This window comes from Copadichromis virginalis, linkage group LG22 (assembly GCF_057382275.1).
Source record: "Copadichromis virginalis isolate Kocher_CV1m ecotype Utaka linkage group LG22, C_Virginalis_male_GT1.1, whole genome shotgun sequence".
NCBI classification, from domain to species: Eukaryota; Metazoa; Chordata; class Actinopteri; order Cichliformes; family Cichlidae; genus Copadichromis; species Copadichromis virginalis.
In genome coordinates, this window is record NC_140638.1 from 29,953,880 (window position 1) to 30,089,168 (window position 135,289).

The 135,289-nt window shown below is 40.2% G+C and overlaps 3 protein-coding genes and 1 pseudogene across 3 annotated transcripts; 3 read left to right on the top strand and 1 right to left on the bottom strand.

The window, feature by feature from the left end:
* The first annotated feature begins 14,488 nt into the window (after window positions 1–14,488).
* LOC146683630 (CMP-N-acetylneuraminate-beta-galactosamide-alpha-2,3-sialyltransferase 1-like) lies at window positions 14,489–115,768 on the top strand. The gene is made up of 8 exons (XM_085445223.1): window positions 14,489–14,728; window positions 23,228–23,383; window positions 68,900–69,584; window positions 72,773–72,966; window positions 94,460–94,639; window positions 102,865–102,910; window positions 109,233–109,352; window positions 111,948–115,768. Exons 3-8 carry the CDS (start codon window positions 69,294–69,296, stop codon window positions 112,119–112,121), a joined length of 1,005 nt encoding a protein of 334 aa, XP_085301349.1. The 5' UTR covers window positions 14,489–14,728; window positions 23,228–23,383; window positions 68,900–69,293; the 3' UTR covers window positions 112,122–115,768.
* On the bottom strand, window positions 47,247–48,779 carry LOC146683631 (uncharacterized). Its single transcript, XM_085446676.1, has 2 exons — window positions 47,474–48,779; window positions 47,247–47,388 (listed from the first exon to the last, which is right to left on the bottom strand). Exon 1 carries the CDS (start codon window positions 48,505–48,507, stop codon window positions 47,851–47,853), a length of 657 nt encoding a protein of 218 aa, XP_085302802.1. The 5' UTR covers window positions 48,508–48,779; the 3' UTR covers window positions 47,247–47,388; window positions 47,474–47,850.
* LOC146683632 (uncharacterized) lies at window positions 103,010–104,819 on the top strand (annotated as a pseudogene).
* A 7,081-nt stretch (window positions 115,769–122,849) lies between the features above and the next one.
* parp10 (poly(ADP-ribose) polymerase family member 10) lies at window positions 122,850–134,340 on the top strand. Its single transcript, XM_085446264.1, has 11 exons — window positions 122,850–122,945; window positions 123,970–124,145; window positions 126,772–127,008; window positions 127,216–127,446; window positions 127,521–128,575; window positions 128,687–128,899; window positions 129,800–129,905; window positions 129,979–130,980; window positions 132,315–132,448; window positions 132,531–132,705; window positions 132,779–134,340. The coding sequence occupies exons 2-11, from the start codon at window positions 123,971–123,973 to the stop codon at window positions 133,075–133,077; spliced, it is 3,627 nt and encodes a 1,208-aa protein (XP_085302390.1). The 5' UTR covers window positions 122,850–122,945; window position 123,970; the 3' UTR covers window positions 133,078–134,340.
* The last annotated feature ends 949 nt before the right edge of the window (window positions 134,341–135,289 follow it).

Genomic DNA, 135,289 nt, shown 5'->3' on the forward strand with positions numbered 1-135,289 from the left:
ATAATGAGTTCTGCCCTGGCGAGAGAGAGAGCGAACTAGGGAGATAGAGAGAAACAGCTGATCAGCAACCAGCTGAACCTCCAGGCCGTGACAGAAATTAAAAAAACAACAACATTAAAATCAATGCAGCAGAGTCAGAAAGCTGACTTGAAATTAGGGCTGCCACAAATGATTATTTTGATAGTCGACCAGTCACCGATTATTTTTGCGATTAGTCGACTAATCAGATCCTGCATCCATTGGACGTACAGTGTACAACTTATTGCACCAGCATCTGCTCTTATATAACTATCATTAGCTTACAGCTTTAAGTGTTTAAGGTATGTGCTAACTAAAAATAAAGACAAGATGATAGTTTATTACATTTTAATGAAATTTGCAGATTGTTTCGGTGGAGTTTAATAAATGCAGCCGTCTGCTCGTTGCTATCTAAAATATAACAGGACACCGGAGTATATTCTCGAGCATCTCACACTTCTGATAATCAGTTGTCTGTTTGACGTTTATTCAGCTGTGTAAAAACTACAACTTTAATCTCAGCCAAACCGATTTACTCAGGAACAAATAAAATACTGAAAAAAGCCAAACGATAACATTTGTAAGTTATCTAAGTGACTTATTTATCATGTTTAACCTGAGTAGCAAAAGACGGCGGTGGGTTTGAAAACGATTGGCCGGGAGTCCGGTGTTCTCACCGGCTCTAATGAGCCTTGAACCCCGGCTAGCTATCGAGCTAGTGGGTAACAGACGTCTCCGAAAACATCGGAGCGCTTTTACAAATATGCGGTGTCTTGATAAACTGAGCAGATATTTAAGGTTTACACAGTTACATTCTCGCCTGAAAATACGTTAAACGTTTATTTTGTGACCCAGAAAGAATAATAAGAGTTAATATTAAAACTAACTAGCTGCCGCCATTGTTGGAAACTGAGCAGTGTCACTACCCGATCCGTACCGGAAACCCGATTGGTACCCCGCATGCGCGAAAGGTGTCTACTTCCGGTCGAAGCATTTTACGATAGTTACAGGTCAGAGTATCTGTTAAGATGTTAAGAATAACAAGTATCTCTTAAAATGTTTCAGATAATGAAACATTTAATATAATGTAGACAAAAACAAAAAAATAAAAAGATAGTGACGGATCGGGACTCCCGATCCTTACTGCACATGTGCAAAGTCGGACCATACAAATCGGGTCTACCCGATCCGTACCGCGCATGTGCAAGGGTTTCCTTCTTCTTCTGTTCGTTTAATGGCAGTGTACTCCCCAGTGTACGAGGATACCGCCACCTGCTGACTGAGCGAATGAACCCTATTGTAAACTGAATTAGCGTCATTACAAACATGTGTTAAATTTGATTTAGTGATAATCGAGTGTGTTTATGCTTGTCTGTGTGGAGAGGATTGTTGGAATAGTGATGATAATGTCCGCTATCACTGTCAATTGCCAGTAAACACTTCATCTGGCTGCTGAATCTTCACGTGACATATTATGAAGTCTGTATTATTAACTCTGTCATTAGGCACCATTCTTCTTATTTTACGGCGCTGTTGTTCAATCGGGGAACACACTCTGTTGAGGAGAAAAGCAAAAATTTGTTGCGGATACGGATTATCCATTGTTTAAATGTCCTGATAGTCGAAAAGGAGGCAGAGCTTCTGAGAAATGCTAGGAGCTAACTGGGCGCTAACCGTGTCATTCAAATATATTGAATGTCGCAATGTTGGCAAAGAGAGGAAGTGGCGTAAGATTTGCGCATGCGGGGTACCGATCGGGTTTCCGGTAGTGACAAGCAGGGCCGCGCTATGAATTCTGGGACACTGATTCTTCTTCGGGGTTTAACGGCACCTGGCATCCTTGTACATGCAGTGCTGCCATCTTCTGTTTCAGTCTGTTATTACACTCTTAAATCCTACTACTTATTCCTGCGTCTTTTGGGATCTTAGAAAGCTTCAAACGACGCGTCGACTATTAAATTAGTCGTCAACGATTTTGATAGTCGACGTAATCGTGACTAGTCGACTTATCGTGGCAGCCCTACTTGAAATTGATTGAAATTTCATTTTTGACTGGGTTGTTTTTGGCTTTTGTTTTATTTTATTTCATTTCATTTTTGTTGACCAATCTCAAAAACATTCTTGTTCATAAAATGTTTTTTTTCTGCAACTGTAAATCAAATTTTCCAAAGCCCTGTTTTTGAAACAGGAGTAGTGGTAGTGCTTCATATGGTTTCCATAAACTTGTTTATCGCTCTCACATTCCACTGATGCCTGCTGCCAGCTCCCACCAAGTCAGTGATAAAACGGAAAGTGAACATCAGTGGGTCTTTGAGGATGAATGCTGTCTTTAGTGATCCCTTTAGTGCCACCAACAGGTCAAAGTTCTTATTTTTGAAGAAAAACAGAATGATAGAAGACTAGAGTGGAGATGAAATATGAATTACAATAACTATGGACTCCTAGAAATGTTTATTTCTCCAATAGTTTAAGTATCACAGTTTGATAAAGCTGGTAAAGTTCGTAAGAAGAGCCATTTAGAAAAACGCATAAAAGAGCCTGAAGGCAGGTTGTTAAATGAATTAAATATTGTAAAAAAAATAAAATAAAATAAAAAAAAAATTAAAAGTTAAAATAACTTAAAAATTAAAAATTAATCTATTCTTTTTTTTTTATAAATAACTGATGAAATAAATCATTTTCATGCTTAAAATGTACGTGACCAAACAAAAGGTGCTGCAGAAGGTGGCAGGTATTCCAGTTTAAAAAGGGAAGAGAAGATGACAAGAGAAGCTAGCCGGAGAAACAAACAGTTGAAACACAAAAAGTGCACGGACAAAGAAAAATGTTCATGAAGGTAAGACGAGCAAGAAAGTCAACTGGGTCATGATTCAGCACAATTCTCAGGTTATTGTCAGTGTGCCCCAGGGCAGCTGTGGCTACAATGTAGCTTACCATCACCAGTGTGTGAATGGGTGGATGACTGAATGTAGTGTAAAGCGCTTTGGGGTCCTTAGGGACTAAGTAAGGTGCTATACAAATACAGGCCATTTACCATTTATTGGAGTGTGTGAAGTACCGAAAGGGCCCTGGCTTCTTTGTTTGTTCATGCTAAATGCTAAATGTTAGCGTGTTAGCAGTTAAAGGTTTTACTTGCTGAACAAAAGCCTGAAAGCAAAGCCTTTTGACATGACAGATTAACTGACCAAGGATGCTGTAACTATTCATTTCCTGATAACTTCACCTAAATCTCTCTGCTATGTTATTTTAAGTTAATTAAGTACATAAAATACTACATAAACTACTTTCCAAAACACGCATTGTGCAGTTTTGGAAGGTAAAATCTATTACTTAGCAGTCATTAGCATGTTCTGTATCTTTGAGTTGTACACAGTTTCTGAACTCTATCCATATATGTTCACTTCTGGCTCCAAAAATCTACTATAGCATCAGCCCAAAACACTAAGCTTGAGACTAATGTCAAAGGAGCTACATTCAACTTTTATACACAGTCTTTGCTGCAGACGTGAGTCTTTTGATATTTGTCTTTTATCTTCAGTGCTTTTTCCTGATGCTGTTATGTGTGTAGGTTATTTTCCTTGTGTGGAGGTTGCACAGGAAAAATACCTGTCTGGTTTTATTTTCCTTTTAGAATTTATGCTGCTATTTTATTGTTTTTCATTTTAAAGTTTTAGCTGTGGGGTGGGACGGGGTTGCTCCTCTGCTTGGTGTATAGGTTTAGCTAATAGAAGACTCTTTATTAATTAGAGGTCAGACTGCCTCTGGGCTTTTTTTTAATAACTTTTAGTTAATGTTGTGGGGAAGCTGGGCTTTTTGTGGTCTTGGAAACGTAACAGTGTGTATGTATGTGTGTGTATTTTGTTGTGTGTATGTGTGTTTTTGTTTCAGGAGCAAGTGTGTCTAGAAAGAGCCTAGCATTCACAAAGTGTACGATTTGATTTTTATTTTTAATTGCATATTATTAACCCAGAGGCAGCACATTTTTATTAGTGTTATTATTTATTATATCTTTCTTTTTAGTTAATTTAATGTTTGTATTCCTTTTATTCTTTGTACCAGGATTTTTTTTCCCATCACCAGTTACAAGTTCGCAGGATTATGCTTGCGTCTGTGTCTGCTAATTTGCTACATCATAATAGCTAAAGGTGAATCTTAATGTATCATTAATTATGATCTACAGTATGGAGTCCGTGCTTGTTTGGCCACTTTGCAAACCTGTTATTCAATACAAAATGATGATTAAATTCTTATGAGATGCCACTCTTCATGTATTAAATGTCTTTTGGGGCACATTCCTACACTGTATTTCATATTTATCATATATACTGGTTTCCTGTTCTTATCTTCTTTTTTCTTTCCTGTTAATCATCAGGTAGCCTTCCGAGGTGGCCGTCCGACTGCGGTCTGGAGTGTGGGGCCTCCCTGCTGCTACGGAGTCGGGACGGTCTGCTTCTCCCCACCGCAGGGAAAAGGGTAACACCACCTGGGTCTGGGTGCAGTTCCCCCCTCCAGGGGCAAGGGTACCTAGACCAGGTTCATAGAGTACGCTTGGGGAGTGTGATCGTGTGTACAGTGTCTCTTTAGAATCAGAATCAGAATCAGAAAGGGTTTTATTGCCAAATGTTGAGCAGGTTTACAACATTAGGAAATTGCTGCGGTGCTTTATATCTGTCTCCACGTTGGTTGAGTGTGGAGTAAGTGCATATGAGAGCATGAGGGTGGGAATGGATGTTTGTGTCTGTGTGTGCCTGTATGTCTGTGTCTATATGTCAGGTTGGGTATCAGACGCCACCTCTCTGGGGACATCTCAGGCCCTCCAAGGTTTGGAGGCCTATCTCCACCCACCACCACTTCCCCTGCCAGTGGCGGACTCCCTCAGGTATCGGTGCGTTGGTGGTTCTTTGTGTCTGGGGATGGGCGTCCGGGTGCACACCGGCTCACTCCTTGGCGGCCGCTTATCGGGGCCTGGAGCCTGGGGCTCGCTCGGGCCACTTCGGAGGTGGGGTGCCCCCGGCCTCTCGGCCTGGGGCTCGGTCACTCAGGCACAGCTGGCTGCCGGCGGAGCTCACGGGCGCGTCACTGCAACTCCTCCTGGCTTCTGCTCCGCGGCTGCTGAGTGAGCCCTCATCTGGGACTCTCCTCAGCTCTTACTGGGACAGTGGCGCGGCTGCCCCTCTGTTGGTCTTCCTTGGTCTCTTGTGTTCTGGGGGCCTCTGGATGTCTGGAGTTTTGATCTCCTCCATACCTGCTTCATGCCCTGGAGGACGGGGCTGTGGCCCCCCCACACTCCCTAGCAGATCGTTACATGGAGAAACCTTTGGAATGCAAGCATGCTGATCCACACAGGTGTACACACGGGTATTCACAGACGCGGACTACAGCTTTCTTGGCTGCTGCCTCAAAGCACATTGTGCGCTGTCTATCTTGCGTGCTGCACAATATCGTTTATTATTTAGTATCTACTGATATCTACTGCTAGCTAGTTTATTGTGATGGTGCTGTTTTTTTTATTATGTTGCTCTTTGTTGTTTGCTTTCTCTTCTGTTTTTTTTCTCCATACAGGTGACCCAGGTGTTTTGTTTGTTTTTTTGTTTGTTTGTTTGTTTTTTTCTTCCCCCCCTTCTCACCGTCTCTTCTCCCCTTTGGTTTTCTTTCTCTCCCTCTCTTTCTTTCATTCTTTCTCCCTGTCCTACTCCCTAGTCATGTCTGTCCCGTTTGTAGCAACTGAAAATAAAATAAATTCATAATTATAATAAAGGTCAATCAAATGGACCAATATGGCAAGGCCATGATGATCCACTTGGTAAAATAAATCCGCTTGGCATCTTTCTTGGCCTTAAGACAACAATTCTGATGGCTAAAGATCCAAACGGGACACGAAAAAAAAAAAAAAATCATCAGGTAGCCTAGCAATCAAAATTGTCCCCATGTAAAAGACTGAATTCTTAGTCCCACGGTCAGCTCTTTATTATCTCAAATTAATATGTGATCCTTTACTTTCGCTCCATTCTAAAGGACAAAACTCACATTTTAGCCACACAACCTGTGCAAACTGCTTGGAAGGCTTTCTCAATCTGTTTTTCTTTTGCTTTCAAATAGGCCTCTGCAAAGTTTCAATGAACTTTGCTCTTTACTCGAATAACAACAAAGAGAGTTGAGCGACTCAGAGAGGCCAAGGCATGGCAAGAGTCACACACTGCCAATAACCCATCTAACACCCACGCTGTGAACCAACTCTGAGGCTCTTTTACAAATTGACAGGCAAGGACTTCAGGAACAAAAACTACTCAAAATCAAAAGCGAAGCTGTTGCAGAATCAATACTTCACAAGACGACACCAAGACAGAGTCCGTGGGCTACATTTCTGTCTTCACCCCCAGCGCTCCAAACGCGCTTGATTATGATTTTCCATCAACAAAACATTCTAACACCTCCTCCTTGGAGACCCTGACTCACATCTCTCCTTGGAAGCTATGCAGCTCTCCAGCTATTCCAACTGATTGCAAGCACAACTTTTGATTATATCCCTACTACACAGTGTCCTCCTCTCAAGCCTGCTTAACCTGCACGTACACCATGCATGCGAGCACAAACACACACATGCACACAGCCCCTGCGAGCATAATATAATTGGACAAAGATTTGAAATAACAGCATCTCCCAGTGGAGAGAGAGTTTTTCTCCTGGCAGCAGTGAATTGATAATCCGCTTTGTAAAATACTCCTGGGGTCCTCACTCTCTTGTGGAGCTGTTGCTTGGAAGACGGGCGCAACACTCAATTCTCCATATCTCAAATCGTCTAATCCTAATTGCCCATGACTGCAGAGCCACAAAACACTAACATGCCAAAAAAAGCAATTAATTACATGACACAGGCTTTAATTCATTTGTTACTATATCCACAAATCATGAGTAGTTTGCTGCTGTGAGGATAACTTTGAAACTTTTGCTTGTTAATCTGACTTTTTTTTTTACACTCATACAGTGTAAAATGGCACTGTCAGGACAGCAAAGCTTACTTCCCTCGCCAAGTAAATTCTTGAAAACGGTTGTTATGGGGATTTCTCTCCTTAGATACCATTTTTATCAAACCAGCTTGAAGGCTGGTGATTTCATTTGACCACTCTGACAAATAAACTATACGGAGTAGCAGCAAAGAAGGATTTATCCCTAACACCTAACTGCTCACTCCTGGTGAAAGAGAAGAGAGAAGAGTGGGAGGAGGTGAAAGACCCATCCTTGGAAACGAGCCAAAAAAGGCTCTGGTTCATTTTTTTCCACAAGTGTAATTAGGTGTGCACCTGGAAAACTGCGAAAATACAAGCAACACTTCACACGCACTGAATGACAAAGGGCAGCGCAAGCTCGGAGTCGACAGCACTTGATGTTGGAGCGGCTATTGAAGAAGAGCGATAGTGAGGAAGCTTCCCCAATGGACAGTAGCCCAAAAAATGGTAATCCTTTTGCATTGTGAGATGAGATACTGTAGTTAGCCAAGTGACCTTGGCTCTGTGTGAGAAGGATATTGCCAGAGGGCTGTACGACTCATGCTGGGAGATACTGCTATTTGGCGCACAGATACTGCAGCTGAAGCCCAGCATGCATTGCACTTTCTGTGTTTAAAAAAAAACACACATTCTTGCAAGTCTTTTATTTTGCTGTTTGGTGTTGTTTACAGTACAGAATGTTTTTTCATATATATATAAGTATATATATATATTTAATATTTCAGGGGAAATGATCATTTTTCATTGGTTATCTTTCTCTCATAGTGACAACAGACAAACTCTCTTTCCTCTCCGAGGATGTTCAAAACCAGTGTGAGCCGACCTCTTAGCCCCACATACTGAAATTAATTAACCTATGCTTCATTTAACCTGCCAGACCCTGTACCAATTTCAGATGTTGAAGATTTGCCAGCAGTAGAAAATGAATTCAGTACTTGTACTTTTTTTTTTCTCCTACAACTATTCTTAACCCAGCTGTACTTCTTGAGACACAGCATTAATGAGTCAAGGCAACAAAAATATATTGTCTTGGTTTCTAATCTAAGATGTCTAATGACAAAATAAAATGAAAAGGAAAATGCTGACTGTAAGCTGTTTCTCCAGCAAACACTCTTCCTAATTTAAAACTGACAGATTCAATAGAATTTAAAGCTTTTTTGAAGGCACAAATCCTGACAACATTTGAAACCACAAAATCCATCTACCATTCATTGTTAATTGAAGAACTCCAGGGTAGCATTTGAGGAGAATTGTGAATGTTCACAGTATTGATTGCCCTGTACCCGGCCTTCAGAGTAACACTGGCGGCACTGCAGAGAGTGCACAAATCCAATCTTGCCGCCTTTTTTTGTAATTACCAGCTGACATTATCCCATACATTAAAATTTCATGACCTGGGGACAAAGGCATGCTGTCAATCAAAAAATGAACCAGTTAATTATTTATTTATTTATTTATTTAGTTTGTGGCTGCTTTTATGTTTTCTACTTTTGCAGTAAAGACATATAGCTTCAATTTACAGATTACTAAGGTCCTGTTTAATCAGTGATGGTCTAATTATATCTTAGCAAGCATATATAGCATATATACATTGCTTCTATTACTAGTAACAGTCTAGAGGGTTGTGTATGTTGAGGTTTTCCAAAATGGAAACAGAGAAAGTCTGGGTTAATGGTTTCAGGTGGTTTACTAACAGTAGTTGAAAAGTGAAACGCTGTAGCCTTCCAACCGTAAATGGACACTATTTTGGCCCCAGCCACCAGTCTGTCACATGGCTAACACAGAGAGCCTGATATCATTCATACATATTAATCTAAGTAAATTAACCTAATGTGAATAACTGTATGTTTTTGGACTGTAGGAGGAATACATTTAAATACATTTCATTGCAATGTTGACCCTGTGCTAACTTCCATATGACAAATAAAACTGAAGCTGAAGCTGGAGTACCCAGAAAGATCCCACGCAGGAATGGGGAGAACATGCAAACCCTGTACAGAGAAGCAATGGCCAAATGATGGCTTTAAACTCAGGATGTTCTTGATGCGAGGCAACAGTGCAAATCACCATGCCACCATGTTGCCCCACATGAATCTTGAGTGACCTATTTCAACTGATTTCTGATTTATTTTTCATTTCCACTTACTTTTTAATGCTGACTTTGACACGTGCTTTAAAAATAAACTGCATCATATTATTATTAGCTAGCTAACAACAACAGTTACAGTTTTTTTCAGGAACTGCTTAACGTTGCTAGTCATTATTTTCAGTAACTGTACATTTTGGTGACCACCCTATATAGGTTATCAAAATTCACCCAAGTGTTGCTGTATATAACTGACAACTACATGGAAAGGTAACTACTAACAGGAGTAGGCTATAAGAACTGAAAAATAGGTATTGTTTTGCAGTGGGACTAACGCGTTATTGTGTAACGCATCACAGCAACTACGTTATTATTGTGGTAACGACCATGGTAACTAGTTATTATGCCGAAATCAGGAACGCGTTAATCGTTACTGGGATTTAGATAGGGTCATTATTCGTTACTTTGTGTGTTGCGTTTGACTTACCTCGAAATCGGAACACGGACCTGGGAATAATGTCACACTCGAGTAAACGGCGTTCTGGTTAGCCTTGTCAGAGAAGTCGGGATTCCAATATGGCCATGCCCTTGAAAACGGTTGTTTTGCTAGCCCTCTACAAAAAGAAATTACTACTAAACACATATGCAGCCATAGCTGGACTCGGTGGGCCGATGGTGTGTGTAGTTTATTTTCGTTATGCTGACTTTTTACAGTCAGTTACAATCACTCATACTGCGTACTAGCTAGCATGACGGAGTTTATATACTGCTGGGCGGGTGCTATGATGTTACTGATAGTGAACTTTATTTTATTCGTAAGGTTAGTTATAAGAGTTGCCAACCGTCCTGTAAAAAACATAATCGTCCCATATTCAGAGAAAATATTTCATATTGAGGTGAAAAGGAATGCAATTTGGCCCGTACTTCAGCTACAATGAAAAAAAGACACAAAGCTGGAGTTATTCTGTGTCTTTACGCTGCAGCTGTCTCTTCTTCTCTCATTCTCTCCCCCTCCCTCTCCTGTTGCTACTTCAATCATGAAGCTGATCAATGATCAGCTGATCGGCTTTTCTGTCCTAAGTCCCGTCTCTCTTGTTTGTTTATTTTTGTTTTCACTTTGCGCCAGAAAGAAGAAACCAGCGGAGGTCGCGTTAAACAACAGCAGCATGTTTAAGCTTGGTCAGCTGTTGTTAGAATTTATTTAACATTACCTTCTACTATCAGCTGATGTTTGCTGGAGCCAGGGCCGTAAAAGCTGCTGGTCATAATATCGGTTTGGTTTTCTGGTGAGAGGGAAACATGAAGATAAAACCAGGAGACGTCCTTACTGAATCTACGGAGCCCCGCAGGGGACATGGGAGAAAAAAAATTAAGACGGACTTTTGCGAGATCTCGCAAAACTAACTCGGGATCTCGCAAAACTTTTGCGAGATCTCGCAAAAGTCCATCTTAATTGTTTTTTTTCTCCCATGTCTCCTGCAGGGCTCCGTATGAATCATAAGAGCTGAACAGGGGATGGAGAAACAGGTTTACCTTTTAGGTGACATGAATGAGTTGAAGGGAAGTTATGAACTGTTTCTGAGAGACAAATAACACAAAGGATCCTTTTTTTTAATACGACAAGACAGTGTACATCACTGTCACAACAGCGTTTGTTTTCGTTCAAAGGCTTTATGGTTTTTCCTATAATGGCGGGCCGATTTTTTGTCCCAGTCCAGTATGCAGCTCATCTGCAGTCTGGTGTTACCTACATCTTCCTGCACGGAAGGCAGAATTTCCGAGCTCTGAGTACAATCGAAAGCACCACAACTGCAGTTTTCCTGTTGGATGTAAAAAGCGCACATGACGCTGTGATGTAGGTTAGAATCATAGCGGCAGTTGACGACAGTCCAGGCGTGGGATTTCTCTCGTGGAAATATGCACATTATTTTTTCCCTTCTATTGGTAGGTGGCACAGTGCAGTTGTGGCAGGATAGTGCTAACACATTAAGAAGAGAATTCTGAGTAAAGCCAAAGTTACTTTCCCTAGTAACTAGTTACTTTGAAAGTAACGACTAATTTGAAGTAACTGATTTACTTTTGATAGAAGTAACTAGTAATGTAACTAAGTTACTAATTTAAAGTAACTTACCCAACACTGTAGTTTTGTATACTTAGCTTAGCATTTTCAGATAATACATTTATCGACAGCCAGAACCAAGCATACTTTTAGAGCCAGAAGCATTAGCTAAATGCACTAAGTTTGTTGGGTTCAAGGTTATTACATCATCAACATTAAATATGCAAATAACAACCAAAAAGGGGTGACAGGCAGCCCAAGATTTTTCTTTGATCAACAAACTCAAACACATGGCTACACACTTTAGGTTTCATTAGCTCTCCTATCAAGAAGGGGAAAAAAGAAATATGAGCTTTTTCTAAATTTAAAACACACCAGTGGTTAGAAGAGTGAGGCGTGTGACCACTGGAGGGTATCCACATGAATTTATACCTTCACAACTCACACCTTCAAACACAATTACCAACACACAGTCTTGTGACAGGCTGACACCCCCGGCCCTCTCTGCAGATCAGGACTGCCGATCAGCAAAGGAATTGGGACGTTAATGTTAGAGCCACATCAAAGGAAGGTCTGCATTATCCCCCCTTTAACAAAACTCATTTTCGAACCCTGAAGCTGGAGTTCAAGCTTAAGAACTAAAAGGGATATGTAGAAGCAGAATATTTTTTTATCCCCTTTCCCCAAGAGTCATATGCTCAAAAGAATAAACGACTTCAATAATAAGACTATTATTTTATTGAGTCACTCACCTTTATACAGTATGCCTAGGGAATGTAAAGCTCTAGCTATACATCTTTGTGTGTAGGTAGTTGCTATTAGCCTGTAGTTAATACATATATATGTATATAATACGCCATTTCCCTTGACTGTTAATTGATCACATTTTGGTTTTGAAATTGTATAGATTGCTGCTAGTCTTTTATTTTGCTGTTTGCAAGAATGTGTGTTTTTCCATTTAAAGTGAGTAGTAAAGCTGTCCTCAACTATCTCCTGACTGTTCAATACAATAAACATCTAAGAGAACAAACTGACTAGTTAATTAAAAATACTGTTGATTGGTGCCAAAATGAATTCTAAAATTACAAGAACAAAAAAACAATCTTGAACAGTACTACAGACTGCTTGATTTTGAGTTACATTCAAAGTAGAATGAAATAGGACTCACAGCAGATACTTCAGCTTTCCCTGCTATGATATGCCAAAATATCTGGTGTAAAAAAGGTAAATGCTCTGCACTTACATAGGGCCTTTTAACCTCACCAGTTCTAGAAAGTTCTCTAAAAAGTGGGTGTTGTGCATCCTCACACACTTACACACTAGATACTGGAAGTGCTGACCTGCTATAGGAGGTCCAGAGTCTTGCTATTTTGCAGATGGGGATGGAGCACCAATGCAATAATACATCTTAATTTACTTTTAATTATTTTTGTCTTATTAAAGAAAAAAATTACAAAGATAAATGTTCATATTACACATTGCCAAAGTTTTATATAATGAAGTCAGTATATTTAGAAACCACTGGATGATAATCGTTTATTCATATTCCCTTTGTCTCATTACATGTGAACTACAATATTAAGATTACAATGGATTTCCAAACTTGTTAAAAAAATTATTTTAATCAAGGTTGAGAAATAATTATAACTTTTCTTTCATTTGCATGACTGTGTATTACTGCTAATGTGACCAGGACCTTTTGTGTGTCTGAGGGACCAGTTCTGGCCTACGGGCCAAATGTTTGTCACCCTTGGTTAAATATTGAAGGTCAAGGAAATACAACAACCACAATGAGTATCTTCAATATTTTAAACGCAGTATTATAAGCCAGTAGATTTGGTCCTAAACCCCATGGCAACAAAGGAAACCACATCCTCCATCACAACCAGAGATGTTGCCCAGAGCAGGGAAAAAAAGACAAAAAGAGAGAGAAAAAGATATTATGGGACATCGCTCTAAATGGGACTCCATTCCTACTGCCCGGCTTCCAGCCTAACCACATTATCTGCACCTCCTCCCTCACTCTTCACAAACTCCATTCCCACCAGCCCCCCTGCACACACACGCTCTCTCTGCTAGAAGCCATCATTCCACCGTGTATGTTCAGCTGGCCCGTCAAGTCCCCATCTAGCCAAGTGCCCAACCATCTGTTGAGCCTAAGACAGCATACAGCTCTGAAACCAGAAAGGAAATGTTCTATCAAATGATGAACTTATCTGCATTCAAACAGCAGCTTTCAGGGCCTCTGGGCTCAGAACTCATGCAGGGCATGCCACAGAACTACAGGCGAGGCTTCACTTATAAAAGACGTAGTCTTGGCTTTGATTAAGCAAGCAATGTGCTTCCTTTTAACCTCATGTATTTCAATTTCTAACCATTAAAATACAGTTTTTCCTTCTAGTTACACCTAATTTTTTGTATGCTTTAAAAAAAGTATCAATAACTTATTTGCCACATATTTCTTCACACTGTGAGTTCACATTGCAGGCCTTGAAATATGATTCGGCTGACTCAATGGATCTGATAAAGGTTGCTGCAAAAATAATTCCAGACACTTTCAATGAAACCCAATGACAGTAAATATTTCCTATGGCCTGAGGGTGTGAGGGTATGCAGTCACCTTAGCCAAGGGCATGAAAAACTAACAGGTCTCTGCAGGCCTGAGGCTATTATGGCTGAGTGAACTTCAGCTTGGGTGAGTTCACCCTGCTTAAACTCACTGCAGTTAAGCTACCAGTCACCTCTATTATCCTATTAGTCAGCAGCACTTACAGTACAGTATGGAAATCAGCCGTACTGGTCTTGTAAGCAAAATTCATTGGAAGCTTTCCAAAGTTTTAACCTTAAAGATTCTCGGCAGATATTAACTGGGGATGAGCTTGTCATTTACCCTTGCATTTATTTATATATTTATTTTAATAGAGGAAAAGGAATGAGTGAGAGAGAATGATGAAAAAAGACCCATAAATTGATGAAATAAATTCTTTATCACTTTATAAGCGCTTGGTGATTCCTGCGGCACCGAGCTGCGGGCTAACACCAGGACCCGGTCACGCATGCCAAAGGAAGGGAAAGGAAGAAAAAATAAAAACATCCTGATGCAAGTGTGTGCGAGTGAGGATGCTGAGGGGCGTAGCAGCGCTGTGCCCCTCATGGTCAGCGCTCAGGAATTAAAATGCATGCTCCTCACTGCCTGGGAGAGAGTAACGTGTAGCCCGTTTACGTGAGAAAACCTGTTTCCAGCCTTCCCTCCTTCACGGAAACAAACTGACCCCCCCCCCCAAGAAAAGCAAAAACGCACGGATGTGCCGCTTGTTCCAGGAGGGGGGGGAGTAAACCTCCTCCCAGCGCTGTCACATTCAAACAGGCAACGGTGCGAGGTTGCCAGTTTGGCGCTATCCCCCCCTCTTCCTCCCTGCTCCTTTAAATTGGACCTTTGGAGCTGTAGCTTGTGGCTGATTTGCATTATTCCGTTGTTTGTGGAGCTGAAGCTGAAGCCGCCGTCACTCCGCGCGGGAATAAAGGGACTTCGCCCGCAGCTCCGGGGACTGACTTTAGGTGAGTGTGGGATCACCGCGCGTGGCTCTAACTGTGTGGACTGCGGTAATAATCACGTCCTATTCTACGTATAGCTTTTAAGCTTAGGTGCCTTACAGTGAGCGGCGCGCGTGCAGGTTTTTAAAGTATTTTAAAGTGCGGCTGAGAAGGTGTTGCGCTGCAACTTTCTGCTGCAACAAAAATAAAAAATCTGCACAATTATTCAGTTGCGCACTGAGAGAAAAGAGATGCATGCTTTCTAATGTTGAGAAAGTGTCATGCTGAAATGTGCACAGTTAGGAGAACAGTTATCAGTGGCCGTAAATCATATTTCACTCTCTTTGTGTAAATATCTCTTAATAAAGGAAACAGCTCGCACTGGAGGGTCATGTTGAGAAAAACAACTTATTCTCTTTGAGGACTGGATTGGATTTCCCACATTTCTGTTCTTCGAGATTTAAGAGAAAAATGACCAAAAGGACAAACTCATCCTCTTATACTCTTATCCCATCAAAGCATCCAAAGAAGGCAGAGATATGCTGCATGGACCATTCACTGCGTTCAGGGTAACTGTTGAATATACAGTAGCAGTGCCAAAAAGGTACCAAGAGGGTCAGTACTGACTATACTGATACTTTTTACTTGTTAAGGCAGCTTATGTAGGCGAGAGCTTCGTGTCATGGGTCAGCTTTGTCAACTTTCCGTGTATTTTCAAACTGTGTGTGTTTTTGGAGACCTAGAATTTAAATGTAGCTGTTTCTAAAGTACTTATGGTTAACTGCTGTTGTTTAAATGTGCTCTAGGCTATGAATAAAATAACCATGAGAGTAAATGCAAAAACGTTTAAGGTATATGTTTAACACAATTCAGTCGGGCTATATACTGAACTTACGGGGTAGAAACAAAGTATCGATCCTATCATGCCAGTATTAGTCCGATACCAGTGTTGGTATCAATGACTGTCAATATCTACTGAAAGGGAAACAGGTCTGTGCTGAGTACATTTCAGGAGCTGTCTGGGGGATGCTGCAAGCAGCCTCATTAAGTTAAAGCAACAATGTTCGCTGTCAGAAATCCTTTCAGTTTGTTGTAAACATTAATCACTCCGGGTTCCATTGTATGCTTAATATCCCAGTGTTCATAAACTCCAGGTTTATGAGTTTTGTAATGATCTGTATTTTGCACGAGACGTCACCTCATTTACTAATGAAGGCGTCTGCCAGCAGGCTGGTTCATTTTCTCCTGAAACCTCTCCTTGCCATTATAAATAATAAGCAAGTAGAACCCATTAGCTCAGCCAGTTCCTCATCATGTCTCCAATCAGACTGGATGGCGTGACCTTGGGGTGGGTGGGTGGGTGGGGGACCGTGCTGCAGCATTTAGAAAGGAGGGTGGCAGAGATGGAGATGGGTTGCTTTTGGTGGCATCCGTTATCAAGGAACCCAATTATATCAAGAAAATGTGGTTGCCATAAGCAATTGCCATTTGTTACGCCGTATAAGATAGTGGGGCTATTTGGAGAGAAATGTGTGTTATTCTGATAATATGTACTTCGGACAGCTCTGGGTGTCGGCCGTCTCATCTTAATGTGCGTCTTTTAATTTAAAAGAAAGGTATGATTCTTCAGAATGAAAAGTCCTTTGTGAGCTCCTTTCAACAACGGTGCATGGAAGAGGCAATGAGTCACAGTGAATCATGGCAGCCTCTCACCAGCTGCCAGCCAGATGAAGACACGCTGCAAGCAAAAAGTCTGACGAAACTGCAGCCGCACTCGTGTGCTGCTCTTTCTACTTCAAAGCACGCCGTGGTATAACGTATAGCGTTCCACGAGCACGCCTAACAGCTCGTTCAAAGTTTGAGTAAGTTTCTCTAACAATCTGACTTCCAGTTTTGTTTTCAGATCTTTCCTGCGAGGTATTTCAAGCTTAAGCTGCCGTGGTGTAAAGGCTGTGCTAAGTCAGTGAAGGCTTTACTGTAATCAGTTATTCAGCTCTGGCATTCAGAGTCTCCGCTCCAGACAGAGGAATCCCCGTGGCTCACCACAAACCCAATCAGGCCCTTTAAGTACACAGCTTTAGAGCAAGGTCTGGGACCGCGAGTGCAGCAGCAGCAGCAACAGCAAAAAATGTTTCCAGTTCCCCGGGGTGGTGGTCCACATGCATCTGCAGCCTGTACAAGGGTATTTCACTAATACTTAGTGTCTTTTGTTCAGGCTTCTGTGCTCTGTCACACAGTCTTTTTCCTTCATAGTATTCCCTTCGGACTTCTCCCCGGCTTTTTGATTTGCCCTCTGTTTCCACTTAGCAGTCCTGGCTATTTTCCAAGAAACACCTCAGCACCATTCTCCAGGATAAACAGGCTTCTTGTAGTCTGGCAACATGTGGAGAATGGATTGGAGTTTACTGTATGAGCGAATCTACAAAAAAGCACCTAGGCTGCACCCCCCCCCTTCTGAGGTTTTAATCACAGACGATTACAAAATGACAATTTGAATGCGGCAACAAAGCGAGCCGTTCCTGTGATTGCTGCCGTAATCTTTCCCGAGTGCAATCAACAACATCGAGACTGCACATCAGTCCTGCAATTAGGCTTGTCAAAATTACAGCGTGGCTTTTTATCCGCGACTGCTTGTTTGATAATGCTTATTGGCAGGTGCCTTTGGAGGAGCAGAGGAAGGGAGCCCACAGCTGATGCATTATGTAAAGCCATACTGTATCGTGCAGGCAGATGTTTCCTCCCAGCGACATAACCATACATCTCCATATCACAGCGGCGTACTCGGGAGTTCTTCCTGTGATTTTTTTCATTGTCTTTCCCATGGACGCACGTGCCTCGTCCTTGACTTTCATCTTGTCATTGTCTACACAAATTGTTCCAGTGCTGTCTAATCATTTTCTGGTCCAATCAGTTAGTCTGAAAGCGTGCATGCCTACTTCAGTGTCGTCCTCAATGTAAAGCATCTTTGCTTCCTTTCATTCTACTTATAGTCCTGTTGACAGCACCGCAGTATCTATGACCTTGTCAGGGAAAATGCCTTCATTCTCTTCTTTAATAGAGACTTACTGTTACAATACGTATCAACAGTAAGTCACTATGATATACAGGCTGTCATTTGCAGCTACTTTCTACTTAACTTTAACTGCTGTTTTGTCTTCATGAGGGTTTTATTTGCCAGCACAAAGTAATTTAGTTAGTGGGCTTGACACGTGGATACGTTTTTTGTGGATTTATTTGAAGGAAAGGCTAATTGTTATGCCTCGGAGGTCCGTCGTTAATTAGAAGTTATCTCGGGCAGCTCTCACATGGTCACCGCACTAATTGGCAGTCAAAGCTGTGTACCACCTGGCCCAGCCTTTAACTCACCAGGTGCTCCCAGCAAAGCCACTGGCCTTGGCATTATGTAGCTGTGGCCTCTTAAACGAAGGCAGACAGCGGAGACAGACAGATAGAGGAGAGGGGAAGAGGGTGGGCACCATATCAGGACAACTTTGCTGAAATGGCGAAGCTGAAAAACAGCTGCAAAAGGTTATTTCATGCTACGTAGCTGAGCAAGCCTTTTTTTTTTGGAAGCCGGCATGAAAGAAAGGTTCTGAAAAATTAGTGTAATCTTTTGATACACATGTCGTCACACATCACACCTCTTTGTTTCGGATTTCTAACACTTCAGGCGATGTGAGGTGGCAGCACATCAACACCAAGCGCAGCCTGTGCAGGGTTTGTTTACCTGTGCTTTACAGAGGAAAAATAAGTTCATCCTGTGACTGAACAATAGCTGGCATCAGAGAGGTTCTGTCCACAGAGTACAGAGCAGATAAGAGAACAATTGTGTAATTAAGTCTGTTTTGCTCTTTGCGGGGGAAATATGAATGTTCAAATCAATTAAAGCCACATTCTAAATTTTTAATTCAGTGCAGTTGCAACGTGGAGGTAAAATCTGCGGAGAAAAGGCGGCAATTCAATCAAGAGAGAATGCTGCTGCTTTTCACAGCGCGCTGGAAACTCACACCAGGATCCCACAAAGTAAGCTGGAATAGTGTGAGATTTTTTTTTCCCACGCGTGATTGAGAGTCATGATGCGTCTCTGCCATGGGAGAAAATCCATCTTTGACCCCCATTAATCTTGACTAACTGGTCCAAATCTGCAGCAATCACAATGCCCAATCATAAAGTCTGTAGAAGAGGCCAAGGAAGTGTGACCTGTGTATGACTCAAGCAAAATGTGCCCAGCGTCGCCGTGCTCCGGAGGACAAAAGACCTCTGTCTTTTTGTGCCACAAAGTCAAAAGCTTTGTTTTTGTCTTGCAGCTCCAGCATCTAGGGTTCACAGTAATACCCGAATGTGTCGTGCCTTTGTTCTTTGATCACAATGGGAATTTGAGATGTAAAGCGGATTTAGACAATGTGCCATATCTTGATGGATGGAGCAATAGAAGAAGCGCTTAAAAAACGCTTTGGAGCTGCGTTGTGTTTGCAGCTGTAGGCAAAAAACGTTAACGCTCTACAAGAGAGCTGGGGATGATGTGGATGTGTTTGAATTGTTGTTTTTTCTGTTTATTTTTCCAGGAAATGTTGTGTTTAGGCGCAGAGCTTTGGCAGTGTGTGCTTTATGATAGCAGCCTACGAATTCTGCATATCAGTATATTATATGAAGCACGTCATCGATGAGAAAGTGAGTTATTATCAGCAGGATATTAAGCACCAGCAACAATTAGTCTTAACTAAGTTGCAAGAGTCCATTTAATATATATGTATAAAAATCGACAAACCATAAAGAATAACAAAAACAGCAAATTACTGCCATATGAAGACTAATTGGAATAAACAGGCCTATCACTGCTATAATTACTGATAGTGAAATCATTACTTCCCCTAATGCTTCACTGCAACCACCGTTAATAACACTTCATTAATTAAACATACTATGAAAAACAGCAACACTGCAACTCTGCACTTTGGCTCAATGGAAAGGACTTCTAGACTGGGCCCACTGTAGCTTTACTTTGCTCTGGAGGTCATCTCAGGAATAATGAGGTGGGAGAAATGTAAATACTCCTGTTTGCTTAACTGCCAGAGCACTTAGAATACCTGAGACAAGCCAAATTTGAGATTTAGGTTCGTAATGAGGAGCTTATTATGATACAAGCTGGACCAGTGGAGTGAAAAACAGAGATTTTTGCTATGCCAAAAATACCTGAATTGGAATATGCACAGGAGGATGGATCAACGAATGGATGGATGGAAAACCCTCTTATCTCATTGGTGTGACATTGGGAATTCTTGCCTGTGACTATAAATATGGAGATGAAGAAGTTAGCTTACTTCAGTGCAAGGGCTGAAAGACAGGCAATAAGTTACCCTGTCAAAGGGATGTTTGGCAGCTTTTAGAAATAACCCTGCTGTATTGCTGTCCCCCTCCAGTCTTCAAGGTAAACTAAGTTAATCTTAATGTTGCTCAAACGTTGCATGGACAGCAACAACAAGTGAATTTGTAAGACAATGAAAGCTACAGGGTATTATTACCATTTATTTGCAGTCATGTTTGTGGTAACTTGTAATTGCAAGTCCAATATCCTTTCGCCTTTAAGCTCTGTGTCAGTGCTAACACCTCAGGGAAGGGAATCGGTCCTTTTACTGTGCAGTAATCACCACTGTTGCCCAGCATGTTACTAATGAGACTGTCATTTGATGCTGGGTAGATAGCGAGTGGTGGGTTTTCTGAACCTTGTGACTGGGTGCAGCTATCTCTGATGAAAACAGCTTTGAAACTAAAGCAAATTGCAATTCAGTTAATCCCAGTATAGCAGTTGAAACACCTCATGTGTAATCGTTGAGTTTCATACACACTGATTTGATATAACCTTTGAAAGTGTAAACCAGCATGGATTATATCGTGTTTATGCACAGGCTCTGCATTGATTTTCTTATTTCACAACAAGATACATTGTGAATAAATACAGTTGCACCAATATACTCTGTATATGTGCCTTTTCAACAGGCTACACTGTATATATAATAGATGGACATAGCCTTTGGATGTCATACACCGGATTTGGACTTTGCCTCAACATGAGTGCTTTTGGTCCACAACTTGAGTGACCAGATGAGGCCCAGTAGACAGCTATCAGCTCCAGCTCCCTGTGTCGGTACACCTGTCAGTCAAACAGACATCCCTCAAACAATAATAACCAATAATAACCAGTCAGAATTGGTTGACTATAGTAAAGCGCAATAGTTGTGGCTAACAGAAAAATTGTTATGTTGAACATTTGTACTAGAGATGGCACGATACCACTTTTTTATGTCCGATACCGATATCATAAATTTGGATATCTGCCGATACCGATATGAATCCGATATAGTGTTTTTTAATCAACAAAACTGTTTTTTAAATATCTTGCTGCATTTTGTATAAGTTCATACTCAAGTTTAAAACAACAACTACACTAAAGCTATTCTGTTATACCTGTATGCAAAAATTTTTTTTTCATAGTTCAGCAATACTGATCAATCTAATAAACTTAAACCTACACCATCCTCCCTATTCTGGTATTTTAAAGAGTACTTAGCATAAATATTAAGCAACCTAACTAATAGGGTTCCAACTCCCAGCAACAACAAAAATAAATAAATAAAAAATAGGGAACCACCCCTCACGCTCCACCTCATGATGCTTAATCAACGTAATCAACCTTAATTTGATGCAGTGTGAAAAAAAATGCACAGAAATCAATTATTTTTCAAGAAATATTAAATAGATTCAACATCTTTCTTCAACAAAATTGCAGACTGCACAGATGGTACCTTCCCAAAGGAAAAAGTACTATAGCTTACTAGGGTATATATATTAGACTTAATAGTTACTATATACAGTAATTGACTTCTATTCCTTTTACATCAGATTAAAACTTTGGGTGTAAGATTTGGATAATTATTTATTAAAAGCTCGACATTTTAAATGAGAATAAGAAAGAAAAGTATGTCTTTGTGCCCCCTTTTCCCTGTTAATGCCCTATCGGCCCCCTGGCTAAACTTTGCTAGATCCGCCCCTGCACAGTTACCAGCGTCAGGTAGAAAAAGATCCTCGAGTAGAAAGTAATATTAAATAAATTCTAACAACAGCTGATCAAGCTTAAACGTTCTGCTGTTGTTCAGCCGCTGGTTTCCTCTGTCTGGTGCAAAGTGGGCCAAAAACAAACCAGAGAGACGGACTCGCGACAGAAAAGCCGATCAGCTGATCATTAAGCAGTTTCATGATTGAAGTAGCAGCAGGAGAGGCAGTCGCTTGTTAAGCTTAACGCAGGAATGCTTTACAAACATTCAGAGATGGACTTACACACTTGCTTTACTTCTCTCGGGGATAACTTTGTCGGAGATGAAATGCCGGGTTGCTAGCGAAGCTCCAAATGCTATCCAGACCACAGACAGGTCCCGCATGCCACAGCTGCTCTATCACGTGATGCATACTGCTCCGAGTGCTAACGTTCTGAGGTGAGTTACGGCGCGTTGCAAGTTTTGTGAGGTGCTTTCGTGATATTTAATGGATCGGATTACATTTTTTATTTTTCTCCGATATCCGATCCAGTAATTTAGGTCAGTATCGGACCGATACCGATACGTAATATCGGATCGGTCCATCTCTAATTTGTACTGGGCCAGTTTTTCTAAATCGGGACATTTGGACTACCAAAAGCTACACCTTCATTTACAGCATACAAATCATACACAACTAATTTGTGTCACTTTATCAGCATTCGTTTTACTGAGAGTTTACTGAGAGTTTATTAGTGCTCTAAACCTCTCATAACCATCTTATAATTTTAGAACTTTTATTTTCTGAACACTTTGCAGTCGAGCTTATTAATGTTTCGTTCGAGAAATCCTTGAAATGGAGGAGAATGGGCACCAGTCTTCATCAGAGCAACACAGACATGCTAGTTGGCTTCTGAAATAGTTATGAATAATTACTGTCTTCAGTTCTGTAATCAGTATTGGAAGTACATCTGGCTGGCTTCTGCATGGGTATACCAGGGATATCAGAAATGTACAGACTCTTTCTAATTTTCTAGTATTTATTGCCTTGTAGGCTGGAATGAAACCCTATTAAATCAAAGCTGATTTTTCCATTTTCCTTTGGATATGCTGAAATAAAGAGCCAAAGGTAGAAATGAGAAGCAGCTAATTTCGGGCAATGTATTAAAAAAGGGGAAGCAAAACCTCCATCGTTGCGTAATGCTGAACATCCCGTAATTTTTGCTTTGATAATAGGTATGACTGTTTTGAAAAGATTTCTACCACCCGAGTAATCTGATTTAGAAATTGTCCCACATTTGTGTCTTCAGCTCATGAGCCTATACGCAGTTTTCTTTTTGGTTCTGTCCACAGAGTTTGTACAAATGGAGGGATCCAGGAAAAAGACATCCTTTAGGCTGACTGGGTGGTTGACTTGACTGTGTTCTTTGGGTTGTTGTCAAGTTGAAAGATGAAATTCTTCTTTGACATTAGCAGTGTATTTTTCTTCCAGAGGGCAGCAGATTGTCGCCTCAAACAACTTGGTGTTTGGAGCCATTCATCTTCCCCTCTACACTGACCAGAGCCCCTGTCCAGCCTGTGGCATGATGTAGCACTTCAAGAAGCGTACCAGTGTCATTCCTCCACTAAAGCAAGAGCCAAAGCAGAGGTATGTTTTCCATTTATTTAAGTATTTGTGATCAAGGTTATGTAAAAACTGCAGAGCCAAATTTCATGAAATTTGGGTAAAGGTGGAAAAGAAGCAAATCAAGAGCCTGTCAGCTTTTGTGGCAATCCTGGTCATTGTTAAAGGGCAAAATGTGGCAGATGATGCACCCTCCAAGTGCCCAGAGGAAGACTGCTTAATTATAGCAAAAGTCGTAATCACACGTTTTTTGGTTGCTATTGTTATGTTGCTTATTTACTACGATTATTCAGAAACATAACACATATCGTGCATTTACTGAATATGGTTGTCTGGCTGGGAGTTTGGGCATGGCTAGGGGGTGTTTTTGTATAGCCAGTCTTACAAAAGCAGCCTCTGTGAGAGTAAAGAAGGTGGCGGACAGAGCCCCAGTCGCATACCTTGGGAAACCTGCATGGTGGTTATGGGCAAGCAACAGAGAGCTGAACTTTTGTACACTATAGAAAGTGGAGTGTGAGGGAGACCCAGAAGGAGCCAGATAAAAAGGTGGCTGCACAAGAACATTTTTGTAAACTTCCTCTAGCTCATCTAGTTGCTCTTCTCTAGCTAGATCAGATGGATCTAGATTTAGATCTTGGCTCAAGCTGACTAAAGTGGCGAGTGAGCTTGCCTTTTAAAGAGATGCAAAAAAGGATGCAATTTACCTCCTGTATAGTACAAGAAAAAGTTTAAGTAAGGAATTACCCCAACTTCTCACTTTTTTTCATTATTTTAAATCATCTTCATGGTGGGCAGGACAATAGGCCAATAAAAACTCTTTTGAATATCAGAATAAGCTACATTAAAATATATATAAATTACTCCAATTTCTTGCTTCTTGATCAGCATTTGATAACAGGTCAGATTTTTACAATGGCATTTTCATAATTTAACAAATGCCTAAGCAGCCTGTCCTCCTTCACTCAGTGCACAGCTTGGAACAAAGGAACAAAAGCCAAATCTCCGCCAGCTACTTTTAATATGAGTCTGAATATCATGAGCAGCACAGAACACGTTTAGCTCAAACTCAGCCTCCATCAATCTCAATCCAGATACCTCCTTCTGCAGCAGCTTCTGCTCAACAGTTGTCTCAACAAGTAATAACATGTATGGAACTGTTCAGCTAACACAGCTTTTTCACATCCTGATGATAAGTCATTAATACATCGCAGCAGCACCACACTGAACTGTCACTGTGGAAGATGCAAAACATGGCATTGTTGCATAGCAGCAGGCATGCAGTGCCAAATCACGACAACAAATCACATCAAGGCACTTTATATTGTAAAATACCAACAGGATAATAATACAAAGAAAACCCCAACAATCAGACGACCGATTATGAGAGTGGGAAGGAAAAACTCCCTTTTACCTTAGGCTGAGGGGCTGGGGGTGAGGGGAGGAAACTGGAGAAAAGACACACTGTGCAAGAGAACCAAAGATTAATAATAACTAATGATAATGCAAAGTGGTGTACAAACACATGGCTGAGGTGCCCAATGCATGAACATGTGATTTGTTTCACAACACTTGCATCTTGATGTAATGGCAGTAATAACCTGATAAATAGTCGTTATTGGGCATAGTTTATGTTTAAAAAAGCGAGTGTAGCTAGAGTTTTGTGGTCCTGCTCTCCTCACTCTTTCTTTTTTTGTGTGTTTTGTGCCCCACATTAGCTCTTGAAGTGGGACACTGACGATATGCAGTCTCTTCCCCGCTCATTTACTCAGCTGCTTTTCTGTGAGTGTTCAAAGAGTTACTATATAGCATTATAATGTCCACTTAACAATGCACATATATTTCTTTGCAACACTACCGAACCGTTTAGGGTGTCTGCTATTATGGGTCCTTGTTAATTATTGATTTTTAAATATGGTGTCATAAAAACCTACAGCAGCTTCAGGAAGTTAATTGTAAGTACATAAAGAGTGCTGCTTTCACGGCTTTAATTGGGATTTTCAGTGAATAATTATTAGAATAAATGTGTCTATGCATATCGAGTGAAAAATTTAATTGCAGCTGTTGTTTCTCCAGCTATGATGACAATGATTGCCCCTAAATTTCACTCATTGTTAATTATGTAAAAGACAAAACGGAGGGGAAACAATCAGACCAGCACAGTAATATTGCAGGATCTATAACTTACAATATAAAACACCTTAAAATTAAAAACTGAATACCTGCCATGAATCCGCAATGTGTCATTTTTACTCTGCTGTTTTAAACCAAGTAGTCTGAACTTTATATGTGCTGGTAGGAGGATTTTGTTAGCTTTGGGCTGAGTTAGTCTAGCTGTTTTATGCAAAGCTGAGCTAGCCTGCCTCTGGCTATATGGACACGTAGGGGTTTAACACAGATTTTTCATCCACCCCTCTGCAAGAAAGTGAATAAGAAGGTTTTTGTTGCTTTTAAGCATATCATATCTTAGATCGCATTTAAAGCCAAACTGAGAAACCACCCATTATACAGATATTTGCATCCTCTATGCAGTCACATGGGTAAAGTTTAGAGCTGTCGTCGGTATCATCAGGTTTTGTCTTATATAAAAATAAGATCTGTGTTGCAGACAGTAGATCCACACTTATTTGCTTTATTGGTATACCTCTAATGTAATTTCTTGTGAATAAATGTGAATTGAGGTTGGCTTATATTCTTACAGAAAAATGTTCTAGAAAATCATGTTGAGATGTAAAATTGATTTTCCTTAGCAGACCTGCTGTCTGAAGCTGTGCTGTATGTATGCAGACGTTTCTTGTGCGGGGATATTCCTTGAGGGGGAAAAAAGGTGAGATAGTATATTATAGGATATAGTATCTTTGTACTAAGTGTCAAATGTTTTCAAAATTTAACCAGCCTAGATATCAGACAGCCCACTTTAGCCTTTCGCTTTAGTAAGGACCCATGCTCTTTGTATTGTCCTGCTGAAATAAGCAATGCTTGATTTTCTCCCTGTCATTACTCCTAAAACTCATTTCTACCCAGTCATGTTACTAATGAACCAATCAGTTTATTGTTGTCCTACTCCCAGCAAAACAGCAAATAATTACCTGTTCCAATATAGGATATAGTATCTTTGTACTATTTCAATTAAATATAGGATTTAACAAGCCAGCGGTGGATCTCACAGACAAACAGGACACTGCATGCTCATTGGCTAACGACTTGTTAATGATGACAAGTTGTTAGCAATCACTGGGCAATCTTCCTTTCTGCCTCTTATAATGATCATAAGTCACAAACTGAACTTCATAATTTATTCAACAAGACCTGAAACTAATCAGGAAAATGTTTACTTGAGTGACAGAGCGAGGAAGCCAAGAGCTGTTTTCACATGGACTTCTAAAGAGTGTCACCCCCTTCATGCCATTAAAAATTATCTGGGTGATAGGCACTTCTGCACTGCTTCTCTTTAGCAAGCAGAAGCTATGTATATCTTTTATACTGCTCATGCTCTCTTTATATGGATAGATCAACCCTGTGGCTCTGGTGCCTTTTTAATAGTCCAGCTCAGTGTGGATGTATGTGTAAGTTTGACAAAATCAGTTCTCTGATGCTGGAATAAAAATGTATGTAGTACTGATGCTGAATAAGTTGTCAGTTCAGTAACTGCAGTGAAATTAAGAGTAGGGATTGCAGACAATGGTGAATTAAGATATCTTATTTACATTTAGACAAAATGACAAACTTTCTCTGACACTAACTTTTCATTTTTTGCCTCTGTGGCATCATTGTCAACTCTAAAAACATGCTACCTGTTACCTTATGTTGCAAAAACGTAATTGAATTTATGAAAAGGTAATTTCTGGGAAACTGGGTTGGTGCACACCACAGGTGGGAGTCCAGATTTTGTTATAAAACTTTCTTTGAGTGAGTGAAGACATGAATTTGCAGCTGGTGGTGTTACTCAACTTTTGATTCACTGTTGTGCTGGACTTACCCGCTGAGCTTCACAGCAGGAGAGACTTCATCTCATTTCTTAGAATTGCGAACACAGACTAGTGCCTGTGTGGCTTACAAACTGTATTGTTTTCATTTCCATTGATCAAACAGCCAAATTCTTCTATAAAGTTTATGTCACAGATGTTGTTATCAAAGCAGAGCTGCAGAAAAGAATAGAGGGAGGAGGAGGCGAAACAGGCAGATGCTCACCTCCGGTTAATAAAAGGACCGGAGTTCTTAGAAAAGAACTGCTTTCTTCTGTTGGATCTAGTAAATATCTGAATCAGACCTGAAACTTTCTCATCATCCAAGTAAACACACAAAATCTCTTTGTCAGATTAGGTCAGTTCATCTCATGGGGGCTAGTAATCAGCTTAAAGGATAATATCGCCATTATTGAGTTTTTCCTTATCTCCAATGGCTAGTGATCTCCTGTATCCACCTCTGACAATTTCTCTTTGCTATCTACAAATTTGGTTTAGCTTCTTTTATTGCTTCCATTTCCTCCTGAGTGCATGAAAAGACTTTTGTATAGGCTTAATACTTTGTAGCCTTCCACCAGAATGAATGTGATGAAAGTAGACAAATTCATAATCACCAGTCACAGTCACTCAGTCGAGCTTTTCATGAATATGCAGTGCTGATAGTCTGGCCTCCCCCTCGTGAAAGATGTTTTCCCACTTAAACATGACCTTAGTTGGTTAGTTAGCATTCTGGGATATAAAGCAATAACTGTAACAATTAACACATTGGTTGTATTAACCCTGCTTTTACATGCAGGTGATGTATGCAAACTCTGTTATTACAGTTATTAAAGTTTTCAAAAGGGTTACAGGTTTGACTTGCAAATAAATAAAAGTGCCTGCCTGTCAGTATCTTCTGCTCCAGTAATGTTCTCCTTCTTTAAATCCCCCAAATTTGGTTTCATTTCTTTTATGTTACTGACTCCTTGCTGCTGATGCGAATCCCAGTGTAATCTCTGAAGTCAAAGCATGGGCACATGAAGAAAAAATCAATTTTGTGTTCAAGTTTTATTCTTGAGTATGAAAGCTGTTTTTTGAAACAAACAATCCCAACTCGGTGTCTACTTTTCACCGTTCCTTTAGTTTTCAAATCACCATTGTATGGTTTATTTTTCTCTGTTTGCATCACCACTACAGGTTATTTTGACTCTTTGGCATTTTACAAATCATGTAACTCTCTTTAAATAAAATGTCATCATCTGATATTTCATGACTTTTCCTAAAATTGGTCAATTTATAATTCAAAGGGGGGGGAGGAAGTAAAAGAACCATTGCAGCCACTTATACCAAGAATCACTTATACACAGAATTATTTTGACCACATTTCAATGTAAAAAGCTACTCTTAAAATTTGTAACATATGTTGTTTGCACAACATATAACATTGTGGCAGGGTATGGTTTCTGGCTCAGCTGCAGGGCAGGGGTGGAGCAGTGGGTTTAGGGTGTGGTGTCAGGTGAGGCTGAGCAGATCTCCATCATCTAATCATGCATCCCCTATTTGAGTGGGATTCATAGGACCTGATAAGAGAGCGTTGCTGGATGGAAAAGAATTGTGGGAGCTTGAAAGCTGCACAAGCAGTTGAGGAAACATCCACTTACCTTGCAATGCTGTGTGCATGGATCTTCTGTTACAAACATGAACCACCTAGCTAGATGTGATTGATAAATAAATATATATAGGACTGCAGTTAGATAAAAGATGAAAAATTACTGCAGGACTGAAATTGCCATGGATGACATGTTAAGCCAGGGCAGATTGTGGAGAACTACTACGAGCAAATCACACAAATCGAGCTGCAGACCGAGGCAGAGCAATGTGAACGGTGGATGAGAGAGAGGCTGTAGGTTAGGTGAAGAGGAGGTAAATGTGGATGAGATGATAAACCATCTTTGTTCTATTTTTAGAATAATTAATTTATTAATATGTGTTTCTTATTTGTTGAAGCCAGCTGAGAAATGACTTACCAAAGAATTTGTCATTGCTGTTGTTGCTGTAAAACAGGGTGAAAATAAAGTCAGTTGCCAGAGAAGCCTCAGTCACGGTGGCCCATTTCTAGCTAAATCTGTGCACACAGCACTAGAAACAACATAACACATTCACAGGAATCAGAGTCTAAACACAACATGGCTGAAATAATGATCACAACACTACTAAATTAACAATTTGTTGTTAAACATTAACCATCTCATGAGTCTTTGCGCTTGCCAGTGCAGAAGTCTTCTATACTTAGAAAAGTCAAATAGAAAAACAAAACAAGTTTGCTCCGGTACATCATTGTGTGGCCAAAGATATAGAAAGAAACTACTGAGTAAATGTTAAAAAACAAACAGCGTCAATTTAGTTACTCATTTTAATTAAGTATGGTCATTGTATGATGACCATATGTTGTATGGTGAAGGTACTATGGTTTCAGCACAAAGGTGGGGAGTGCCTAGGACTTCCATGAGAATTGTGAATTTTGTATCCTCAAGACAAAATTGGACTTGTTGAATTTATCAAAGCAATGCTACAGACATTAATTATTATCAAAAATCATTTCTGGACACAGAACAAAAGTAACAAAATACAGACAGATGTTTTTTCACATTACCTAAATCAAATGAGCAGAAAAGACATGCTGTGTTTCTGTACCCCCACCCTTTCTCTGTGCTCTGAGGTCTTAAAATGACTATTATTGTTTATTGCAATTATTTCTGGAACAATATATTATCCAGCAAAAAGAGCTGGCCTGACAGCCCTAGCACTCTAAAGTGCATTTATGGGCAGTGAACTGAAGCATTTGAACAAACCCTCACTCACTGGAGATGTCTGTTTTCCAGATGGATGTTTAATTGAAAAAGAAGAAGAAGAAAAAACAGCCAAGCTGAGATGAGAGAGTAAGGACAAATTAATGTTACCTAACTTCACTGCCTGCAGAAAACCAATATTCAATTAGAATAAGGTGATGAACTTATATTTAATTTAAAATTATGCCCACATCCATTTCAGTGGACGCTATAGCAATTTCACAAAGCTGAACAGTATTGTAATAAAGTTATCAAATATGGAGTCTGCTGATTCTTCTTTTATATTTGGGGGCTTTCTGTATGGAGATATTATGCTGTGTAATATAGGTTGTGTAATCTAATTTGAGCATTTTTATGTTAGTCTCCAAAGTAACTGGACTATTTCAATCTAGTTGAATGAAAGTCCTGTGCAGTCAGCGACTGTCTGAAGTCTAGAAAACATGGACATCATCAAATGCTTACCTTCCTCCCTTGAGATGCTCTGCCAGGACTTTACTGCAACCAACTCCAGCTGCTGCATGTTTGTGGGTCTCACTACCGTCACCTGTGTCTTCAGTAACTGAAAAGCATCCTCTGCTGAGATCAGGTGAATCACTTGGCCATTGAAAAATATCCTATATAATTGCCTTGAGAAACCCTTGGGTTGCTTTTGAAGCACCTTTTAGGTAATTATTCATTTGCACTGTGAAGTGCTCTCTGATCACTTCTGCATCGTTTGACTGAACGTGAGCTGAGAGTATTTCCCTGTACACTTCAGAATTCATCCTGCTACTTTTCTCTTGATTCTAGTACATGTTAATCCTGGTTTTATCTGTCCAAAGAATTTCTTTCCAGAACTGTGCCAGCTCTTTAATCAGGCCTTCCTGTTATTCAGTGTAACCAGTGCTTTGCACCTCTGGATTTACACTCGAGAATAATATAATAATATTAGCTCCTGGGGGAAAAATGTGGTAGGAATTTGATTACACAAGAGGGAAAAGAAGAACTGAGAAATTAGAATTACCACAGCAGAACAAGGCTTCATGTAATTACAAAACAGATATTTTTTAGATCTAAGCTTTAGGTAATTAGAAGCTGGCTGATGCAGCCGAGTAGCTGGATATCCTTGTAAGGACTGGTGGAAACTACAGGGTGGGCCATTTATATGGATACACCGTAATAAAATGGGAATGGTTGGTGATATTAAAGTCCTGTTTGTGGCACATTAGTATATGTGAGGGGGCAAACTCCAGATGGGTGGTGACCATGGTGGACATTTAGAAGTCGGCCATCTTGGATACAACTTTTGTTTTTTCAATAGGAAGAGGGCCATGTGACACATCAAACTTATTGGTAATGTCACTTGGTTTCAACGCAACGTTATTACGGTGAATGGCCCACCCTGTAGCTGGTTTGTGTGAAGAGAGGGGTTATGTGGTGTGAAGTGGCGATCAAGAGATGTACCCTCTGTCCAGGGTGTCTTGAGTGTTGTGTGAGGCAAAAACAAGCACAGAGATGCCTCGAATGATTTCACTTGAGTTGCAGGAGTGACATCATTGGAGGGGTATCCCAGTTGCATTACTGCTTCCTTTAGATTATGGTCTTCTATTGTTTTCCACAGTCTGTACTGTTGTTCAGTTGTGTAACATTGGTACATTTTGCTTCAAAACATAAATATTAATTTTCCTCTCTGAGCCGAGTCCCCACACTCAGATGTTGTGGTCCTGTAGGTGCAGCCCTTCTTTCTTCTTCATCTTTCTCACATGAAAACAGAACATGCTTCCATTTTTCAGTGATATTTTTTATTTACACTGATTGAAATCACAAGTTTGATGTCTGCTGAAGTTGGAATGACCAATTCTTAATCGCTGTATAATTGTTTAGTCCTTCCTGTTGTTTCCTCCACCTTTCACCATTCTTAGTTCATTTAATAGGTTATACACAGAGCAGAAAATAATGTGAAGAGTCAGGATGTTGCTGGATCTGGATGGGTGACTGGATAACAAAAAGAAGGGGAAAATGGAGCCAAAAATAGTATGCCGGGACTGTAACAGTTTAGCTCGCAGAACAAGCATTCCTGCTTTTGAGACGTTGTTATATCGTTCCAAAAGGGTCAACACAGCAACTTCCGGTTCTTCAAGTCAAGTGTGGAATACCAACTATACTTGAGGCTGACTTCAAAAGTAAAATCAGTCTCAAACACTTGTATCCATGCATCCATTCTCTTCAGCTTATCCTTATCAGGGTCATGGAGGGAAGGGGGCTGCAGCCTATCACAGCTACCATAGGGCGAGGCGGGTACACCCTGGACAGGTCGCCAATCTGATACCAAAGTGGTCCTAACACTCTTATAATCAACATGGTAACAAGTCTAAAACCAGTAGATGGCTTCATGGTTACTGTGTTGGTCTTTTAACTCAGGTTTTGTCCATGTGTGAAGTTTGTATGTGCTCACTATGCTGCACAAATTAGCTTTGAGAGTTTTCCAGTTTTTCCCTCCATGCAGAAAATGAAAATGTGACATTTTTCATAAACCAAAATGTTTTTACTGCTTAATGACAAAAATATCTTAAGAATGTTCAAATGAACTATTTAATTTTCAAAGACAGAGACAGCTTACAGTATTTTGTTTTAAAGGACTAATTAACCAGCTCTATATAGTTGCACTGACACAGGTAAACCCTGATTTAAATTCAAATTGGGTGCCTATTTGCTGTGAAATAAGCACATGATTGTCTGCTGGTTCCCAGTTGGTTTATATTATCTGGTTATTGGTGTCAATAAATTCTGTGATAAATATAAAAATGCAAATTTCCATTCAGCTAGAGCAGTCACTTTATGTCAGCATACAAGTCTTGCTAAATCCTGTGCTTCATGTTTTATTTTTAAGACGCATTTGCAGCATAATTAAAAGCGCAGATATCAAGTACTGCTGATCAGCCTAATCAACACTGAGAACTGTTGAGGCAGGACGAAAGAACAGAATCATAATCAACCCTGAACCTCTCATCTTTGATTTCAGATAAAGCGCAATGTAGATAAACTGAAAAACAACAACTGATACTAATTGATTAATTTACCAGCCACTAAAAGTAAATTGCTTCTATATTTGCTCATTAATACAGGGTGTGTGACTAACGAGGAGGGTTTATATTGTTAGAATCTTCCAAATGTTCCTCTTGCTGTTGGCCACAAATGTTAACACTGCAAAGAAAAACACTGCTAATACACATATACTATACCACAGCCATTCAAAGAATTGTTTTTATCCTATGATGTGGGATATGCATGACATGAAGTGCAACCTCACATCAATGTTTAAACCCATATTTAAAGCAGTGTTTTGTCTGCAGCACACTGTTGACTAACATTTTCTACCTGTTTCACAGTATGAACTCATCAGATATTTCGGTATTGTTAATGTTTTAGGAGGACAGGGTATCTGACAATGGTCTAAGAAGCACTGAAGCAAATTTCATGTCAGAGTCCCACACACCACCATGCATCATTGTTAAACTTGAGGCTTGGTCCTGAAAAACTGCAGACTACAGCTTTAATAAGTATTTCAGAGATTTCTTGGAGCAGTAATAAAAGTTAATGTGGAAAGGTAAGCAGAAAGAAAAGTAATCTTTAAACAACTGGAGAGAAGCCTCAGAGGGTTCCTGCTGGAACCTTTGTAGCCCCCACCCCAAAATAAAAAATGTTTTTGAAGCACCCTGAAAGCACCCTACTTATTTAAACTACACTGAAGGATGCTTTTACTTCCAATATATAAGCTCTAGGAAGGTAACGCATGCCAAACAGAGACTGCCTGGCAGAAAATGGAAAAATACATGTTAGATGTTAAAGCTGCCTTCTACAGAGAATAAGACCTATACTTCTAGGAGATATTTTGGTGCTGAAAGAAATCCTATGAAATCCCCTCCACCCCATCCCTCTTCAGCTCAAAGGTAGATTATGTAAGATTTATGTAAAATAGCACCCCCTGCAGGCACAACAAAGAGTGACTAATCAAAATCAAAACGAATGCGAACTCCCACTCTGAGTTCTACATTTACAGGGAGGACAGCATGCATGAGGCAAAATAAATATGCCCTAATCCCTGTTTGCTGAACAGGATAGTTTCAGGACCAGGAAATATTATTATAATGCCCGGAAGCCTTGTAGCCTATCAAACTCAAGTATTTTTACTTAATCTTGAGTACAGCTAGCTGCTATTAGCATAATTCATATACACTGAAACATTATAACTTGAAGTATCTCATTACAATGTAATGCTCTGCTTGCAAATGTCTTCATTCAACTGAATTTTATTTCGACATGCACCAACTATCTAAACGTTGCTGCACACAAAGCACATCCATACAATGCATCAACACTTCCTGTGGGAACCACTATACAAGCCAAGTCCACAAATAGCCAACTTTGTAATCTACAACCAAAAGGATCCACTGCCAGTGTCCCATTTGGTATCTTGCAATGTGCTTAGCAAACATTAGCATACTAATCTGCTAAACCAAGATAGCGAAAACTTGTTAGCTACTTACTGGGTGTAATTTATTAATTTATGCACACAAATTCTGTTTATCCTGTGCAGAAAATAAATGCACATGCAACATTACAGTTACACTAATAAAACATACGCATGGACAAGTTTTGTTCTTACCATATGTTTAGGTTAGGGAGTCAGAATAATTCTGTATACATGAGCACATGCTTGCTATCTGCAATCTGCATATACCCATGCCTGTCTTCTTTTAAAGAATGAAGTGTGTTTAATTTGAGGTGGATCATGGAGTAGATGATGTCATTCTAAGTGAGAAACCCAGAGAAAGACAAAACAACGAGGAGGAAGCCAAAAAAGGCAAACCTTTCCAAAAGGTAAATGGGCTGATTCTTATGTAGTGCTTTTCTACCCTCCTGGAGTACTCAAAGCATTAAAGGATGCTTCAAAAAGGAATTTAGGGTTAATATCTTCCTTGTTACACCTGGTAGAGAAGACACACTGATCATTTTATTAAAAAGATGAAAGCATTTAGACAGTTTTTAACTCTCAGTGATGCAGCACTGTTTGCTTGAGTTTAGAAACTGAAGAGGAGTTTGGACCCGGAAACGGCTATTGAGATCAGACTTAAGAGATGGATTAAACTGTAAGTGATGACATCCAACAAGGATGGAAATCTTGTTTTAGTCAATGCAGTTTTAATATGCTAAACCAGGAGTAAGCAACATTTTTCTTCATAGACACTAAGCAAAGTAGTAAGCAAAGAGCCACACTTTGAAATTATGCTGAAAAACAAAAAACAAACAAAGGTGAATTATGGTAGACAAAAAAATACTTCAAAACCCAAGAACTTTATGTTAGAATGAATTATTACAGTCGTACACCTCAAACTCATTAACAAAATGTTTCTTTTTGATTACCTTTTTCGCAGTAGGTAGAAGTTGTTTATCTTTCCTTTATGGAGATTGAGATAGTTCATGAGCTGGTTCTGCCCCCCTGGGATGTATTTTATATACTGCACATGTGAAACAGCAGCATGATCATCTATTTTTTTTTCTTTTATTTACTGTTTTGTTTGTTCTCTGTGTTGATGAAACCTAGCCGGGAAATTGTTGCCCAGTTAAATTAAAAAAGTGTTGTATAACAAATTCAGTTGAGAAAATGTTGATGAATCCTGGCTTTGTGTGTGTGAAACAATCATACACTCAGTATAATCTGAGATGTGTGGCTATCCACTGTTTGTGAATTAGGCCATGTGAGCATGTCAGTATGCTGGCATTAGCGTTTAGCTTAAGTACAGCTTCAGAGCAGCTGGTCTGTTGAGGACATACTTTGTTTCTGAAATAGTGTTTGTTTTAAAACCTTTAATATTTCACTTGTTGCTATTCTTATATGAATGTGTGGTTAGTCTAAACGAGTGATGCGCATGTACCACTGTCTGGAGCAGTGTTTGACCATAAATGAGTCGCCTGCATATTCTGCTTTTGTTGATAATGTCATGACTATACCAAACCATATTTGCATACATGTGTTTTTTTTACAAGGCTAAAGTTGGACATTTCTGAGAGCATTTACTCTGCAGTTAAATTAATGCTGATCCAAGAATGTGGTACACGGCAACACAATTATCCACAGGGATTAAAGTGGAGCTAATACTCTGGAAATGTGCTTATTTGTCTGTTTGATAAGAAATAGTTTTAAAAGCAGTATTACAAATATTATATATAAAGGCCAGCAGTAAATATATGTGTGTGTATGTCTCTGTTTGTTTTTTTGTTTATTGAATTTTAAATATTGAACATATTTTATATTCATATGGGCAGCAGTGGTTTGAATGGTGACTGTGTTTACAGAGGTAATTTGGTCCTGATTAAAGAGTACATTAAACAATAAACATATAAAGGCTAATTTACATCATGGTGCTCTGCTCTCAAAAACTGACATAGTGCTCATTTATAAAGCGCTTTACAAACCCGAGCATTACGGCTAACGGCTGGATTTTTCCGTTTCATTGCTAGCTAAACAATGCATAGCCACTTACTAGGGGTGCAACGATACACAAAATTCACGGTTCGGTTCGGTTCGATACTTTGGTGTCACGGTTCGATATTTTTTCGATACAAAAAATGTTCATGCCTTTTTAATTTGTCATTTATTAAAATTATAAATATATATTTTAACTCAAAAGTACAGTTTTTAAATTTAACCCTAACCCTTGTGCGCGTTTTTTATTTTGACAGCGAATGCGCACCTGCGGACCACTTATGTGCAGCCCTGGTTATTTAGCTCGTCATATTGCAGCCACAGAAATTCTTTTGTCCATGAAACCATAAAGCTGCACTTTCTTTTTGCCTTATAGTCTCATTTGTCATAACTTCTCCGTTTTGTGGTAAGCTTTTCTTTGGCTGTCACTTCTTCACCCCGACCTGTCTTATTTGGCTCAGCAGAACTAAAATATATATACTGCTACTTTTACACACGGACTCACATAAGCTCAGCGATTCTCTGCGCGATCAACCTCTCACATGTTTAAGCTTGCTGCGGGAGATTTCACTTGTCATGTTTGCATAGTAAGCTAACGATTAATAAGACGATGTCAGAGAAATTGGTGCACAAATTATCATCACTCACAGATCAGTGCTGTCATTGCAAAGTGAAAGCAAAAAAACAAGCGCAAATTCAAACGCGATTTCAATATGTCACATATTGACAGTGGCTCACCGATGCCAATGACATAATTACCCAGCTACATTTCTGAAAGAATGCAAAAGCATTGACATATATTTTTCCTACAATAGCCCGACGGGCAGGGCAGAGAGATTTTTGTAGCCCGACTGGAAAGATCGCTAGCTCCGGGACGTCGGGCTAGCGATTTTGCAAGCCCTGTATCTGATTGAGGAATCACTCATCTTTGGAAAAGAGAGTTTATTACAGAGAAATGTCTCTTTCCAAAATAAAAGCTATACTATCCGCTTCTTCTGGGCTATATTCTCAGCAGCATAAGGAGAATCACGTGCTAACAGCTGTCTAAATGACTCGGCTAAAGTTAGTAGCATGCTTGTTGTTTTTGTCTTTGCACTAGGATGATGTCGGCGTAAATGTGCAGTCATATTCGTTGTGTTCCCACTAGTGCTTTCAGGTTAATCTCGTTGAAATGACCTTAACGCCACAACACGGCAAATCTCCGTTAACGAGCTACCGCCGATCGCCCCGTGCATGGGGCTAGACGGCCAACACGTTAACGAGCTAACTGCGCTAACACACTAGTTCACACCAATGTAATTAAGCATTGCATGGCACATCCAACATACTGTTTTACTTTAGTCCATGACTCGCTTACCTTCAGGGTCATACGTCACATGAAAACCAAAATAATTCCAAACGCCAGATCTGAATGAGGGTGGGGGAGGTCCATCTTGCAAGGAGAGCTTAACTTCTGTCTTGCTAGCTTGCCCTGCGCTCTTCCTCCTGACTATGCTGTCTGTGTTGAGCGCTCAGTGGATCTGCGCTCGACAGTGCAGCCTAGGCGGAGTAGTCGAACGCAGATTCACTGAGCGCTCAACACAGACAGCATCGTCAGAAGGAAAGTTGATAAAATAAATTACAAATGTTGTATTGTTCGATACATATGCGTACCGAACCGAAAGCACTGTATCGAACGGTTCAATATCGATACGAATATCGTTGCACCCCTACCACTTACTGCTAAAGAGACAGAGAGCGAAAGTGGACAGTATATCTTTGGTATTTTAACATAAAACTCATTGTTGCAGTCAGAGGCAGCCCAACAGTGATTCCCTCAAACTGATTTTTAGTTTTAGTGTCCTTATTTTCCCCTGAGTTATCGATTCTTTCACTAGCTAGCTAACTAGCTAACTAATGTAAGTCTATTAGTTGCAATCAGTCAACCAGCTACATGGCATCACGTTTCATACAGACAGAACACGGCTCTAAACATGTTTTTAAAACTTTGAGTGCTTATTTCTTAAATCCTGCTACACAGATAGAGATACATCTGTGTAAGTCTTTGAGAGCAGGGCTCCATGATGTAAAGGCAGTTACAGTGTCAAGTATCTGCATCCATGTAGAGACTGTATGAATGTTTCTGACAGCAGAATTCTCATTTAGTGCTAACACTAAGTTAAAAATATTCATATTCATTATATTTCAGAATTATTAGCTTTGTCAGCTTTAATCGGCCTACATTACAGACTAGCCTGACAGCTGAAATGAATGGACTTTGATGGCAACACTGAAAGAGCTATGAAACAATTAGAATTTTCTGAGTGTGCAGTAGCTTTATAAAGCTGTGTGGAAGCTGAAAAAAAGGGGATCCAGGACATTTACAAAAAGGAGACATTTAAATATTAAAAATATAAGTCCAAGTAACATGAACGTCTGTCTGTTCATCATGAATAATTTTAATAAGTAATGGTAATAAGTGAGTGAAGTGTGTAAGACATAAATGTGCAAAAAGCACAGTCTTCGACACATGCAACATTTAGATGTGTGCACTTTAAGGTATCTGCTCCATTTAAAAAGAAGACGTGCCAAAAATAGAGATCTGCAGAAATCAAATGGGCAAAAGTGTTTCCTGTAACCTCTGCTTACAGTCCCCATGGTTCAGCCATAAAAAGTGTTTGCTTTGCACATTTTTTTTCTCACTTCAGACTGAAATACATTTCTTTGACATTTATGCAAAGTACTCCATCTGAGCTGAGTGGGGGATTCAAGAAATTTGGGTGAAAGGAGAAAGCCGGTGTGTAGGCAGCAATCCACTCCACATGCGCTGTTGACAAGTAGCTCGCTGGCAAATCATGTTGTACCACTTGCTGGTCATTTCTTATGTTTAGTTAATAACAAGATATTCTTAGCATCTTTACAGAATTGCTCTGACCTTCTTACTGCTTTCAAGTGTTACACCGACTCCTTTTAGAATTGCTAGATGGGTGGGTGTCCTCTGTTTTCACTTGTATTGAAAAGAAATAAAATGAAGTCCTGTGAAATTCCTTTCTCCAACACTGTCTCTAAAAGTAAATGTGCTGGAATGTTTTTGTTTGTTTTTTTACCCTTTTCTAAATATTATGAAGGGCATAAAAAGACACCCCTTTTTGATTTAGCAAAGCTCATCAGGAGTTGATTAGCAGACCAGCTGCTGTGTTATACAGTTAGAGCAAGTATTTGGACAGTGACAGCTTTTTAAATTTTCCTCTTTACACCACAACATTAGATTGTAATTATTGCAAAGGTTTACAATAATTATAAGGTCTTAATCCGATACAAGGAAGTAAATTATTCTGTCTTATGTCAGTGAGAGGGTATATCTCTAATGTAATCATCTCAGGCACACAGGTCAGGTTTTAGCACAGTAGCCCAAGCCACCTGTTCAAACATCCTGTTCAAAGATAGACAGCCAATCAGAAGAAAACATCTATCTATCTATCTATCTATCTATCTATCTATCTATCTATCTATCTATCTATCTATCTATCTATCTATCTATCTGGTTTTGAATGATTAATGAGTTGCTACGTTGTTAAAGAGAATAAAGCTAATTCAGTAGAACATAAATTAGGATGTTTAACTGTGAATCAAGCATATGAATTCTAGTAGTAGAAGGAAATGAACTTAATAAATCTACGTTAATACCACTTTTGAGAAAAGTCTGTTCTGTATTGTATATTAAGCAATTATTATGTGAATAAATAATTTTTCTGAAATGTGGTCAGGGGTTAGCAGAAAGAATGAATTGAAGGGATATTTCATGAAGGACTTCATAAAATGAGGGTGGGGGATGGGATCAGAGATGTTAGCGCTATTCTGGTGGTATAAAATTGAAAAAAAAAAATGGACCTATAGGCAGTGAACCAGATGGATGATGGGTGTACCTCCAGCCAGTTTTACAAAGTAGAAAGATCCAAATGGAGAAATTATCTACCCAGATAACCAATTGTATTGGGATAACTTTCAACCCCATAAAGAATATTTAGTGCACTGATATTTCAAGCTCTCGATCCCCTACTGCTCCACTATTTTTGAGCACCATGTCCATTTGTGCCAGAACAATGGGTGCCTCAGAAGCACATATATGCATCCTGGCATTGAGTGAGTGTATAAATAGAAATTTGTGGTTTAAATGAGCATGTCATTATTTTGAGTCTAATTAGTGAAAGTATGCATCATAGGCCCATCATGTTCTATATCACCAGCTTGATTATGTTTAAAACAAATAATCAAGATTGTATTGACATGTAGACATTTAGCTTAAATTAAAGAAGTTTAGCAAAAGTGTCATTAATATGAGCATTTCCCAATGAGTAGTAGACAGACAGATAAACATAAATATCCAATATAAATTGTATGTACTTCGAGTGAAATGGTTGTGAACTTTGAAATGCAGACAGTCCTCCGTAAACAGAGAACTCAGCCATCTCCAGGGTTCCTGCTGCATTGAGTGCTCAAGTACCGTTACACAAACAGTATTGGATTAGTGAGAATCATTGTGATCAATGGTATTTCTAATCCACTGACTTGGCTTTTTACTGGGTCCATGCTATTGATCCAAAGGTCTGAGAGGACAAAAACATTACAACAAGCATTTGCAGGGCCTGCATTTCTTTTGGTGTGTGTAATTGTAAGAATTTTAAGTTTTAAAACGAAAATGTAAAGAAGTGTTTTCCTGTTTCAGTTGAGGACATAAACCTAATTGTAGCTTTAGTGGAACGCGTACTCCGATTTAGCTAATCGAATAAAACAATCTAAATGATAATCTTGCACTCAGAGTCTTTATCAGGTTAACATTGATTATTTGAGTTTATGGAAATTTTATGTCATTACCATCCAGTCTCATACTCTGGCAGATGCCATCGCCCGGCCGCATACTTCTTGCAGTTTAAGTGACTGGGGTTGCACAGTGCTGAGCATTTCTTTTTCTTTTTTCCCTTTAACATCAAACTGCTGTAGGGGGATAAGCTGTGGGGGATGCAGGTGGATGGCCCTGCGGTGTCCTGGATTACAAACTATCTTGCCAAAAGGCTCCTGTTGGTACTGTTCCAGGAGCCACCCCAAGGCACCATCCTGTTATCTTTCATTTGCCTTCTTATCTCCTATTTGATCTTCACATCTCTCTGACCGTAAAGTAACTCAGTCACAGGATTTAACATTTATGAGAGGGATGACTCTCATAAATGATAAGTTTTATGACTCCGTACAATCATAAAAGGCTTGCAGATGGTCTCGTTTCTTAACATTTAGAATAATTTGTAGTGAACTGAGTCCTGAAGTTCGCTGTGAGAATGGATGACACGAGGATGTGTTTGCAGAAGGGTTCACTTTATAAGGTTTGATAGTGGTTTTGTAAGAAGAAGAATAAGCAGATGATGTTATAGCTCCACTTGATTTTCAAATGATTTGTGATGATTTTCTAAACGTGTTTTCCATCTTTCTGATTTCTTAGTTTGTTTGCATGTTTCTCATACTTGGACAAAGATAACCAATTAAAACCTACACCCTGTTTATCAACAGGATGTAGGTTTCTTCTATCTCAACATAATTTCTTATTATAGCCATATTTTAACATGAATGTAACTAACGGCTGTGAAACTGATAATTAACTTGGTGTTTTCATGTTCGTTATAATGATTTGGACACACATATTTGGTTCTGTCAGCAGCTTTGGCTCCTGAAGAGATTGTTGAAAAGCCTTGCACTGTGAGCCCGGCTAAAGTTTTTATGACAATTCATAAAATATTTTCCAGCCCTGGAAATGTCTTGTGGCTAAATCCTGCACCTGAAAAATATTAGACTAAAATAAGCTATAAAAATATGGCAAATTAAAAACATAAAATCTTGACCCACTGTTACGGTGCGACTGAAAGACAATGACACAAACGGAAGAGACTGACGAAGCTATACCACCAATGATTACTTCAAGTTATTGCACCTAAAGCTATTGCTATAGTTTCTCACAGAACTCTATGGGAAGTTTATTTTTTACATGACTGTGTTAATAATAATTAATCATTTAGTAGATAACCAAGAGTAAAATGTAAATATGATTGTTGGCTATGTGCTAAGAGCACATTCATCTGCAAGTCTAATTGACAGACTGAGGTCAGGACTCAAATTTTATGCCCAGAACATAAAATTTGACCCATAAGTAATGTTGCTATTAACATCTGTGATCTTTTGGTTGTGCACTTTTCTCAGCTACATACAACAGTAAATACACATCTCATTAAATGTTGCCTCTACTCTAATCTTTTGTTTTCAGAAAGGAAAAGCTATCTTTAGCATATTCTACTTAGTGTAGAAAAACTGTGAAAATGCTTGATAATTAGAATTTTGCTACACTATACTTTAAATCAGTATTCCTAATATTGCATCTTTTACTTCACTACATTAACATGATGTATAGATACACATACACACATTAATAAACAAGCTGTGTGATGTGTTTCGTTTGGTTTAAATTACACAGCAGTATTTACTGTGCCAACATTAATGTGCAGTACATGAGCACTAATAGATTACACTACATGTTACACTACAATTACGCTACAGTTTTGAATTGCATAACATGTACAAATGAATAAATTAATATATATATTAATTTATATATATATATGATATAATATATAATAAAACAGGCAATAAACACTATGCTAGATGTTGCTGTACTCTTTATTCACTGGCTGATTTTATTTCTTGCTAACACAGACAGATTTCACCACTTCAAGTCCATCTAGCACTCCACATGGCAGCACCCATCCTGACTGCTCTGCACGGCGGTGGGGTGTCACATTATTAACAACCTGCAGTGGTCTGATAACACTGTGGCAATAGATTAGACAGGGCAGAGCCGGCTGTTCTTCCTGAGAAGTTTCAGGTTATTTAATGCAGCCTGTCTTAATCCCAAAGAAGCCCATCTGTTCCCTGCATATAGGTGTGTATAATGTTTATAATTTATACATATGAAGTTTTAAAAGTTTGGGGCTTGATGACATTGGTTCAAAACAGCATTAAAAGTAATTATGTGGAACTACATGTGGAAATATTTATAGTTGGTGCTTAACCGTTTTGTAGCTTCACTTTTCTCTTGGGAACCAGAAAACACTGATAGAAAATATCTCCTCCCACACAAGCCTCTACACTGCCTACCTTTTCGCTCCCTCATCTGTTAGTGGCGAATAACCAACCCAAAGTTCCAGTGAACAGCATGCAAAGTAATGTAGTGGTAGTCATTTGTGTCCATTAGCATTTTTTCCTGAAAAGCTTTAGTGAGCGCGCTCAGCTACTGCACTGCTACAAATCCATATATGACAGGATATTATTCATGTTCACTAGCCGATCGCTGCATACGAAGGCCAGCCAAAGAGTGCTTTCATGCCTCCAAAATGCACTTTATTGGTGCTTGTTGCACATTTTGACAGTGGTATTTAGAGTTAAGTGTATCCCGCAATCTGGTGTGGCACAGACTGTGCCCATCACCTCACCAGCCTGGGTTTTGATGGAGTTACCACTGTAGGCTGCGTTTAGCACCTTCATTACTCAGAATTTGCTGTTTGCTGTTTATGACGTGTGGACTTTGAATATATATACATATATATATATATACATATATATATATATATATACATATATATATATATATATATATATATATGATAAAACGGGCAATAAACACTATGCTAGATGTTGCTGTACTCTTTATTCATTGGCTGATTTTATTTCTTGCTAACACAGACAGATTTCACCACCACTGTTAGGTGCCTGAATAAAAACAGGCATCTAACACTTTAACACTTATATATGTGTGAAGTTTATCGGGCGGTTTATCCTTCAAGCTCAGGTCCTCTACCAGAGGCCTGGGAGCTTGAGGGTCCTGCGCAGTATCTTAGCTGTTCCCAGGACTGCGCTCTTCTGGACAGAGATCTCCGATGTTGTTCCCGGGATCTGCTGGAGCCACTCGCCTAGCTTGGGAGTCACCGCACCTAGTGCTCCGATTACCGGGACCACTGTTACCTCCACCCTCCACATCCTCTCGAGCTCTTCTCTGAGCCCTTGGTATTTCTCCAGCTCCTCGTGTTCCTTCTTCCTGATATTGCTGTCATTCGGAACCGCTACGGCCGTCTTCTTCTGTTTGTCCACCACCACTTTGTCCGTCAGTATCTGGAAGTCCCACAGGATCTGCTGGATAGCGTAGTGGTTAGACTACACGCCTTTGGAGCAGAGGATCGCAAGTTCTATTCCTGCCTGGGGCGTCTGTATCCAGTAAGGGTCCTAAGGTTAGACCCCCTATGCTAAGCGAGCCTACCGCAGACATGAGCGAGACAGATAAATATGAAGGCATGCCGGCTCGGACGTTGCCCGGATCAACAAGGTCCGCGTCAGGTGTTGAGGAACCAGGGCACCCTGACGACAAGTGGGCTTCTGGAACAGGAAGGCATCGGTGGGCAAGAGACGAAAACAGGGCGTTGTTGGAATGCTACTGCGCAAGTAACCCTGGCGGAAGGGGCTACATGAATATATGTGTGTGTGTAATAATTGAAATGTAATTTCAATGTTTGTTTAAGATTCCTATTGCAAAATCAGCATCACAATTACAATTGAAACAGTAAAAAAAAGAAGAAAAAAACTGTGAGAAGCTGACTAATCACATTCATCCAGAGTTTTAGCATGCTAAGTAGTGCTGTCAATAGATTAAAAGAAATTAACTAATAAATCGCACAGTTTTCTGTAATCACTCGTGATTAATTGCAATTACTTGATCAACTGCCTGGTTGTAATTGCATTTTTTCAACTTTATATTTAAGCTTGTAACTGACATTTATGCAATATAACGAAATAAATGCAGAATAAACACAAAGAGTGTGTGCTTAAATTCAAAGAGAATTTGAATAGCTTTCTTTTAGCACAGGTTCTCTCCTGTGAAATACAACTTTTTAAAAAACCTAAATAGTAATAGGTAAGTATTCACTAATATGTAATAGAGATGGACCGATCCGATATTACGTATCGGTATCGGTCCGATACTGACCTAAATTACTGGATCGGATATCGGAGAAAAATAAGAAATGTAATCCGATCCATTAAATATCACGAAAGCACCTCACAAAACTTGCAACACGCCGTAACTCACCTCAGAACGTTAGCACGTCGGAGCAGTATGCATCACGTGATAGAGCGGCGGTGGCATTCGGGACCTGTCGGTGGTCTGGATAGCATTTGGAGCTTCGCTAGCAACCCGGCATTTCATCTCCGACAAAGTTATCCCGAGAGAAGTAAAGCAAGTGTGTAAGTCCATCTCTGAATGTTTGTAAAGCATTCCTGCATTAAGCTTAACGAGCGACTGCCTCTCCTGCTGCTACTTCAATCATGAAACTGCTTAACGATCAGCTGATCGGCTTTTCTGTCGCGAGTCCGTCTCTCTAGTTTGCTTTTGGCCCACTTTGCACCAGAAAGAGGAAACCAGCGGATTTACAACAGCAGCACGTTTAAGCTTGATCAGCTATTGTTAGAATGTATTTAATATTACTTTCTACTCCAGGATCTTTTTCTACGTAGCTGACGCTGGTAATGTGCAGGGGCGGATCTAGCAAAGTTTAGCCAGGGGGCCGATAGGGCATTAACAGGGAAAAGGGGGCACAAAGACATACTTTTCTTTCTTATTCTCATTTAAAATGTGTAGCTTTTAATAAATAATTATCTGACACCCAAAGTTTTAATTTGATGTAAAATGAATAGAAGTCAATTACTGTATATAGTGACTATTAGGTCTAATATATATACCCTAGTAAGCTATAGTACTTTTTCCTTTGGGAAGGTACCATCTGTGCAGTCTGCAATTTTGTTGAAGAAAGATGTTGAATCTATTTAATATTTCTTGAAAAATAATTGATTTCTGTGCATTTTTTTTCACACTGCATCAAATTAAGGTTGATTACGTCGATTAAGCATCATGAGGTGGAGCGTGAGGGGTGGTTCCCTATTTTTTATTTATTTATTTTTGTTGTTGCTGGGAGTTGGAACCCTATTAGTTAGGTTGCTTAATATTTACGCTAAGTACTCTTTAAAATACCAGAATAGGGAGGATGGTGTAGGTTTAAGTTTATTAGATTGATCAGTATTGCTGAACTATGAAATATTTTTTTTGCATACAGGTATAACAATAGCTTTAGTGTAGTTGTTGTTTTAAACTTGAGTATGAACTTATACAAAATGCAGCAAGATATTTAAAAAAGCAGTTTTGTTGATTAAAAAACACTATATCGGATTCATATCGGTATCGGCAGATATCCAAATTTATGATATCGGTATCAGTATCGGACATAAAAAAGTGGTATCGTGCCATCTCTAATATGTAATATATATTAGTGCTGTCAAACAATTAAAATGTTTAATGAGATTCATCACAGGGTTACTGTGGATTAATTTTGATTAATCACGATTAATTATCATTAATTTTTATTCTATATTAATCGCATTTCATTTTGCATGAGCAAACAGACTCGAGAAAAAAGGGAAAATTGTCACGGTATGGCATGGCACACCGTGGAAGGAGTGGGGGAAGGAGGACCCAGGCGCGGTGCTCTATGTACAAACAGTGTTTATTTACAGAGTGAAAACAACGTAACAATAAATCCCCGTATTCTCCCAGACTCCCGTGTCGTGTCTCCCGTGAATAGTCCGTGTGCTCTCTGCTCCCGTTTCAGCACCCACCGGTGCTCGCTGCTCTCCGTGCCTTCCACGCTCTTCCTGCGGGAAACAATAACGGCAGCTGTCAGGACACTCAGAATGGCAGGCATACACTTTCAGATTTAGCTTAGACAGGGTGACTAACGTGGAGTCTCATGCAATGATCCCGCGTCGGTGGGAGCTCCAAGACTCTCCTAAGTAGCTCCCCCGACGAGCCCTGATCAGCGGCAGGTGTGTGGCTTCGGGTGTGGCCAGTCCTTCCACAGGGCCACACCCCTCAGGCCTGCAGGTGGCTGAGCTCCATCCTCCAAGCATACCCGCAGACGTACACACACCCACACACACACACTCACATCTACAAGCATGGAGAAGAGCAGCAGCAACACCAAAATACATATAATAATAATAATAATAATAATAATAATAATAATACATAACTGCTCAGGGATCCTGGGTCGCCCAGTCCCAGGACCCTGGCAAAAACAACAAAACAACAAACCGACCCAGTCCACAGTCTCAGAGTCAGACCGCGCATCCCGCAGCGGTGCAAAAAGAAAACGAAAAGACGCCACAAACAGTCACAGGCGGCCCATCAACACAACAAGAGAGTTCGGGGGGCCTACCTCGAGCCCAACGGCGGCGACGTAGCAGCTCCGGCGGACGGCCCCGGGTCCGGCAGCAGCAGCAAAACAGTTCAGGGGGCCTGCCACGGGTCCGGTGGCGGCGGCGCTGCTCCTCCGGCGGCCTGCCACGGGTCCGGTGGCGGCGGAACGGTTCTGGTGGCCTGCCACGGGTCCGGTGGCGGCGGCGCTGCTCCTCCGGCGGCCTGCCACGGGTCCGGTGGCGGCGGAACGGTTCTGGTGGCCTGCCACGGGTCCGGTGGCGGCGGCGCTGCTCCGGTGAGCAACAGCGAGGCGTGGCACCAGGTCCATGACGTGCCGATCGCTGACGTGGACGCACCGGACGTGGACGGCGAGGAGACCGCGCTAGACGTGGAGGTCCCTCCGGTCCGCTGACCTCCGGCCGAGCGGGACCCTCCTCGGCCGGCAGCGAGAGCTCCTCCTCGGCCGGCAGCGAGAGCTCCTCCTCGGCCGGCAGCGAGAGCTCCTCCTCCGGCTCGCTGAGCTCCTCAGCTGGCAGAGCGGGCTCCTCCGGCTCGCCGAGCTCCTGCTCAGGCATGCTGGCTCAGGCAGCTGGCGGTGCGGGCTCCTCCGGCACTTAACATGTTTGTTGAACATCTTGCACATTCATGTTAACAAAAAACCAAAAACTCTGTAGACATTTATCCTCTCTCTCTGTCACTCTTGGGGAGGCACTTCAAGTCCTTGAAACGAGGAACCAAAACTATGTAAAACTCATGTTCTCAACGACATTAACAGGTCTGCAGTTTGTTGCAATTCACTTGCCAATTGTGTCAGTCAATATGTCCGAGGTAGACTCACTGAGCCTCCGATGCTCCGCGAGTGGTTTGTCGCAAGCTGTGTGACGCGTTAGCCAAAGTGCTAACAGCATGCCCGGCTAACGTATGCTTCGCGTCAATGGGATATTTTAAGCTGCAAGGGCCAATGTGCATTTATCATCTTCCATATTGAGTTGATTGGTTCAGCTGCCCGTCACTACCAGATCAACTGCCCGTTTGCAGATGTGCGAGGGTAACTCGCTGCCCGAAAACTGCCCGAAATGCATTGACAGAAACATTTTAGGGATTTTTAGTCATTCTGCACTCCAGATGCATTAATTGCGTTACAAAATTTTAATCGCGCTGACTGTAACGGTGGACTAATTTGCCTTAATGCGTTAATTTTGACAGCACTAATGCTGACATTTGTGAATTGAAACATGAAGTACAGTTTTGGTTGGTATGAGGTTAAAAGCAAAATCATTGTACAAATTAAAACTGTGCTTGGTGTTGGCTGTATAAAGCCGTATAACTAGGAATACATAGAAAAAGCTGATTGGGGTTAGATTAAACACTAAAAAGCTCTCTGAAAAAATATTCACAGAATAGAATAGAATAGCCTTTATTGTCATTGTACAGAGTACAACGAAATTGGAGTGCCACTCCCTTGGTGCAAGTTTCAATAATAAATATAAATGTAAAATATAAAAGGTACAAAAAAAAACAATCGTAAGTACTCAAACAATAGTATGTACAATATATACAGGATAGCAGCATTAATATAATGACAGTATGAATAGCAGCATAATATAATGACAGTGACGGTATGGAATAGGTTCAATTGTTTTTGTGCTTATTTACTACGGTGATAGCTCTGGGAAAGAAGCTATCCCTGAATCTGTTTGTCCTGGTTTTATGTGACCTGTACCGTCGGCCTGACGGTAATAGTTCAAACAGTTGGTTGCTGGGGTGAGAGTGGTCCTTGATGATATTGCCAGCTCTGCTGAGGTACCAAGAGTTTGCAGTGACCTCCAGGCTGGGCAGAGAGCAGCCAGTGATCTTCTGGGCTGTGTTGATGACCCTCTGCAGTACTTTCCTGTCTGCAGCTGAGCACCCTGCATACCATGTTGTTATGCCGTACGTTAGGATGCTCTCTATGGTGGCTCTGTAAAATGTCACCAGCAGCCTCTCCTCCAGGTTGTTCCTCCTGAGCACTCTCAGAAAGTGGAGACGCTGCTGGGCCTTTTTAACCACCGCTGTAGTATTTGCAGTCCAGGAGAGGTCATCAGAGATCTGCACGCCCAGAAACCTCATGGAGTGTACCCTCTCCACACAGCTCCCGTGAATGTAAAGTGGGGCCGGGTCTGCTCTGCCCTTCCTGAAGTCCAAGATAAGTTCTTTAGTTTTCGTGGTGTTCAGTTGGAGGTTGTTAACTGAACACCACTCAGTCAGTCTGTTGACCTCATCTCTGTAGTCCGACTCATCCCCCCTTGAGATGAGTCCAACCACTGTGGTGTCATCCGCGAACTTTATGATGGTGTTTGAGAGATGGGTAGGGGAGCAGTCGGATGTGTAGAGCGTAAACAGGAGGGGACTCAAAACACATCCTTGTGGAGACCCGGTGCTGAGTGTGATGGTGCTGGACCGGTGGGGGCCGAGTCTGACAGACTGTGGTCTATTTGTCAGGAAGTCCTTGATCCAGAGGCAGATGGGGGTGGAGAGTCCCAGGTGAGACAGTTTCTGGACCAGGATCTCCGGGATGATATGATTGAATGCTGAGCTGAAGTCCAGAAAGAGCATTCTCACATAGCTTCCTCGGTGCTCCAGGTGACTCAGCGCAGTGTGGAGCGCTATGGTGATAGCGTCCTCGGTGGAACGATTTGTCCTGTAGGCAAATTGGTGGGGGTCCAGAGTGGGAGGCAGACCGGCCCTGATGTGCTGACAGACCAGTCTCTCAAAGCACTTCATCACTACAGGCATAAGTGCAACAGGCCTGTAGTCATTTGGGCTGGCCACAGCTGTCTTCTTGGCGATGGGGATGATGGTGGAGGTTTTGAGGCAGGGCGGGACGGTGTTTGATGACAAGGAAAGGTTGAAGATTTTAGTGAAGACTCCGGTCAGTTCGTCAGCACATGCTCTGAGAACCTTTCCATGTATTCCATCAGGACCTGCCGCCTTCCTGGGATTCACTGACCTTAGAACACACCTCACTTGGTGCTCCCTAAGTGTTAGTGTGCCAGTGCTGGGGGCGGGTGGAAGTGGTGTGGCAGCTGAGGGCTTGGTCGTCTCAAAGAAGAAACGGTTTAGATCCTCAGCCAGTGAGGCATCAGTCCTAGATGTTGCCTGGTTATTGCTTCTGTAGTTGGTAATGTGATTGATCCCCTGCCACATTTTTCTGGGGTCGTTGTCAGCAAAGTGATCTTCAATCCTCCTCCTATAGGCAGCCTTAGCTTTCCTGATGCCTCTACTCAGGTCTGCCCTGGCCGCCCTATACACAGCCCTGTCCCCTGACTTGAAGGCAGTGTTGCGGCTTTTTAGGAGGGATTGCACTTCGCTATTCATCCAGGGTTTTTGATTTGGAAACACCCTGACCCTTTTGTTGACGGTGACATTGTCAACACAGTTCCTGATGTACGAGAGTACAGTGTCCGTGTACTCCTGGAGGTTGTGGCTGGAGAATAAATCCCATACAGTTGTTGAGAAGCAGTCCTGCAGTTGAGAAAGGGCTCCTTCAGGCCAGGTTTTTATTGTCTTTGTCTGGGGCTTTGTTTTTCTCAGCAGGGGGGTGTAGGTGGGGGTGAGGGACATGCAGAGGTGGTCAGATCCAGCCAGGTGGGGGAGGGGTGTCGCTCTGAAAGCATGCCTGATGTTTGAATAGACATGGTCCAAAGTGTGTTCTCCTCTCGTAGCAAAGTCCACAAACTGGACAAATTTAGGAAGCACAGTCTTTAGGCACGCTTTGTTAAAGTCGCCGGCGACAATAAAAACCCCATCGGGGTGGGCAAGCTGTTGTTTGTTTATGGTGTTGAGCAAGAGGCTGAGAGCCGTGCTAACGTTAGCATCCGGCGGTATATAAGCAGCTATCACAATAACTACTGTAAACTCCCTCGGGATGTAAAAAGGTCTGCACGAGACTGCCAGAACCTCCAAATCAGGAGAACAGTGTGTGTGAATGATCCTGCTGTTACAACACCACTCGTTATGCACGTAAACACATAGCCCCCCTCCTCTGCTTTTACCTGAGTTGCTGTTTCTGTCAGAAGTGGTTATTAGTGAGTGCATTAGTATTTACATTTTGGATGGATGAGAATCTTTGTTCCTGAACAGGGAGATGCTGTGAAAGCCTGAAATGTCACCAGTGAGACGTGTACTCGTCACAGTACTGGTATTGATCAGCATCACTATGAATTCTGTGTGGATATGCAGTGTTATGGTGCCTGAGCTAACTGAATCTGGATCTTTCAGTGGAGGGTGAGAGCCGAGCGCATACACCAAAAACAGCCTTAAAACAGACTGTTAATGAGCTTCATACTTATCTGCCTACCTGGGGTTAGGCTTTTAATAGCTTCAGGCAAGAAGAGTTAAGGCATAGTCATATTTCTAAAGAAAGTTTGTTTTGTGTGAACCTTCGCAGATTGCTTTAGGTTTCATTTGAGCTGTGGATCAGACACAGTAAGCTGGATATCAGACTCTTAATTTTCAGAATTCTGGTGAATTTGTATGAACTAATTTAGACCTTTTCTGCATCAGTTTGTGGCAGAAACCCACTGAGGCTCTCATGCATTTTGTATTACTTTCAAATAATCATTCTCATCTGTCCTTGTTAAATATTATCCCTACTGAGTCAACAGTCTCTTCTGTACTCATGTGGGTTTGCTTGGGTTTAGATGTGAAGGTCAGAATACTTTCGTTTTCTTTTGTCTGGGGAAGCAACCTGCTTAATGTGCATGTGGCAACTGTTCACACCACTTATACATTTATATATTGGAAACGTATCAACACCTTTTTTTGTTGTCACTCAGATCTGTTTCACTAGGATTTCTATTCATATTCAAACCATGGCAAACATGTCTGTGATCATTTTGGGTATTTCCAGGGTAATTACCAGTTAACAAAATAAACTGTATAGAGGCTACAGCGCATGGAAAGTCATTATTAAGTGCTAAACTCATAGTCTTTTCTTTTCTTTTTACCATTTTCTGTTAACCAACCACACACCTGTGCGTGGATCATTTTCACTGCAGGATCTCCTACCACACTTCCTGCTGTGCCACGGTAGTAAACATAAACATTGGTTCTTTAAAATTTGAACAAACAACCAATGCTTTGGTTCTCTGGAGAGGACACTTTGCTTTTCATGTTCTTCTTGACAGAAGAGGATTTCTTCCAAATGCAGGAGTGAATCTGGAACAAGATCAGAGACAGAGTGAAATCCTCAGTGGATCTGACTGGCACGCTGATAGAGAAATCATTTGATACAAAAACAAAAAACCCAACATTCTGTGGCATTGATGTAGTGACAGATCCACCATCCCACCTGATGCCTGAATAATGACTGTCAGAAATTAAACAAAGGGAGTGTCCTTGTGCCTAGCAGTTAAATAGGACCACTTTCATGATGAAACATGCTGCTGGAAACATGTTTCCTAGTTGTGTGCCAAATTTTTGACTCCACATGGCAAAATAGCTTACAGTGTTGAAGAATCCTCCAAGGACCTCAGTCCTCAGTAAACATGCTGCTGTGCCATCTGATCTCCTTTTGCGGCTTGTATTTTTGCATCTACATAAAGAGGGAAAAGGCATTCGGGTGTAAAACTGCTTTACAGTAAAACAGTCAACGATCAGAAAGACTAAACGTAAAGAATGTGCTGCATCATGGTGGACATTTTTATGTCTGCCAGAAATGCAAATGGACTGCTTTATTTCTTCCCACACCTTACCCTGGTGCTCATGATTAATGGGAGAGGCGTCGCCTTTCGGATGGAGAACTTCCTCGACAAAACACATTAATACTGAGACCTGTTTTACATTCTCTTTCTGGCTGCATCTATCAGTGAAAGTGCAGGAAAATCATTTGTCTGCATGCAAAATGGCCTAATCAAAACTAGAGATAAAAACACTGAAACTGGAGGGGGGAAAAAAGCTGTAGTATCATGGGAACATGGATTGTGTGTTGCCAAATGAACTACACATTTCATTCTATTGGAGGCATTGTGCATTTTTGTTAATGATTAATGAGTGAGACTTCTCATTTTGGACACAGAATGTGCTTGACAACAGACATCAATAATCACAGCCTGCTTTACATTCTGTCCACCTCTCAGTTAACGTGCGTGGACGGGAGCGGACGACATTTGACTGCATGCAAAATTGGTCAGAGATTTTCATTTGAGAGTGAACATCAAACCTAATTTTCACAGGAGGCTGTAGCTGTGCCTGCCTCTACCTGAGTTTGTTTTTTACTACACAAAGAGCTCATCAAATCTGAAAATCATTAGCTGGCCGATACCGAGTTAGAGAGGGCAAATGGTTTGTACAAAATGTGCACCTGTACCTCGTGTGTTTTTTGGAATGGGGGGCTTCATTATCACATTCATGTTTTATTTTCTCTGTGTCATGACACTATAGCAGAGTAAAGAAAAAATATTTAAAGTGAACATCGACTTGTGTTTGTTGTGTTTGACAGCCAAACACATTGTTCCAAACACCAAAATGGCACAAAAGCCTCAATCAGGGAGTTAAACAGATTTCATGGGGCTCTGTTCTAGTGAAAGATTTACCTGTAGTGTACAACCAACTGCAATTTGCAAGCATGTGACAGCATATTAAAACATCAGAAGACGGCTTCTCTTTGGTATACAGTATTTGTCAAATTGGAATTACAGGACACAATAGACGCAACACTGAGTAAAAGACGTTGAGTAAAAAAACCCAACTGTGCCTAAATTTGTCCACTGTCCTCTTGCAGCCCATCCTTGGCTCTTTAGTTTTTCATTTACAATTTAACTGGGTGTGTACAGCAGCCCCAATGGACCTGTGTGGCAGCATTGACTTCACACGTTGAATCTTGACAGTTTTCTTGCTAGTGCCCCCCAAATTTTAATGCATTGTGACAGTTATATCTGGCAAAACGCCTTACATTGTTATTATAATAAAAACTCTTGTAGCTGTCAAAAAAGCAACAAGAACAAAACAAGCATACTCAGTGAAAGATCACCAAAGATTACCCTTTTTAAAAAATATTTTACAGTTTTATTTTGAAAGGGTACAGTGAAGAGGGACAGGAGAGAGAAAGGGGAAGACATTTGGCAAAGGGCCACGGGACAGATTCGAAGCCGGGCTAGCCACTCTCAGCCACGTGGCATATGGTCACCTGCTTATCCTCAACCCACAAATACGATCCTTGCGTTTACCTTGAGTTGTTTATTATATTGCTCTCTTTTTCTTTGCTTTTTTTCTCTTTTTTCTTTCTCAACAGGTGATCAAGGTGATTGATATTAGGGCTGCCACAAACGATTATTTTGATAGTCGACTAGTCACCGATTATTTTTGCGATTAGTCGACTAATCAGATCATCATCCACTGGACATAAAACGTACAGCTTTAATCTCAGCCAAACCGATTTACTCAGGAACAAATAAAATACTAAAAAAAGCCAAACAATAACATTTTTAAGTTATCTAAGTGACTTATTTATCATGTTTAACCTGAGTAGCGAAAGACATCTTCTGTTTCAGTCCGTTATTACACTCTTAAATCCTACTTATTCCTGCATCTTTTGGGATCTTACAAAGCTTCAAACGACGCGTCGACTATTAAATCAGTCGTCGACGATTTTGATAGTCGGCGTAATCGTGACTAATCGACTAACCATGGCAGCCCTAATTGATATATGTATTTTTTGTCTGTTTATTTTGTTGGTTTTTGCCCTTTATCACCGTCCCTCTTCCCTCTCTTTTTCTTTCCCTCTTTCTTTCTCCCTTTCCTTTTCCCCAGTCAAGTCTGCCCCGTGTTCAGCAAATGAAAATAAAATAAACAATAAAAGCAAAGGTGAATCAAATAGACCATTACGGCAAGGCTAGGATGGTCCATTTGATAAAGTAAATCCGTTGGGCATCTTTCTTTGCCTTTAGACAACAATTCTGATGGCAAAAGAACCAAACGGGATAGGCAAAAAAAAAAAAGAGAGAGAAAGTAAGAGTTTAAATCACCATTTGAACACGCAGGCGATCAGAATAGCATTTGCCAAGAGCAATCTAAGCCTAAAAGTTGTGCAGCACTACACAAAGGCATGGTCTTAACAAGGGGCTCTGATCCTTTTGTGTTTTTTTTTTCCATTTTGCAGCAAAACCTTTCTCATTTTGAATGATAAAAATCTTCAGTAGAAGTGCCAGTAAAATAACGCACACAAAAATAGCTTTTAAAAGTTGCTGCACTTGCTGAGGTACCAAAGTTTATTTGACAAATGAAAAACAAGAAAAGATCCAATAGAAATAAAATCATGACATAAACCGAAGCATGTATCATGGCAAAACTTTTAGTAGTGACAAGAACGCAACACATTTCCCCCCTGTTTCATTACAGCCAGCATGACTTTTAAACAAATGTATTTAAATAGGAAATACAAGACTCATCTGGGATGTAAAATCACCATGGCAACTAAGAAAACCGAGGTTTGAAAAAAAAACCTGAACTAACTAAATGAATGAAAGCGGTGTAAAAGGAATAAGAAGATCAGGTTCCATGCTGGAGTCCAAATGTCTCTGAGCTCAGGGTGAAAGTATAATCGCTGTATCCATGAGCCTTTCTTTTATTCATCTGAAATTTTCTTGGCTGGTTTTCAACTATGATATAAAGATTATTAAGCGTTGACCCTTTATAGAAGTCTGTTTCCTTGATTCTTCATATCAGTCAATGAATTTAACCTTTAAACCCTTGCTGACACAGTCTTTAACTTTATATTCAAAAATGAATTCAAACGCATCCTGGCCTGCTGGGTCGCTCTTTGCAAACTTATTCTCTACATGAAAACATTCAGAACTGACAAAAGCTTATTTTCAATTCAGGTAGAGAAGCCAAGTATTCAAAGGTACCACACTTGGAGAGGGGGTGGTTTAGAGAAATTGCACAAGACATCTTTTATTTGATTGACTAGTACAGCCATAAAAAAAAGTACAGAGTTTTAAATATTTCACTGTGTAAACATCATATATCGCTAGAAGCTTGCACAACGTGGCACAGAATATATGTGATACTGTCAGAGTGAGGTAGTTGGAACCAAGCTGGAGGGAAAGGAACGGGGGTGGGGGGGGGGGGGGGGGGGGGTATGTTAAGGCATTTAAAATGGTAAGCCTGAGCTGAGGGAATTGCTTGGAAACATGGTGTGAAGATTCATCTCAAAGTGCACTGCTCTCTGTTTGTACTTGGTGACATCAGCCTGAAGTGAATAAGGCAGCCTCACAGGGAGTTAACACACCAGAGAAAGTTTATTGCTTCAGGCAACTGCAGGTACATGGAGGGCTGTGAAGGATGTGACGAATGAAAGTCTGCAGTAATCAGTGGAAATGCAATGAGAGGGTGAAAGTGAGTGGATAATGTAATTTTGCAGCAATAAAATTAGATATATAATCAGCTGCTGACTCAAGGCAAATGAGTAAAGGTTTATTACGGCTGTGTTAATAAAAGTAAACCTGATTTCAGCAAGGGCGTTAAAGAAGAAAGCAGGCGGGGATGTAATGTCATTTCCCAAAACAAGATCAATGCCTTCAATTGGCAGCTGATCTCGAACCCCCACCCGCACAGCGCCCGATACGAAGGACGAGGTCAAAGTAACCGTAAAAGACTCACCTTGATACCCCACACCAGCAAATCAGAACCACAGTATGACTGCTGAGAGAAAGGCACGACTCCATGCCGCGCCACCGAATGCTTCGCCCCTGTATCCCTCAAGATGGTGATCGGAACCCAGTCCCCCGCATCACCAGACAACGATAAAAACCCCGTCGAAACAAACGGTCGAAACACCTCATCTATCCCCCGCGGAACGACGCCAACCGGCATTAAGCTAGGGCGGGTTACCGCGGAGCAAGACTGCACGGCCCCCCCCCCGAAATGTCGGCCCGCGCCCCCTCCCTCGCCCTCAGCACGGGACAAGAAGCAACGAGATGACCGAGCTCATGACAAAAAAAACATCGGCGGTCCCCAGCGGCCACCGTAGGGCTACGCCGCGAGAGCGGGGGAGAACGCCCCCCCCCCCCCACCTCCGGCAAAACTCTAGAACCCTGACGTAACGGAGGGGAAAAACCCCTCTTGTGCGTCAAAGCAAACTCATCTGCCAGAACCGCCGCTTTCGCGAGGGAAACGACCTTCTGCTCGTTCAAATAAACAACCACCCGCTCCGGCAGACACCCCTTGAAATCCTCCAATAACATCAACTCCTTCAACTGTGCAAACTCCTTAACCTCACTAGCCTGGCACCACCGATCAAAGAGCAAACCCTTCTCGCGCGCAAACTCCACATAAGTCCGATCCCCCCCCCTCACACACTGCCGAAACTTCTGACGGTACGCTTCAGGCACCAACTCAAAAGCACGCAATACGGCAGCCTTAACCACACCATAATCTAAGCTCTCAGATGCTGACAGGCTAGCCCACACCTCCTGAGCCCTACCCACCAGCCGACACTGCAACAGCAAAACCCAGACCTCCTCCGGCCACTTTAACGCGGCAGCCACACGCTCAAAAGCAGGAAAAAACGACTCCACCTCTGATTCACAAAAGGGCGGCACCAATTTAATGTGCCTCCCAACATCAAAATCCTGACGGAGAGCCGGGGCAGGACCAGGCGCCGGCGGCGCAGGGAGCACAGAGGGCGCAGGCGTGGGCGGCGTAGAGTCAGGGGCACGCGGTGGAGGTCCGCGCTCCAACTCCAACGCCCTCACCCTCAAATGCATCGCTTCTACCTCCAACCGGTGACTACTCAACTCCACCTCCTTAATGCGGAGCAACAACTGGAGCTCCTCCGCCGACGACCCCACCACCGGAGCAGGAGGAGCCACAGAGGGGGCGGCCACAGGAGGAACAGACAACGGAGCCAACGGCTCCATAGCCGCCCCGCCCGTCCCACCAACAAGCGGCACGCCCGACAGCAAACCCCGCTCGCTCAAAGCCACCGTGACAAGCTGTCGCAAATCATCCTTTTTCACCCCCGCCGGCACTCGCACATCAAAACGGCCCGCAATAAGCAGCAAATCCTCCCTCCGACACCGACTCAACTGCTGCAAGGAAGGCGCCTCGGCAAACTTATCCACATCAAACTCCATCCGCGGCCACCCACACAAACAACCCCCAAAAACACAAAAAAACCCCCACACACCCACACGAACCCCACTACACACAAACGACCCCGAAATCCCTCAAACGGACGAGCCCCCATTTATGTTACACACCGGCCCGAAGCCGGGGTGCAACACAACAAAAAGATAAACCCGATACATAATAACGACAAAAAAAAAATCACACCACGGCAGAATGACGAGAGTTGGTTAATTTATTTACTGAACAGGTAGCGAGCTTCAGGGTGGGCGATGCCAAAACAACAAACAAAACACACTAGAAAGAAAAACAGAGCTAACTTACCTCCCACGATCCCAAAACAAAATACAATTCTCTAACCTGTCTCCCTACCCGAAACAGGAGAAAAGAGGGGAATAAAAGAAAACGGCTTCCCACCCCTACAGCTACCAAGCCCAGGTACAACCCCTTTTTCAGCATTAATATTGCAGCCCCGTGCAGTCACACACCACGACGGTCCCCAGACACACAGCTCACGGGAAACCAGGAAGTCTCCTCGCCGACCCAGTCCAACCCCTTTTGTAGCTGGCCTCTTTCCTTCCTCCACCAATCGGTGGCCTCCACCTGGAAACAAGCAACACTGAATACAAATACAAACAATAACAACACCGTACCGCAAATAATGACCCTGGGTCATAACAGTAAATGGAAAGAATCTGTGCTGCTTTGTAGCAGTGAAGCACGTCACAGTCATTTACACAAGTCTGCGAGAGATCAAGGGCACGGAGAGCATTTCTTTCCACGCGTGCAGCTGTGCAGTAGTGAGATGCTTTATTTGTTTAAAATCTACACATTCTAGTTACTGTGAGAGAGTGTGACAAACCCAGTGACCTTCAGTCAAATGAAGCGACATGCCCAGAGGTGGAGTGTGATGTAAAGTTTGATACTTTTTTCAAAAGAGCAGTGGAGGTGTGTGTGTATGTGGTGGTGGTGGTATATAATCTACCATTCTTAAAACAGCTATTTTTTCATCTATAATATGTAGGCATTAACGTTATGAAACTTGTAGACCTCAGGCTTAAATAACATCCAAGTTTTCATATTGTGTTATTATTTTCGACAGATCCCATGACTTTCTGACTTTACTACACTGCCGTTGGCTCTGGACGTAAACCTAGTGATTCCTCCTGAAAACAGTGGAACACATAAAAGGAATGGTTTCAGGAAAATACGCTTTCTGTGAGAAATTTGCATTTGACAATCAATCTTACTCTCATAGCTTCATTAAATAAAAAGCCAGCAGTCAGTTAACTTAACCTGGCACAGATTGGAAAAAAAAAAGTTTCATGTTGTGCTTTGCTGGATTATTTCTGGCTCTGAGCAGTTGTCAGACCGCCAGAAGAGACTCTATTAGTACTAGAAGTAATGTTTTACTTCTCTCTACCCTTCTCTTAATCCCTGACAAACCTGTATGTTGGCATTGAAAGGTTTTAGAGCTGTCTAAAACTGATAGATTTAGGCAGATAAGTCTGATGACTGGTTAGGGTTAGGTTCAAATAACTCCCCAAAATTGGTTTGGGTAGACACCTCAGAATAAAATGTAATGTAAAACACACCTCTGGGCAGCATTAGCTTTTAGGGAAATACTATTGTATATATTTTTACTTCTTTGTTCTTTCGAAATGCACTTTAAGTAGTTTGCAGTCCAGTAAAAACAAGTGCAAAGTGCAGGCTTTCCTTATTTTCTTATTTGCTTACTTCCTGAAACCAATTTTCATATGCTTGAGATCATTTGGAGTACAATTATTTTTTATTTATTTAGTATATGTGTAGCATTCATTTCATTGTTTAGTAAAGTTTGTTTTATGATCAATTTGACATTGATTGAGAGGTTAAAGATCAAGTGTGACTTGATGTTTTTAATCTTTATACAGTACTTTCTATATGTTGACAATACACACCACGCTTGTATAAAGTTGCTGCTTTTTGACCAATTAATCATGAAGTTGACCTTGAAAACTTTATTATAAACTTTAATGGCTTGTTAACATGACCCAAATCTACAGCCTAACGTTTTCTTAGAATTCATTTAAAGCGTTTCAAGCTAATGTGAAAGACAGAATGACACGCACACAAGCAAAATAACCTCCTTGGCGAGAGGTGACAATTTGAATAACAAGTGAAGAAAACCAAAGTGGGTGCTAAAGAAAACGGGCATATTTTTATTTTGTACTTCTTTTTTGTATGAATAAAATAAAGATGATGTAAAGTGTTTAGGATTAAACTTTAAGGCTACCTGTTTGACTTTTTCCAGTGTATGTGTTAAGCTAACATGCTGATATTGACTAAAAATAAAGTGTAACATCAGTCTTCAGTTCAGTATTAATTTGCCAAACAATGAAAAAGGATATGTCTTAAAACTTTCATGCTTTGAAGTTTTCAAAAAAAAAGTATTAGTAAATTCCAGCTGGCAAATTTTCACCAGTTATTTAGCTTCAGTTATCTACCAACTGATCCCATGCTCCATTCACATGTGTGAACTGACCTCAAAAACATTTCTCAGCTTATTCAAATCACCTCAGAAGACTTTGCCCTCACTGTTCAATCCCTCAGTGACCCTGGAATCCTCTTTATCTGCTAGAGCAAGAAACATAACCATAACCCCCCTTTTATTAAAATAGAGCACTGAGCTGAAAGTCAATAACTGTGAAAATGAAATACTCTCCATCAAAGGCAGAGACCAGAACATGAAGACTCATAGATGTGATGCCATCAAATGTAAAATCTGGAGCTGTTTCATTTTTTTATTCACTGAGAGGTATTATTAGTTATGAAGCAGAAATTTCACAGAAAATCCCTCTGGATTTCTTCTTGGTTGCTTTAAACAGCTTTTCTTATTCATCCTGTCTGGTGCACTTTGGGATATTGAATGCTGATGATAAAAGAGGTTTTCTTACACTTAGGTTTGTTATAATGTTGTTTTATTAAATAATTGAGCTGGTAGGCTCCTATATTTGTACAATAAGTGTTTATAAAGCCCTTTTCAGACATGGACTATGTATCATCACTGGCTGTACGTGTTGTTGAGAGTAAAGGCATTTTGCCATTCAGATGGGTTTCACGTTATAAATGCTCTTCTTTTGACCATGTAGAGATCGGCTGCGGCCCTGCATGAAGAAATGCTGCCCCATCATTCATTTGGAACAGAAGGCATTCTGGGTACACAGTGGGAGTCTAGCGTTGGTCAGCAAAAAAGTTTCCCTACTATCCTTTGGTAAGGTGCTGTGGTTCTAAAGTGAAAGCTCTATGTGTGCTAATTCCAAAAATACATGATATAATGTAACAGTGGATGCAGAAAGAAAATTGATGAGTATTGTTATGTTATTAATTTATACAACCATCAAATTGTGAGATATGCTACTTGTCTGAATTTTCTAGCTTTGTTAGCTAGTATGACAGATAAAATACCTCCAAAAGATTAACTCGTGCATTGAGCTGGTTTATTTCAATGGCCTTATAAAATAGCTTATCAGTTGTATAGTAGGGGAATTTCAGTGTAGCATCATTTTAATCATATTTAATGGAGATATTTGATTTAATGTTACAGGTAGTCAAAGAAAATGTGGTTCGGTAGCTTGGCACAGATTTGCATATATATGTGACGCACTACTGCAGTTTAAGAATGCAGCTTGCTAACCAAGTTTGCTAGCATGAGCTGATAAGCTAGAATTCTACTCTCTGGAGAGCTAAACCAACACTGGTCATTTCTGGCTTCAAAATAGCAAGAAGAATGCTGCCAAAATGCCAACACCAAGGCTTTAAAATCCACAAAACAGTACGCCTGTCTTTTATATACAGCCTGTGATGTGGACACATCTTCCCTGCTTCAGTGTTGCCACATTGGGCTTTTCCACATGATACTGGGCTATCTTAGCTTAACTAAGCAGGTAAAGAATGTGTTATAAAATGAGCCACTCTTGTACTCCTATGTGTTTCTAAGCTACAGTCTCGGTCGTTGTGTCCTTGGGCAAGACACTTCACCCGTTGCCTACTGGTGGTGGTCAGAGGGCCCGGTGGCGCCAGTGTCCGGCAGCCTCGCCTCTGTCAGTGCGCCCCAGGGTGGCTGTGGCTACAATGTAGCTTGCCATCACCAGTGTGTGAATGTGTGTGTGAATGGGTGGATGACTGGATATGTAAAGCGCTTTGGGGTCCTTAGGGACTAGAAAAGCGCTATATAAATACAGGCCATTTACCATTTACCATTTACTAAAAGTCTGACAGTATTTCAAATCGAAAGGGACAAGTGGCCGACTTGTAAGGAGAGCTAGAGGGAGGACTGTGAGGCAAAGGGTGTACGCCAACGTTCTATAAACAAAGGGTAGTTACTGGAGCCTGGTCCACTAATCATGATGATCAACAGTTGCAGCAGTGGTGGTGACACACTGCCCCACCCACACATAACCTAGAGTAATGACTGGTAAATAAGAAAAACTGATTCTTGAAACAGAAGGTGCAACAAAAAGAAACCAACTAAACCACAGAGGAAGGCGTTGAAATGTGACGCTCACTATTGTCTAAATTAATCACTTCATATTTAAGTTAAAACAACTGATATTTTTAATATTGAAGCATTACTAGAATCAGGTGGGTTTGGGTTTGACTTTTAGTTTGCAGTCAGGCTGGGACTTGGATATCACTATATTTTTTTTAAAGTTGGGGTAACATTGATGAATGATTACTGATATCGTTAATGATCACTGGTTTCACTAGTTAGCAGTTCCTGGTTTCAAAGAACCGCTATGCCTTTTGCTATAAAATCCAGAAATCAGTGGGTGATGATAGATCTAACAGGAACTGTAAGGAGTTAATTTGTATTTGATCAGCATGGCAGCTTACCAGACACATCGCTGTGATGCTATAGCTTTGGGACATGGAGGGGAAAGAATACCTTTGTTTATACAAAAATATTCTACAACAAATGGTAAGGTTGAAGATTTTTAGGTTATTAAATTTAGGTTACACATGTTAGTCTCCTTGTGACAGCATTTTACAGCATTATGTCACCTCTTGGCTAACTAAAAGCTGACAATGTGATGCAATATTGATCCAGGACCAACATGATGCAGGAACGACACCAACAGAGGGATATCAGATCGTGTGCAATCAAACACACATTATTTTATGTTGTGAAAAATGATGGCTGGATGGATGTTTTGTTGACTAGACAATGTTGCTGTAAATTAGGATTACTTATTTAAATTTGACACAATCAGGCATTTAATTTTATAAAGTGTCCCATGAATGAAGACTTTTCTTGTTCTGCAACACAAGGGGGGAGATTTTTCCATCCTACATGAAAAGATTACCCATTCACTCAGTCTGGCAGTGTGCCACATTGCAAGTATATTATTATTTTTATGTAAAAATGACATTGAAACAGTGGTTGCAGCACTTCTGAGAGTTAACTCCAACTAAGAGGCTTGGTTTAACTCAGCAAGTTCACAGCTCAGCAGATACCTTTCTCAACTATATAATACAAAGGAGTTTAAAAACTGCAGAATTTTGATTTCTAAAATTGTGGCAGAGGTAAGCTGGAGAGAAAAAACTATTTCCACAGAACACAAACTGAAAACACTTTACTGTAACTACACCCTGCAAAGTTGATGACTTCTCAGAACTGAAGATTAGGGGGGGGGGGGGGGTGCACTCCCCCCCCCCCCCCCCTTTACTGTTTGCCACCCCATCTCGTTCTCCCTCCCTCTCTCTCCCTAAACCCCCCTGGAGTCTGTGAAGTGTGAACAGACGCTTTGCTGTCTCAGCTTGGCAATCTTTGATCAACGCAGGGTTGCCAGCCTTCAGTCGGACAAGGTCAGAGGAGCGAGATGACAGTCTGTGTGTTGTCAAAAGCAGGGAGGCGCCACCTGTTTGAGAATAAATTCTGCTCACTCTCCCATCTACCTGCACCCTTAATGCCAAAGAGCTTCAAACTGAGTGGAGTCAACAGCTTGTTTTATAGAAGTAGGCCTCTTCATTGATGTGTCCCCAGGTATCCTTGTCAAACTTGCTGCCTTTGACAATAACCAACCTTGGGCTCTATGCAAATGTGTGTTGCGCCGTGAGTTACTGACTCTCAAACAGCAGACGGGATCACTTCTAAGCCTGCCTGTGCATTGGTCTGTGTCAGTGCAGCAGATAAATGCCTGTACAGTTTGTTTTCCTGCTCCGATAGCGAGAATGAAATCAACAGGCAAGCTGTGTCGCTGTGTAGTCTTTTTCAGGCAGTCTTAAACCCAATCCTCTTTGCTTCCCTCCAGGGTGGAATTTGAATGACCTGATCAATTTCTAATCAGGAAAGACCTGCAATTTCTCTCGTTGTAATGGAGTTTCCCACAGATCTTCTATATGGCAGGCTTGCTCTGAAATTGTTGAGAGCAAAGGGTAGGTTGCATGTTTTCTAGGGTTCATTTTTCTGATGTCTTTTTTGACCTGCATTGCAATGAATGCATTTTATCACCAGTGTGAATCTGCTGTTACCTAAATATAGAGGTATTTGTGGAATCCTAAACACCACTGCACATCACAATGAAGCCCGGGCCCTGGATAAAGGCAGAGGTGGCCTTTTCATGTTGGAAATGAAACCCCAGGAGGTCTGCCTGCTTTGTGCGTCAAGAAAAGCCACGTTCCAAAAAATACTTAATGATATTCTGGAAATTTTATCAGCAGTGTGTTTCTGAATAACTCTATAGGCTCCGTAGTAGGTTGAACGTGGTTTTTACTATTGCTTCCCAACTATTTTTAGCAGACACCCCTCATGGAGCAGTTTGAGTACGCTTTCACTGACACTACATGTCATGCTGTAAATGTATTTGAATTTTAACACAGGGCTTGTCATATTATATCACAGTTTCTCTAAATAATTACCGTGGTCAAATTCTTCTTTGTGTTTGCTTTTTAGGGGTTTTTTGGTCTTGATTTTGCTGGGATTTGTGGATTATCCAGTGTGTATTCTGGGTATTGGCCCAAAGCAGGGGTAGGCAACTCCAGGCCTTGAGTGCCGGTGTCCTGCAGGTTTTAGATATCATCCTGTGGTTATCTAAAACTGGCCTCTGGAGAACTTCAAGCCATGTTGGGGAGGTAATTTAGCCATTTGAATCAGCTGTGTTGGAGGACAAGGACACATCTAAAACCTGCAGGACACCAGCACTCAAGGCCTGGAGTTCGAGACCCCTGGCCTAGAGGCCTGTGGACAGTGGGAAGCCCTTCTGATCCTTCTGGAAAAAAAAAAAAAGACTTTCAGATTTTTATTCTGTTCAACCACTAGTTTTGAAACCATACATTATACAGCCATGCAAAACAGAACATTTCACGGGATTCTAAGCAGTCCTGTGAAAAACCAAATACACTCTATGATTTAGTAGTTTGTAAAACAACCTTCAGCAGCACTAAGTTAATCATTTTCCGCATGACTTTATTAGTCTTTCAAATTGTTGTGGAATTTTGTCCCACTCTTTTTTGCGTTACTTCAGTTCTTTGAGATGTTTGTTATGTAGGGCTTTCTAATGGTCCTGATCAGGTTTGCTTGGATTAACACCTGGATTCTGTTTTCAGCCATTCTGTTGTAGATTTGCTCCTGTGCTTGGGATCATTGTCTTATTGCACGAGGCAATTTTGGCCAAGCTTTAGCTGCCAGACAGATAACCTCACATTTGACTCTAGAATACTTTGATATTCGGAGGTGTTCTTGGTCAACTCCGTGACAGCAAGTTGCCCACTTCTTGTGGGCATGAAATAAGCAAGTTAATCCAGACGTTAGCTGCTGCAACCATCACAGTGGACTCATGACCTGAAAGTGTGGTCAGAGCTAAAGGAAGAGGCCAAACTAGCTGGAGAAGCAAATAACCACTAATGTTGTAACAATGATGTAATGATGTGCTGATCTGCTGTCTCCTTAAAAGTGAAGTTTCACCATAAATCTACCCTCCGAAGGGAATATTCTTATTTTGCCTAGACGAATGAATGTGAATGTGTCTAATTATAAAAGAAAAAGAAGATTTAACACCAAATCCAATTAGCTAGGGCCAACCGAACACTTGTCCCCATGCATCTGTACCTTGATGCCTTTTTGACATCAAAATGGGATTGTTGAGATGAGTAAATATCACCAAAGTGTTATCTGTCAGCTTATCCCAACTAACTAGCTATGCTCTGGTCTCAAAGACGGTATATAAATGATGGCAGTTGCCCCTGATTTTAGGTTGTGCATTTTGAAGTCTAAGAATTATTTTTAATCCTGCTTTAACCCTTGATGTTGCCACTCGCATGGTAGTATCCGGTAGTGCATGGTAGTACCGACAAGCAGGTCTTGCTGTTGGTAACCCACCTTTGGAAGTAGCAGGGTAGTTGTTTTTTATCTAAATGTTTCCCCGATGCTAACTAGCAGACTCCAGGTTTTCCTGTCTCGTGTTTCTCGTGTTTTACCAGCTGACTGGCCAACCGGCCAGGTTGCTAGGTAGCTAGCTAGTTCATTGTTGATATTCCTAATTAATGTGGCTGATGGCAAGTGCAAAACTGCAATACTAATGTCTGCAAAGAAACATGGATGAAAACAGCAGCGTGACTGTTCGTACTGGAGTTTTACAACCAAAAAGTAGTTATTCTCCAGTTAGTCAATGATTTCTATGTTCAGTCTGTCTTTTTATGTATGCCACAGGGGAGTGGGGGGATGAAAAAGGGGATTACGGTTGCTTCCTGTTTCATTCCAGAAAAGCTGATATGATTTTGCTGAAGACATTTATGGTTTTTGATGATGGTCTTTTTTAAGAGCTAAAAGACTTTGATGCATCCTGTGTAATTTGGCAACAACAGAACAATAAAGAAAACATTTTTCACAGTCTTGCAAATTGTACTGCAGTACAGTCTCCTCTTGGAACTGTTAGTGCTGTGAAATTACAAGAAGCCAGCTTTGAAGAATGTGTGTTGTGATGTGTACTGAGCCACCAGCTTTCTGGCAATGTGTTTGATTTGATTTGATATACCTTTATTAGTCCCACAAGGGGAAATTTCATAAGGCTGCCGACCTATTGCACGCAATGGCGGCGCCATCTTACCCTCTGACCATACGTACATTACACAAAACATCACATGGGGAAGACAGGTCAGAGAGGTATAACAATGGAAAAATGCACCACATGAGGAAAGAGAAAAAAATAACTCCCCCCAGACTGAGCTCCAATAGGGAGATCAGTTTGAGAACAGAAAAAAACACCTCTGCACATAGCACATGAAAAAAACTCTTAATGCACCAAAGAAACACATGACAAGCAACAGGGATGGGTAAAGGTGAGAGACAGCCGATTGAGACAGTACATCCGGGCCTGCAGCCTGTGCGCTGGTCTCCTTGATCCACCGTCAGCATCGGAAGGGATAAGATTTATAAGATGTATGTGTGTGCGTGTCCAGAGTTCGGCAGAGACAGTGTCCTTCACCCTGCTAGGCTAAGTAAACAGTCTTCCAGCCAATCCAGGTGGCCTTGCATGGAATGGGAAGAACAGACTAAACACAGTCGTTATCAGGGTGTTTTTGTTCGGCTCCAGCCTTGAGACCGCAGGTGGTTAGGATTAGGGTTAGTATTAGGTTTGCCTGTAAACCTATGTATGGAATTCTCCTATTTGACACACAAATGGATATCCTATGATACAGGTACTGTAAGGCCAGAATGGTGGAAAAAAAACTTGATTTTAAGGGTAACATGTTGTAATCTGTGATTCTAGGCTTTCTTAGCATAAAATGCAATCTAACCCTACGCTTAAGTGGTTTGTCAGTGAGCTGGGGGAATTCAAGAAGTCGATGTTACACAATGTCCTTTTATTTGCCTTCTAGGTGGATTATTAAACAATGGATGACACAACAGTCACTGACCTCAAAGAGTCAACATCAGAGCAGTCAGTAAATCGGATTTACACTCATAAACCTGGGACCACCAGGCTGGAAGAACCACACAGCAGATTTATCTTCCTTTGATTTGAAAGGAATCTGCAAAGAAGTCACATTGATGGATTTAATTAAGGACGTTTTTGACTGAAACCCCGAGTTGTCTGAAAAATAATCGCAAGTCATTTTGACGCCGTGTTTTGACACATCTGAGTCACCTGTACCATGTGGTCAATGGGCTTGCTCTTTTCTCATACCTTTTGGACTCTAGATTTATCGTGATGCTGCTTTTTTCTGTTGCGCTCTCGGAGTTTCCCACAAGCGGAATTTGACTATCGACAACATGCCTCTGCTCAAAGTCAGGAAAATCAGGACTTTTGCTCTCCTTTTTTGTGTGATTACATTTACAACTTTCCTGTTCAGCTATACCTTCCGGGACCCTTCACTCTACTTCTTTAAGTACGCATTTCGCCTGTCGGACAACTTCTTCTCCAAAGGGCTGTGTGCCTGTCGTCAGTGCATAGCAGAGCTGGAGGATGACCCGTGGTTCGCCGAACGCTTTAATCAGTCCATCCACCCTCTGATGACCAGAGAGAACAGTGCCCTCTCGGATGAAACCTTTAAGTGGTGGCAGGTAAGATTCAGGGGATGTGTGTGGGGGGAATTTGCAATGCTGTTTCTACACAAGATTGGTAATAAAAAAGCACATTCAGCATTCGAGAGAAGGTGAGGTGCTGAAAAGGAAAGATCATGAATAAAGAACAGAGTTTACACACTGCTGTAATGCTCCCACGACACATTTGTGTTTGCCACATTGATTGTTTCAAACAAGTCCTTACCAGGATCAAGTTGTGAAGCAAACTCCCACGCACAATTTGTTCATATTTAACAAGCAAGATGGAGAATATGGAAATTCTCTCCCAGAGAATCTGTAGATAACGAGAGACATTTTCCATACATGACTTGAAAGTGTAAAAGATGCTTTAACTGTTCACTCACTGGAATCTGTCTCCATCACACTTTAGGCCAGGGTTGTCAAACTCCATTGTAGGCCTTAGTGTTGGGCCACTTAAGTGAGCCGATGTTGTACCGAGGATGGTGTCCCCGACAAAATTTGTTTCCCCTGCGTCGGGAGCGTTCGCTGAGCAGGGAGGCGGATCCAGTTTACTCCGCCTCCATTACAGTCAAGTAGACGTGAATGTAGTGATGTTTTAGTTTTGTAAAAAAGTGAAAAATGAGTGTTGTTGCATTGCATTGTTGAGCGTTACAACAGAAAATCATACATTTATTGTTCTCACGTGGTATTCAATGGGATTATTTCAACAAACCAAGGACATTTTGCCTGATAATTATTTGTATCCTCCTGTAACTTTACTGTTTAAAGAGCTAAAACTTCCAAAGTTTCAGGAGTAATAAGTCATTATAAGAAGTGTTTGGGAACTAAAAATCAAGAATGTGAGATCCTGTTTGTTTGTGATTTGGAGAGCCCAACACATGCTCCCGACGCAGGGGAATCAAATTTTGATTCCCCTGCAGGACACCGGGACCAGTGAAGTCAGTGTAAAGAAGGTTAAATATACATGTAGATATCTTATTATAAGGAAAAGAAGTTAAATTTTTAACAGTACATGTCAGTTTTTCTACATGATAAAGAAATGTTGCTGAGGTAAATGAAAGGAAATTTGCCAACATGACTCTTTGGACTTAAATTGCAAAGTTCTGGTAGCTCATTGCTCTCACTGTCCGGTAAATATGAAACAGTTTCTGCTAATTCACAGAAAGTCCCTTGTTTCTTATTTTTTTAGCCATACCCATTTAAAAAAAAACAATTTTTATAGTCAGTAGTTAAAAAAATAGCAGAATTGTTTATCGTTAATGTAAATACTTTGGTGTGGTATTAAAGGTTATAACTTAATTATCAGTAAATGTTGTAAAACATATTAAAAAATATTTCACATTTTCCAAACCCATCCAGTGGGTCAGATTTGAGCTCAAACCGGGCCCTTTCTGGCCACCGGGCCTTATGTTTAACACCCCTGCTGTAGGCAATTAAACAGTCATAAAACTAGTTTAGCAGTAAACTTTTACAAGAGCTTTCAGAAAGCTTTACTTTAGTGACTTTGTTGCTAGAAAGTTAACAAAAACATCGGTAACACTGTATGTCTGTTTCCTTGTAATAACAAACCACAAGGAACGCAACTATCTCGCATGGCTCTGTTCCCAAATCACAAACATTTGAAGTTCACTAACTTGACTAATATTTCACCAAAATTATAACATTTTCATCACTGCAAGTGACAAAAAGTGTGAGGTGCAGGACCTCATTTCAGAAAAGGTTTGGCTAATGCTTCGTGACAACTTTCCTCTGAATGGGCTGCCCTACTCTAAACAGCAGAACATGTTTTACTATTTTTTGTAAATCCTTTTCTACTGACATCATATGGAGATAAGAATTGAAAAAATCAACCTCATTTGAAATCTTGGCCACACTTAAGATGAGCATCCAACGCTGTAACATATATGCGTGAGAGGAAATGAGACAAAGCATAAAAGTCTCTGTTTAATCTTACTATTACTGTAACAGTGAAAACTCAGTGCATCCCAGTCTTTTCAAGTCACTGAAGTCTCCATCTGGCAACTGTCTAGTGTCAGACTAAACATAATGTATTTGTTTTGACATGAGCACCATGACTTGACATGGCAGTCAGCAGAGGAATTGTTATCTCTGCCTCTTCCAAGATGGATTTTGTCACCTGTGTGATTGCTGGGCATCACTGACTAAATGGCCCCCTGAGAGTAGAAGCCCTTGGATGCAGAGTGACAGGAAATCCACTTTTTTTTTTACTGTTATTTACTGAGATTTCCCCCATATCAACCTCCATTTTCTCTCCACCGGAAAAAAAGCTTAATGGATGTCACGCCCCCTACATTTGGCCTGTCGCGTGTGGGGAACATAAAACGCAGCAAACATAAAAAGGAATCCACGGTCGCTGGATACCATGGCGCTTAGTGTTTTATGGATCCCTTGCCCCATCTACATAAGTACTTATGTACCAGCCCAATATATAGTTTACTTTCTCTATATGTCATCATTAAACTGCAGCTCTCTAAATCAGAAAGAGCTATTCACAGAAATGATCCTACCTTTGTGTGGAAGGCATCCAGTATTCCCACATTCACCTCACACCATGTCCAATTAGAGGCAGGAATAGGCAAATTACTGCAAGGTTGCCTCCTGTCACTATTCATTCCAGAAAGTGCTTCTCACAGGAAGCTTGATGAGGCAAGCATCACATATCAACGGTTGCCCGGCCAGATGGTGTGGCCTGCTCTGCTCCAAGGCAAGGGCATGACCATAAGGTGCATCTGAGCACTTTTCTCCAAGGAGCTGTCACAATTTACATGTTACACAGCTAAATGTAATTCCTGCATCAATTGCTGCATATTCTAAACTTGCCTGCTGTCCACCTAAAACCTTATTGCACTGTTGTTTAAATATGATAGAAAAGGCTGAATGAAAATTTTGAACCACATGTATCCAAAGCCATGCTTTAAAATTAGATTGATGTAGAATGTCCTGTATCCATTCAGCAGACAGCACACGCACATTCCTGCGCTTATTTGCTGACTCTCCGAGTTCAAAGCTGCCAGAAGAAAGCAGGGCCAAAAGAGCCCCCGCAGACGGAGCTAAGCCGCCCCTCAGGTTCTTTCAGAAATGTGCTCGGTGTCTTGAGCTCCACTGCCCTTGTTCAATCACTTCTACTTAAAGTGGCCCTGGAGCTGTGTGTCTGTCTCTGAGGCCTGCATGTGCTCTGTCACCAGTGGTTGCAGTCAGAGAGGCAGCCGGCCAACTTCAACGAAGTGGTGGAGGAGCTGTTCCAAGTCATCCCCGATGAGGTGCTTTACATGGATGCCGGTCCCGAGCGCTGCAGGACTTGCGCCGTCGTGGGGAACTCGGGGAACCTGAAGGGGTCCCATTACGGTGGCCTCATCGACTCTAGTGATTTCATCATAAGGTCAGTAAACACGTCAATCAGAGGTTTGATTTTGAAGCTCTCACTTCTATTTACTCTGCACTGTGAAAATTGAATTGTGGATCTGTTGCTTCACTCTGCTTGGGCAGAGTGAATTTAAGAGTTGAATTTAATTTTTCAAGCTTCACAAGTCAGTTCATGTTATGAAAGCATCACACGAGGGCAAGGTAGCTGCCAGTGCAGCCTGTCGTTAGACATCAGAATTACAAAAAAACAAGAAGAAAGAAAAGCAAGCGGCAACCTCTGAGCTGAAAACTGCCACACAAATGTCAAAAATTGCAGTTCCCCTAATGGGCACATGAGGATGATTCCAAAAGCAAGACTTCCATGTAAAATTCCCAACCAAACAACATTAAAAAGTATAATTACAGCCTGGTACAATAGCAGCTTTACCCTCTGTGGAGGCCCAGCATCACAGCCCACCATGGTTGAACTGAGCTGGATGTCTCTACCCTGGAATTATCTGACTAATAATATGGCCTACTGCCTACTGGCTCCACTCCTGACTAAAAACACTGGGTATCTGGGACAGGTCGATATGTGCGACTGATACAGTTCTTTCTTGCTCTGCCTTTAAGTGTGCCATGCTTTAGCTTGGAGTAAGAGAGCTAACATACCACGGAGGAAGGTCATTTTGAAGGTTCAGTAGCTTGGAGGTTTTTCATACCTGCGATACCAAAAGCTTTTCTTCTCATTTTTACGGTAGTTTTTGATTTATTTGCAAACTGTGGTTAAGTATTCCAACGTAACTGAAGAGCTCAGATGATGACGCTTCTAGCTCTCTCTTTCACTCCCTTTCATTATGTTCAAGGCAATATTTGCTTTTATTGCACTCGTGGTTAGAGAACATTTGATTAATATTGACTAGATTAATATTATTTTGCTCCATCTGTCTTTTGTCAGCACCACTCCATATATGATATGTGGTGTGTGAGGAGGTGTGCTTACAGGCAGTGCAGGGAAAGTAAAGATGAGCACAGCTTTAAACAGCCGCAGTAGATGCAGTAGCTTACTAACTACAGACTAGTGTAAATTTGAAAAATGAATAACTTGCTTACATTTTTTTTGGATTTATTTAGGTTCTGTTGCCATTTACTATTTTACTGAGATCACCACTTATATTTTAGAACGATAAAATGTGTTGTCTTATATATGAAATGATACAGATATTTGGTGCTTTAAAAATCTTTCAGCTGTCAAAAACATAAACAGACATTCTAAATATTTTTATGTGAAATTATTTGTATTTTTATTGGGTTTTTTTTAGTTAAGAATAGAAATATGGGGGTGCAGAATAAAGGTATTTTATTGTCACAAGAAGTTGTGGAGTACTTGTTTACGTTCTCCCTGACTCTGCTAGGATCAGTTCCTTGTTTGTGCGTTTCCAAACATGTGTGATGCCAAGTTGCAGAGTGCCCCCGGTGGACAAAATGTGTAATATCAGCCCAGATTACATGGTTGAAGGGTGTTTCTCCCTTCTCTTTTTTACTTTTTAAAATCCCATTTATCGCTTGTTATAATTGCAGACACCAATGGATCAGCAAGTAGCTAAATATCAAGGTCAATATATCAGACAGGGTTTAAATTTTGCACTCTAACAAGAAGGCTTCTGCTTTGAAGCCCACACTGTAGTTTCATCCATCATTTATAACCAGTCTATTAGTTGTAGAAGAAGAAAGTTTGCTGGCAGCTGGCATCAATAATAATGATTGCTAACTGAAGCTTAGCTACTTTGCCTTTCAAGTGGCTGGTTGTTGTTATGACTACCATAAAGAACATCAGGCATGCCTACATCCCAACACTGAGGCAACATGTATATTTCAATAATAAACTCTACTTCTTAGATATTTCATAAGTTCAAAATAATATTAAAATATTAACTATACTTATTTCCCTATATCGTATGAATATATTCTTTCCAGCTAATTACTGCTACGACAAACTCAAATAGAGCAGAAAGTCGTGCAGTAAAATGATTAGAAAACACTGTAGCCAAAATATGCTTCCCATTTAATTTAGAGATAATACTGAAAGAAGTCTGCTCAGGGCTGAGTGCACCATTGACTCTATGAGGTCTTGTTCTCAGTGTGTATTCTTGGAATGTGAGAATCTGGCATTCTTTAAACTCATCTCTATATTTAGAGATAGATCTATAGATATAGAGGTAGAATATTAAGGCAGTGAAAGATTTCTAATATTTAGGTCATCATTCCTGGTTATGCCCCTAAAATAATTTTTACTTTGCCGGTACAACAAATCAAAGTCGGCCCAGGAACCTGGTTAAATGTGCCAGATGTTTTATCATTTTTAATTTTGTCTTTGTTCTTTCATTTCATAATTTATTAACCTGGAGGCATCCTTGTCTTACTGTTATTGCCTCGTCAGATGTCTTTTCTTTCCCTGGATTTAAAAATGAACTGAGGGGTTTGCTGCTTTTAACAAAAGCAGCTCTTGCTTGTTCAGTCCAACCAGTATTTACCGCCACAGAAGATACAAAAGTACTGCAGTTAACTATCAAAATTTTCAGCTTAACAAAACTTTTACTATGCAAATTTCTATCGGTGTTCTGCTACTGGAAACCGAATTCCCCAGAGGAACCTACCCGATGGATTAATAATGATCTGTCTCTTAGGACTGCGCGATATATCGAGTTTTTAAAAAATATCGATATATTTTCATACAAGATATAAGATATGACATTATCGTTTATATCGATATAGTCTATGTTACGTTATAATTATACTTGTGGAGCCACAAGTTTGCCTCTCTTTCGTCCACTTTTGTCTCTATGCAACGTTACTGGGCCTCGCCTCTCCTTCACTGAACACAACTCCTCCTCCCCCATCACTTCACCTGCAGGCAACGACAAGATGGACACGACAAATCTCCGTTAACGAGTTACCGCGGATCGCCCGTGCGTGGGGCTGCACGCCATCAACCGCGAGCTAACCGTGCTAACGACATGCATGGCCTAAAATCCTTTCATTTTCTCAAAAAACGACAGTGCGCTTATGGCCATAAATGGCACCTGTTAAAAGACACGGTTACGAAGCAGATTTCAAACTCCAGGCTGTCAGCCACACAGTAGAACATGGGAATAGAGCAGCTGTGAAATCTGTCTTTGTTATTATGCTCAGCGTCTTTTAGTTTACATTTTGACTGCACAATTGTGAGCTTTTTGTTATGCACAAAAACAACATTGTTTTCTTTTATTTATGGAGCATTATTATTTAATAATATTATTTTTGAGTAATTTCTTCATGTACATCTACGCTGTATGTTAATAAAAGTGCCTGTGTGACATCTGGGACACAGCTTTGACTAAGAACTCTCTTTGTGTTCTTACCTTATGGCTTAAAAAAATATATCGAGATATATATCGTATATCGCCATCCAGATAAAAAATATCGAGATATGAATTTATCGCCCAGCCCTACTATCTCTCTATCTATCTTATTATTGCCATAGACTGTATATAAAAGATGGACATAGTCGCCATGACAAAAGTGGCTGCATTTAGATGAACATTTAGTTACTAAATGCAACAAAAAATTTTATGGGTCCATTACACAGACACTGATACTTGCTAACCTGCTAAATGCTATTGTCTATTAATTGGACCAAACACCCAACATACATATAACATACATATAAAGGAGTAAAGCATAGAAACAAGTTTGTTTTTGTGTTTTCGTTTTATTCTTTGTCAGGTTGTAAACACAGATTTTAATACTGTTAAGTTGGAAATTCATTTTAACATCTATGACGTTTGGAGACACAGAGGCTCAAGTGGTCGTTAGAGGAACTGCAGTATTTGGCACACATAAAGTATGTGTCTTTGTGATCTTGTTTTAAAAGAGTAGATGCACTTAGTTTTTATTTTACTGATTTCTCTCATGACTCATATCTCTCTCTCTGTATTTGATTTGCCGACTGCACTCATCAGTCCTGTCTCACTCACACATTTATGCTCTGCCGTGAAGCTTTCCAGAAAGAAAGGTGGGGCTAGAGATTTGACTGTCCCACATCCTCATTCTGGGTTAGATAACCATTTGAGTAAATTGCCTCAACAATGCAGGAGATAAAAACCATGCAGTTTGAATATTATAATGTTTCTCCCGTGCCTTGCGGTGATGAGAAAGAGAAGAAGAGTCTGTTGCTCTCTGTGTTCTCACATATCAATTACAGCACAGCAGAGAAGGAATTTGAATAGATAAAAAACAACAGAGTTTGCTCTCTGAGGTATAAATGACAAGAATGTACATGAAAGGGTTAAAAAACATGCTCGCTCAGACTTTGTTGATGCTGTTTCTCCAGAGTAGAGAAGTCACTGATTGCATTCTTAAACAACTTGGGAGAAAAATCAAATTGATAGTTATTATATCTGAAGACTGAAGTGTAGTACAGCTTGTTTTTTTAAAGCAGATTAACATCAAAATTTAAAAGATGACTTGAAGAAGATGAGGATGACCACTTAAAGACAAAACCTTGCTTCAAATGTGTTTTCAACTTTTCAATTGGCACAAAACATAAAAGAATTAAACAAATACTATAACATTGATGCCAAACTGAAGCCTTTGCTATGTCCTGATTCTGTTTTATCACTTTGCAGTTTGGATTTGAATGAGACTTGTTGAGCTCTGACTCAGAATAAGCTAAAGGCTGCAGGGGTGGGAAATGTATATTCCTCGAGAGTGGATTTGTATTATCTAGAGGGAGTTCTCAGAATAGTATTTAACAACTCTGAAGGCTGTTACAGTCTGCATCAGAATTATCCTCTGCAACTACAAGAGATAAAACTTCATCAGTATTCAAAGTTTTTTTTTTCTGAACAATAATGTCTGCACTACAGATTGTGAAATAGTTTTATTAAATACCATACCTACTAAATGTTTTATATCAGATCAGAATTGATTAGTGAACAGTAAGCAGAGGGTTTAAAAAAAAAAACAACAACAATAAAACAATGCATTTCACCCAGATCCTCTAAAGCCTCCTTTATGGATTATTATGAATATTGAACAGCACTGGCCTGTCTGCTAGAGCCTCATGTTTGTTCAGCAGATTGAAGTGGAAAATAGATTTGAGTCATAAAAGCAGCCTTTGCATCTTCCTTTCACAGACAGTTTTTGTTCTTCTAAGGCGGTATAATTGATAAGCCGATGCACATGATCACTAAAACCTCCGTTTTTTTGTTTGGGGTGGGGTTGTCTTATCTTTCTGAAATGCACCAGTCCACAAAAGTCCACTTCCTGTTGGCGTGGGAATTCAGATAAGAAGTACATTTTAGACAAAGACTTGGAATCACATTTCATCTGTTTTATAGTTCACAAATAGGGAAGAGAAGGGAGAATAATTTGGAATAAAGAGCAAATAAGCGTGGCCTGGTATGTCTGTGCTTGTTTAAAATTACAGCCAGTGCCATAGAAAGTGCAAAATAACGTGCATGAACTCTAGATAAATATTTCAAGTTACTTTAATGGATATAAGGATATAAAAATAACAATGGATAGAAATAGTTTATGTTCTTCTAAAACATAATAATTGATAAGCCACACTTAACGCATACATCCATCTGTCTATTCTCTTCTGCTTATCCTGATCAGGGTTAAGGGGATGGGCAGGCTGGAGCCTATCCTAGCTACAAGGTGTTACGGTTAGGCCCACTATGTTGTCCATCTGATATGATGGTCCATTTGAGTTTTGCCAGACAAATATAGTTTTTATGAATAGCATGAGGAGGGACTATAGGCTATACCCAAAAGATGAGCATTACTGTTGTGGTTTCAGCCAATAGTTTCTAGAGTCCACCTTTAAAACCTCAGTGTTAGCCATAGTAGCTTTTTAGACCCAGGTGTCACCACATCTAGAAAAGAGGGTGGGTTGCTAACTGAGCAAGTTCTACCTAACTTCGTTGACAAGGTGCAAACTTTGCCTAAAAGAAGACCATATTATTCAGATAAAAAGTAACTTTCAGCTGCACCCTTGCCACCAGGGGTCACCACAGCATGTAGTTCCACATGTTTGTATACCAGACACAATCCCAAGGGAGACTTGTGTCAAGCTAGAATTAAACCCAGCTTTTGCTTGCCAAGTAAATGCTAACCACTAAACTACTGGAGCCACATATTTTTGTTAGCTAGGCCTGAACTAGTTGATTAATCTGATATTATTTATACAGTTGATACAGTTGTCAGCAAAGGGAACAGTAGTTACAGAGTTACTAATGTTTATTAAGTAATGTAGTAACATTAATTACCAAAACTCTTTTTAGGACGAGGCTGCAAACATATTAATTTCATGGCTGAATTTCAACATGGAATTATATGGGGCCTGTCTCAAGTGGCCATTAGAGGAACTGCAGATTTTGGCAATTGGCTTCTTTTTTGAGACTCATAGGGCAGGGCTTTTGTGGTGTCTTTTATATATAAAAACATACCACATTTTCTTGTCTTAAAAACATTGTATATATATACAATGCTTTTAAGATAAGACCTTTTTGGAAAGTCTATTACTACTTCAAATTGAAGTGACATTTTAAAACTAAATATAGTAACTTGAGCCTGAAAAAATTGGATGCTTTTAGAGGAGCAGGGACAAACATTAGCCCAATTCTGTGGACAAGCACTCAGTTATGATCGATAGCAAACAGATAGATAATCTATTCAGCATGATGGTCATATCAACAGATTAACCATTAAGCAAATATCCAAAAGCAAATTTCTTGCATTATTCTTACAAGGCTTTTAATTCAACCCAGCATGGCTTTGCCAACCTGCTATGACATTTTGCCTCTGTATAAAACCATATTATTGCACTTATCTTCTCTGGCAGCCCCCTCCATGGCAGCAGCATGATACTGTCAACCAATTCAATTATAGAATGACAGGACAGCAGCAAGACAAGAGTTATTACTTTGCTAATAGCAGAAGAGCTTCCTCTAGACGTATGCTTTGAAAATGTTTGCTGTCTTTTTATTTACTGTAGGCTGAGCGTCACATTTTCAGTCATGCTTGGTTGGAAGCTGTGGTGCTGAGCCAAAAGGTCACAACAACAGTGAATAGGAAAGGGACCACTAAGGGGTACATACATTTTTTCTTTTCTTTTTCTTGTTTTTTTACAAACCTGAAATAAACTGTTGCGCTGATTGGACTGACGTCTACATGCAAATTTCTAAAGCAGTGGCTGACACTCGCTGGGAGCACTGTCCAGTAAGAACGAGCAGGCTGAAAACAAAGGATTCCAAATATCCACAGTTCAGTTCACTCAGATCCTCTAAAGCCTCCTTCACAGACTATTATGAATATTGAATGGCACTGGCGTATCTGCTAAAGCCTCTTGTTTGCTCAGCAGATTTCATTAAAAAATAGATTTGACTCATAAAAAGAGCTGTGCATTTTCCTTTGACAGACAATAGTGAGCTCATTGGCTTTTGAATGATGAAATCTTATAAGAGATATGCTGTTGAAGCACCAGTAAGTCACTGTAATTATTAAAATTTCATTCAAGATGTTTTTTTTGTTTTCAGCTTGTCTTAGGGAATGTTACAGTGTTACACTATGCTCAATTCCAGTTTGTATCTGCAGATAAGGACATTTTAGACACAAAGTCAATGTTTTTGTCTAGTAAATGTAAAAATACAGCTAACTTTATGGAGGTGAAGACACAAATAGTGGAATCACATTTCATCTGTCCTGCACTGTAGTAGAGATAAGGGAGAGTAATAAGGGGCAAACACCAGACAAAACTTAATGGAAAGCGTAATGGAAAGGGCAGCATAAAGGTGAGGAACTATAATTACAAATTAATACTTTCATGAATAGCTGAATAGAAATACAAGAGACACAATTAAAAATGGCAACTAAGTGGAGAGGAAAATAACAAAAACAAAAAGTCACCAAGCATCAGATGTCCATGGAAGTTATTTTCTGGATTAAAGATCATCAGCTTTGACCTTTAAAAAGACATCCCTTTATTGCTAAATTTGGTTGAAAGGTAAAGTGTAAAAATTGTCTCTATGACCTCATTTTGAATTCATATGACCCGTTGTGCAGTTTTCAGGAGAAAAACTGGATAGATTAGTTAATAGGTAAAAGTTTAGCATACATCATATTCAATTAGAAACCAAGTTCCAAAAACTAGCCACATGGCACTGGCTACAATAGCAGGTCTATCCACATATGGGAACACACCATTTTTGTTCAACTGCTCATTAACATGATATCTAGTCAGCCAATCACGTGGCTGCTGCTCAGTGGATTTAGGCCATTTGGGTCAAAACAACCTGCTGATGTTCAAACTGAGCATCGACAGGATGCAAGGTAAAAGGGGATTCAAGTGACTTAAATTACCTTTCTTCCCCTTATTCCAATGAATTTGGCATACTTGCTGGTGCCAGAGTATTACCTGAGTATTTCAGAAATTGCTGACTGGGATTTTAATGCACATCCATTTCTAAAGTCCCAAAAAACAGAAGACATCCAGTGAGAGGCAGTTCTCTGGGGGAAAAATGCTTTGTTGCCTATCAGCTCGACAGAAATTAGCACTTCTTACAACTAAAGTACAATAGCATCTCTGAATGCACAACACACTGATCCTTGAAGCACATTGAAATTAGCTGGCAAATAATATGTCCAATAATATGTGGTGAAGCCTGTTCAAGAAGTTTGTGATGCTCGTTTTTCAATAATTAGTCACTGCTTGCTAGCATTAGTTAGCACTCCGCTCACTGGTGACATATGGCTCTCAAAATCAACCAGCACTTTTTAAAGAACTTTTGTGCTGTTTCTTGTCTGGTAAAGTCATCTTTTCAATATTTCTAGAGGTGGTATTGGGATAAGTCATGATGTTAGTCAATCTATACCAGAATAACCACTATAACACATACAAAACCTGGGAATTTATTTTTATAAAAAGTCTAATCACTCGAGGCACGTCTGAACAGAGACTATCAGCAATTGCATTCTCTTAGTAGTCTGTATGCTCTGCGGGTACACTAGCATATTTCATTTGAAATAGAAGTAGTCTGTCTGGGATGTATGATTGTCTCATCATTTTTATTTACTCTGCTGAATTGAGGATCAGTCAAGCTTATAGTCGACATGATAATGTAAGCCCTTGCAAATAACTTCATTAAGATGGATCTTGGAGCCAGCAGATGTAATAGGCAGGCATTTGTGACTCAAAGTCTCTGGATGAAATTGGCTTTAAAACTGGGATTTTAACACAAGTAATGCACATGCTTTCTCGCTTTGCTTCTCTTCGGTCTTCTCTCAATCTTTTTCTTTGTTTATATACTTGTTTATAAGAAAGAAGTTGGGTGTGTGTGTGTGGGGGGGGGGTTGCCTTTCTCAGTGAGAGACTCATTAAGATATTGATATGTTCCTGGGGGCTGATGAATGGCCAGAAAGCTCCATGTGATGCCTCTTAACCCTGTCTAAGGATAAATAAGCTGCACTTTGGTGTTGGTAATCAGTAGTTTAAAGTTCAAACAAAGATCTAGTATTAAAAGCTAGTCCTTCCATTATTCCTCCTCCTCCTGGTTATTATTACTGCACAATGAGAGTGGTGCCTTCAAAGATTATTTTTTCCTAAAATTTCCATTAAAGACTTTATTTTCATGGGCACCCAATCCACTTTGCAATCAGTGCTGTCCTTGGCTCAGCGGACCTTTGTGTTATTGTGAGGCAAAGAACAATTGAGGTCTCTGGCATGATTGCTACTCAGGCTACGTCACACTACAAATGAGTGCCACCAGGGCACTGTAGGAAATTTAGATTTGCTGTATGAAATTCACTTGATCGGGTCATGATCATCTTTTTTTCTTTCGTTTTTTTTGCATATACCCTGATGTACAGTGATCAGCAAAGAATATTTGATACTAAGTGTTTCAATGATGATACGAAAATGTTAAGCCATCCCTCATTTCTTTGTGTTTGGAAGGTAAACTGGAAATAGGTATAGCTGTTAAGGGGAACATGTGCAAACATAAATGGACATACAGTGTACAATTTAAAACCAGAGTTTTTAATATTTTAATAAACGTGAAAGTCAATATTTGTCTGTCTGAACAGTCTGAACTCTTAGGCAAGCTTTCTTGTCATTTCTTTAAGTTATCCAGACTTCCTGAAGGACATTCAAAGCTCTTCTTTGGATATTTGCTGGCTGTTGGTCTGGGCTCTTGACTGATCGTGTTGCATCCAGCTATGCGTGTACTATATTAACAGGGTCTTTAGGATTATTTCTCGTCTTTCCTCATGTTGTGCACTTTCCATTGTTATACCTCTCTGACCTGTCAACCCCACGTGATGTTTGTGTAATGTATGTATGGTCGGAAGGGTAAGATGGCGCTGGCACGGCTGGCAGCCTTAACCCAATTTCCCTCGGGATGAATAAAGTATTATCAAATCAAATCAAGTTTCTCGGACAAGAAGTGAAACGTCTTCAAGGAAACTTATAGAAGTCCAAGTGCTTTTCTTTCCAAGGCTCCTTAGACTGTAAAAAACAAACAAAAAACTTTGGCTTCAGAAAACCTGGTTCAGAAAGACCACTTTCAAAATGACAGGAAAATATGTCTCTTTGGAAGCAAAATAAGAAAAAATAAGAGGTGCCTGAAGACATTTGCAGCAAGAACAGATCATTTCATTTGTTTTAAATATCTTAAAACACACGGAAAAAAGGGATATACTTTCAACTCCCACGCTACAGTAGTAGGATGCATCCTGGCAGCAATATTCCCTTCAGTAAGTGTTGTTGTGTTCATTTTCTGATATAGCAACACAAAAAGTGATAATGTCTCCCTTGTGTCATTACTGAATAAGAGGGCATTGTTGTGCAAATGCTGTGTTAGCACTGTTTCATTCACTTCCGTAAAAAGCTAACCACAGCACGCAGAAGGCTCACCTTTGGAGCTTTTCTGGATTCGAATGATAAGTGCTGGGATTGGCATTGGCCTTTTCTGACAACATTTTTCCCAAAACATTTGAAACTTGAGGAGAAAATTCAAGCTGTTGAAAGGTGATGCAGCCTCCGTATTGTTCATATTCTTCATATACATTTTTATCTTCTGCTTTGTGTGTCAACTGATGTTTGCTTGTCTTTTTCTTTTTTGATAGACACACCCTCAAGTTGGCAGTTTCTAATTTGCTTGAGGTTGGTGGTAGTCAAAGCAGACTCATCCATGACAGTTCTGGGAATCCCAGAGAAAACTTTCAGATAATCCAAATATCACACAACAACTTGAAAAAACATTAATGAACATTTAAGAAAACAGCAGAGTGAAGTAAGCAGATATTGAGATGATGAGATAGCCTTTATTTGTCAGTTGCAGGTCTTTTGCCCACAACTGAGATGACAGACCTTGCCGACCGTACATACAATACAAACATCACATTGGGGAGACAGGTCAGGCCAGGTAGTGAGGAAAAAAAAACATTGAAATGTGCAACACAAAAGGATAATACAGGAATGCACAAATATCAACACACCATAACACAATAAACACAGACAAGCAACATGGGAAAGAGTTCCAGTGTGTACATCTGATCTGGGACCGCTGCAATCTTTCGACTGCGCCTCCAGCTGACCCGATGTCCACATCATGGGGGAGGTAAGCGTTGGAGGTGGCGTTGGATCCGGGGTAGGGAGGGTGATGCGTCAGTGAGTGCTTACCAGTATCAGTATATGTATGTGTGTGCGTGTCCATAGTTCAGCTGAGACAGTGTCCTTCGCCCTGCCAGGCTAAGTAAACAGTCTTCCAGCCAACCCAGGTGGCCTTGTAGGGAATGGGAAGGAACAGACTCAACACAGTCGTTATCAGGGAGTTTTTGTTCGGCTCCAGCCTTGAGCTCCGGCCTTGAGCCCACAGCTGGCGCCGAAGGGGTAGCCGCATTATGATGGTAATTGAGAATTTCAAGCTGTTTTTAACACTCCGACACTGGTCTCTCAATCTCCCATTAATAGCTGCGAGCTTCTCCGTGATGTTATTAGCCGTCGATATTATTACTCAATACCATTTTATATGTTCAGCTGGCATTTATCCTCAGATATCTGTTAAGCGAGGTCAACAAAAAGATTTATCTCTGTATATGAATGAAGTAAACTGTGATTCAGTCTTGGTTAAGTAGGTTTTGTCTTTTTATACTGGAAACTCCCCAGTGCCTTCCTCAGTCTCCTGTGTATCACCTCCTGTTTTCCAAGATGCAGCAGCCCTGCTCATTTATCTTTACCACCACACAATAAAAAATACAATTCAAGAATTCAGTAATAATTGCACCAAGTCACTCCTCACCCAGGCCCTTGATACAGCTGCCACATCTGCCGGTTTAGCTCACTGGGATGAGCGGGCCTGGGTTTGAACCCGACCATTTTGCCGCATGTCTCCCTCTGCTTTCCTGTCACTCTTCACTGCGTCTGTCCAATAAAGAAGGAGGGGTTCATCCTGGTGTTTATGAGTGCTGTTAAATGCAGGTGAAAGCACCAGCAGCTGATCTAAAACCTACAACTTAGTAGCACACCCATCAGGAATGATGCTGGGAATGCTGAGCCCCACGTGTGAAGCCCCCAGGACTACTTTGTAGCCACATAAGTTTGATGTCCCAGCACACTTCCTGATGAAATACTGCTGGTTGTAAATTAACTTATTCAGGCAAACTTTTTGGTGACCTGGAAACAAAAGTACACATAACATTCTTCTTTGTGGAAAAACCATAAATCAGAGGACCTTCTGGTATCTAATTTGCATGTCTATTGCAGCTGTCTCAGGGACTCATCTCCAGGAAGCGTCAGTATGGAGGCCAGGGGTTGCAGGAATGCTTATTTTTCAGTTGCTCTCCAGTGTTGATGAATCCGGTTCAGTGAGGGCACAGCTGTGCGGTAATGTGCTGGGGTGAGGTTGACATGCAAAACAGCTGTTTTGCATGTCTGTAACTGATGTTAATTAGACTCTGAGTTATTGTTTTTTCTAACTATGCTGGGCTGCAGAATCTGTACTTCAGTCTGTGGTACACTTTGGGATTGGTGTTTGACTTGTTCAAAGAAATTTTGAACCTTTTAAAAAGAAAAAAATTGGTAAACAGTTTCAGAAAGTTTTATATGATATTCAGAGTACAGCAGAAAACAAGTACAACAAAAACATAAATCAAAGACTAATATACTGCGCATAAAAATTAAAGGAACACTGTGATAGGGACCCAACACACACACAGGATTTCATGCAAGTGCAGGTCCGTTTTATTTTGTTTTAGCAACTGTTTTCGGTACCAGTCACTCCGTAACAGCTGCTCCATTCCACACACCCTCCTCCGTCTCCGCCGTCACTATATATACACAGAGAAGAAGAAGATCATTACAGTGAGTGCTCACACCTGCCCTCTCTGCCACACCTCAGCGCCGCTCTGAGAGCTCACAGTACCACCCCTCCACTGCAGCAGGCCCGAGACCACATCCCTGCCACAAACACTTTTTATCAACAAATTGGTTGTTTCGATATATGATTTAATGCTAACACTAATACAGTATATACAATCTTTAATTATTTAGCAGCCGATTATATTTTAACTGAATGAAGAAAAAAGAGGAATCCCCTAAAATCTGTATATATAATGGCAAGAAATTTAATTTGGGATGTGAAACGTGCTTTTATAAAGCAAAGCCAGTTTTGTCCACTTTGTGCTACGCATAAAGATTTACAACAGAAACACAAGGAGATACTGTATCTTCTGAGGGGATGCAGTTCAGCTTGTCACACAGAGTATGATAATGAGGAGATGTATGGGTTTGTGTGTGTGTGCTTGTGAAGGTGAATGCCTGTGTGTGTAAAGGAGAGAAAGAATGAAGTCATAGTGGGTCTGGTGGATGTGTGCAATAACCTATCCTGCGGATTCCTCAACATTTCCCCCAAATTGTGTTGTAATTCAGTCAAAAGATTATTCTTGCTTATAGTTAGTTTCCATTCCATCACTTTTCCATCCAAAGGTTAATAACTGCTCATCGAGTGTGATGTACAAGATGAGGGAGGCTTCGTTAGTGCTCACTTAACAAGTCTGAGTGCTCATTATGTGTTTGCACATTCTACAAGTTGAGGGCTGCTTTAACAAGAAGTGTGAGGTGAGGTGAGGGAGTGTGCACGGGTGTGTTTGCTGTGTCAGGGAAAGGACATTAATGGTTGTTGGCTGTCCTGGTGAATGCCTATTAGATGAAGAATTGATTGAAACATCCTGCTACTTAACTATAAAAAGCTCACAGTGTAGTAGCCAAGCTTTCTTTGGGTGTCCACAGAGCAGACTGCTGCTATACATCAGACCGTGCTCGGAAGGCAGGTAGATAATATCAGCTGTCGTTCCAGGACAACTGCAAGCTATTTACTATACCGAGCAGGCGGTGCCAGACTGTTGTAGAGACATCATAAGGGAGAGATATGGCTCAGAGAATCCTGAAATGTAATCTATGGGTGGATTTTACAATCGTACAGATGGTGTTAGAAATATAACTTCCAGGAGCGAAGAAAATGCTTCCAAGCATATCAAATATGACAGGTTATTCTATGCATGCAGTGTTTATGTTCCAACTAGCGTAAAAATAAATGTTATCTTAGAAAATGCTTACAAATGACAACGGTGGTTGCTCATATAAAAAAGTGTAAAACAAAGAGGTCAGATACAGACAGATGTTTATAAGTAATGTGTGTCAACTTAAAGATTCGCATTATTTTTTATTCATTGCTCTGAATGATGTCAGTAAAAAGCAGATATTTCTTAATCTGTTGTTTTTAAGGCAAACAGCTTTGGCTCCTCCCACCTACTGTTCAACTCTTTTGTTTACCAGGGCAGCAAATCAGAAGCTGGTTTAAAGGCAATGGAAGGGGTGATGAAACAACTTCTTTCAGACATAAGGTCAAGATTTATTTTTTATTTTTTTTAATTCTGAGTCATTCACAGCTATTCCAAGAATAGAAAATATGGGGCTGAAAATGAGCATAATTGGTGTCCTTTAAAACACTGGGACATCTCTTCTTTTGTCTCAGTTCTTGCCTCATTCGTGGTCCCATAGCTTTACTCATTCGATAAAAATGTAAATTGCGATTATTGGTCAGTGGAAACTTAACTGTTAGGTTTTAAAAAATGTATAGACACTCAGGTTTTCAAAGGAAAGCAGCAGCAATGTGGAGAATAGAGAGGATTCTGAAACACCAGTGACCTTTAAAGTGTTAGTCAGCTATTACATGCTGCGTGATCCGTAAGCATCAGGCTGCCTTATGGAACTCTGGGGTTCTTGGCTGTGAGCATTTTGGGTGCAAATACATAATAATTGGACAAGTAATGTGCAACCACATGCCGGCAGGCAAACAGTCCTGATATTAAAGATGTCATTATTCATTTATCAGCCTCACACTCCTGTTTTTATCCTTTTTTAAGTAAGTAAATAAACAATTTAAAAATACAATTCCACACACTCATGGACCGGGACCTGCACATTTGCAGGTTTTCACTTCTAGCCTGAGTGCAAACTGAAGTCCATCTGATTCCAGTGATGTTTCAGTCTCAAGGCTATCAGTTGTCTTGACTGAAAATATGAAGACGTACAGTAACAATGTAAATATATTATCTTAACTGAGCCTAGACCAGTGTTGGGGTCGTTACGTAAAAGCAGGGAAGTATTACACGTTACTTGTTACCTTTCGTAAAAGTAATACATTACATTACTCCAGAGAAAGCAGTTTGTTACACTACTTGTTACATTACTTTCACGCTACTCTGTAAAATGATCTGAAATATGCTGTCACATGATTAGCAGTTAACAATATAAATCTTAGGCTGCAGTCTCACGCACCAGCAGAAATTCCCATCCAGTCGAGGACACACATAGAATGTTTTTTTTTAATATTTACACAATAAAATGATGACCATGATCGTTACTGTCATTTCTACAGTAAAAACATGAACAAATAGAAATGGAGGCTGCGAGGCTGACTGCCCATCATTGCCTTTGTTACCAGTTCAAGTTCAGGCTGCTGCTGCTCGGCTGGAGTCGGCATGCACTCAACTTTATCATCACTCTGGGTTCTTGGCTAGAGTGATGATAAAGTTGGCACCGTGCACTTAGCACTGTTGCCTCACAGCAAGAAGGTCCTGAGTTCAATTCCACCATCAGGCCGGAGTCTTTCTGTGTGGAGTTTGCATGTTCTCCCCATGTTTGCATGGGTACTCCGGCTTCCTCCCACTTTCCAAAGACATGCAGTTAGTGGGGATAGGTCAACTGGAAACTCTAAATTGCCCATATGTGTGAATGTTTGTTTGTCTCTATGTGTTAGCCCTTCGACAGACTGGCAGCCTGTCCAGGGTGTACCCTGCCTCTTGCCCTAAGACAGCTGGGATAGGGTCCAGGCCCTGGAGCCTATCCCAGCTCCAGGGGCTGAAAAGAACAAGCGGAAGAGAATGGATGGATGCATTTTGCCCCTGTTATTTTTGATTTTTTTAGACATTTAAGCTATAAAATTGTGCAAAAAAGTGTTCAAATGCTGCATACAAAATAATTAGAATGTAAGAAATGTGTCTGATGCTTAAAACTCAAGGGAGAGGACCCTCAGACTTGCCGGCTAATGTGGCTCTCCCATTGATCTCACAAGCTTTAAACTACTCTGAGGAGTTCCAAGATATCAGCTAACATTAGCAACACTGATTAGCAAGCCACATCCACAAGCTGTATGGGTGTGTACACAGGTACAGGTAGCAGGCACGGTCTGTGGGGACTGACTCACCTCAAGCGGTTGTTAGAGGAACTGCAGTGCCTGGCACTTCCATGTTGGGTTCATTTCTTAGCTTGGTCCACACTTACGGACTGATAACATCTTTAGGAACTGGCACCAGATGAACCGATCATCGCTGAACCACACAGACAACAAACTTTCAGTCACTGTTTGATTTCATCCAAAAATAAACATTCAATAAGTTACGATGCCATGAATTGATAAGCACGAAGCAGCTGTTAATCCACACTGTCAGGTTTGCTGCAGTGTTAAACCCACGCAGTGCTCCTGTTTGAAATGAAATGCTTCAACTCCAGAAAACCATCTGAGGTGGAAAAGAATTCAAATGAATCCTGTAAATATATGCACATTTCAACCTGCCTCTTAGATTTGAGCCACTAAACTTGAGTGAGGCTGGTTGATGCTCAAATTACTGCATTTATTTATTTTTTTAAACTTATAAGCCTCATTCACCTCTGCTATAAATACCACTTAAGAGATCTGTCATAAATAAAAAGATTTCCTCTCTGATTTTCCTCCCTTCACTGAGAATGAGTTATGTGTCCTGTTTTTATGCATTCCCTTAAAACACTGTTGACATTTTATAATTTCCTGAATCTAATTTCCTGAATCTATCTATCCTGAAGCAACTCTATGTTGCTTCAGGATCTGAATATTAACTATTGTTTGATCGGTTCAAAAAGATATCAGTCAGAGCCATTAAATACGTTTTTTAGGCGGTTTTTTTTGCCCATTGATGTCTTCTGTCTTTTCCTGGGTATTTGTGGGTTTCCTGTGCATGAGATGGGCTTTTCAAAGGCCCACTACATCTGCTTTGGTTTGTTTCAAGCCCATCTGGTGCAAATTTCCAGTGCCAAAGGGGTAGTTGAAGCATAAGTTGAATATTGATTGAATATTGTCTGATATATTTGCTTCCTTAACATAGCTGACTCCACACGCACGCCACAACATTAAGTGAGCGAGCAGCCCACAACAAGGTGGCTAGTTGTGTGCCCATACACATTTGCATTCATGTAGTACTGACCTCTGTAGAGATGCATGGCAACATGTATGCAGAGGCTGAAAAATGAAGCCAACACAGAAGTGCTAAAAACTGCAGTTCCTTTAACAACCACTTGTCAGTTCCCATTTAAAGATGATGACTGACTGATAACCCCGCCCTGTCCTCCAAATATGGTCACAAACCGACACATGCTACGCAGCCAAAACGTTAACAAGTCTACAAAGTGGGGAATAATGTCACCAGTGGTTACGTCTATCTTTTACATCTACACACATCTTTTCTATGTGCACAGCAGGTCTTCAGACGAATCACGTCCATTCTTCTAGTTAAAATGAGTAGCAATTTTCTACTATTGAGAGAAAGATGATAGAAAAGTGCCTCACAGTGCCTGCACTGGTTTTGTAAGATGTTAAATTAGATATAGTTTGCTGTTGGGGTTATTTCTGGGAAGATGGAGCAGGGTCTGTTTTCCTATTGTGTGTCAGTGGAAAAGGAACAATATCTGCATCGAATTCTATTAAAGCCTAATCTTGATTCCAGTTGTCTCCCAAACACCTGCATAATAGCTGGGATGTAAATTAAGGGCTAAGAAAAGCTAACACAAAGTAATGTGGTGCAGATGAAGAATATATCTGAATGCACTGCAGGAGTAATGAAGTCTTCACATTTTACTATTTGGTGTTGCTTGGCCCTCTTCGGCATACTTTTTCATCTGCTCTCGACGGGATGCATCCATTTGTAGGGCAATTTTAAAACTCCCAGATGCTGCAGTTACCATTAAGGAAGAAATCTACCAAAGTATTCCTGTCAAAAAGTGCTTTTCTTCTAGTGACATATTGCACCATAAAGCCTATCATCAGTGCTTCTCTTCTTCCATACTTGACAGTTTGAGCTCAGTCAGAGCCATAAACCTAGTTTGTTATACATGAACCTCATCAAAGTAACAAAGGACTACCAAACAGCTGTTGAAACCTGACTGTTTTTTCCCTGAAATGGTACCATTACTTACAAATAGAAAATAAACCAATGCTTCTTCTGTCACGTCAAGTATAAAGTAGACTAAACAGTGTCTTTAGGAGTTCTGTAGGTGTATTAATATGAATGGAGATATTATGTAGTTTAAATGCTTTATGTATCATAATATTCAGTGGTGTGCTGTTAATAACCGCAGTCACATCTGGTGCCGCAGCTTTATTACTAGTAACACAGCACTCTCCTCTGTGAGTAACTGCCATTCCTACCGCTCCACAGCTACTTTTGTCATCTGTTGCATTAACACTGTCTTCGTTTTCATGAGCTTGTTTAATGTTTGATGCTTTTTTATAAAAGGCTTAATGGTTCAATTACATATTTACAGTTACAGCTACATATACTTTATTCTTAGACTCAATGGCTTTGCACGAATAACAGTTCAAAATTATTCTCATTGATGCTTGCTCAGGTTCTCGGTGCAGCCCCTCAGTTTATCCATTGTTTAGAACGAACCTTTTTAGCTGCTTTCCCTTTAGCTGAACTTTCTTCTGATTGGCTCCCCGATGTAAACAGATGATCTAATGGTATGTGTGTGGTGCCTTTGATGATCCCACCTCGAGCTCTCTGAGACGACCAAATCTATTCTAATTTACATCATACAGATTCAAAAGTTAAAAGCTAAAAACTGAATTTTTAGAGCAGCCTGATGCCCGAGCTTTTGGGCTTTAGAAACTACTTAAACACTGGCTGACCTCATTAGTAAACGTTTCCCATGTGTAGCATAATCATCCAGCCTTCTCATAGTATTTTGTGTGTGTGTGCTTGCTGCCTGTATGTTGAGTGTTTTTTACAAGACAAGGACACGGGCAATTCGTTTCATTTTTTATGTATATCATACCAAATCACAAAAACAGTTGCCTCAAAGCCCTTTATATCGTAAGGTAAAAACTCTACAATATTACCAAGAAAACAGAGAATATCCTAATAATCATATAACCCTGTATGGGCAAGCACTATGGCAACAGTGAGAAAGAAAAACTCCCTTTTAACAGCAAGAAACCCCCAGCAAAACCAGACGCAGGAACAGGCAGCCATCTGCCTCAACAAGTGGATGAAGACAGGACAAAGACAGGCTCTGGGTGATACAGTACTATAAATAAAAGGGGGTTGTTTCAAATCAGTTCAATTCAGTTTTAGATAATAGTGCCAGATCACAGCAACAGTCACCTCATCCTACAATAATACAGAGCAAACCCAGCAGTCAAACAACCACCTTTGAGCAAACACTTGGCGACAGTGGGAAGGAAAAAAGGTCGATGCTAGTATACTGGAGAAGAGAGTCAACCCATTAGTTGAAACTCAGATTCAGGGGAAACAATGCTGTTGTCGTCCTGACTGTGGATCTTTGGCTGGACCGTTCCTTACAGGCAGGAGTAAAGTCATTTGAAAAGGACTCAGAGTAGAGCTGCTACTCCTCCACATGGATAGGAGCCAGCTGGTTCAGGCATGATGCCAACTGGACACCTCTGGGTGAGGTGTTCTGGGCATGTCCTACTGGGAAGAGGCCTGGGATGGACCCCAGATAAGCTGTTTGATGTGAAAGGGAGGCTTAGGCTGCTGCGTCTGTGACCTAGTACCAGATAAGTTGCTAAAGATGGATGGATGGATATTTAAGGATCAAAATCATTTGCCATATCAAATTAAAAATAAGTTCATGAGGTTTTAAAAGAAGGTTTTCTGAGAAAAAAGAGGGAATTTCCAATTTTTATATGTTCAAATACCTGAAATTCACTAAAGAATTGAAATATTCTACTACCATATCCGGTCTAAAATAAAAAATAATATAATATCTTAAGCCCTGGGCCAAGCATTTCAGCACCAATTAGAAGTAAAGTAACAATCATCCGCTCGGGAAATATTTTCCAGATGCTGCAACCGCTTTCTTAAATTTTACTTTTATACCCAGACTGTCACTGTCTCAATTTGTGCAAGGTCATTTCAAATGAAAAGTCGCAACATCAAATAACCCAAACATTTTGGTCAACCATAAATAGCTGCAGCAAAAAGAAGAAGAAAAAAAAACAATTAGTCTGTCAGGAGTCAAAATGATTCAAGAAGCAGTCTGAAAATATCACATCTCTGTCACCCAAGAGTCAGTAATGAGGAAGATGATATTGCCCAGACCAGAGCGCTCAAAAAGGTGTTGCTAGTTACATAGGAGGTCAGCTTCATGATTTCTCTTTCCTCTGTGTCACTTTCTGCCATTGACCAAAACCAACTGCCAGTGTCAAGCTATGTTCCTGCCAATTACCGCTCCAGTTTAAGAGAGTATTGTTTGACATAATGAAAGGGATGTTTCGCCTAGCTTGCCAGGTGGTAATTGTTGATCTCAAAATTACTGTCTGGATGCCCAAAAATGGGAGAGCAGGACAAATTGTGCTTTTTATTGTTGTCTTTGTCTCTCACAATCATGGCTGGTTTTGTATGACTCAGCGACATGTGGTTTGGGTGACATGAGAGAATCTTGATAATTAAACACATGGTCTATAAGACAGACCCTTTGAAGATTATAGGGATTCGCATAACAGCAGCCAAATGGTTTCCATCTTTGTAACATGTGGGTGAAATAAAACTCACTTTGAACTGTCGAATGAAAGACAAAGATGGCAAAAGCACTAAAGTGGAAAGAGAATGTGTGACAAATAACTCAGAAAAGTCTTCTTCTATTTCTGCAGGATGAACCAGGCTCCCACCAGTGGTTTTGAGGAGGATGTGGGCAGCAGGACAACTCATCACGTCATGTATCCAGAAAGTGCCATAGACCTGGACAATATTACTAGTCTGGTGCTGATCCCTTTCAAGACTCTGGATCTGCAGTGGATTATTAGTGCTCTGACCACTGGCACTATTAAACAGTAAGTGAACATTAAAGCTGCGCTCATCTATAATTCCACATTCAAAATGGATTAAATATTGATGCATAATGTGAAAGACTGTCAGTGAAGAACCCACAGAGAGTTGTAACATAATGTCATTCTTCTCACTAATCTTATATTATGGGCAGCAACTTGTTTAAATTCACCCGCTCTCATCTTTACTGTTTCCACCTGTAGGCGGTGGACAGGCTCCATCTGTTCACCACCAAATTGCTGCCAAATTTAACAGCAACATATTCACTATTTAGCAGCTAAAGAGTTCTTTTTTTTCCTGAGAAATCCTATGTTTTTCAGTGAACTCCAAATCAATGGAGAAATGGCGCTTTGAACCTTCTGCATGCCTAAAGCTGGGCATATATACGGCTATACGGCTCGAAGCTTTGATACGACCTGAGTGCTCACACTGTGCGTCCAAATTTGCGTCTAAATATTATATAACTAATATATAACACAAAATCTGTCTCTCTCTCCCTCTCTGTCTTTCACTCACACAGACACACACACACGTACCACCATCAACTTTGCTAAATTGCTAATGAAGAACATAATTGAGCAGCAATGTCCATCCAGCTCTTTTCTCGGTTGTTGCAGTCGTGATAGTTTTGTGAGGCCACATCGAAAAGGTTTGCCAAAGTTCTACAAGTTGGGCCTCCACCGCTTGTGTCCAGATCACACGCTGCACTGCCATTCTGCTCTGTCTCTGTCATTTCCATTTCTGTGTTTGTGCATGCGCAGTGTGAGAGGTTGCGTTAAATCGACTCGTGGCACTGCTTCAGCAGTGCAATACCCTCACAGGAGGCGACCAGGATTTCAAACAGGTTTGATTTTCTCGTGGCCACACGATTGCTGATTGGGAGCTGGCGGCGAGGTGTTAATTGCTTCGCATTATCCCATGTATACTACACGATGCATGACACACGATTAAGGCGAAACTCGTGCCGATCCCCAAAATGGTTGCATAAGTGAAAAATCATCCCAAAATGGGCCAAAAATCGCACAGTGTATGCCCATCTTAAATGGGTAGTTTGTTGTTAACAAGGTCTAAAGTGACTGTTGCATTGCCCACAACTGACCTTGAACATGTCACTAGCCTATTGCAGATGAACTCAAAGATAATAAAAAAGGCCAGTTGATGCTTATCCAGAATTTAGAGCTGTAACAGTAGATGTCACAGGTTTTCCAGAATGGATACATAAATGTTTAGTCAGTATGAGCTCATTAGAAGGTTTTGTTATTTTAGCTTTAAAGAAATGTATTAAACAAAATGTATTAAATTGTGGAATCATTTAACATATCATATTTTTATGTATAACTATATTGACACTTAAAATTGATCAATAAAAATAACTTAAGTCAGAATTTTTAGGTCCAAAAATAGATTTAGCCAGACCTGCAGCAGCCAGTTTTTATGCAGGAAAAATATTTTGTTCTTTTGAACTGTATTAATTCTAGACCGACCATAATGTATTTATAAGAAGTTAATTACAGTAAAGCATAAACACAGATCACAGGTAATTTTTTTATATATAATTAGCACAAAAGTGTGTCAAAAATCCGGAGCCAAAATGATAATCTTTCTCTGGCCGATCACTTTTGGAATCTCGCTTTTTAGTCTATTAAAAAGTAACAACACTCAAAAAAGAACCTCTGGGAAAAAACAGAGTTTGCTGCAAAACTGATTGTTGACAAAAAGAGCAGGGTCATTAGTCAAAGAATCAAAAGTGTCCCCAGAATGTTTCCCATAAGCACATGCTCCAACAGTGAAAAGAGACTCTTCTGGGCCCTCACTTATATACAGGGTGGGCCATTTATATGGATACACCGTAATAACATGGGAATGGTTGGTGATATTAAAGTCCTGTTTGCGGCACATTAGTATATGTGAGGGGGCAAACTCCTCAAGATGGGTGGTGACCATGGTGGCCATTTAGAAGTCGGCCATCTTGGATACAACTTTTGTTTTTTTTAATAGGAAGAGGGCCATGTGACACCATCCATCCATCCATCCATCCATTCGCTTCCGCTTATCCTTTTTCAGGGTCGCGGGGGGCGCTGGAGCCTATCCCAGCTGTCATAGGGCGAGAGGCGGGGTACACCCTGGACAGGTCGGCAGTCTCTCGCAGGGCCAACACACAGGGACAGACAACCTTTCGCACTCACATTCACTCGAACATTCACACCTAGTGGCAATTTGGATTGACCAATAAACCTATCCCCACAAGCTGCATGTCTTTGGACGGTGGGAGGAAGCCGGAGTACCCGGAGGGAACCCACGCAAACATGGGGAGAACATGCAAACTCCACACAGAAAGATGTGATGGTAGAATTGAACTCAGGACCTTCTTGCTGTGCGGCAACAGTGCTAACCACCGTGCCACCGTGCTGCCATGTGACACATCAAACTTACACACATCAAACTTATTGGTAATGTCACAAGAAAAACAATGGTGTGCTTGGTTTCAACATAACTTTATTCTTTCATGAGTTATTTACAAGTTTCTGAACACTTATAAAATGTGTTCAATGTGCTGCCCATTGTGTTGGATTGTCAATGCAACCCTACTTCTCCCTCTCTTCACACACTGATAGCAACACCGCAGGAGAAATGCCAGCACAGGCATCCAGTATCCGTAGTTTCAGGTGCTGCACATCTCGTATCTTCACACTATAGACAATTGCCTTCAGATGACCCAAAGATAAAAGTCTAAGGGGGTCAGATCGGGAGACCATGGGGGCCATTCAACTGGCCCACAACAACCAATCCACTTTCCAGGAAACTGTTCATCTAGGAATGCTCGGACCTGGCACCCATAATGTGGTGGTGCACCATCTTGCTGGAAAAACTCAGGGAACGTGCTGGCTTCAGTACATAAAGAGGGAATCACATCATCATGTAGCAATTTCAAATATCCAGTGGCCTTGAGGTTTCCATTGATGAAAAATGGACCCACTATCATTGTACCCCATATACCACACCAAACCATTACTTTTGTTGGTCCAACAGTCTTGGAGGGATCCATCCAATGTGGGTTAGTGTCAGACCTATAGCGGTGGTTTTGTTTGTTAACTTCACCATTCACATAAAAGTTTGCCTCATCACTGAACAAAATCTTCTGTGTGAACTGAGGGTCCTGTTCCAATTTTTGTTTTGCCCATTCTGCAAATTCTGTGCGCCGATCTGGGTCATCCTCGTTAAGATGCTGCAGTAGCTGGAGTTTATCCGCCGAAGGGATGTTCGACTAATGCCACTCTCCAGTGACATGCGGCGAGTGCTACGCTGTGGGCTCTTGCTGAATGAAGCTAGGACAGCCACTGATGTTTCTTGATTAGTGACAGTTTTCTTGCATCAACATTTTGGCAAATCCAACACTGAACCAGTTTCACGAAACTTAGCAAGCAATTTGCTAACTGTAGCATGGGAGATGGGTGGTCTCGTAGGGTGTCTTGCATTGAAATCTGCTGCAATGACCCGGTTACTGCGTTCACCAGATATCAAAACAATTTCGATCCGCTCCTCACGTGTTAACCTCTTCGACATGTCAATGGCTGTGAACAAAGAGAAACTTGTAAATAACTCTTAAAAGAATAAAGTTATGTTGAAACCAAGCACACCATTGTTTTTCTTGTGACATTACCAATAAGTTTGATGTGTCACATGGCCCTCTTCCTATTGAAAAAACAAAAGTTGTATCCAAGATGGCCGACTTCTAAATGGCCACCATGGTCACCACCCATCTTGAGGAGTTTGCCCCCTCACATATACTAATGTGCCACAAACAGGACTTTAATATCACCAACCATTCCCATTTTATTATGGTGTATCCATATAAATGGCCCACCCTGTAGAGCAAAGAGCCACCGACTCTTGTCTTTGTTATTTAAAGTAAAAATCATGTCATGTATCACAAGCATACACAATATACAAGGATCGATATGCTGGCTACACCATGAATCGTCACTCATATGGCAAACATATCAGGCACAGCTTGACCTTTCCAGCATGCCTGCTACACAACACATCCCATCTACTCCCACTGTGTTCTGCCTGCTGACTGTATGACAGCATACTGTGGCAGTGCCAGCATGTAAGCATAGCCATGAGGTCAAATAGAGTTTAATTCTCAATAGTTACACAGAGTTCAGTTAGTCTATTTTTATTGTGTAACTAGACAATAAAAATGTTTTTCCACACAGGTTTCATGTAGCATAGATCATCCGAGAAGCTTCTTCAGTTCTAAGGTCTAATGGTGGGGACCTTAGAAGTGAAGAAGCTTCTCGGATGAGAGGCGAAACGTCTTCAAGCAACTTAAAGAAGTCCAGACACTTTTCTTTGCAATCTCCTTTGACTACGATGACCTGGATGACTGAGAACCTTCACAGACATTCTCTTTTATTCCGAGTTGGATGTGATTTGCTTCATTTACCATCTCATTTGTCACTGGAATCAGCTCAAACATTTTCACTAGCATGGAAATGTAAAAGCCCCAAATGCATAATCAGGCATACTTCATGTGCAGCATTCCCAGATTCATTTACATCCTTCAAATACCAGATTGTCACAGCAATCAGACTTGCTCAATATTGCTGTTTGTCACATAACCATAACAAGGATAATCACTCACTTTGAAATTTTCCAGTAAATTTCACCTTCAGTTGTTTCACCCCAGTGAACCATAATCATTAGCTTGATTACTGGACATCCAGGGAAAAAAATGAAGTCACCGCCAATTAATGCCACTGCCAATAACTCAATCACGCCAGCATGTTAGATGGTGCAAGTAGTCAAACAAATATTGCTCATAAATATGCAGTTGTCTTCCAACTCTGCCAAAGCAATCATTCTGCATCATTAAATTTCACTTTGCTGAGAGTAATGTCAGCATTAACCCAACAGCCAGTAGATCTTAAGTGGGAGATATGAGTTATTATCAGTTATTTATATTGTTTTACATTTTCTAAGCTTGTTAAATTAAATGGGGCTTTGAAAGGACAGAACTAGTTAAATGGACATATGGCTTTCTGTTTCTGGATAGGAACAAACCTTGCTGTACACGCACAAAAAATAAAATCTGACAAATCTGCATAACAGCCTGTAGTTAAATAAAAGAACCAGAAGGGCCTGAAAACAAGTTGTCATGTGCAGTACTGTGAAAAACTAAGGACACTTCTATAGCTTGTAGAACCATCTTTGATGCAGGAATTTTCTGTATGACTGTCGGTCACTCACGTCATTGCTTTGACCCACTCTTATTTACAAGGTTGCTTTAGTTCATTGAGATTCGCAGGTATTGTTTATGCAAACTAGGGCTGGGTATCGTCACTGATTTCTAGAATCGTTTCGATTCCGATTCACAAGGTCCCGAATCAATTCGATCTACGATTCGATTCAAGTCGATTTGAATCGGGGAAATTTTGCCTCAGACAGTCAGAAATATTATAATTCAGATCATGCATCAGTACATGTCCATATTTTTATATCTATAAAAATAAAGCTGACACTTGCGAGACTTTATCAAAGGTGTAAGCATCACAGCAGATGCCTGTGTCAAAGTAACTGAGGATAAAACACAAAAAAACACGAAGGTGATTTTCCTGGCCTGGGATTCAAAAAAAAAAATTCTGTAGTAGATCAACAACGAAAGAAAACCATTAATCAACATCTGAACATTACCTGATGCTGCTGAAGTGAAGCAGAGCAAAGTTACAGAGGTAGTTTTTAGTTTTTTGCCAAATATCATGCTGTGCGTGATAGCTAGACATCGCTACGTTGATCTCATTAGTGGAAAGGACATTGTTTAAAGAGGGTTTTTTTTAAGGTTTCTTTAGATGCAACTCTATAAAGCTGTTGTGCCACTTTGTGGAACGATTACTAGTGGAAGACCTAGCATTACCAAGAGAAAGCTAACCACAAAAGATTAAGCAAATTGGAGGCGTTTTGTGTCTGCAAAAAAGAGCTCTAATTAGATTGCAGTGCAAATAATTGCATAAATTGTAATTTATTTTTATTATTTTTTTAAATTATTTGATTTATTAAAATCAGTTCGGTAATATATATATATTCCTGGAAGGATTTTATAAATTTTATTTCTACAGAAGAAAGTTGAAAGTGGGGAGTTTATTCAACAACATTGTTATAAGACCATGAACCAATGAATCTGTATTATATTGAAGCTGTAAAATTTTTTAATTGGTATATGCTGAGTTTTAAGTATAACTAATAATCTGATATGCATAGAAATCTGTTGGGTCCATGAAAAACTGTTTTTTAAGGCTTGAAAAGTCGATTCCCACCTTCATAGTGGTCGCAGCAGATGGCTGGCCGTCCCTGAGCATGAGGTCTCTTCCTGTTAAAAGGGAGTTTTTCCTTCCCAATGTCACCAAGTGCTTGTTCAAAGGAAGCTGTTTGATTGCTGGGGTTTTCTCAGTATTGTTCTAGGGTCTCTCATTTTGCACTAGATGAATTAAATTGAATTAAATTGAATTTGCTTTGCGTATGTGAATCTTAAATAGGATCTGTGAGACTCTCCTTTCTCTCACAATAGAGTCCTGTCTTTCACTTTAGTGACTATATTGTTGTAGGACAGCCATGTCTCCTAATGCACGTTTATGGAGGCTGCAGGTCTGTCCGCAACTAAAATATTTAGGAATTTTCAGACAAATATCAAATGGATGCATATTTATTTCCCACAGGCTCCTCTTGACTGGGTCTTTGCCCCCACTGTGCCCACTTGAATTCCTGGAAACACTTTTCTCTGTACCATCTTCTTTCTTTAAATGAGACACACTTAGGGTTTTTCTGACAGCTAGGATGGGTGACTAAAATGTAAGCACAATTACTTTGCAAAGGCCAAGAGTTTGTGTTATCCTATTCGAAAAGAATGTATGTTATTCCTATTTTTTTTTTTTACCATTTAATAAGTTTAACAAATTTATACTATGTTCAAGTAGAAGAAACCTCTATTAACAATTGAGTGTAAACATTTTTTCTTTCTTCACTTTGCTGCATTTTCTTTTGGTTCTTTATGAAGAATAAATCTGAGGGTTTCCAAAAAAATCTCTCCTGAAAAATACCCTACATGCTGCCTCTGAGGCCACAACCTTGATTAACCTTTTTTCTAATTAAACATCTTTATCTTTATTGTAGTTTGCCATGTATTTAGTTTTCATTTGAGCCTAGTAGTTTATCATGCAGTGTGTGAACATATGCACAAGCAGAGTGTGGAATTCCCATGGAGTGTAAATTAAGTTTATTAGCTTCTTTATTTAGGAAAGTAGAGAGTCCCATTTTTTGCATGTGTCTCTGTTTCCATTTGTGATGCGCTACAATCCACACAGCCTAAATGCAGCCACCTCACAGCACTGCACACACACCTCTATTTAAAAATCATGTGTTGTCACTAACAGCTCTGATGTGGGGAACGATGCAAAAAAAGAGGCTGACGGTGAGCATTAGTCACTGTAATGACTGCAAACTCTGTTCATGAGGTTTTAATTACTTTGCCTGATACAGGTGAGGAGGGACACTGGGCATTCATTTTTATACATCATCAGTGGCATTTCATTACAAACATGTAACCTGCCAGATGGTGTTCAGCAGAACATTTCAGGGGATGCTTTAGAGCTGGGGTATCAAACTCATTTTACATTATGGGCCCCATACAGCCCACTTTGATCTCAAGTGGGCTGCACCAGCTAAAGTCCCTTTTCTGTCAGTATAGAGAAGTTTATTTGTACATTTAATCCTGAAGATTAATATTTTCTTAATATAAGGAAAATACATGCAAAAGTATGTTTCTGTAATACATGATTTGGGCTTAAATTATTAGAAGTGAATGTGTAAAATTACAGAAGCAGTTCTGGTAACTCCAGACTGTCCTGTAAGTATAAAACTGAAAGTTTATATTTTTTAACAAATTTTATTTCAACGATTGTAAAAACTCTGTTTATCTATTATTTACTCACTTTGTTATAGTAGGACTGCTATGGTCATGAGAGAAGTCTTTATTAGTAAGAAGAGATTTAAAATTTATGAAAATAAAGTTAGAAATCCAAAATTTATGCCATCCTTCACATTCTCCAAAGCACTCCAGCTAGCTGGGTTGGAGTCTTTGTTGGGCCAATTCTGGCCCCAGGGCCTTATGTTTGACAACCCTGCTTTAGACAATTCAATGGTCTAAACTCCTGTAATTTTTCTTGTCTTACAGCACATATTTACCTGTGATGTCCAGGATAAAGGCAAATAAAGATAAGGTGAGTTATGACTTTATTACAGCATCAGTAGGCGCCGTTGTTTCAAGAGGAAAATGGGTAAATGACTTTTAAAGAGGGTTCACTGTTGGAGATTCACTTAACCCTCTGATGCATAGTGGTCACTGGAGTGGACAGCTACTAAAACGTACATATCTCTTTAATGCATTGGTTTCTATGGTGGAACTGCATATTAGCCTCTAGAGTGCTCTCTGCTGCCATGCTCCATTGAGGTCAATTCAGTGTTCAGTTAGTGCAACTGCAAGTAAATTTCCTCTGAATCAAAGATGGCAGACAAACTGTCACCCCTGCCGACCACTGCTGGCATATCCTGTCAATCCTTCTATGCTAAAAGAGCCCAACAGGTAAAAAAAAAATGATGATATGCAGTAACATCTAGGGAAGGATATTATCTGTTTGGAATAAGAAATTGTTATGTCTAATATGTAGAAAACTACAATTAACCATGTGTCCACTGTAGTGGACATCATGCATTACCCACTATATTTTTTTAACATAAGTCATAAATTGTCTCACTGTTTTTTGGGACTGTTTTGGTTATAATTAAGCATATAATTGTTACATTTATAAGCTACTCATTTAAAATATATATTTCTGTGCAGATCAGCTGTAGTTTGAGTTACTATAATAATTATTTTATCATATTTTGTAGACTTCAAATGCAGCAAAGAATAAGGCAGCGTACAGAATAGTCCAGGAAATTCCATCCAGCTCCAGTGATGATGATTTCATTGATGAGTGCAGTGATGAGGAGTTCAGTGATAAGTCCAGTGATGATGAGAGTGGCTGCCAGAGCAGAACAGAGACATAGGAACTACGGATGATGAAGACACAGACAGTCAGGATGCAGAAAGTGAGAACGATGAGGGGCAGGATGAAGAGGAAGGTCAGTATGATCAGGGAGCTGTGGGAGATGGGTACATGGCACCTGACCATACTCAAGCCCGCAAAAATATTTGGAAAGTCCAAGACAATGACTTGGTTGGAGACTTGCCTCCTTTTCTAGGAGAGTGGAAATTGAATGTGGAGGGGAAGGATCCCATAGATTTCTTCAGACATCTGTTTCCAGCAGATCTAATTGATAATATAACATACAACACCAACTTGTATGGGAAAGAACTGTCAGTAACAAGAGAAGAGATTCTCCCTCCAGCAATGCAAAAGAGGAAGACCCAGTGGGACCCCACAACCCGTGAAGTGGAGAGCAGTCACCAAAGTAGCCTGTGAGGTCAGGTTTGCCACAGGATATCACTGGCCCCAACTGACCGAGGTGAAAAATGCAAACAGGTGCCATGATGTTGTGTGCACACGGAAGACCAAATACATCTGCATGCAATGCTGTGTGCCATTGTGCCCTGGATGCGTTGCAAACTTTCGCACAGCCTAGGTGTGATGAACATAGAACTGTTTGGAGATGCAGAGACTAAGATGTCAGTTTGTGTTTTCTTCCAGCATGCTACTAAGGGCTTGGTAATACTGTCCTGCATCGTTATAGAACTGTGTAGACTCAAAAATGTTTCTCTTGTTGGAGATAGTTTGCCATATTCAGGTGTAGGATTCATAGCTAGGACTGTTGATTGGTTTTGTTATTTACGTCTAAACATTGGGGCCTTATGAGTTGAAAGTTCCAAAAAAATTGCTGAGATGTTTTTCAAAGGATACAAGCAAACAAGTGTTTGTATATTTACAATAGAACACAAGGTAATTAATTTTTACAGTAAATTCACAGTATTTCATGCTAAGTGCTCAGGCGCATGTAGTCCACTGGAGTGGACAAGTTTATAACTTTATAAAAAAACATATTTTTGAAAAAAAAAGAGTTAAACATTTTTTTTCATGTCCTGAGAAGAATAAAAGCACTTAAGAAAAAAATCTTGACCAAGGCTTTCATAATTCATGCATCAGAAGGTTAAAAACAAACCGCTCACCTGGATAGTGTTTTAATAGAAACAGCTGCACTGAAGCCAACTGAGTTATTCTTATGCATCAGTGTGATATAAAAGGAAAAACAGAAGAGCAATTCTCCCTCAGCCAAGTGAGAATCTCAATGACGACGTGATCAGACTGCCAGTAAGAACATGCTTGAAGGCCAGATGAGTCATCCTTCACCAAGTTCTCAACAAGTAGATGAGTGCATGGGTGAACATGTAAGAGTAACGCATTAAGAAAATTTCCACGCATTAAACAACATAGTTCCAAAACCAATAATTTATTTGGAACATACAACAGCACAGGAGAGCCTGTGGAGTGGTTATGAACCCTCCCGCTAATGGAGCAAGGCTTGCGAGCTTGTCGAGAGCTGCACTCTGATAGTTTCCACTTCAAGCATACCACATCAATTTGGCCGTCTATTAAAGACGCAGAATTTTTCATGTTCACATGTTCAACCCTTACACCAGCTTCCCAGCATTCACCTCTAGGCTCCTGGGGAATTTTTACTCATCTCTCCCAAATTTGTATCTGTATCATATTTGCAGGGGCTGATGAGCTCTGAGACTTGATGCCAAACTCATAACTGTATTCAGCTGTTGTAATGAATAAGTCATTCCAGATGTGAAATGTCTGCCCGAAATATAATGAATGTAGGCTACAGCAGCGGCCCTTATTTCCCTTCACGCCGGTGATCAGTCATCGGTCACTCTGTAGCGTGTTGAGGTTTGCGTTGTAATTTCAGTCCCTCTTGCAATGCAAGTGTTACTTTCAGCTTTTGTTTGTGACCTCCTTGTTCAAAGGAGAGTGATTTTGTCATTTTTTAACTCCTTTATATATATTTTTAACCATTTGTGAGACAACATGTTGAATTTCTTGGCATTAGCAACAGTAATGCCAAGTGTATCACATTTGATACATGAGTTTTTGAGGCCTCTGCGTCATCATTGTGATTGTTTTTAACCATAACTTTAATTCCCTTATATGTTTTTGTTGATTTAAGATAAACTAACTGTGAGCAGTAAATTGCACAGAAATGCCAGATGTAGCAAAAGTTATACAAACTAAAACTTATAGATGCAAATTTATTTGAATTTTCTGGCAGTTGTTTCATGGTTCAGGCTTTAAAGGTTTTAGAAAATGATCAGGACGATTAGAATGCATAAATATTTTATAATAAAAGTACTGACATTGAAATGTTTGTGCCATATTTTAGTATAACTTGAACTGCGTATAAAGTAAAGGTGCAATCGGTTATGTTTTTTGTTCACTTCACAAAATTAGACTGCCGTTGTGAGAACCCCAGCAGGGTTAGAGTCACTGCAAATCCATACAAAGTTTTGAGTGAGTACTTGAATTTTTATGAAATGCACTGAATCATTTCTATCCTGATGTGAACGTGTCACAGACCCTGGGTTTTTGGCATTTACTGTTTGATTTCCTATATTTAGTGTTCTGAGTCTTTGGGTTTCATTTTCTATTTAACAATATTTTCCTTGTAGCCTCAGTTTTATATTTATGTTTTCTTACCTTTAGTTTTCTGATCTAGTCTTCTTTGATCATAGTTATGTTGTATAGATCACTTCCTTAGGTTTCAGGTTTTCTGCCTCTCTGGTGTTTCCCTGTAATTTGTTGTCAAATCTCCATCCCTGTGCCAGATGTTTCTTATTATACCTCCTGTTTTGTTTGGTAGTCTTTTGCTCCTGGTGCCTTATATTTCCGTCCGTCTGTGCCTTATTCCGTCTGTCCAGCCAACTGCTCCCTTTTCACCTGATTAGGCCTTTGTGTTTTTAATAGCTTCAGTTGCCCTTTGTGTTTGTCGCAATGTCTGTTTATCTCACTGTTGTTTGTTTTTATGTGTTTGACTGTCATGTATTCTGTTTCTCTGAATTTTTGGACAGTTTTCCACCATTAAAGGTGAGCCTTTAGTTAAACCTGCCTGCCTGTAGAGTTTCTGCCTGCTTGTAAAGCTTTTGGGTCCAAAGTCCTTCAAACTATAACAGAATGGCTCCAATGATGACAGTGCACTCATCCACTGGTCAGAAAGGGTCATGGAGTGGTTTATTGTGTATGAAAATTATGTGAATCACATGCGGTGGTCTTCACTGCAATCATAGCAGAAGTTCAGTGCTTTGAGGTAATTGCACACTTCCCGATTGCATATTCTTTTTAAATAATCGTCACATTTAAAAGATTCAGCCCATCAAACAAATTACAATATTATTCAACTATAGCTTGTCAAAAAATAGAATGCAGTGTTTCACCCTCAGCTGTGAAAGGCTGATGGGTTATTGCCATTACATGATCGGCTGCCTTGGCATCAGAGTTTTTAAATGCAAAAACGAGCGAATGAGGTGAGGTAGGATTTTGAAATTGAAACCATAGGTGCATCTTCTTAAAATTTAGGACGAGTTTGAATCTCAGTGACATAAACTTAAAGGATAAGGTCAGAGGTCAGGTTTTCTGAAAATCTTGTGAATGCGATAACTCAACATTGAAGCGATGTAGGATTTTGAAATTGAAACCATAGGTGCATCTGTTGGAAGCTGATGGGTAGCACTTGCAGCCACCAGTATTTTTTAATGATGATTTTATTTATTAGGGGGAAAAAATATCCAAACCTACCTGGAAGATGTAATTTCACAAGGTAAATGTCACAAGTCAAAATCCAGGCTTCATTACTTCCAGATATGTTAAATCAAGAAATAATTTAAGTCTGATAAAGTAAACTAGGCTAAAAGATCTAAAAACTAACTATGACATGATATAAAGAAGCAGGTGAGAAACAAAGTCATGGAAAGAGTTAAAAGGTCATTTCTCATGGCTTAGGACTCCAGTGAACCACAAATGAGAAAACCTGGTGGAACGCTGGCGAACCTTAACAGGAGTGGCCAGCCTACGAAAATTACTCCAACATTACATTAATGACTAATCCAGATGTCCACAAAAGAACCCAGAAAAAACATCTAAAGAACTGAGATTTCCAAGGTGAGAATCACTTCTGAGAAAAAAAACAACACAAAGGCTCATCTCACATTTCCAAAAAAAAACATCTTAATGAACTTTTGGAGAAATATTCTGTGGACTGACAAGACAAAAGTTGACCTTTTTGGAAAGTTTGAGTTCTCTTACATCTGGATTGAAAAGAATAGCATTTAATAAAAAGGAGATCATATCAACAGTCAAACATGGTGTTGATCGTGTGATGGTCTGAGGCTGTTTGCTGCTTCAAGACCTGGACAGCTTTCCAAATTGATGGATTCATGAATTCTGCTCTCCAGAAAAATCCTGACGGAGATTGTCCACCCTTCAGTTTGAGCTCTGAAGCTCATGGGCTTGATTATGCAGCAGGACAATGATCTGAAGAACACCAGCAAGTCATCTGCATGGCTCAAAAAACAAAAAACAAAATGAAGATTTAGGAGTGGCCTAGTCAAAGTCCAGACTTAAATCTGATTCAGATGATTAATTAAGACCTTATACAGGCCGCTCATGCACGAAAACTCTTTAGTATGACTGAATAAAGACTAACCTAAAAGGAAGAGTGCGACAAAAGACTGAAAAGACTCCTCGCAAACACTTCATTGTGGTTCTTGCTGCCAAGGGTGCCACAAGCATTTTTTAGTTTTAGGGGTCAAGTACTTTCACACCAGGCCATTAATAAATGAAAATCATCATTTAAAAAATGCTGTTTGGTTTTACTCTGTTATCTTTATCTAATACTAAAATTGTTTAATGATCTGAAATATTTAAAGTTGCAAATATGCACAGCACTGTATTAGAGGATCAGTGGCAATAAAAAAATATTTTAATGCAGTCAAGACAATTTCTAACAACTACAGCCACACGAGTGTAGCGTCGACCGAGTGTAGCATCACGCTAACAGGTCATGCCAGTTCTTTAAAAATATCTTTATAAAATCAAATAGAAGACACAAGTCCTGTTTTCAACTTGAAGTCAACGCTCTTTAATCACACAGATGATAGCAGGGTGTTTTTCAGTGGCTACTGACGTCAATTGATTCCATAATATTCAAGAGAAAAAAATTTTGTGTGTTGTGTGATCAAGGTGAAGTGGAGAGTGTATCTTATTTTCTTTTACACTTTACAAAGCATGATGTGGTAAGAGGGTTTATTTTCCTAGAAAGGGCACACAAAGCACATTCTGGGCACATCTTGGCTTTATTTTGTTGTCTCTAAGTTTATACCATTATCCACTTTTCTGAAGTGTACCATAAAGAATTCGATTTGGGGCCCAGCACAATCTGCTCTAGACCGAATATCTAAAAAGCAGTCTGCACTGGTGACTTACATTTCTTCATTTCCTGATTTTGATAAATGACAAAGGAGTAGAAATTCTTCTCACTCTTTTTCAGGTGTTGATTTACAGTCCAACATTTTTCAAATACGTCTACGAATCGTGGCTTGACAGTCATGGACGATATCCTTCGACCGGTTTCCTCAGTTTGCTGCTCGCTGTCCACATATGTGATGAGGTAAGGAGAACTACTCTAATAGGTAACATATGTGACTGCTCAGTCATTCCTGCCAACACCTCCATTTTTCATAAGTTTCTCCCATATTTCCCTGCCAATTCCTTATTTATTGTTTTTCCTTGGATAGTCCTCTAATTTGTGTGACCCTCAAACTTCATTATGAATAACTGTCATCCTGGTATCCATATTTTTGTGTGTTTATCTGATGTGTTCTAAGATGTCAGATTGTTTTAGAAATACAGTCCAAACACTGCAGATAATTTCAGCCTGCAGTGATGTCATACTCAATTACATCAAGGTAAAATGATAGAGTTGTGACCTGGCAAAGATTGAGGAACAGACACAGATAAAATATCCGCACATATCAAGAAATTAAGTATTTAATAAACCTAAAGTGAGCTATTTCAGACCTTCTTTGTTTTCATTTTGATCATTATGGCTTACAGGTAATGGAAATCAAAAATAAAATATTATTAGAATATATTATTTTGAGTTTAAGTAAATTAGTATTCAAGTATTAGAAACATCATGGATCTCCTGGTTTAGTTCAATACACACAATCACAATCGTGGGGAAGACTGCTGACTTGACAGCTGTCCAGATGACTATCATCAACACCCCACAGAAAGAGTGCAAACCACAGAAGGTCATTGCTGAAAAGCCTGGCTGTTTTCAAAGTGCTATATCAGGGCACATCAATGGAAAGTTGGAGATTTATGTTCAGTAGTCCAGTGTCCTCTTTTCAGTGGAGGACACTGGACTTAAGATGAGGACATTCAGCATTTCATTTGAAAGTCTGTCTGTCTCAAAGTCTGGAGTAAGAATGGAGAGGCACAGAATCTGAAAAGAATCCAAGCTTTATGGAGATGCCAATTTAATTTTCCAGCTGGACTTAGCACCTCCTCACACAGCCAGTACTGCTACAAAACGGTTTACTGTCAAGGTTGTTTTAGTGTGCTTGACTGATGAGCCAGCTTGCCTAACTTGAACCCCATAGAAAATTTATGACATATTGACAAGAGAAAGATGAGAAACTCCAGACCAAAAAAAAAAAAAAGACCAATGGAAGAGCACTATAAAAGCAACCTGGGCTAATTCCTAACCAGTGCCACAAGCTGAGTGCCTCCATGCCAATGTGCTTTGATGTAGTAATTAAGAACTAAGTATACCCATAGAGAGTGTAGAAGAGAAACAGCTACCATAGATCAATTTAAAGCCTCGAGATAAACGTTTCTACCATCACTGGTAATCTGGCATATTTCCAGTGTGCCAACGCACTTTTGGGGCCGATCGACTGGTCTGAAGAGCCACTGCACACTGGCTGTACAATCACTGATAGCATCCCATTCGTTCCTTTCCATTACTGACACTGGATTGCACATTCAAATCTCTTAATGCGAGATTTGAATGTGCCCTCAGTGTGGAAGAACAAAACAATAAAAAGAATGAAGTTTTTTATTCAATATGACCCAAAATGAGTGACTGAGGACATAAACGCTGAAGTCTTTTTTTTAACCATTGCTATCACTATCTGGTAGCGTTCAGAAGTGCTTCTGCAAAGATGTTGACTAAACTTCCAATGTCAATATCGCCTTAATGAAATATTGTTCAAATTAAAGAAACACTTTCCTCCAGTTGCTGTAGTTGTTTCACTTGTAGAGACACATTTCTTGAAACATTTCACCCTTTTCTCATAACTCTAAAAACAAAACCCAATTCTCAAACTACATTCGCAAAACCGTTGATTCTTCTGGCAAAATCTAAAAACCCATCCAAACAGTTTTATCTGTGGTCAGAACCACACAAAGGTCTGCTCATGCATACAGAGAGTAAAAATAAGAACAGAACTAAGCTTTCAGTACACCCTAGATGAAACAATGAAAAGCACAGTGTTCAGGGGATGTATCCCAGGCCTTTAAACCTCATATTGATGTCTTAGAAGTCTACAAAAATATGAAGCAAAAACAAAAATGGACAATGGCTGAGATATGTCTCCCTTCTTTAAAAAAAAAGAGAAATTATAGGTTGTGTTTAAATTCAGTTGCTCACCTGAAATTACTTTTCTTGACCTGGCTCCACCTCTTCTCCTCAGATTGTTTCCATTGCTTGTTGAATTGATCAGGCTTGTATTGGTTAAATGGCATCATTAGTGACAACAGCGAACTATTTTGTGTAGACAATGGGCTAGAACCAAATTTTCATCAAAATGAGCCATCATCTGATCTAGCCAAATTGAATTCAGTTTCTGTGTAACAGGCTGTGGGATGAGTGCATCCAGACCATCTACAAATTACAACAATTTCTCTTTTTAAATAAAAAAAAAAATAGGTAGTAGAAACAAAATTGTTTTCTAGTGTCACCAAAATCTCATCACATATCACTGGCCTCATGTGGTGATACTGCACAGTGTATTTCTGTAAAAAATCAATTTCAAAGTTTGCAAAATGCTTCCACAACTGGACTTGTGAAGCAAAGATCGCTCTGTTGATGATTAAAAAAAGGCATTTGGAGAACTTTGGAGATACTGCAAAGTATGTTATTATGCACTAAGAGCATCTGTGGTAGTTTCACTGTGATTAACCTTGTCTCTTACAGGTCAGTGTGTTTGGATTCGGTGCAGACCAGTATGGAAACTGGCACCACTACTGGGAGGAGAACCATTTGGCCGGAGCTTTCCGACACACAGGAGTCCACGATGGAGATTACGAATATAATGTCACCCTGCTGCTGGCAGACAAGCACAAAATCCGAATGTTTAAAGGCAGATGATACCGAGCCCATATGTGCAGCTGGATGACCACCAAATGAACCTCAGCAGCCTTTTAATGTTCGTTACCCACCAAAAGAAGAATTTTGTTTTCATTTTATTTCTTTATTTTACAGATTCCAAAGACATTTTCACTATTCTGCTCAGCCCAGTTTCCTGTCATTTACTGAAGTGGCTGTTTAACAAATGTCACTTCTATTGTCACACCAGGAGACGAGGACAGGCCATCCATAAGACAAAATCAGCACTGCCATGGGAGACCGAGCAGATAATAGTAGAAGGGAGACGAAGATGTATGTTAATAAGCATGTTATTATAAAAAGCTGAAGTTCTACTACATAGTATGTGTATAATCCATATGTCGCTTTTCTATATACGGTAATGATGTCCAGCACTGTGGCCGCCAAAAGCTTTGTATGCTAATGATCAGACCAAGTGCCGTAATTACCGTTAATGTCATTCAATTGCCTCTGTTGCAAACTGTTTAAGTTTAAATTGATACCCAATAAATGTAAAAGCATTTAAAGCAAAACCCTACAGACCTAACATCAAAATGCATTTTCACAATATGGCATTGGTTTTTTACTTTGTAGTGATGGACATGCGAGAAATTCTGCTGTTTTTTGTCAGACCCACCAATTTTTTAATGTGCAACCTGCACTAAAAAGCTATTTATTAACTTGCTTTCCTGATTACAGCTGTAAAATAAAGTTTAATGACACTAAAGGGGTGCTTAAAATTGAACCCAAAATCTAGCCCCAAGAAATTATTTTACTACATTGGGACATTTACAGAAAACCCCCAGGACTACAGCCACATCTATTGGAAATACTTAAGTGTTCAGTCCAAATGTCAAACACTTTGTCATCCCTACATACTAAGTTTTGCAGTATAGTTTAAAAAATAACCATATTGTCAATGCTAGAGCAAAAATTAAGTCTCTATCAAAAAGAGTCTAAAAATGACTATGCACTTTGTTTTGCGTCTAATAAGCTTCAATAGTGCTATGTATTTCGAGCCAAATGTTAGCTGTCTAACCTGCTAAGCTATGATGGGGAACATGTTAAACATTCCTTCTGCTAATAATGCTAGCATTATCATAAAGAGCATTTTAGCATGCTAGTATTGAGCCCAAGTTCGCCTGTGTCTCAGAGCTGCTGGTATATGCAGTGTTTTAATTTTCCCACACTTAATCTTATTTTCTCCTTATTTTGTTGAAGATTTGTGGGCTGTAGTGTTTTTTGTGACACAAGTGTGTATCTCCTAGCAAGTCAGAATTAGCACGGTGACACTAAAAAAAATTAATAAGCTAGTTCCTTAGTTGTCACTCTCTGTGCTCGCTGCGCACTGAGGGTACAAATAAGACTTAGCTTTTTAATCTTATTCTTCTTATTTTGTTGGATATTTCTTGACTGTGATGGTTGAGAAGTAGACACACAAATCTGAGCTAGCACGCTGGTACTCATGGGCTACATTACAGTATCCACCTCCTCTATCCTTGGCTTTTTCAGATATGTCTCAGTCACATAGAGAACAATAGAATGACCACCTCCTTGTGACTAGGAAAAATCAGTCATTGTTTGTACTGACTTTTTTCACATTGGCGACTTATTTCAAATAGTTGGGACCAACAACTGGTTGCCTAAAGGTTAAGTGTGTAACAGTCAACAACTTGTAATTCAACAGCTTGCCACCAAAATTATATTCTCATTATGTCTTTATATATAAGCAAAGTTGCTGAGCGCCAATGTCATCTTGCAGTTAAATGACCGTAATGCAGCAACTACATTATTTGTGGAGGGATTTCTGAATTTTAAATCCATGGTTCTGGTTGGCAGTAGCAGTTAATGTAAATTTCTGTTTAATATGAATTTCTGTGGATACAGACAGCAATGAATTTGTATTTTTCACCAGTTTAACACAGTTGATCACCATATTAACAAAATCTGACCGCATTTAAACGCTAACTTGACCCCATTCAATTGCAAACTGATAGCAGACTAACTCCATCTTATTGCTGTTGCATTGCAATCCTTGAAGTCAGCAAGGATGAGAGTAGTCCCAGACCCAGTCTTTGTTTTCAAAGCAACTTCTTCAAAGGACACCAGTTCAGTCATTTTCATTTTCTCTAGTTGTAGTATCGAATTTTCTACCCACAGTTTAAGTGTTACATACCCAGTGTGTATTAGGAGAGATGACTGTAATGAAAAATCTCTTGAAATTTTCATGAATTATATGAATTATTTCCATCTCTTTGACAGAGGGCTGGCCTGAGCTACATATTCAGAGCACAGACATTACATTAGACAGGATGCAGCGTGTGCTTCAGCTGCTTTCACTAAAAATACCATAATGTGGCACCTTCCTGCGGCTTTATGTGGCGGTGTGGGCGTGTTAATATGTAAAATGTAACCGAGGTGAAACAGAAAATAATGTTTTATTGCTCTTATTTGTTCCCGTGATCACTTCTCTCTCTCTCTCTCTCTCTCACCACTAACCACTGTGGCTCTCTCTCGCTCTCTTGTTGAGCTGAGGTGAAGGGGGTCAGCTTTTGATGTTTCTCACAATTTCAGCACATTCTACATTTGAAATTGTAGAATACCAACACCAACTTAGTTTCTGTTCTAGACAGAAAGAAAGTTTGGTGCTTGGAATTTGTTTCTTTTATTAAATCTGCTGGGCCAAAAGGACTCTACTGGAGACCTGCAGCTACCTGTGGATTAAGAGTTGTGTTATAGCAAAGCAATCAATGAGATTGTGCCATTGGGTGTGATGGAAAAATGATAGAAAGGTTTTCAGTGTTTGCAGCGTAACACAAACAGCGGGTTCTTTGTCATCGATCAGTAACACCTGACATACGAACCAGCCTATACAGGGGTGCCTTATCATTGAAATCAGTGATGTAGTATAAATTTTTTGATGTATTATGTGACACAGTTTGTAAATGAAAAGTATGTGTAAAGTGCCTTACAGTTAAAGTGTACTGTATTGTTGTGTAAATCTGACACTCATATGCTTGGTACACACAGTATAGCTGTCTCATTTATTGTCAGTAAGATGCCAACATGTTTTGCACTTTTTGATGAGGTGTCGCTCTGTTTTGTCCAGACTTTATTAGCTTGCTGATCACACTGAACTCTCACCTTCTTATTTTTACTCACAGACATCTGACCTGAAATGTTGTGCTTGTTCAGATGATGCAGGAGTTAGGCTTAGCTGCAGTAACAGGCTATGATTTGCTCTGTGTGCCTTGTAACAGATTAGAGACATTTGTATGGCCGGTGTCTTTTCTTCATTCCCGCACACACAGAGACAAACCACAATTTGGTTTTTCCTGTCACCATGAATTCATTCAGCTGCCACAGAAAACAACAGTGGTGTGAATGTGTCATACAGGGAGCAGGGAATACTGCCACCTAGTGGACAAAAACGTGGGTCAGCATTAACGTGTTTTGATTTGGTATTATATGATTCAGTATGAACTGGCACTTTTCAAACTGTATTCATTGTTTATCGTTTAAATAAACTGTAAGTAGTGCAGTTGTTTCAGTCTTCACACACACACTAGCTGTGAAGATGGATGTATGTAAGACTAAGACACAAAATAAAGGCTCCAATGAAAAGAATGGGTGACTTCATTTAGTTTTACAGAAAATTGTTAAACACACGGTCTGACACACATTAGGCTGGAAAATTCCTACAACAGCTCAGCTGGTTTCTTATATCTGTTCAAGCCTTTTTGTTTCCTTTGTATTCGTTTTTTTTTACTGATATCTTGTTGGAATTTGTTAGTGATTTATATCAAAGAAAGTTCAGTCATTTAGTGTAAGCCTAACTCAAACACAGTGAACAAAACATTTTAGTTATTTTTTTAGAAATCACAGACACCCTGTCCTCAAGGCTCAAAAAAAGAGGAGCAACATTTCTCTTGAGTGATACAGGTTATAAAACAAAAAACGGTCCTCTCCAGATGATGCCTTTTCAGGGAAGGTCTTGCTTAACCCAGAAGATATTCAACAGCACGGCTATTCCAGCAGCGTAGCTTTGTGGTTTAAAAAAAAAGAAGACCATGTGCAAAACTGGTGTGACTGCAGCCCAGGCCAGTCACCCACAGAAAACTACAGAAAACGGGCTCATGATTTTCTGAACCTTTACAGAGTATCAGCAGTGATGCGGCACAGATGCTTCAGACAAAAGTATTCAACCCTTCAATATTAAAAAAAGATCAGTTTTGCTGTTCTACATATTTGCTAGATTTGTTAATTAGAGTTAACATTAAAAAGTTTAAAATGTAAAAACAACCTGTGTCATGTGACTGACATTGACATGTGTCTTCTGTCTTCATCTTTCCATTGCTCCTTTTGAGGGTCCCATAACATCCTCCTCTGTCACACCAACCCTCTGCATGGCCTTCCTCTTTTCCTTCTGCCTGGCAGCTCCATTGCTACATCTTCAACACCCTTTATCCAATTCCACTTCCCTCCTGTGCACATGTCCAAAGCATCTCAGCCTTGCCTCTCTGATTTTGTCTAGTGGAGATGTCATTTTACAAGATTCTTGTCAACACACTCATGGCAAGGCATACTATATTAGCAAGAGCATGTCATACATATAAATCTATCTATCTATCTATCTATCTATCTATCTATCTATCTATCTATCTATCTATCTATCTATCTATCTATCTATCTATCCATACATACATACATACAAACATACATACAAACATACATACATACATATATGTATGTATAGTCTGATACAGTTCAAGTTCAGGTCATTGACACCGACTTGTGTGGGAGAGACAGATAATGAGAAGTTGAATTATTCAGTTGTTCAGCTATCTGTAGACTCCCACACAAATACAACTGGAGCTTTTTGCTGAAACGTGTAAAAAGGACAAGAAGGTTAATGATTTGTAAAATATTTCACAAATTCTGAGTAGGCTGAGTGCAAATTACACCAGATGGCCATGAGCTTGTATGTGGATGGGTCTACACAGATTTCACAGAAACATATCAGTCTGCAGCAGCTGAGACAAAGTTAGATGATTCACAGTTTGGGATTTGAAAAGAAATACACGGCATTTAATGTTCCTGATTAATCTTTCTCTTTTTAAGGATGTAATCACAAGCATGGTCGATGGTTAATCAGTCCTAATTGGTGAGGCGCTATTTACATGAATCCCCTTCACAGTTTGGTCAATAATAACTTTGCTTTTTCCTTCATGACCTGCTACAGCTAAAAGTCATTATTTCTTCTTTCTGCTCAGTACACAGAAAAAATTTAGATTTTCTGCTTTTACATCTGTGCTTTGATGAAATATTCAGTGTGAATTACATAAACACATGACGTATGCCTTCTTTATTATGTGCTTTAATTAAATTGAGTCTAAATGAGGTGTTATGCCTTCAGTGCTGTGAAACCGGTAGGTTCTTTCCTCTCTTACCGCTCAGTAATTTCATGCCATGGAGTCACAGTACAGTTGCTTTCTGGCTTCAGTGCTTATTAGCTGTTTTGTGTTTTGTAATGCCGATTACACTCATAGTTTTTGTATCTTAAGTAAGTTGTACAAACCACCTTCAAAAAATAATAATTTATAAAAAGTAATCTGAGATAGCTGATTGTAGAATGTATTAAAGGCTATGGAGTGCTATTAATGTCCATTCTATTTATAGTTGTCTTACAGTTTTTCTCCATTGGTTTGGCTCATTTCTTGAAACAGAAATTACATTCTCAAAATAACACAGACAAACCTCCAAACCTCTTGGCAAATGTTCACAACAGAATGGCATTTCTCATTCATTTTATCAAATGGCAAATGCCTTAGTACATGTCTCAATTGTCTCAGTGCATCTTTGCAAATGATTAAGTACAGGTAGCCTACAGTTATACAGTTAGCCCACATTTAGCACAATTTCCAAATGAATAGATCTCGTAGATCTAAACTGATTAATTGATTCTCAGTCTAATGATCATTCCCTCCAAAACATGTCAGCATGATTTCATTGTATAAGTACTCGCATGCACAACTGTCTGCTCAATTGTCAAAATTGGTCAAGAACATAATACCATGAATACCATATATGAATTTCTTTGAATATTTGATAAATTGATGACAGTCATTGACAGTCAGGTGAAACTATACTAACGAAGGGGGAGTGTCACACACAGGTGTGTTCCATGATTGTGTGCTGCCAAACACAGATATATAGAGCTTGACCAGAGCCAGTCCGATCTCTGAACATGGATAGACAAGGCCAAGCAAACGGACAAGGGGAAGTTCTTCCTCAAGGAAGAGGAGGAGGAGGAGGAGGAGGAAGAATAATAATAATAATAATAATAATGGGAAGAGGCCACAAATAAATGGTAAATGGCCTGTATTTATATAGCGCTTTTCTAGTCCCTAAGGACCCCAAAGCGCTTTACATATCCAGTCATCCACCCATTCACGCACACATTCACACACTGGCCATCACATTGAGACAGATCCGTGATGCCATCCTTCAGGACAATCATATATTCCAGAATATAAACACAATAAGCATCTCCACAATAGACCGGGTTTTGAAGAAGCATCAGATGACAATGAAACAAATCTCCAGGGTACCATTTGAGAGGAACTCTGACAGAGTGAAGGAGCTGCGCTACCAGTATGTAAATGTAAGTCAGTTACTGGTTGTCTCTCATTATAACCTTACCTGTAATCACAGTAAGCAGTTGTTCACTTATTTGGTTTCAATACCTCCTTTACCTGATTTCAGAATCAGTATTTGCTTCATCTGACTTCAACAATTTCAACAGAAAACTGCAGTTTACTGTATGATACAATTCTCATTATAATCCTTATTTTGTTGTCTCCCAATCAAATCTATCTACTACTGTAGGTTTTACTGTAACATCTCAGTAAGTCATCAGTATTTCCCACTCCCCTTTCTATCAAATACCCCTGCAGTACTTCCTCATAGGCCTATCACTAGTTTAGAACCACTGGAATAGTGGCCTGTAGTATATTGAACCTGTGGGGGAGAACATGTAATTGTCTAACTGTAGTATATGGCTCTTCTGTATGACTGATTTTATGCTCTTTACTCTATTTTAGAGAATGATGGCATTGGAAGGACATGAGACCCCTCACATCCTGGTGTTCGTGGATGAAGCCTTCAACCTGGCCAAGGGCCGAAGACGTGGCCATAATATTATTGGCCACCGGGCCACAGTGGATGTCCCAGGTCAGCGAGGGGGCAATATAACTATGTGTGCTGCCATTTCTGAGAATGGTGTGGCCACTCACACCCCCAGTCTTGGCCCATACAACACACACAAGCTCCTCATTTTCTTGGATCGCCTTTATACCGATTTTATCCCTGAAAATGAGAGGGGACTCATAGGGCCTCACCTACCCATTTATCTAATTGTGTGGGACAATGTCAATTTCCACCATAGCCCACTCATTAGGGGCTGGTTTGCAACGCATCCAAGGATGGTCATGGGGTTCCTACCACCTTACACTCCTTTCCTCAATCCGATAGTTTTTCTCTGCTTGGAGGTGGATAGTGTATGAGAATCATGCTCAGGATCAGCCGTCCCTGCTCCATGCTATGGACGCAGCGTGTGACGACATTACAGGAGATCAATGCAGGGGATGGTTGCGGCATGCACGCCGTTTCTTCCCTCGTTGCATCGCAAGAGAAAGTATCCGCTGTGATGTGGACGAGAATCTGTGGCCAGACGGACAACAGCGTGTAAATAATCAGGAGGGTGAAGACAGTGGACAAGAGCAGGAGAATGAGTACAGCGACCACTGAATAAGTCCTTGTTTTTTGATTTTGTGTTCATACAATTTACTACTGTAATGTACATTTTCTTTTTACATATGTATGAAAATTTCTTTGCGTGTGAATAAAAAATGGTTATAATTTCCTTGGTAGTGTGAGTGCAATCTGTGATGTCAAACCTTGGAGGCTACTCTTTTCTGTTGTATATTGTTGGTCCTCTCCCATAGTGACAAAACATCTAAACATTTTGTATGGCAGTACTCACACAATGCCAAAGGGACGATGCATTTTGGGGGCACTGACTATTCAGATTAGAAAGAAATGTAGTTTTGACACATGAGTGAACTGTTTTTGGAGAGATATGAGCTTTTGCAGGTGGACCATGTTGTTGTGATCAACCATCCAGGTTTATTTTGACAAAAGCACGAAGAATGATGAGAATGTCCGATCTGTGTCGAGAAATGAGCCAAAGCTATTGAGAAGGATCTTTGCCATTTTGGAGACACTGACTGTTTAAATGAGAAAGGGATTTAGACTGAAGCTTGAGTGGACAGTTTTGGAAGAGGTGAGCTATAGTGTTGTGCTAAATGATCTTAGAGTTTTGAGAATGTAATTTCTGTTTCAAGAAATGAGCCAAACCAATGGAGAAAAACTGTAATGCACTACAGGCCACATTGAAGTTTCTCAGTTTGACCTGCTTCTCTCTTTGCAACATAAAGCTATAGTTTTCATTTAGAAAGTAGTCATCACATGAGTTTTTGTTATATTTGCAATTAAACACAATATTACCTTGTTAGCATGCTCTTGAATCTGGTGGTCCCAACCTTTACATAACCATCAAAACCACAACCACCATACAGATGGAACAGAAGCAGGAAATATGGTAAGAGATCAAGCCCCTCCATAGAGAAATACCAACCAGCCTCTGATCACAACAACAGGCCCTGAGCACAAGATCTGTAGAGGAAGGAGTCAGTCACAGCTGACAGGATCCAAGCTGCATATTGCACAAGTTGCCCAAGAGATTAAGAAGTCCATAGCAGCAGGATGTGAGTCCCAAGCTGAGACAGTATACCGAAGGTCAACCTAGTGACAGTGCTGTATATGAATTAGAAGTCCACTAAATGTGGTTGAGAACAACACGGCCAAGTTCGAGGCAGGCAATCAGTTGTCAACCAACTGGTCAGACACAGTGGTAGTTGGTGAGGAGTGGAAGAGTGTTGTGACGGGTGTGGGAGTCTAAGCTGAAACATCTGTAAGAAAGACCGTGTGACAGTAAAGCTCAGCTGAAACAGGGCTTAAAGGAACAACTGATCGGGGCCAAAAAAGACACATTTGTATTTACTGCATTAGCAGCTGTAACACCTGGAACTGGAAGCCCAGCTCCAGCAGATTCTGGCAACATCAGAAGTCTCTGTCCATAAGATTGCAGTCCTAGCAATAGCGGATATACTTGAAACTCCCAGAAGAATGAAGAAGCTAGCATTTTATGTATTAAGTTAGCACTTAATAAGTGTTAAGCCACAAACAGCCCTCAATAAATGTTATATGTTACACCCTTTATCTTATTGCTTTGGCAAATGTATGTAATTAAACTGAAAGGAGCAGAAATCTAAGACCCAGCTGCTACCTGAGCACTCACACTGTAAACCACTGTGACTGAGCAGGATCCAGTTTATACTGTTCAGGGTGTAGCCCTAATCAAATGAGGGCTTTTATATGAGCCATAAAATGCACGTAAGTGCTAAAAAGTCTAATTCTGTCCAACCATTACTTAACAGTCGTTTCACAAGTCTGTTAATCACGAGTGCTTCAAACGTGCTTATGCACATTCCAGCAATGTTCAGTCACCCCACAATATTAATATACTCCCTTCCAGACCTGTATTCATAATTTTATGTACTGGCAATTGTTCTCAATAAAATATACTTCAGTGGTCACAAAAGTAAAGTGTTACATTTACAGCGGGTAAAATAACTGTTGAACACAATTTTCTAAGTAAAATTCTTTTTTAAAATGCTATCGACGTGAAATTCTCACCAGATGTCGGTAACAACCCATTAACTTTGAGTTTCTTGAAGATGTTTCACCCTATTGGGAGTTGTCTCTTATAAGGGTTGTTGACCCACTATTGATCATCTGCATAATCAAATGAGATTTACATGAGACTCCACCAATTGGTCTTAGAACTCAAGAAGCTTCTTGAATGAGAAGTGAAATGTCTTCAAGAAACTCAAAGAAGTCCAGTCACTTTTCTTTCCAAGCTCCTTGGATTACCATGACCTGGATGACTGAGAACCTTCACAGACATAACAACCCATCAATCCACACATGCACAGAAATGAACTATAGAAACTATAGAGGTCCATCAATTAAGTTGTATACAGAAGGATACATATGGATTAAAAAGCAGTAACTTATCTGTCTATAGACTGTTTGTATTGGCAACATTTAGGCAATGATTGGTATATGGGGATTCTAAATATCACATTATAGCTTGCATCCAAATATAATGTCACATTTGACCTCTGACCTCACTTTTACATTTCACATCTGCCTTTCTTTTAAGTTGGCCCCAAAATGTGTTTCATATTTAAAGAGTATTTAAAGAGTATTGTCAAGAGAAAAAGAATGAGCTGCACAGTTAGTTATAAATATACTGCAGTACTGCACTAATATTTGTCTTTATTAATAGTTAATGATGTCCCTTTATTTACAAATTAGTACATATTATCCATGACATACTCCTACATGATGTTTGAGTAATCAAAGTTAACATTTGCAATGATGCCCTTATCTGATTTTTGCTGCACTACAAATCTTCTTAAAAAGAACAAAGAAAACCAAACGAATGTATACCAAACTCCATACTATTCAGTTAAAACTAAATACTGCTGTAAGCTGTCAACTCTCACAAAGTTGCGTTGGCCCTTTAACACGTTGAGCTGATGACGCCACCGGACGTTCAACAAGCAGCACAACAAGGAAGTCTTCAGAGTCCACAGTTCAACTCTTCTAGCTTTGACAGCAAATGTTGTCGTAGAACAGGTAAGCAGAGCTAAAAGCTGTGTGAAAACATAACAGTTTATTCTGTCGCCGGCATAAATAGCTTTGCGACTAACAATAGCTTCAGTGACTGAACATGGCAGCTGTAGCCGCTAGTTTCACTTTCCAGTTAGCAAAGTGACAGCGTGCTGTACATGAACTTTAGGTTAACTACGCAGTAAAAAAAAGTGAGCTGCTGTGACGCTTATTGTCAGACTAAGGAATATGTTCTGTGTGGCTAATTTAAAAACAGCAGCACGACATTTTGGTCCTTAAAATTATGTGAAGGCCGGGCTTCCTGTAAGGTAGCTACGAGCAGTGCTATGTAGGCCATAATCACTGACACGACAGGCTCATACTCGATAGCAGCTATCGCATTTTAAACACAAAGTCACCACTTTAAAGCTGTCTCTGCTCATAACTGCTAAACTATAACTAATCTCTAACTATCTGTCAAACTAAGCTATATAATTATAATTTAAAGAAAAAGTAGCGAGTACAGATTCCTTTATACTGCAGGCTTGCCTCCTCCTGATTTCCTCGTTTTGCTTTTTCTTCCATGTTTACAGGTTTAAAAGTGACAGTTTAAAACTTTATTAACACGTTATTGCAAAACAGAAACCGTGACATGTGTCGATAATAGCTGCTTCATATGCCACTTGTAATAGACAGACGTGAAACTTTATGCTCTTTTGTGTACATCCCAGTACTGTACTTGTTTACCTGCATGGTGGGGCCATGTGTGCAGCTGTACTACTGCAGTAACTGTCACAGCTGTACTTTGTTATTAATATTGTTGCCGTATATAATATTGTGTAGTTGTCCTTGATATTTGATTCTTCCATTATTGTTTGATTTGTGTTAATGTCATAAAGCAGTACCATAACATAATTCCATCATTTTGGAGCATTTCTGAAGACAAAGTCGATATGAAATATGAAGTCCTCACAGTTGAAAAGCTGGAACAAGCAAAGCTTTGGCATTGTTTTGACAGACAAATAAAACACGATTCTCTATTTTTGTTTAGGATGCCTGGTGAAAGAGTGGAGGAGAGGACGTTGGAGGTGTCGAAGGTGCCTGTAGGAGTGGATGAGGAGCTTCTGTCTTTATATTTTGAGAACAAGCGGCGCTCTGGTGGAGGTCCACTTGTATCTGTGGTGAAGGATGGCGACCGCGCCATAGTCGTGTTTGAAGATGCAGCAGGCAAGTCACTGTGAACAGACAGTCATTTGTTTCTTGTCTTTTTTTCCAAATTTCTTACATAAAGGATTTTTTCACCTATAGTCCCCTTAAAAAGGACCAAACTTAGTCCAAAGTGGGCTAAGAGAAAAGGGACTTTCCCTTCATATTTTGAGTGATTTGAAAACAAGAGTTTTATTTCTGAGCTTTCAGACTTTTACTGCTTCGGATTATAGATTAGATTAAAGCTTTAGATTAATTAGCTGTGGTTAATCACAGCTAATTCATAATTTTAAAAAACGGGCAATTACTTTTTGACAAAGGATCAGGTAGGTTTAGATAACTTTTCTGAATTAATCAATGAAATCATCATTTAAAAACTGTGTTTTGTACTTACTCAGTTTATCTTTATCTAATATTAAAATGTGTTCAATCATCTGAATCATAAAAGTGTGACAAAACACTAGGAAATGAGGAAAGGGGGCAAACACATTTTCAAACCACTGTATACTCAGAGCTACTTAGGCAGCAGAGGAAATAACTAGTAGATTAAGCTATACTGAACATAATGACTTAATACAGTTCTGCTTTGTAATCATTAGTACCAGTTGGATACAAAACAGTTCATAATAAGCTCCATATCAACAGCAAAATCCTGCTACTACAACTATGTTAGTAGTAATACAATCCCGATTCCAAAACAGTGGGGGTGAATGAATGCTGTGATCTGCAAATCTGTTCACAGAAGAACACAGAAAACATATCAAATGTTTGAACTGAGAAAATGTACTTTTTTTTAAAGAAAATTATAGGCGAATCAAGGGAGTTCTGGAAAAAAAGGGACCACAGCAACACATCTCAAAAAAGCCTGGACATGTTACAGTGTAGGATTTCCTCTTCTTTTAACGAAGTTAAAAACAAAGGCTGCAAGAACATTTTGGACTTAATTAGGTTTATTTGCAGTGACATGATTGTATTTCAAAAGAGAGGCAGTTTCTCAGAAGCAACGATATGCAGAGGTTCACCAGTCTGCAAAAAACTGCTTCTACAAATTGTGGTTTAATTGTAATCCACAGTTTGTAAAATTGCAATATCTAATCACCTTATTCACATAATATCATTAAAAGAAGGCCATCCAAGATTGATTTTCTCACATATTTCAGAAAAATCAATCTTGGATGTCTGTGATCTTCAGGCCCTCATTCAGCACTGCATTAAAAACAGGCATGAGTCTGTCATGGGAATCCCCCCATGGTCTCTTTCAGGGATTCCAGAAGTCACCATCTTCTCGTGGCCAAAGGTCATATAAAATCGACTGAGAGAAAACTGTCCTGTGGTCAGATGAATCACGCTTTGAAATACGTTTTAGAAAACACAGATGCTTCCTCCAGAGAGAGACCATCAGAATCTTTATCTGTGCCCCGTTAAAAGGCTGCGTCTCTGATGGTGTGGGGATGCATCATACCCATGGGTTTGCAGCTGAAAGTTATGTAGAGATTTCACATCTATTATTTCATTTAGACGTCTTTTTCAGGGGAGGCCTTTATAATTTCACTAAGATAACAGCAGCATGGCTTTGTGCTGAACTGGCCTGCCTGCTGTCCTGACCTTTCACCTTCTTAAAGCATTTGGAGCATCATGAAACAAAACTGTGACATAGCTGTTAGCTGCTAAAATCCTATATCAGATAAGAGTGGGAGAACAATCCTCTCCCCAAAGTCCAACTGCTGAGGCATGTTGCTGACATCAAATTCAAAATCAGGCGATATTTTTCTTTAAATTGTACATTTTCTGTGTGTGAACAACACAGAGCTGAGCTGATTATTTGTATTAATTAACGATAGATATTTCTTTTCACTCAATTCAAAACTTCACCTTGGACCCCAAACAGGCTCGAGCTGTCCACGTATCACTGTGCTGGCCGATGGCTTTCCTCTGCAGTGCCATTTTTAGGTTGGCACAGGACACAGCATATTGTCCAGAGCATGTATTCACAGACTTGAACTGCTGCCTTAGAAATATTCTATCATGGAGTGCAAGCGTAGAAGTGATTTAGATTGTGTGGTCACTCTTCCTTATAAAAAATTGGTACAGACCTGTCTCAGCACTGCTGCACTACGGTCTTTTTCCCTTTGCTAAATGTCCGAGTACTGTGATGATCGCTTGGGTAGAAATGTGAGTAAATCTCTAATCAGTTTGACCACAAATATTATCCCCGTTTCATTAACTCAGTATCATTAGGTGCTATATTTCTCTGCCCTATTTGTAGTCTAATTTCTGTAAGTACCAATAAACTTAGATAATATATCTGTGTAGAAACAACTTAAGCATGCAGTGCAGCACCACTGTCAACACTTAAATAGTCTCCCAGAGTTAGGATGGAGAGAATCATCTTGATGCTGTGTAAGACAAAATGTCATCCTGCAAATTTGTTGAAGACTTGGTTAAAAAACGCTGGCCTGTATAATGACCTGTGATAACCTGACTGTTTAAAAACTTGTAAACATTTCTTTTTATAGTAAGAAGCACTTGAGTAGAACCAAAACCTTGTTGTGTTCAAAAGAACATTTTAATTTTAGACAACAGATATAGACGGTGCCGAATATTTACTGTATACTAATTCTTTTCTTTCCGCTCCACTCATTTTTAGTCGCAGCCCGAGTGCTGTCTAAAGGGCACCACGTTCTGCATAATGCTGAGCTGAGTGTGAGAAAGCCTGCCTCAAAGGACCCGCGCAAACTCCTGCTGCGGGGGATCAACCCCAACACCAACACAGAGATGATAGAGCTCTACGTGGAGAACACAATGGGACTGGAAGACTACAACCTGTATCCCTCACCGGGGAGAGATCTGATCGTCATTCAATTCCACGAACCGCTCGCAACAGGTCGACTGAATGCATATCTTTAATTTTTCTTAAAAACAAAGAGTTGATTTAGACCTTTGTGGTCTCCAGATAGTAAATCTTAATGACTTTGGTCCATGGATTCTTTGGGTTTTGTAGTGGCAGGCCGCTTGTGAAATAATTCAAATTCTACATGATGAATTGGTGCAGTGTAGTAGTCCTGACTGAAATATGTTGTTCATATTACAGATTTCCAAACACTTAGCACACAAATCTCTAAGAGGACACTTGATGGGGCTCAAGTAACCGTGGAACAGGTTGAACAACCCGACTCAATCTTAGTGGAGAATCTGCACCCTGGAACCACTCCGGACCACGTCACTTTGTACTTTGAGAGCAGTCGCGGCGGGAACCAGGACGTAAAGGAGGTCATCGTGCTGTCAGAGAATACAGCAAAGGTGTCCTTCTGTAACTATGAATGTAAGTTTTACACACTGTAACCTTTAAAACTTGTCTGCTTTGTTTTCTGAAAATGTTTGTTTTTCCTTGAACAGCTGTGGATGCTGTCCTGGCTCTCTCACACAAACTTGAGGGTGCTGCGCTCTCAGTGAAGCCCTACTTCGATTTTCTTGTACCTGTAGAAAGTAAAACATCGCAAGAGGTGGAGACAAGCCAAGACACAACTGAGAACTCTGAGGAGGTGAATGATATTGAGATGCAGACGAGTCCTCCCACGGCAGCCAGTTCCAGCAATCCTCCAAGTGAAATGGCTTTGGAGTCCGTTGCTGCTCCACCTCCTCTACCAACAAAGGTAGAGGAGGTGGAGGTAGAGGAGGTGAAAGAAGGGGAGGCAGAGGAAGTAATGGAGGAACAAAGCGATGATTCAGATACAATAACATGTCATATTGCTCTCACAGACCCAGGGAAACATGCTTTGTTTCAGCATAGTACCATTCAAAGGGACATCAAGAACACGAACCCGAATGTTATTATCCAAACTAAAGACGATGGTGTTTACATTGAAGGACCTGATAGAGCACAGGCAGAGCAGGTTAAACAAACCATCATGGACTTTCTCTGTAACATAGCAGAGGCTCATTTCACCCTTGAGCTGGAAAAGGCTCAATTTCTTGCCAGAAAAGATGTAAAGGAACGGCTTCTACAAGCCACGACACAAAGTGGCTCCTCTACTCTGTACACCGTATCAGACTCTAATATTACCGTAACGTCTCTAACCCAAGACTCGGCTAAAAAGGCGTGCAGCTTTTTAAAATCCCAAGTGTGTTACTTCAGCATGCCGATGGACCAGGAAAATGAGTGCATGCTGAATTGCAGAGAGTGGTCAGAGTTCCTGCAGACTCTGAGTTTCTGCTCTGTAAAGGTGTCAGAACGAGGAGGGAATATTGATGTTTGGACTCTGACGGGGATGGAGAATGAGAAGCAGGCTGCCATCATGCAGTTTCTGACTACACCCATTGAAAGGGAGACGGTCATCCCTATGGAGCCGGGCATGCTGAAGTACATTCAGATCCACTGTCATCAGCTCTTGGTTGACATGGACCAAGTGTCTATTTTTCCACTAGAGGCTGAGGATAATTGTGGCTTAAAGGTGTGTATCAGAATCGCATGTAAAGGCTTCATGACTGTAGTGGTGTAAACGTCATTAAAGTCAGAGTGTTTATAAATTATATTTTTACGTGTGTGTGGGTGTACCTGACAGATCCACGGCCACGTTGTTGCTTGCCAAATGGCAGAGGAGGTGCTGCAAGGTGTAGTTTCTTCAATCTGCACTAGAACCATCACAGTAAACACTCCAGGAGTGGCCCGGTTTTTAGATGAAAAGGAGTGTCAGAGCATTCTGAATGAGATGGAGGCAAAGTTTTGTGTCTACATCAGCCCCAAATATGTGCCCTGGAAGCCCCTGCCTCACCAGGTAATGATGGAAGAAATTAAGCTTGTTTCTGTAATCTTATGTGTTTTTCTGTGCTTTTAAAGTAAACTGCTTCCTCTTATCTTGACAGATTTGTAGGTGGTTGTTTCTGATTTTTATACCTCAAGGCTTGACTTTAGTTTTAGTAGTAGTCGTCGTTTCCCACATTGCTGGAATAATGTTCTAGTTATGCAAAAATATACAGAATAGGACAACACTGAATAGGTAGTGTAAAAGACTAAGTCAACCATGAAACATGAAATCCAAATGACAGAAAATGTAACCAATATGAGGTGAGCAGAGATCTATAAAATAATGAAACAGAATAAGAGTAAATCAACAAAAGATTTAAAATATAAGACGTCTGCAGATAGAAATGATTAATTAATAAAAGGGCAGTAAGAAAATGTTGACAGTGGATGCATAATCTGTTTTTGCAGCTGATCCATGGAGGGCTTACAATACAAATAAAATCTGTTCAGTGTTTTGCTGGCAGGCTGTTCAGTTCTACCAGACCAGAAGTGATGTGTTGTCGTTCTTTACAGCTTTTAAAAAAGGCTGAAAATAAGCAGCCCTATATCCTGTGAGTTACAATAGTCCAGCTGAGAATGATAAATAGATGTAAGCAGGTTTAAATCCAGTAAATCTTTGGGGGATAAAAAAAATTTAATGATAGCTCTTGGCTGGTAAAAGCTGCCCTTCACAACAGATCAACCCATAGAATTTGAAGATATATTTAAGATTTTAAGATTGTTTACGCTTGCTCTGGAATTTTTAACTAAAATGTCCAGATATACAAAACTACTCATATAGTGCGTTTTCTTACTAAGGATGTCTTTTGAAGTTGTAAGTCGTTTAACATTAAGTTGGAACTAAATCATGAAAATGTTTTATTTATTCCAGGACATCTTTGAAGCTGCGTGGCAGATGATGTTTCACAAAAACTTCCCGAAAATGTCTGCGCAGGAGTTGAAGTCAGATTCAATGCAAATTGATGCTTCAGATGGAGGTAGCATCTTTGGTTTCTTTGCAGGTATCTGTCAGTTCTACGCAGCTTAAACTGTGCATTTAACTCTTTGCAGGTCTTTTAGAGGAGGCGAAGAAAATCGTCTCGGCTATTGATGAGAGACTGGTGCACAGTGTGCCCACTTCAGACCAGCAGGAAAACATGGATAACGTAGACCTGTACACGGCGTCAGATGACCCAAGCAGCCTGATGGACCAGGACTCCGATGTGACAGCTGTTGACTCAGATCAGAACACTGCGAGCGGCTTATTCTTCAATAATGGAGCTCTGGGCCATTCTAGCAATCTGGAGGAAGAGGCCCAGCTGTCTTTAGCTATCCAGTACTCCATGGAGTCGAGCCACTGGACCCCGGAGGACGAAGAGGAGCAGCTGCAGAAAGCCTTGGAGTTGTCCAGGAATATGAGCCAAAAAGAAAGCTCTTCTAATGGGGCTGATGAGACACCCCAGGTGCACCAGCCAAAGAAGGCTAATATCAATATTCCCCTGAAAGATGCAATCGAAGCAGCCAACACCATCCAGTTATTTGTGTTTGCAGGCTATAACTGTGACTTGATTCGGGTGGACATAGCCTTTGGTAAGAAGGTGAGCCAGAGACAGGTTGAGGAGAAAATAGAGCACAGGAACTTGAGGAATATGTCAGAGTACTACAAGACATGTCTGGACGTTATCAAGAGGAAACATGCAGTTGAGATCCAGATTCAAGGGACCATAATCACCGTATCTGGTTTCAAAGACTTTGTGATGGGAGCTGTGTGTGATGTTAAGCTGCTTCTGGAGAAAATCTCCAATTCTGTACCAGAACGGGAAATCCTGAATACTGTGCAGTGGTTGCGGCACGACCCAATCTCCTCCGTCACTGCTCCTTATTCTCCCGAAGCCACAGTGTTCATTGAGAATGCCTTTAGAAAGAAGCTGAAGAAGGTTGACATCTTGCTAGACAATCAGCCGCACACAATCAACTTTGAGAAGATGCAAGAACACAACATCGCTTCGGGGAAATCAGCGCAGATCTCCAGGAAGTTGCTCGAATTAGACGATTTAGGTGACAGTGTACCAGGTAAAGTGGGATTTATTAAGCCTTTTGTGGAATGATGCTGCGTGTGGGGCCGTGAAAGAGACAAAATCCAGAAAATGATTAGCAAGTCAAAAATGTCATCAGCTATCTTATGCTATATCACACAACAGGCCACATGATTTTTCATATAACTTCATTAAAGGTGCTGCAGTAGCACAAATATTGTGTGAGGTCTGGTTCAGTGACTCCAGTTAGCTGAGGTTAAGCCCAGCAAACAGCTACACCAACACACCAATAATTGAAGCTTTAACAGTATCCAAATGGACAGTTGTTATAAAACTGTCCATTTGGATACTATAGAGACAGAACTTTTTAACGCAGCAGTGTTACAGATTTATCTGCTTTTGCAGCCAGACTCATTTTTGGCCATTAGAGGAATGTTGGCTTCGGTATTTAGCCCTTGAAGTTGTCTGTGAGGAATATTAGGTGTATTTGTAGTTAGCTCCGCTGTGTTTTTTCAGATTAGCACACAGTCAGAAGTATTAGCATTGTGTACCTGCCTGAAATAAACTATTAAAACATAAAACAAAGTAAAGTATGTAATAAAGAAAGACATTTTCATATCAACAGCTGAGTGGGGAGACTTAGGGAAATGTATATAATTGTAACTACTTATTACGTCCACCAAGGTAAACAGCATAGCTCGAAAACTTAAGAATGAATTCTGATAAAACTTTGTATGGGTGTAGAGTGGGGTCATGTTAGCAATCTGTTAAAATTAGGCTTATTTCCACCAAGGTCTTCAAGGTCAACTTCATGATTTATTAGTCAGAAATAAACTAAAAGCCTTAAGACTTAGAAGTTATTATTCTTATAAACGTGGTGTGTATTTTCAACATTGTCACTAGATTAATCCGAAGGTCAAAATGATAATAATGCTGTATAGAGCTATTTAAAACTGTGGTTCTTATTGCTGCTGTTTATATTGACAGCATATGGAATGATATATGGGGATTCTAAATATCACATTACTTTGGACCTCTGACCTTATCTTCAAAGTCATGAAAGCTCAAACATTCAAAAAACAATCTCTTTACCTTTAAAGCTCTGCTTAAAATTGTCCTGTCTTTGTTTGTGGTATAATTAAAAAAGAACAAAGAAAACAATAAATATATACAAAATAAACTGATCCCTTCAAAGTAAAATACCGCCAAAGAGAGCGAGCTGCCTTGGTGGAGGCTTGCACTTCTTGTCATTGATGTATGTTAGTTAGTTTTTCCACTTGCATCAGTTTTGCAGCTCCCTGTTTATTTTATTAAATAATACGAATCATTTAAAAAACTGAAATAATGCTTACTAAATCATTTGTTTAACAGAAGACGACTACTCCGTGCTATCAAACTTCCCTGAAGCAACCAAAGTGGACGAGGAATCTGATGAATTCCAGAACGTGGTGAAGCAATTCTACGAGACCATTCAGGAATACCACAGCAAAATCCGAATCATACAGGTGAAACGATGAGCTCTGTCTCTTTTGCAGCAGCTGACTGTGGCTTCAGTGGTGACTACAATCATTTTTGTTTGGTTTGCAGGTTGAGAAGCTCATGAACAAGCTGTTGTACAATCAGTACAAGCTTAAGAAGGCCAGCGTATTGCAGAGCGCCACCTACCCGCAGATCGAGCGCACCCTGTACCACGGCACGAGCGAGAGCAGCGTCAAGGAGATATGCGTCCATGGCTTCAACAGAAGCTTCTGTGGAAAGAATGGTACGCTGGCTTTCTTTGTCTTGTTTACATCAGGTTTTGTCACATCTTCTGATGTTCTGGTTTCTCCACGCAGCCACCGTCTACGGTCAGGGGGTCTATTTTGCTGTGAACTCGGCTCTATCTGTCCAGGATCAGTATTCCCCGCCAAACGCGGATGGATACAAGTTTATTTTTGTGTCCAAAGTTCTAACGGGAGACTACACCAAAGGCTGCCATTCGATAAAGACGGCCCCGCTGAAGGAGACAGGAGATATCCCCCTCAGATACGACAGCGTGACTGATAACATTACCAAGCCGTCGATGTTTGTCATTTTCAACGACACACAAGCTTTTCCAGAATATCTCATCACATGCCAGAGAATCCACCGCTGAGGAGAATGGATTAGACGCCGGCGATGAAATTTAGAGAGAGCAGACTGCTGATGCTTTAATGTTTCTGCCTTCAGTTTAAAAAATCTATTTTGGTTTATAAAGGGCTAAGGTGTAATCATTTGATCAGCCGTGATCAAACCCATGAAGTGCTTCTCTGTTGATCGTTTCCCCTCTTTGATTTCCTCACTATGTTGTAATGTTATTAAAAGGAATCAAGCGACTGAACCCAACAAGCCAGTTTTCATTCAGTAACCTTAAACATGCCCTTTCAGCACATTTACAGCTCATTGTGCCGTGGCTTTACATAGACAGCACTTATTGCGTGACATTTGACTTGTAATAGTCGATTTGGTTCTCACTGCCATCACTCCTACACGCCAGTTAATATTAGCCTGGCTTTTCCTCTGTTAATGTCATTGTATTCCTATAAGTGGAAGACAAGTTTTTGCTGACAGTACTACATGCACCCCTGTCTGCCTGCTTCTGTCAGTATGAGGTTATTGTGAATGAGTCACATCTGATAGTACAAGAATATGACTCCTATTTAGTTTTAAGTTTGGGTTAAGTTATTTGAGTTTCTCCCTAAAGTTTTTCTTTCTTTCTTTTGGCTGTGCAAGAATAAAACTTAAGTGTGGTAAAAATAAGAGCAAAAAAAAGAAAAGTAGAGGTGTGTCGTCCACTGCTCTACAGCTGGACGCCAGTGATCTTCACGTACAGGTGGGCTTGGGTTGAAAACATTTATTCTTTGTCAAATTAAAGATAAATCTGTCTTGTTTTGAGTCTCGTGATCTATGTTCTGTCTTAAAACTTTAAAGCCGTATATCCATCGCAGCTGTTGCACACGGCACGGACTGTGTGCTGTTGTTTTTCTGAACCAAAATGATCTGTGAGCTCCAGTATGTGTGTTGCACAACATGTGATAGTTCTTGATTGTCTTCTCTCTACTGCTGATCCTTGTTTAATGAAGTGAGCACAGACAGCCTGATTTTAATTACAGTGCCTTCATTTTTCCAAGTGCTCTCATAAGAAGTCCATCCATTCATCCATTCTCTTCTGCTTATCCTTATCTGATCAAGTCTTGGATTTTAATTAAATCCTGGAAAGTTTTGGCCCTGGGTTTTTGCTGTGTTTAATTTAGACTTACAGTTACTACAAAAGTCTTTTGTTTTTAGCATCATGTTTGTTGTTTTTAATGAAGAATATTTAGTTTTAAGAGAACTCCACTTCATTTATATGAAAAATAAAACTTTAAATGAGAAAGCGTTTGATGGTCGTTTTTTACCCTATTTGTAGATGTTAGACCACTGTTGACCTATAACAAACAGATCTGTAGTATCTGCACACATGTTGTCCAGAATGTGCTGATCTTATAACTTTACATGACACATGATGAATGAAAAAGACGCTAAATGTATTTCGGAGATCGTTGTCGTAGCACACCTCATGCTGTAACAGCACACCTGAGGAGAAAGTTGTGTGGAGCCCGGCGATATTTAAAAAAAAAAAAAATGTTGTTTACTGTTTACAGTATTACCAAATCATTGAATTTAGGTCTTCCGTGGCCACAGGTGTATAAAATCAAGCACCTAGACATGCACACGGCTTTGATTTGTGAAGGAATGGGTCCGTTTCAGGAGCTCAGTGAATACCAACATGGTACCGTGATAGGATGCCACCTGTGCAACCAGTCCAGTCGTGAAATTTTCTCACTACTAAATATTCCACGGTGAGCTTTTAGTGGTATTAAAACAAAGTGGAAGCGATTGGGAACGACAGTAGTTCAGCCTAAGCTCAACAACTCATAAACCCCGTGAAAAGCCTTCCCAGAAGACTTGAAGCTCTTATAGCTGCAAATTGTGAGCAGACCAATCATATTAAACTATGGATTAAGGGATACCACTTCTTTACATTTATTTAAATAAATAATAAATAATTTCCCCTAGGGATCAATAAAGTATTCTGATTTATGTTTCCTTATACATTTTATTGTTAAGGTGAGAGCAGCACACAATATCAATGAATCCTCATTATGTGATGTACCTGTAACACATGTGGGATCTACACACTCATCGACAAAACCTATTTTAAAAAATGACTCGCTTGGCGCACTCTGCTGGGATAAACTTGGCTTTAATAAGTAAGAAATGTTTTTGAAGCTGTCTTTCACTGACAAGTGTGGACAAATGCTGTACACAACATTCAGTAAGATAAG

Bases quoted from the DNA above. Each gene is read 5' to 3' on its own strand.
- parp10 (XM_085446264.1), top strand. From the start codon at position 123,971: ATGCCTGGTGAAAGAGTGGAGGAGAGGACGTTGGAGGTGTCGAAGGTG. The intron at 128,576-128,686 runs GTGTGTATCAGA...TGTACCTGACAG, and splicing joins AGGATAATTGTGGCTTAAAG to ATCCACGGCCACGTTGTTGC. The intron at 132,706-132,778 runs GTACGCTGGCTT...TTCTCCACGCAG, and splicing joins AAGCTTCTGTGGAAAGAATG to CCACCGTCTACGGTCAGGGG.
- LOC146683630 (XM_085445223.1), top strand. From the start codon at position 69,294: ATGCCTCTGCTCAAAGTCAGGAAAATCAGGACTTTTGCTCTCCTTTTT. The intron at 94,640-102,864 runs GTAAGTGAACAT...CTTGTCTTACAG, and splicing joins ACCACTGGCACTATTAAACA to CACATATTTACCTGTGATGT. The intron at 109,353-111,947 runs GTAAGGAGAACT...TGTCTCTTACAG, and splicing joins CTGTCCACATATGTGATGAG to GTCAGTGTGTTTGGATTCGG.
- LOC146683631 (XM_085446676.1), bottom strand. From the start codon at position 48,507: ATGCCTGAGCAGGAGCTCGGCGAGCCGGAGGAGCCCGCTCTGCCAGCT.